The sequence below is a fragment of the Nyctereutes procyonoides genome, unplaced genomic scaffold (genome assembly GCF_905146905.1).
Source record: "Nyctereutes procyonoides isolate TBG_1078 unplaced genomic scaffold, NYPRO_anot_genome, whole genome shotgun sequence".
NCBI classification, from domain to species: Eukaryota; Metazoa; Chordata; class Mammalia; order Carnivora; family Canidae; genus Nyctereutes; species Nyctereutes procyonoides.
Window position 1 is genome coordinate 50791297 of NW_026575020.1, and position 144179 is coordinate 50935475.

Here is a 144179-nt window from a genome sequence, read left to right on the forward strand (position 1 = left end):
AAGTAGTGAGAGTTCAAGGGGAAAAAAAGTGACTAACGCAACGTATTAGACCACTCTTGATGAAGATGAGTCCTGAAAAAGAGTTTGGTATATGCTACTTCCTATTTACTTTCAAGAGAGTTGCAACATCCAAGACAGTTAACATTCAATCAATGGCTGGGTTCTGCCAATGTGCATTTTCCTTCTTTCTAGAATACCCTGCAGAAATCTGTTTTCATTCAAGAGGAAATTTCTCATTTAGATGAAAGAGGCTGACAAGTTCACTTCTGCCCCAAGTGCCATAATGCAAAAGCCCAAGTAGAAGAGGAAGGCCAGTGATGAGGAGAACCTGGGACGCTCACTAGCTTATGTGACTTTGAGGCCAACTTTTTCAAGGCTCATATTTTTATTTGTAAAATAGGAGTGATAATTTTGTATTGACACATAAGGGTATAAGGATTAAACAAGATAACATACTTGAAGTGCTTAACCTAGTCTCTGACCTTTATAGCAAAGGCTACACAGGCAAAAGCTGCTATAAATAGCTCAAGATGGTTGTTTCCCTGTGAGTTTTTCTCTCTGTGCTCACTCTCTTTTAACTAGTTGGCAGTAATGGATTTGTGGCTATTCCGGGGAAAAATGAGGACATACAGAACAAACCTAGTTTCTATTCCTTTATCATGATACAAGCTTTTTCTCAGAAAATGCCTGAAACAAGTGCAATTCAAATGTATAATGAGAGGGTTCATTATTTACTAATAGTTATGTAACTAAAGTAAAGGCCAAAAGGACCAGGGCAGGATGTCTTACTGCGTTTCTTGGTTTACTAGGCTTAGTGGTGAGTTCTCATTTTTAGAGTCTGTGTCATTAGTATAGAATTTGTGTAATCATGAGAATGAGCCCTCAAGGAGAGATTTCTGCTCCCTAGAGAATGGGTACCCTGACTTAGCAAAAAAAGAGAAGAAGACACTTCATGTGGCTCTGCAGTTCTATGTCTCATTCTGTCCACCTCTGCTGCTGACTGAGGCTGGCTTGAAGTAAAGAGATACTAATTCCTTCCATACATAGAGCAGGTGCTCTTTTTTTGAAATTTGGATGGATGACAATTCATATTTTAAAGTCCCTGTAACGCATAGTTGACACTCCTGTGCTTTGGGGAGTTTTGACCCATTTTGGCACTGTTACCTGCTGCATGTGGCGCCTGTTCAAACAATTCTCGGGTTTCACTGAGCTTATGGTTTTCCATCTGGTTGTTTTGGAACAACTTCCTTTTGTCCACTGACCAAACCAACAAATAGTAAAAGGATCAGGAACAAGAATACTAGGATCCAGGTGCCAGAATGGATGTAATTCTATGACAGGATCCTGCTTCATTTTTAGTCAGAGCACACATTTTTTCCATGGCTCTGAATACCACCATCACCATCCCAAGGGCCAAGCTAACGAAGCAGCCTCCATGTAAAGATTCTATACTCCACTCAAAGCCATTTGTACTCAAGCATGAGACATTTCTAACTCACTTCATCAAGAAACCACAGTATTTGTGATGGGGGAAAATTCTGTGCCTGAACTGCAATGTATGTATTTGTAGCTCCATTTTCAGAGATAGGCCTGATTAGCATATCATAAGCCAGCAATATTACTGAACATCAGAATGACACATTATACAGTCACCTTTGAGGTGAAATGCTTTGGCTGATTTCATTCTAACCCATTAAATTAAAAACCATCTGATAGTTGGTTTGCATGTTAAAAAGAAAGAGCAAAGGAGGACATATCTAAAGTTTTAGCTTATTCTCATAGAATAGTAAATTACAATGAAACTATAGGATAAAAACTTATCCAAGGTCATGGAATTTCTAGTCTGGAAAAAAAAATCTAAGGTTTGACTTTTGGCTATCTTAACTTTGCCAATAAAACATTGAAACGAGGGGAAGTGAAGTGGCATCTCAAGATCACAGATGAGTAAGTGGCAAAGTTGAGACTACGAGCTAGATCTCTCAATTTTAAGACCAGTTTTTTCAAACTATGTAGTCAGGTTGTGACTTCTTTTCAACATCATACAATTCAATTTTATGTGATTTAATAAATACTTACTATTTTCTACACCTTGTTAGTGCTTACCATCTCATATGGATACCCTCTGAAACAAGACTCAACTGGTTAATGAGATTTAATGAAATGGTCCAGAACTTACTTATTATTTTATTTCAGAAATCATCCCCCCAAGAGTTTCTGTATTTCTGTATCTCATAAATATATATGTGTGTTTATATATTGTTATATATATTTACAATATCTACTATATATATAATTATATATATATATATATAATTTTTAAACATTTTTTAAGGATAACTGTTTGAATGATGGGAAAGGTCACGAGTCATAACCACCTATCATAATGCACCACAGAGGTGAAATACCTGGTTTTTTCTGTGAACTTTCTTCTTCACAGAGGCATGCTAGGAAATTGTTATTAGTAGAAGCTATTTTGTCCATTCCTGACTAATTTGAGAGAACTGGTAGCAATCTGCTTCCCATTATATGCTGATGCATGGAGATTGGCGCTGTCATAGCACAAGCTATGTCTGCATGTTTAGATGACTCAACACTTTGACTTTGCCAAGTCAATTCATAAACACGTTCTTTTACTGATATGTGCAGAGTGCTGGCTAGGCGTCAGGCATCCAAACTGTGTTCCCCAATCATGCTAGGATTTTCCTTTCATATGCCCAAATGGAAGTACAGAAAACCATTAATGGACTTGCACTGAGGAGTTAACCTGGCTATGGGACAAACCTATTTGAAAGAGAGGCACTGACCCCAAATATAGGTAACCAGAGAAGAATAGAAAATCCACACTCTCTCAGGACAAGTGGTAAAGTACCAGGAGACCAGCCAATAGGTGGAATGTCAGCAGGTTTCAGGTAGTAGATTCAAGCAAATCATTCAAGATCACAGCATCCAAGACAGAGCTCAGAAATGCTTACAGATTAGACGTATCAGTACGCGAAGCTGAGTGTGAGTCAGGAAATTAGCAATTAACAAGAGCATCTATGTCCAGCTAAACAAATAAAATACATAATAATGTAAAATAAATAGTACAAATCTGCTGGAGTAGAAATGATGAGAAATCCTGGATGTATTTTCTGCACAATGGTTATATGCTATTTCTTTATCTTTTTTCCTTTATACTTAAATCATTTTGACCCCATTTAGGAGTGGCTAGTCGCACCACTAGACTCTTCTATATCTTGCCCCCTCTCCTGGAGGACCTAACTGTACAATACATTACCTGTCACAAGCTTAGAACTTATCAGACAGGAGTGCTTTTGACTGATTGTTGTTCCCTGCCCTCCTCCAGTTACTGATACCTGAGCTGGGCCGAATGAGCTGGATTTGGAACAATGCTGCTGAAGTGCATAACTTGCACAATTCAGTTTCCTACAGTTCATTCATCTGCAGTTCTTTCTCTCCCTTTTAAAACAAATCACCTTAGGCACTATTACGGGCAGGCCCTGATGCCATGCTCTTAATAGCTTGGTTATGTTGGTAATTACAATCATATGAGAGAAGTCTCCCATGTAGAATATGACAACAGCAACCCAGTAAGGGCAGGACATTGGTAATTTGAGTTCCCACTTTAAAAAGAATCTGATTTTTTTAAAACATGTTTTCCTTCTCTGCTTAAAACTTCAGAAATTTCATGAGCAATGTTGGAGAGTTGGGGTAGTTACACAACATTCAAATTTCAAGCTCTGATAATCTCTGATCTCTAGGAAAAAAAAAAGAGAAGAAAAGAAGTGACTCACCAGCCATCTATGGTTTATGGAATTGTGTTGTGCTACTCTGAGAAAGCAAAATATATTGGCTCCATAAAGGAAATGGAAACATTTGTCTTCAAAGCGATGTAGGTAAGATGGTTTAATACTGTCCGTGAAGTCATGTTCTCTCTCTGAAACATCTGCTGATTTTCTATTAACTGGAGAAAGCAAATATTGTTCTCATGTGGTATCCCCATTTGATGATTCAAGCCAAGTTTGCCCCGGAAGGGGCCTGTGATTGACTGACTGGTATTTGCTTATTTGTATTCAAGAAAATGAAGAAACACACATCCCTAAATGTGAAGTTTAAAAGGTTCTCTAAAATAAATAAATAAATAAATAAAAGGTTCTCTAAGATTTTTACTTTATTTACGATGGCAAAGAAATCCTGTTTAGTGAGTTTATTAGCATGGAGAATCCAACTCCTTACTTTTTAAAAATTGTGATCCTAAGTCTGGCTCTTTCCCGTGTTTCTCATCTATCATCCTAGCTGATCAACACACAGCCTCTGTCCCTGTATGACACAGTTACCTGTTGCTTTTTGTTTGTGTGGAGGCTTTCGGATAAAATATCAAGAGATTGAGACTTTCAGTGAGTCTTTCCAAACTCGGCTTTCTTTTGTTTCCAGAAGTCTGCATTCTTTTGATTCTATAGAAGTGGTAGGGTTTTACCCTAGTTTAATCTTGGCTCTCTGTTTCTGGTTTGACATAAACGAGGTCTTCTTAAGTGGCTATAAAACTAATGCATATTATTAACACAAAACATTCTCAGGGGCACAGGAAGTTTTGAAAGTGACCTTTGGTACTGCTTGTCTTAACCAATTCCTCAGGAATCAATTTAATCACAGAAGGGATGTTTACAAGAAGATCTGCAATGTACATACGTGTGTGCATATTTTACAGGCTGTTTTCTTGGATTAGCATTAAAAACATGCTGAAAAAGAGGCCAAGCATGGTGTGGGTGTTCCTGTTATTTTATATTTATGTTGGATCCTTGTAAAATCTTTTCCAAAGAGTGAATAAGATTCCTAGACAGAGAAGATTCTGAACTCTGCACAGTATTGAAAAACCAGATGAGATATAGTGAAAAGCATTTGCTTTGGGTATTTTGTGTGAGTGGATTAGTGTCACAGACTTGGAACAACAACAAAACAACAAAACAGTAACAACAAAATCCAACTGTAAAGGAAATAAGAAAAGAAGATTTCAAGGATAAGAAATTTTCAGAATGTAGCAATGCTAAGTTGATATGCTATAGAATACTGAGATTAAGATCTGGAACAAATAGAAGAATTATAAAAACAAAAAACAAAAACAAAAACCAGCAGGATAGAAGGTGGAAGAGGAGTTGGAAGGATAACATAATCCAATCATTCCGATCAATTAGGCACTCCATCATGCAAGAAGAAAGGAAGCTCTTGATCAATTTCTTCAATTCCACCATAATTATGGTCCTCTAGCATGAGTAGGGGAATGGTATCATTGGGGCCAATTAATGACTATAGAGGTAGAATGATATAATATGTCAACACAACCCTGAGCAGCTATCTGGAAATCTCCACAAGGATGAGAAAATCTTGAACTCTTCATTTGACTGTTTAGGTATTAAATAAGTATAATGTGAGAATATATAGTCAGTCCTGCTGTAACACATGTTTTGAAAATGTAAGTTAGTTCCAGTGCATTTGCTATACAAGGAAACAATGTGAGCATAATATGAAATTTGAGCCAGCTGTGTGTTTGCCTAGATGTGATTTTGTCCTCAAGAAACACTAGGTGAGTGAAAACAACTGTACTACCTGGTCTGAGTGGCACAGAAATACACAAAACCCACCTGCACAATCCTTGGACATCTACCCATCATTTCAGTGCACCACATGTGTTACGGACTCATGCACCCATCCCTGGTCTTACAACTTTCCATCAGATTTCGGATAATCTTCCTTCTACCACTTTGTAATAACTCATAATCTATGAACCTTTCTTCTGATGCCCACGGCCACAAGGAAACCTCAGGCCTTTCTCAAGGCAAATACCATATTTATTGTAGTATTTATGCATTCCTTAATACTGAGAAGTGTAAAAAAAAATTAAAACAAACAGACGAACAAACAAAAAACAAACAAAAATACTGAGCAGTGTAAAACTTGGCCATTCCTTCTGTTAGGGTTCTACTTTTTTTTTTTATTTCATTTTTTAACATATTACTGACCAAACTTTTGAGTATTATGCCCCCACCCTGTTTTCCTCTAAGTCCTTCTTTTCCCCCTAGATCATGTGTAGCATGGTGATCTTTAAGAACACTTATGTCATGTTATAGCAGAACCACTACATCAGAGAGGAGAACTCATGGGTTATGGGAATGGGGGAATAGGGGGAGGCACAAAACACTTTCATGTGTCAGGACTCCATGCCCAGAAGGTGCTCTTTCCTATGAAATACAAACTGTTCACTACAGTGAACAAGAAAACTACATTAGCAAGAAAATCTAAACATGTTACTTTGTCTTCATTTGCAAATTTGCCCCCTCGTCACTTTATTCCTAATTCTCCTGTGGCTTCATTTACCTGGGATGAACCTAACCAGTTGGCAGTGCCTCACACTTTGAGATGGGTTTTCCAAAGACCAAATGGACCATTTTCTTGTCTTTTCAAAGAGAGCCACACAGGAAGGAAAACAAGAAATTCAACTTTTAAGCTGGGCTATTCATGGCCTTTGCTAAATCCTGGCAAAGAATCATGGTTTTTCATTACGATTCATCTCACTGATTTCCTAATGGAATGAACTGGCCTTTTCATTAAGGCCATAGGAGAGTGAAGTTGGGTTACCCAAGTCATTAAGTGCTGTTATCTGATGAGTGAAAAATGGATTACTTTTCAGTATGCATTTGGGGATCCCTGTGTTTTCTTTCACTGGGTTCCATTTTGTGAAAATTGGTTCAAGGGGAACGAGAAGGTCAACCTTGCATATTCAGTCCTGCCAGAACAATGTATGTCTTTCTGCTCTGTGGGCAGGCAAAACAAAATAGATGGGTTCAGTAATCGGAAATTTAGTGCTAATATTCCTATTTCCCATTATTAAGAGAGCGTAGCCATCTCACCCACTCAAGAACATTTTATTCCTGTAAATAACAGGAATATTACTTCATTAGTTTCTTAGCTCTTCCATCAAAGCAGACAGACACACATACACACATGTACACACAGTGACATCTCTTTCTTCTACTAAACCCCACTTCATAGAGATTACAGTTTGCATAAGAGAGGAGAATAGTTTCACTTAAACTTCCTCCTAAATTCACTATTAAGAATATAATGCTAACACTGAGCTTATCAAAATACTCTGGATAAAAATGTAATTACAGCTTTGCTGTAATGTGAGTGCAAATCACCGTCAAAACACCTTCTGTGATTCATAAGTTATTGAAATGAACACTGTACATTTACTTATTTGGGATAATATTAAATATAATCTTACAAAGCATTATTTTATGCTTACAAAGTATTATTTGGGGTAATATTAAATGTAATCTTACAAAGTATTATTTTATCTTACAAAGTATTTATTATTATTGTTTTTTTATCTTATGAAGGTCCAATTTTATCTTATTATACTTTTAGTCTATAGCATAGACTGAATGGTTCGCAAATCCAATTCATTATATTATTAAATTTCAAATAAGAAGGAAAAATAGCAGGGATTGGGATTAGGATAAGGTAGCACAGAGGCCGTTAGATACAACTTCAAACATCTTCATTACATTCGATCTATCATCTAGGTATTTTGTATATATAGTGTTAAATATTAAGATATTTTGTAATGTGTGTTTTTGTTGTGGGAAGAGAATGTATTAATACTTAGCAACCTGCTTTTGAAACTCATAGATCAGAAAAGGAGAAACTGTGAATACACTTTCTAGAATAATTGTGTGCAGAGGTTTGTCTACACAGTTCTGCTGAATTTTGGCCTCTTCATTCTTTGTCCTTGTGAATCGATGCAATAGTTCAATGTGAAATATGGTGCTTTCTAAGCTGGATTGTGATTTACAAGGTACCAAAATAATGTCATTATAAATAGAGTCAGTCAATTTATTGTAGGAAAAAAAAAACATTCAAGATGTATTTTATCTTCAAACAGCACTATAGAAATCTACAACCAAATGCAAGATTTCCAAACCAGTGAAATTTCAAAGTAACTCCTTCCATCTCAGTCTCAACTAGATCTCTATTTTATATAGTATTAGCAACCTGTAGAGATAACAATGGGAATAAGGGATCTACAGAAATGTACAGAAATCTTCCATTTTGAAGAGTAATAATGGCTGGAACATTAGCATACGAGCCATAGCAAATAACTTTGAAGACTATAGAAGTGTGACTATAATTTTTTGGTGTCTAATCCAGCTCTAATACTGAAGCTAAAGCTTCAAATGGCTACTTTGACTTAAAAACAAAAACAAGGGGTGCCTGGGTGGCTCAGTCAGTTAAGCTTCTGCCTTTAGCTCAGGTCCTGGGATTGAGGCCCATATTGGCTACTTGCTCAGGGGCGAGTTGGCTTTTCTCTTTCCTTCTCACTCTGTAATCGCTCTTGTTCTCTCTCAAATAAATAAATAAAATCTTAAACACACACACACACATACATACACCCCCGAGAAAAACAAAAACTGAATTGATCAGTCCTTTCATCTTGATAAAAACACACAGTCTTTTGTTGATTTACTCATTCACTCATTCATTAAGCATGTATTTATTTGAGCCCATGCGACAGTGTAGGTACTAGTGTTAGGCATTGATTTTGCAGTGTAGACAAAACAAAAGACAATCCCTGTTCTTATTTATGAAGCTTCATTATAACATGGAACAAAGAAATTAAATATTTAGAAGAAATAATGGTGATCATCCAACCCTACCTTGCATACCAGAAAACAAAGCTGCAAAAACATAGTGTCTTGACAAGGGTCATAACTGTGGTTCATTTTCAGTCCAGAGGTAGAACCCAGTTTTCTGACTTTCTCTCTGGTAACGTTGCTCGTACATTGGTTGCTTGTACTTAGTTGATGCCATTGAAAAATATTCTTCTCATTAAGAAGCAAAGAATCTTCAGCAGAATTCTTCCCACATACTCAGATCATGAAAAATCAGAATTATCTTTGGCTCTTCTCTGCCTTATTGCTTAGTTTTATCAACTGCTAAATAACACAAAACCATTTTTATTCTGTTTATTTTTGCCTAATTCTCTCTCTACTCACTAACTTGAGCTCTCATTAATAAATGACTCCTGATTTGTTCAACCCCCTTTTTTTATGCGCCTCCCCCACACATTGTCTTTTTCTACTCAAATTTGTGAGCAGATTCCCATTCTGACTCTGGCCTTTGGTTGGTCCCACATTGCCTACCACAGCGAACACAGGCTCCTCTGTGAAAGATGAAATTCTCCCAAGATCTGGCATCGCTTTTTTCAGCAGTTGCTTCATAGGAGGTGCCCCAAACCACATCAACCTGTAGCACTGTTTTCTCCCCAATAGTTTCTCTATTCTGTCTTTGTTCATGTTTTTCTTTAGGTTCAGAATACGTGCATAAACTTTTATAACTCTTGAAAATTCATGAAATTACCACTTGAGTGCAACTTTTGCTGATCACCAGTGGATTAAATTGTCCGTATGTTGATCTCATACCAGTTGGGTTTGTGCTTCTTTTAAGCATTCATATTACCTAAAATTCAACCTTTTTAAAAAAATATTTTATTTATTTATTCTTTCACGAGAGACAGAGAGAGGCAGAGACATAGGCAGAGGAGAAGATATATATATATATATATATATATATATATATATATATATATATATATCTTGACCTAAACCTATTCCAAAAGATGAGGATGCTTTCCTATCTTCTGCCCTATTCTTTTTTTTCTCCTTCCTCCTTCTAGAAAAATTCAGAAATTCTAATTCTACATCTGCTTTATTACATAACGGGTGTGAGATTCAGTGAAAAGATTCAAGGAATTATAATTTAGTGTTATTTCTTTACTGGCTTGTGAGTGATCCAAAAGTCCTAGGAATTTGAGTGTATTCAAACAAGTAAACAAGTAAAATAGGCAGAGAATGGACTTTATCACAAGAATACGAGCTATAATATGAAACTCAAATGAAACGTGGTCAGGATTTGAAAGGACCCGAAGGAGATAGCACTGACCTTCACATCGGATCTCTCAGGGAATCTAGAGGTCAGGCAGGGGCACTCTGCAGCTGGGTACTGGAGGCAGGCTGAGAAGTTCCTTACAGATGGAAATCCATCTGAGTTGGGTGAATTATTTATCACACACTAAATAATCATACAAAATCTTATGCTAAGAAATAAATTTACCTAATACATTTGTCTTACCTTGAACTTTAAGTCTGTCAAAAAGAGAGTATCTAAACCAGATATTGAGATTTTCCTTATAACTTAGATGTATTTGCCTATTTTATTAACTGTATTTAGAACCAGAGATGCAAAAACTGATCTCTAGTGGCTATAATTTGAGATGATTTTGCTTTCATCTGGGGGGGGGGGGGGGCTGAAATTCAGTCCAGGACTCCTTGTTGATATCTAATCAAGACAATATAATTTTTAAACTAAAGAAAGATTTGCTCGGCTGATACCTAGACAAAAACAAGTGGCTAAGATCTCTGGTTCTATAGCCAGACTTCCTGGGGCCATTATTGGTTAGATATGGGGTCTTGAGCAGGTATATAAGATACTGGTGCTTTCCTCAGCTTACCCACTGGTTAAGTGAGAAAAATAAGCGAGTTAATACATCAGAAGCATTGAAAGAGGTCCCTGCTACTATCATGCACTCAGTAGGTATTTATTTCTTTTATTTAGATACTAATTGTTATCGCTTCAGTAAAAATATGCACTTGGAAATTTTTTTAAAAATTCAGAAAAACAGAGCAATGTTAAATGTGATTTATACAGAATTTATTTATTTATTTTTTTGATTTATACAGGATTTTTTTTTTTTATTTACGATAGTCATACAGAGAGAGAGAGGGGCAGAGACACAGGCAGAGGGAGTAGCAGGCTCCATGCACCGGGAGCCCGACGTGGGATTCGATCCCGCGTCTCCAGGATCGCGCCCTGGGCCAAAGGCAGGCGCCAAACCGCTGCGCCACCCAGGGATCCCCTGATATATACAGGATTTAACATGTTTCTTTAGACATCATCTTAAGTTGTTTCATTTGAAATGATAGCAACTTACGTGAATATATTTCTTTCATATCTTGTACAAATCACCCACTTTGGGAAACTATAATTTCATCATTAAAAAAAATCATTGGGAGCATTTGGGTGGTTTAGTCAGTTAAGTGTCTGACTCCTGATTTCAGCATAGTTCATGATCTTGGGGGCCCTGGGATGGAGCCCTGCCTCGGGCTCTGTGCTCAGTGAGGAGTCTGCTTGGGATTCCCTGCCCCCTGCCTCTGCCTACCCCCTCCCATTCCCACCCCCATGCACGCATGCATTCTCTCTCTCTCTCTCTCTCTCAAATAAATTAGTAAATCTTTCTAAAAATCATTCATTGGAATATCATACATTGTCTTATGAAAATGCTGAAATGAGTTGTTCCTTGACGAAACAAATTCAACTCTTTCCTTGACTCTTTCCTTTTTCTTCTGCTTCATACACATTCTGGAAGGCTTGGAACATATTAAAATGCACAGAGCCCTTTAGTATTTAACCAGAAAAGAAAGGAAGAAATGAATAGGGGAGGGAGGCAGGCAGAGAGAAAAGGAAGGAGGAAAGGATGGAGAAAGGAAGGAAGAGAGAGAAGAAGGAAGGAAAGATGGGAGGCAGGAGGAGAAGGGAGGAAGGCAGCCTGGCAGGGGAAATAGTTGAGCAGAGACTTATTTCAGGAGTCGAAGTTGTACTTCTCATTACGATATGAAGCATTTTGATGTGTGGTTTGGGGGACTCGCTGGGTGAACTTTATCTTTACAAAAGCCAAAATCCCGTTTGCATAAGCAAAGGAATCCCATTTCAGTTATATTCCCTCTGGAATTTCAAAAGTTCTCAAGTTCTCCCTCCTTCAATTACAAACATCAGTTCAGTCAGGGTTTTCATCGGCGGTGCAGAAGAAGTTAAAGGACATGTGACTCCAGGAGACCAAACAAGAAGATAGACAGACTCACTGGAAACGTCTAGATTCTGAAAAGTACCTGATGTGGAAAAAAATTGAAAGGGACATCGGAATGGAAAATTGCTTTGCTGGCTTCCTGTTCTCCTTCCTGCTAAGGTGGGATTAGTTACCAGCTGTCAAATGAAATATCACTTTTAATTCTTACTTGGGGGGGGTGGGGGGGGAGGAAAGCATAGGAAAAAAAAAAACTGACTTGGAAGGGAATGAGGCAACAAGAACCTTCCTTTCTATAATTCATCCCTGAAGTTTGACAGAGGACAAAAGGGCACAAGCACAGAAGGACAAGACTCTGCCTCCAATGGGAAAAGTGAGGAAGAAGTGAACCAACTGGGCAGGTAAATGGGTCTCCCTCAAGTTTTTCTCCTAATGAAGTAATCGGTGTGGTAAGGAAGTTAGTTAGGGGATTTGGAGCTTGAAGTATCCAGGTAATTACCTCAAATCTTCCCGAGGACAGACAAAGACAGGATTAATAAAAGCAAAAATTGTCACTCTCTAAAAGGAGGGTGTCTTTGGAAATCCAGTGAGCTGCCTTTGATGTAATCCTCATTCCCTCAGAAGGCACGCTTCCTTGAGGAGAGTGACAGCTTCTCAACATACAGGCGCTTGTTGCACAGGATCAGGATTTACCTAATGCTTGGGCATGCCTTCAAATGTTGCATCACATCTGTGGCATGCTTGCCAGTTTAGAAAGCTCTCTGCAGGCACGGTTTCAGTTAATGCCCACAGCACGGTATCAACCTTACCAGTAAATATGGGTGGGACGGGGGTACTGGGAAGCCAGCACACAGGCCTCCAAAGACCTGCTTGTCTTGTATCTCCTGGATGTTGGGAATTCCAAGGTTAAGGGGAATGCATTCTTTTACATCAAGAGGCCCTTGAGCAAGGTTAAAAAACAGGAATCAAAACTGCTAATACAATTTGAATCTCAATTTTATCTTAAAACAATAGGGGAAAAGAAGGCAAATCGTCTTACCGAAGGGCAGTCAGGCTTGTGATGAATCTTTATTGCTTTCTTTGCACTCTTCTTCATATTATCTCCAAAAAACACATATATCACTTTAATATCTGTGAGGGATTTTTAAAGGTATTCTTCCCATTTTTTCCTCCTCTAGGAAGGATAATGCAGCTGTTAGCCTCTTTGCTAACATTCAATAATCATTGAATATATGATTCAATATATCAGGCTTTTTTTGATACAGTTAACTTCATCATTTTTATTTAAATCATTTGTTGAAATGTAGGACATCATCATATAAAAATGCTGGACTGGATTGCTCCTTAAGAGAGAAAATTCAGGGATGCCTGGGTGGCTCAGTGGTTGAGCATCTGCCTTCAGGTCAGGTGGTGATCCCAGGGTCCCAGAATCGAATCCACCATTGGGCTCCCCACAGGGAGCCTGCTTCTCTCTCTACCTGTGTCTCTGCCTCTCTCTCAGTGTCATTCATGAATAAATAAATAAAATCTGAAAAAAAAAGAAAGTAAATTCAGATTAACTCCCCCTGCCCCCCATTTTCCTCTGCTGCTTATCATATATATATTCTGGAGGGTTTGGAACAGAGTACATCAGACTCTTTCAAGTGAAATGAGACACAACAAAGAAAAATCTGAGAGTTAGGATGATGGAGAGAAAACAAAAAAAATAAATAAATAAAACAAAACAAAAATGTAGGCATCTTCTAGTAATTATGATGTTGAGTAGAGTAGCTGGGCAGCAAGAAGGTCTTCATCAGTGTCAGAACAAGGAGGAAATGGACAAGGAATGATAGAGAAGCTCATTAAGACCTTGGACAAAATAAAAGAGTCCAGGGGAGTTAAAAAAGAATAAGTGTTTAGACAACCCCCCAAAAATATGGCATACTTAATAAAAGCATTCATTGCTTAGCATCTACAGTGTCACAGGTGTCTGCTAGATGCATTGTTGGATTCAAAGATCGTTAAGACTCAAGCCAGTCCTCACCCACTACTATTTAAAATTCAGTAAATGAAATAATTTTTAAAAAAAAAGGGGGGGGGCATCTCTGGGTGGCTTAGTGGTTTAGCGCCTGCCTTCAGCCCAGGGCATGATCCTGGAGACCCGGGATCGAGTCCCGTATCAGGCTCCCTGTGGGGAGCCTGCTTCTCCCTCTGCCTGTGTCTCTGCCTCTCTCTCTGTGTGTGTCTCTCATGAATAAATAAATAAAATATTTTAAAAAAATAAAAAAATAAAATTCAGTAAATGAAATGAGATGTGTAACAAAGGACTGTAATATATAAATTAAAAAGAACGGTGCCTTTAGAAAGTTTGTTCTTTCTTAAAATCATTTTTAAAATAAATTATAAATTGATGTTTACAGTAGACAGGGAAGGGGTTAATAAAAAGAACTTGAAGGAAAGATAGGATTTAAAAAAATTTGTTTAAAGATTTTATTTCTTTATTTGACAGAGAGAGAGAGAGAGAGAGAGAGAGTGCGTATGCACTGGAAAGAGGGCATGAGCAGGGGAGGAGCAGAGACAGAAGGAGAAGTAGGCTCTCCACTGAGCCAGGACCCTGGGATCATGACCTGAGACAAAGGCAGACACTTAACTGACTCAGCTACCCAGGTGCCCCAAGATAGGATTTTTTAAAAAGATTTTTCAGCTTTTTATAAAGCAGTTGTAGGTTTTTAGTAAAATTGAGGAAAGGTACAGATTTCCCATCTAGTCCCTGCCCCAACTCATGCGTAGCTTATTCCATTACCAACATCACTTACTAGAGTGGTGCATTGTTTTTTGTTTTGTTTTGTTTTTTGTTTTTTGTTTTTGTTTTTTTTTTTTTCATCAAGAGGGAACCGACAGGGACCCATCACAAGCACCACACCTATAGCTTACCTTAGGGTTCATTCTTGGTGGTGTATATTCCATGAGTTTTGGCAAATGCAAAATGACATGAATCATTCATTTTAAAACTTTAAGGAGTATTTCCACTGCTCTGAAAGTTCTCTGGGCTTTGCCTATTTTCTCCATGCTACCCTTCCCCAAATCTTTCCACTATCTCCATAGTTTTGCCTTTTCTGGAATGTCGTATAGTTGGAATCATATGGTATGTAGCCTTCTCAGATTGGCTTCTTTCACTTAGTAATATGTATTTAAGATTCCTTCGTGCTTTAACCACAGTTTACTTATCCATTCACCAACTGAAGAACATCTTGGTTGGTTCCAGGTTTTGGCAACTGTGAATAGAGCTGCTCTAAATGCCAATGTGTAGGTTTCTGTGTGGGCAAAGTTTTTAACTCTTTTGGGTAAAGACCAAGGAGGATTATTGCTGGATTGTATGATAGAAACATATTAGATTATACAGTCCACTTGGCGTTAACCCTGTATTAATCATTAATCAGAGAAGAAGAACATTGTCATTGGAGAAGAGTGAATTGTGTATGTTAGCAAGTGTGGAGATTGGCAAACATTTTTCTGTAAAGCACCAGATACTAAATATTTTAGTCTTTGATGGCTACATGGTCTCTGTTGAGGCTCTGAGGGCCACCGGACTCTACTATTGTAGACTGAAAACAACCATTGACAATATGCAAACCAGTGAGTGTGGCCGTATTCCAAAAACACTTGATTTATGGACACTGAAAATCGAATTTCATATAATTTCCAAATGTCACAGAATCTTCTTCTTTTAATTGTGCCCTCACCATTTAAACTTGTTTTTAGCTCACAGGACTTAAAAACAAACAAACAAAAAAAAAAAAAAAAAAAAAAAAAACAGGAATCGGGCTGAACAAACAAAAACAATTTTTCAATGACAGAGTGATAATACCACACACACTTCTACATAACAAGTAGCCTCTTTGTATAAGCAAACTCCTTTTTTAGGCCATTACTAAAATCACTGAATGGCAATAAAGTACAGATTATGGAAAAAGAGAATTTTTTATCACTTAAAGCTTTTACGCTTTGTTAATGGATTCTTTCATCCTCTGGTTACTTGACAAATCCTAACACCCACTGGCCCCTTTGATTTGCCTTGGTATCTCTTTCTGTTTCAGGGAGGATTGCAGTTCACCAAAGCTGAGCTTCAGTGAAGTTAATTTTCAGTTAAGGTAGATTTAGGAGGCATAGACATGCAACAGAAAAGCCAACCCAGATATCATTTTCATCTGGCTTTAGAAAGTGTTTTTCTACTTACATGTGAGTATGGGTGTGTCTGATGTTCTGGGAATTTACTTCAAACAAAGGAATGAAGCCACGCTGTGATTTTCTGACTCAGTTGGAGTTGGGAAACCATCCAAGTCCTCTATCTTGCCTGCTGTCCTGCTCTTCTCTGCGGTCTTTTTTAGGCTGTGTTTAGATGTCTCATCTTCTCAGATCAATCCAAACACTCACCCAAACAAAGCTACCTTTCCTGAAATGGTCCTCGCGGAGTGGAGGGTGTTACGTGTACCGTGGTGTTCTTGTAAAAGTTCTTTCAGATGGAATGCTAACAAAGGGAGCTCAGCTTTCAAACAAGGAAGGAATCAAGCAGAGAAAGTGACAAAATACTCACTACATGACCAAGTCAGATTTATTATGGATAAACCACAGTGGAAATTGCCTCAGTTAGTACAGACGTGCCCTAGTTCCCTGGTATTCAGATTTCTCTGCAGAAGAGGCAACTCTGGGTCCATCACCTCCCTAACATTTACTGGTAATTGAAAAGATACATCCTTTAGAGGGTTCAGACTCTTACGCCTGGTGCTGTGTAGCAGTTTGCCAATCAGTGCTCCTGTTAAAATGTCAAATCCCTAATGACAGCGAGCAGGTTTGGGACACTAATAATCTTCCTAAGGTAGGTCTTGTGTTTGTTTTTATCATCCTTATTTTATAGATGAGACAACTGGGATGCAGACAGGGTACATAGCTCCCGCTATCACAAACCTGGTGATAACACTAACATTAAAATTCATGTCTTGCTTCCTCAGGGGTTCATGCTTTTAAAAATGGGGGGAAAAAGCCCAAACCTCAAAATGCCAACTATGGTCAGAACCCATAAATGACCCCCTAAATTTGGAGGGCTGAACGAACCGGATGGGGCCTCCTGGGTGCCCCAGTTGCCAATGCTCTTTGGAGTAAAGACATACATTAATTCCTTGTCTGCACAATCTTCTTTTTGAACTTTTCTAGATACAGCTCCCCCAGGTCCTAAGGAGCTTGGGATTGTTATTTCTTTAGTTTCTTGTGGCTGCCTTTCACAATTTTCTGGACCTTTCTCTTGGCTCTACCATTTTAAAGCCATCTCTTCGCTTCTGCATTCTTCAGTTTTCGGACCTCTGGTCAGCTAGCTTGACCACACAATCTCTCACCACTTCATTTCACCTCTTAGGACCTATTGCTGGGGCAGAGTAACTCTAAGACTGTGCATCCTGGATGTGAACCAAAGACTGTGTTTTTTATTAATCATTTCTGTCCTAAGCTCTGGTCCTTGTGGTTGGAGGAGGGAGGACCCTCCCTCAATCTCCATCTTCCATTTGTCAGTCTTAGTCAAAGATGCTAGTTCTTTAGAACTGCGCCGTACAGTGTAACTAATCATTAAAGGCAGGTTGAATAAAGGAATGAATGGATGCTTAGCTATTTCTAGTTGTCCTGTCTCAGTTTTCATTGGGATTTGATCTCAGCCTCACCTGCTAAGAGGTAGACAGGAATTCTGGTAAAAAGGATTTCTTTGCATTGAGTAGAAGCATTTCCATAGGTTACCTCTCAACAACCCTGTTTTGTAAATATTTGTTGAGCATATTTATGGCTCAGGAAATCTTCCTCCTTCATATCCCTGACCTCATGAAAACTTAGTCAGGGTTTGCTTGAATGCCCTTCACGCTGTACCTCCTCCAGAGGGACGGGGCAGTGAGGTAACCTCTGTCTCAGCTGACCGGCTATCGCTTGCTTTATAAGATGCCAAGGGCTCCCTGTGTAGATTCTCAGGTGGAACTGTAGGAACAAACCTGTGTCAATGGTTAACTCGGGTTCTTGGTGTCTGGAGTTTTCTTTCCTTTATTATTAACTAAAGAACATTTTTACCATTGCTCAGCTGGGAGCACCCAGCTCATAGATCCTCTGCGGGGAGAGTGAATTAAAAGGTAAGCATTGCTCTATTTTGTTATTATACAAAGTCATTCAGCCTATGCTTTGCTCTTGCTGGCCTCTGTTTAAGGGGCAGCAATGCTCTGTGTCCAGCAATGTCAATGTCAATATTGAGTTAAATGCAATTAAGATAATTTAATTTCCTATGCGAGTGCTTTAAGTAGTGTGTCATGTACCTTGAGTTCTTTTGAAATTTTGGTCAAAAGTATTCTCAAAGTGTCAGCCTTTACCTGACACTATATATGTAGATATCTAAAAGTGACTTTATCATATTCTACATTCAATACCAGATGGAGTAGTTTATAATTTCTTTTGAAAGCAAATAATTGCATATATAAGTGTATATACATTTATGGGTATGTAACTTCAAGCATTGAAATGTGCTTTTACACACCCCCTCAAAAATTTTCAAGAAAAATAGGTTAATTTTTTCCAAGAATTGTAGATAATGATATGAGAGGAAATAAAAGTATGCATGTTTATAGATTTATGTTAAAATCCTCCTCTTTTTTTCCCAATCTTGTGTGAGGCTATTTTTTTTTTAAATAAGCTCTATGCTCCTTGAATTCATGACCTTGAGATCAAGAGTAGTGTGCACTACTGATTGAGCCAGCCAGATGCCCAGTTCTAGACTTTTTTTTAACATAAGTTAGAAGTAGAGAATTTTATTCTGTTGTGTTCACTTTAATTTCTCTAAATCTTTTTTTTTTCATGCATTAAAATCTTCGAAATTTTGTTCTTGAGTATATACTTAGACAGGTGTTGACATGTTGATCTTCTTTGCCCTCTGGAAGATGAATTCTCTATCATATACAACTGAATTGTTTCTGTTGGCAGTAGATACAGGTGATAAGTACGAACTTTTCTACAAACCAAGTGGATTTTGATCAGGTGCATTAAGCTCTTAGATGATCATATGAACTGAAAGGAAAGCTCCTTAGGAAAATAGAACTGGATGGAGTATTTCTGCTAAGTATTAATTACAGCTAGGCAAGAGTCAGAGCCTTAGGAAGAAAGAATAGACTAATGTATCTTTGCCACTTTAGTTTGGAAACTGTAGGCCAACCACTCTGTATGTCAGATCTTAACCAGTAAAGTGACACGAAGAGCCTAAACTGCAGCTGTTTTGTAGAATGCCATTTTAAGGAGTTCTTGAAATGAAGCTAAAAGGTTTAAAAGTGTACAGGATCCAGAATTCAAGTCCATTCAAATCAGCAGAGGGAGAGAAAGAGGAAGAAAGAGAAAGACAGACAGAGAGAAGGAGGAAGATATGGCGAGGGACCAGAGGTAACTAATATATGTAACTCCTGCTTATGATGATTATTTTTAGAACATGAGAATTGTGGTAAATCTAAGACATTAGTTTCATACAAAACAAGACCATGACCACATTTGACACTGGAAGAAACGACTTGAGTAGGATGCTGTTTTAACACATTTTCCGAAATAAGTCTATTTTGACTTGCAAGAGAACAAGAGTTTTCAAGGATATTGAATAACTAGGTTTCTTCCATTATATATATTAGTAGTCAGTCCAAGTGAAGGCTTACGTATCAGTTAGTTAAAAGTTAGGAATTGGCAAAAAATGTAGTTCTAGGGAAGGTGAATAGACATATGAAGGATATTTAGAGCAAATATTAGGTACCAAAATAACTTATATATTTAGGTGAACCTTTTTCAAATTTGTAAAACCCATTATCTGAACAAATTGTCCCACCTTTGTCCCATACGAATTTATCCCCAAATATCCTATGTTACCTCCTTGTTCTAGGAAGAGTGGACTCAGCCTAACTTTAAAAATAAAATGTGCATGCTTCTTATTACCACACAATACTGTACCTTTTCTAATCTGGTGAATATTGAGAGTTAATTGGCTTGATGCAAAGGACAAAGAGGAAATGCACATAAAGGATCTCTCATGTGTGGTCCTTGTGTGTGGATGTGATTGAGAACATGTAGGTCACCAACACTCTCTTCCTATGAGCCCTAAGTGATGTCTTGTTCATGGATATTGTTTTAAACATACCTGGGAGTCTATCATCATAGCTCTGTAACTCAACATGACTGAAGCCTTAACTCTCAAGAATCTACCTTGATTCTTTTTACAAAGTGATGGCTGGTACTTCTCTTCCTTTCTAGGCATATACAATTACTTATGTCACATTGGTAAAAGCAGTTCTTCCAGAAAGGAGGAAATTTTATTTGTTTTTTCCATTAATAGATTTTTTTGGATAATGGGAAAGAAATAAGTTCATTTTCTCAGGAAGGCAATGACCTACATATTGTTTGTAGAAAAGCAAACTCCAGAATTCTCCCTCTCTCTCTTTCTTCTTTTCTTTTTTTTTTAAATTTGTTTTTGTTTTTATTTTACCATTATAGCCTCAGCTCCTTAAACCTTTTAAGACACTGACATCGAGATAATGGGTCATCCTGTCATTTCCCTGATTTAATTGGTACTGCACTTAGCAAGAGACATTTTCCCCTGATTTATTCATTAATTGATTCTCTGAGCAAATATTTATTAAGTAACAAAAAAAGTTCTAACGCTTATGGGTTGTATGAGAGATTGTTTAATGGGTGAAACCACTTTCTTTGGGAATTTAAGACTAATGAACGAGGAAAAACAGATGATTTGTCAATGCATAATATATCATGTATTCATTCACCAAATATTTATTGACTGACTCTTCTGTGCCAGGCATTGATTAGACATATATTGATGAAAAGGACATACTGATGACTAGAAAAAGACAAAAATTCCTGCCTCTATGAATCTTACATTTTAGGAGATGTTGGGGGAGTCTACCAAGAAGTAAAATTAAAAGCATGTTAGTAGTGATAAGCAGTATAGAGAAAAACATGATGGAAGAAGGAATTACTGGGTGTTGGGGAGGAGGTAAAGGAGTGAGAGTGCTATACTTGTTATCTATTGCTGTGTAACAAATTTCCCCAAAAATGTCTCAGAACAACAATCATTTGTCATCTCTAGTTTTCTGGGTCAGGAATCCAGGCTCATCTGGGTCCTCTAGATCACATGCTGCAGTCAAAGTGTCCATTGGGACTAACCATCTCAAGCGCCTTGCATGGGTGAGGATTCTCTTCCAAGCTCAATCACATGGTACTTGGCAGGATTGGTTCCTTTGAGGCAGTTGGATGGGGGGGGGGGGCTCAGCTTTCCACTAGCTGTTGGCGAGAGTCCTTACTCAGTTCCTTGCCATGTGGGCCTCTCCATAAAATATCTCAAAACATGGCAGCTGGTTTCCATTAGAGCAAGCAGCAAGTAAACAAGACAGAGACAGAGTCTTTTTCAAACCTAATCTTGAAAGTGACATCCCCTCAGTTTGGCCAACTTCTATTCATTAGAAGTGAGTCACTTATTCCAGCCAAGACTCAAGGGGAGGGGATTTCACAAGAACATGAACACCGGGAAACAGGGATCTTAGGGAGCCATCTTTAAAGCTGTCTGTCAGAGGTTTACATTTTTAAGTAGGATTGTCAAAGAGGGCTTCCCCAAGTAGGTGATATTTGATCAAAGACCTGGAGGCTGTGAGGAAGTGAGCAATATAAATACCTTGGAGAAGCACAGTGCAGGTAGATGGAACAGCTAGTGCAAGGTTCTGAGTATGCCTGGCAAGGAGATTAGTGTGCCAGAAGCAAAATTCCAAGGGGAAGAGTAGTTGTAGATGAGGTCATGTGCCAGAATTTTTTCCAAAATGGAGAGGATTCTGCAGACTAAATGTGTCAGAGATGGCTTTTTGAGAAATTTTAAAAGACCATAGGGAGGTATAAATTTGAATAAGTAGAAAGATGGTGAGGAAGAGCATTGTAGATGGTAGGCAGGTGATGTAGAAGAAAATACAGAAGTGGGGATGAGGTAAATAAAGACACGGCTCCTCTATTTTGATCACTGGAATAATAAAAAGGTATCTTAATATCAAGATTGTGTTGAGGCCAATGATGTGCTTATGAAATAAGACTTGTAAGGAGCACACAAATTTCATCACCATAGAAACCAGGCCTTCTTTGGCCAATGCCAGCTGTTGCTAACAGCCAGGGGGCTACAAAGCAAAAATAGTTTTCTTGGGCAGTAAACAGCATTAGAAGGCTTTCTCCAAATGCCTCTCCCCTAATTAGGATGTGCTCTTCTCTCAGCTTTTAGCAAATAATGACCAGCAGTTCGTCCATCTGTCTTAGCATCTTCAAATGGTCCCTTTACTGGAAACCATGGGGATAAGGGCTCTGAACAAACAGTCCTTCTCAGATGCATTTTATCTTAGTCCATTCAGGCTTTGTATCAAAAATACTACAGATTTGGTGGGCTAAACAATAAGCATTTATTTTTCATAGTCCTGGATACTGGAAGCTCAACATTAAGATTCCATATTGTTCAGGGTTTGGTGAGACCCATTTTCTGGTTCACAGAGGGTCATCTTCTCACTAGATCCTCACATGGCACAAAAGGCAAGAGAGCTTTCTGGGCACATTTTCTTTTATAAGGGCACTAACCACATTCATGAGGGCTTCACCCTTATGACCTAATTACCTCTCCCCAAAGTCCCACCTCCTAATACCATCACATTGGGGATTAGGATTTAATGTATAAATTTTGGGAAGGTATGAACATTTAGTCCATCACATCTATCAGCATTGAAATAAACTCAGATATGTTGTTTTTTGGTTAAGGTTGCTAGGCTCAAGAGCTCAGCTTCTGGGAGGAAAAAAGTGGCTTGTCTGCACTCTGAAATGCATTGCACTGAAAAATTCTTATGCAGAGACAGTTGCTTAGTTGCTTCCTGCCTTTTCAGCTGGCCAGCCTCAGAGAACTTGGAGGGGAAATCTCATCATCATCTTTTAGACTGCACATACCCTGGACTTTGTGGTTATTAAAATGTACGGAGTGGATGGCTTTGTTTTTTTTATAGCTGCTCTTGCATGAAAAAGATGGGATCTACTATTTTCTCCCAGGGTTTTCTACACTAAAATAAAGGATTCAGATATAAAATGTACAAAAAGAGGCTTCTCACTTTTAAATACAACTTTTTCCAGTTACCTTGGCTCCACATTCACTCTCAAAAATAGGCCTGAAACTGTCCACAGATGCAAAGGAAATTTGGGAAAAGTTAATCATCTGCGTAAGAAACAGCCCCAAAGTAGATTTACTTGACACTTCCAAATAAAGGTGATTGTTACCTTAAATATGGTCCAGAAATATCACCTCAATTCTTAATTTTATTTTACTTATATGAGTACAGTTTAAAAGACTTCAGATAGTTAAAGGGCTTTAGATTATATTCCATAGATTTGTTCTTTTCACTTAAAAGCAAACATTCAACTATTTCTTCTTCTTTTTCTTTTTAAAGAAAAAAGTATGTTCAAGCAAACATGACCAAAATCATATTTTATTATGGTGAATTTTAATTTTCCATTATATCCCATTTTAAATTAGAACCATGTTCCATGCAATCAATAATCTTTTATTCAATCTGGATACAAAGATAACAAAAACTTGGTCCCTGCCCTCAGTCTGGCAGAAAAAGACAGGGTCTGTACATAATTAAGGGCAATTCAATGGCCTAGGACCATGATAAAATAAGATAGGATTAGCACACCCACCCATTGAACTTTTTTTCACAAAAGCAATAGGGGGATAGCCTTGTTTGAGGCATGTGGGTATTTCTCAGGGTGTGCTTTTAGAATTTAGAATGTTTAAACACTGAGATTTTTTTAAAAATTTATTTATTTATTTGAGAGACATCAGGCACGTGTGCATATGTGAGAGAGGGGAGGGTCTGAAGGAGAGAATCCTCAAGCAGAACCCAACCTTGGTTGGGCTCGATCCCACTGAGATCATGACCTGAGCCAAAACGCAGAGTCAGGCACTCAACCGACTGAGCCACCCATTTATCCTTGAAATAATTGTTTTTACTATGAACCATTTTATATAAGATTTTTCATTGCCTTACATTTGTGATCTTCTTTCCCTTAGTTTGGTAACTGTATTACCAAATTCTAGAGGTTCCAGGGTTCTCCAGAGAACCAGGACCAATAGGATATATAGAGAAGAAGAGACAGAAAAAGATGTACTCTTAAGAATTGGTCAAGTGATTGTCAGGGAAGGCAAGTCTCAAAACTGTGGGGTTAGGTGGCAGGTTGGAAATTAAGGTAAGAGTTGATATTGAAGTCTTTTAAAAAATATTTATTTGTTTTTAGAGACAGAAAGAATGCAAATGGGGGTGTGTGCAGAGGGAGAGGGAGAGTGAATCCTCAAGCAGACTTCCTGCTGAGTGAAGAGCCCATTGTGGGGCTGGATCCCAGGACTCTGAGGTCATGACCTGAGTTTAAATCAAGAGTTGGACACTTAATCAACCATCCCAGGTGCCCCAATATTATAGTTTTGAATCCAAACTTTGCTAGTTAGACCAGCAGGCAGGAAACTTAAGCAGTTTCTTATGTTGCAAGTCTTGAGGTGGAACTACTTCTCCTTCGGGAAACTTCAATTTTAGTTCTTAATACTTTCAACTGCATGGATATGGGCCACACACATTTTGGAGGGTCATCTGCTTTGCTGAAGGTATACACATTGTAAATGTTAATCACATCTCACAAATATCTTAAAAACAAAACAAAACAAAACAAAACATCTAGAATGATGATTGACCAAAGAACTGGACAACATAGCCTAACCACATGTATACATAAAATTAACCATTACAGCGACATAAGGCATTTTCACCCTGATTGTATTTTGTCATACAGACATGATAAGTTGGAAGCTTCAGTTTCTATAAAAGACATTAAGAACTATACTTTATTAGTTATTTCATTTTTAATTCCACAAAACAGATATGCCAAAAAATGTGATCATTTAGGGTGCCTGAGTGGCTCAGTCAGCTAAGCATCTGCCTTCAGCTCAGGTTGTGATCACAGGGTTCTGGAATTGAGCCCTATATTGGAGTCCCTGCTCAGTAGGGAGTCTGCTTCTCCCCCTCCTTCTGCCTGCTGTACTCTCTGTCAAATAAATAAATAATCAATCTTTAAAAAAATAAATAAAAATGTGATCATTTGGGTGTAGAAGTATCCATTAATTTAATGCAGCATTTTCAGTGCTATAGTCTTTTAACCGTGTAATTTGGTCAAAGAGAAAGTAATTTCTCTTAATTAAGACAAAAGAACAGGTTACCTTAAAAGACATCCATGGTCTATCCTTCTAATGGCATCGTCTCCTCTTCCGTTAACTTCACATTCACACAAAATTTTTCAGCTACTATATACTCTCTCCTATATTTGCATGTAATCTATCTTTCGCATGTAGGAGTGCTGCTTCCAAATGACTATGTTCATGGTAGTAACAATATGCCAGGAACTACGAGAATCCACAAGATAAACATGGTGTACCTTTCAGAAACATTAATTTAGCTCCAGAATTTGGATTGAGAATAAGAGGAATTAAATAATTGAACTGATAAGCAGTTTAAAGAATTACTTTTATAATTCAGGTATTTTGAGATATATATCCAGCATTCAAAATGAGCAGAGATTTAAAAAAAAAATCCTAAAACCAGAATATTTTGAGCTTGAGCCCAATCCCTTGTGTTATAATCTCAGATCCTCTAGGATCTGGGGTAGGGATAAAGATAACATATTCATTTCTTTTGTTTTTTGTTTTTTTTTCCAGGTTTTTCTTTTAGTGGAAAATTTTGAGAAGTACTATTAAAGGATAATTTTTGTGAGACCAAATTCTTGGGTTAGGTTACTACTTGATTAGTTAGTTGGCTCTGCCCCAGAAAAATATCTACTCACCCACAAACTTGGCCAGTCTTTTCACGACTATGTACTCTTCACATCTCATGTGAGACTTTTCCAAACAATGGGTAATTGAGGACATTCTGTCTCTACTTTGGGAAAATAATCCAAAGTAACCTCACAAAACAAGGCACCTAGCATAATGGCTGAACCACAAAAATTGTTCAGTAGATCTCTAATTCAAGGCTTTCCTAGACAGAAGCCAGCACATCAAGTCTGCTGCACAAGAGCAAAATAGCTGTCTCCAACTAGCACTTACCTGAAAGACACACTCTTTGATGAGCTATTAGGTTATTAACTGACCTTCTAGTGTTCTGGTAATGTACTACTGAGTTCTATTTATAGATGGCACAGGAAAAGCCTTCCCTGGACTTGCAACTAAAATTAAGAAGATGCCAGAATATTAAAGACTATGACCAGGACTGTCACAGCAAGAAGCCTGTTCCTTTTGTGTGTTTAGCTTGCCTTTTGTTTGGGTCAGAATTGAGCCAACTTGTGGGTGGTTAGATAACACTCAAGGAGAAAGTGGTGTGACTAATTTGAGCAAAGTTACACATATTTAAATTTAGGTTTTGTGGGAATAGAAAGCGGCTTCATTTCCTCATGACTAAAGTTTTATTTAGCTGTATTCGATAACAACATTATGCTGATGATAAGATTGCACTATTTGCATCAGGAGTTGAAAAGCTAAAGAAACAGTCAGAGAAATAAAACTAAGGAAAGCAAAATCACCAACCAGCAGACCCAAACCAAACCAAACAGAAGCAAAATGTACTGTGCTTTACACTCACAGGAGTTAAGTATGATGGGAATTAGGACAAGGTTTCCATGCATTATATTACTCTAGTCAGATTATTTTGTGTATGTGTTTCTCCTGCACAACTGTATCAAATCATTCCTGTTCTTTGCTAGTGTAAAGAGTGGACACCATTTCCCATTCGACATGGAATTTGGTCATGATCTGCTGTAGCAGCTCGCAAAACGACACATGAGAGTACAGACCAAGCAGAACTCGGAGGTAAGTGGAAGTCCAGCGTTGGGTCCTGTAGACATTAGCTGTTGAGAGTCACCTTGCTTCCTTTTGTGTGGAGAATAAGGGACTATATTAATTACACACAAACTAATACCATGGTAATCACTGTGCCATCGGTACAGTTTTGTGGACATGTTATGGTAGGCATCAAAATAATAGCATTTGGTAATCCCATTGCCATTCAATGGACAGAATGTTGTCATCTTTTGCACTTTGGTTTCTTGAATTGAACACATGGCACCTGAATTCTTCTAAGTCAGTGCGCAATGCTTATTCCACTGGGCACTTGGTATATAAAGATAAATCTATCAGTTGCCTCCTCCTGGGAAAGTCAAAACCTAGCAAAGGAAGACACGGGCAGAAAAACCAACTGTGCCTGGGGAATTGAGGAAAGCTGAAAGAAAGAAGAAATGTCTGCTCGATTTGTAGAGAACCTAACTTTTGGAAAACAAGAACTTAAGAATTTCTGAGTGGTTGATACATGGGGTTTTCAGAGTGTGGGTGAAGGTGGAGTGGAAATAAATGGAATAGAAAAGTGGGTGTAACCTAGGTAGTAGCTTGCATAGGATGGATATTTACAGTGCCCAGCCTTCTCTCCCAATTTACTGGGGCCTATAGTCGTAAGAATGAACTAGTTCCCCATTACTGTGGACTGGTTGTGGGAAGGGAGGAGGATTTAATAGGAGATGTGGAAATGGAGAACAGAGAAGACAAACTAATTAGTGATGCTTTCCTACTTTATAGAGGACTCCAGTTTCGTTGCAAGGTAGATTTTTTTCAATAAGAGAACTGTCTCTAACCAGAAGAACTTGATTAAGTGTTTATCAGGATTCTACTTTCTTCTTTAAAAAAAAAGATATTATTTATTTATTCATGAGAGAGAGAGAGACACAGAGAGAGAGGCAGAGACACAGGCAGAAGGAGGAGCAGGCCCCATGCAGGGAGCCCGACGTGGGACTCAATCCCGGGTCTCCAGGATCGGGCCCTGGGCTGAAGGCGGTGCTAAACTGCTAAGCCACCTGGGCTGCCCAGATTCTACTTTCTTCTCAAGTCCATTAACTGTGCTTTATTGCCCTAAACTGCATGGATGTTAACTTGGTGCCACTCTGTTCATGGAGTAGGTGGTCAGAATCTCTTTTTACATTTTAATGGTGGGTTTAAAGTGAAATTAGGAATTCAGCCTTCATACCACGGGATGAGTAGATAGAAAGGAGCATCGTGGTGCATTGGTGTAATGGGTTCAACACCAGAAGTGTTCAGTCTCACCATTATTACATATTTCTTATTATTTGATAGTAACTAATTCTTTTTTAAAGATTTTACTTATTTGAAACAGAGCCTATGTACAAGCTGGGGCAGGGGCAGAGGGAGAGGAAGAAGCAAACTCTCCTCCACTGAGCAGGGAGCCTGATGCAGGGCTTGATCCCAGGACCCTAAGATCATGGCCTGAGCTGAAGTCAGACCCTTAACTGACTGAGCCACCCAGTGCTCCTGACAGTAACTAATTCTCTATCGTTATCTTCATCTATAAAATAAATATGTGTTTTCCTAGTAGTTCTGCTTCTGTAATCAAACCTTGATAATCGAGCCTATTAAATGTGTGTGTGTATGTGTGTGTGTGTGTGTGTGTGTATTTATCTGGTGCCAGAGCCTGGAGCCACGAGGCAAGCAGTTGGAAAGACAGATGCATGTGAAGTGAAGGCAGACAACAGATGAGATCTAGTGAAAATGAGCAGGAAACCACCAGGATGGAATGGAGCTCATATCCATCTCTCACAATGCTTGAGCCTCCAATTAGAGAATGAGGGTGGCCAGCAGGAGAAACTAGTACCCATCCTCATGTAACCAGGAGCCACAGAAGCTGAAGGAAGAGAGCCACAGAACTGTGGGGTGATCTGCTATCCCGTGCCAATCTCATGAGGTAGCAGACCAGCGGCAACCTGTTGAGTAACCACAGTGCCTCACACCCTATGCCAACCTTCTGACATAAAAAGAATATGGCTGTTGATTCCCTTACATCTTACAAATCTCATGCAAAATGTCTCCCAGGGGATCCAGGCTAACCTGGAATTATGAAAGGAAGGGAATTCTGGAACATGTAGTCGCAGTTTAGCTAAATTAATACAATCCAAATCTACCATCTCTGATGCCTGCCATTCAGAATATAAAACAAGTGACTGAGACGTAGTCCCTGCCTCCAAATCGCTAACCCTGTTGTGGAAGAGAGTCTTAATTCACTCTGTTATATGTTGTAATAGAAGTGCTTTGTCTCTTTTACAAGCAAAAGGTGACATTAATGCAAGTGAATAAGTTTGGAAGTGGTACAGAGTCTCACTTTGGCTGTGTGATGTTAGATCACCTCCACACTTAAAAGTGAACACTGGGAGTGAATTCATTCTAGATATCTTAGTAAGTTTAGATCTCCTAGTCTTCGTCTTATTTTGCTTCAGTGGTATGGTGGTGCTGAATGGATAGCAACCAGATTTCTACAATAACCCCAATCCTTTCATTCACAAGATTGAACCTGTTCATTTAAGTCACCAACCATTTCCCCACAGAGACAATTTTTATCCTGATTCAGCATAACTTGTCTGTCTTTTAAGTTGGGAAAATGAGACACATTAAACCGGTGACAAAATTCCTTGACTAGGAATTTCTAAAAAAGCATTGAAGACTGGAAATAGCCTCAAAATGTCGTGTCAAAACTGTCCTGTGAAAACTCCTTTTTAATCAGCACCCTCTTGTGTAGATTGTCTCTGCTAGTTTTTTATTAGATTGTGTTTGACTTACACTTTCAACTTAGTCTCACTTTCTCCTCCTTTGATGCTGTCTAGTTAGGCAGATTTTGTGTCTTTCAGAGACTTCACATTTTCTCTCTATATCTCAAGGATAGTGTCAAAATGATGGGGTGGCCTCACTGTTTCCAAAATCCAACTGTTCTGTTACCAAAGTTATGAATAGAAGATATTTTTGTTCAATCTTCTATGAATGATAGGAGACCACATGGAGAAACTATTGAGATGTTTTCCCTACCAATAACAAAGGAACCTGTGTCACCTGACTGCAGAAATAATGTTTTCAATTTACTGATTGATTTTTGTTTAAAAATGATTCACTGTGTACCATGGTAAGTGCTTCACCGATATTAATCCTTCCATCTCCAAGGTGAACTTCATTTTTACGGATAAGGAAACAGGTACAATGGGGCCATGTAATGTTTCGAAAATCACACAGCTATTAAATGGCATAGCTGATTTTGGACCAGGCAGCCTATGTCCCTAGTATCTGTTTTTAACTACTAATCTGTCCCCTCTAAAGAACCTCAATTTTCCATAAATTCATAGCTACGTGATTATTAAGAATGTTAAATGATATTAACACATAATTTGGATTATACACTCAGCATTTAAGAAACCTTTGTGCACAACACAAAGGGAAAGCATAAGAAATGCTCAGACATTGAAATGGTAAAATAGAATAAAACCTCACTAACAGGACCCTGCTCTCTACTCTGTAATTATCGATTTCCTTGAAGTATTCTGTTTTGCATGCTAGGCATTAAATTGTTCTTTCTCTGTCAAGGCATTTAAAAAACAAAAGCAAGCCAATCAGAAACAGAAAAGAAGATGTCTGCACTCTATTTAATGGGCAGAACCACAGCCACCCTGATACAGGGATTTGTCATCTTCATCAAAAATGAGTGAACACAATCGGAACTTTAACACTGTAAATCAATAAGAATCTCACTCCATTGAGCAAGGACAACATACAGTCTAAGGAAAGCAATATTTCACTGATGGGGGAGAATGCAATTATTCTTTGTGGTCCAAATGACATATGAAAGTCTGTTGGCTTTAATACCAAATATTGAATGAAGATCAAATAAGCCATTTATCTGAGTGAAAAGATGGAGAGAAAAGTAGAGCCCAGTGAGTCTTGAGAGATTTTTCACTTTAGAGTAAAAATCTCTCCTTAATTAGTCTAATATAAAATAGCCCCTTTTCTTATAGTAAATACTAATTTTGCTAGAAATTACTGCTCTTGATATGCAAATATTTCCAATGACAATTTTCATGGAGAAGGAAAAAGCAGTATTTGTTTTACTCTTGTATGAAAATTACTCAGTTAAGATTGAAATCATTTATTGCAGAGCAAATCCTACATTTCATTGGTTCGGCCATGTATTACAAATGAAGTCAAATGTGTATTTTCAGAAAAAGCATCAGACAAAAGCCAACCATCAACATAATAAAACTATATGTTTAAGTAAAATAGTTTCAGTATTCTATGAAAGAAAACTATACTTCCTAAGAAAGCTGCTAACATAAATTTTTACTATTTAAAAGTACATCAAATAATATGAATCAAATAACATTATATAAAAATAATCAGATAATTAACAATTACAGGATTTATTAATCATTTTTCGGTATTCATCATAAGACCGTCTCTTAAAGAAATATGATGTTTACTTTTTAAGTTGAAAAAAAAACTATTAGAAAAAATTTGGCAGTTGCCCTACCCTGAAAACTGTTAGTGTGTTCATCTTAAAGATCACTGAACTCCTGAAGTTTCCAATAAACTTCTTTGTTGTGTTTGGCATTTCCTTTTACGTAGTCTCAGCTTTTAAACTAAAGACCAGATCACTCAGTGGCATGTTTTTGTTTTTCTTGTTTGTTCATCTTTATTCTTTTTTAAAAAAATTATTCTTCTTAATGAATATAACAAAACACTCATGGTAGCACTTCAAAGCTTAGAAAATGCTTTTACAGCCATGATCACATTTTGTCTTCAGAATATCTTTGCAAGAATAGTGGGAATAGTAGAGAATTCTTCTGATACTGATGGAAACAGTAAGGATCAGGTAAATTAAGTGATGTGCTGGTACCTGGTCTGCAGGGGGGTTCAGACCCTGGGGTTTGACTCCAGATCCATTTCTCTTCCATGTAGGAGTGGTTTCCTGCCTCTTCTATTGCTGCACTGGGGAAATCTTAAGAGGTTAACAGTTATCTTCGCAGTGTGGCATCAGCTTGCATTCGAATATCAGACAGACTTGGGTTTTAATCTAAACTCTACCACATGTGACTTGTAGTGGTTCTCAAAGTGTGGTCCAGGACTAGGGCCATCAGAATTGCCTGGGAACTTGTGCAAAATGCAAATTCTCAGGTTCCAACTCAGACCTACTGAATAAGCAACTCTGGGGATAGAGTCCAGCATCTCTCTTCCTCTCGTGAACCCCCACAACTGATTCTGGTAGAGACAAAGGTTGGAAAACTAGTGGCCTGGGCTAAGGCATGTCACCATTACAGAAGTTCTCTTTTCTCCTCCAGTTGGGTCAATGGTGGCTAGGATATAGAGCTCTTATAAATGTCCAACTGCACGTGGTAGATAGACAATTTAGAAATGTTGGCATTCCCAGGGAAATTAATTTTATTGCATGCATTAGTTCCAGTCCATTCAATAAATTCGGCCCTCTACATGAGAAAAGAAGTGAAGTGATCACCTTTCTTGAATGCAGCATTTTCTCTAAACCTGGAAGAGGCGACTATTTCTAACTTGTGGGTAAACTGGGTGGTATACCTTGGCGATGTCTGAAGTAGTTAGTAGCTGCCATTGAATAGAAATCAAATGAAGCCAAGTGATTTTTAGTTAGAGATCAGGGAGGGGCAGGGCCTGTCTTTGTCTCTACTGTTTTATTTGTTGTTTGTTTTTGTAATTCTGGCCATTGTGTCATGATAGCTTTGTCCAATGGCCTAATTTAGTCCAAAGGCTTGAATTACTTAAAATTTATAGATCTGGGAGTGCCTGGGTGGCTCAGCTGATTGAGTCCAACTCTTGATTTTGGCTCAGGTCATGATCTCAGGGTTGTGAGATCGAGCCCTGCTCTGTACTCAGTGGGGAGTCTGCTTGGGATTCTCTCTCTCCCTCTGCCCCTCCTGCCTTCTGCTCATGCTTTCCCCCTCTGCCAAAATATATATATATATATATATATATATATTATATAGCTAATTTAAAAGCCTTAGTTTAAAAAAAATCTATAAATTCAATTTTGAAACTCAATGAAAAAAATTTTCAGCTTGGGTTCACCCAAATATATGAAAGTTGGTCTTCGGTAGCCATATGGAGTATATAGATAAGAACAGGCAAATTAAATCAGTTTTGCTTTGATTCCCCTGTTTGTCCTCTTCCTGGATCTGTGAATGCTGAAAACATTCATTAAATACCTCCTGTGTGCCAGGCATTATGTTGCATGCTCAGGACTTGTGGGGGGAGTTAGCTAGGAGATGTTCTTGAAACTGTGGCATTCAAGCTACATCAACTGGCCACCTAAGTTCTTGGTTTTAGATGGAATTAAGAGCCCCGTATAATTTGTATATGGATTTTAAGTACCAGGAAGGGGGCAGCAGGGGCACCTGCTTTCAGTTTAAATTCCTAAAGTTTGAAGAGAAACATGTTTTTTATTGCTTTCTTTTTTTCTTTTCTTTTCTTTTCTTTTCTTTTCTTTTCTTTTCTTTCTTTTCTTTTCTTTTCTTTTCTTTTTTCTTTCCTTTTCTTTCCTTTCCTTTCCTTCTTTCCTTTCTTTTCTTCTTTTCTTTTATCTTCTTTTCTTTTCTTTTTTTTGGTCAATAGTTCCCAAAGGTGGGATTCCTAACTTGGCGAGAGGCAGTGAGAAAAACAAAAAACCAAAAACCTAAAAAGCCCTTTGGTTACTAAAGTGTAAAATGACAGAGTTTCCATCATTGTGATAGTCTGTACTCAGAGGACACATTAATAAAGAAGCTTAACTCATTGGGAAGAAGGGGAAATATTTAGCTATAAACTGGACTTACAAGTGCATGTAACATTATTTCAGAAAGTTGCCCTATCTCTGTTTACCAACTCCACATGTCGATAAAAAAGATTAAAAGCTAGTTACTCCAGTATTTACAGAGAACACAGGGCTCTGACTAACCCTGCTTAGAATCTCTGCTTACATCACACTGAGAGGCTCTGCCAACATTTCATGATCCTTGCCTTCCCTGCTCCCATCGCTGGGTCTAGCCCTCATGCACTGGTGCTTGCAACAAGGACATCTCCAAGGGGAACTGGTGGTGACCGCTTCTGTTCGGCCTCAACTGTTTCCTTGCCCAGAAAAAAAAAAAAAAAAGAAAGAAAGAAAAGCTATTCAGTCATTTGCTCAGCATTTATAGTTTTAGGCTCCGCCTTGGATTTAATCACTTACTTATCTCCCTGCCAAAGTATTTGTGCTGGTTAAACAGGGCAACACAATCCAGGGAGAACCTGCTGTTTCTGCTCCTGTCCAAAGGGTCAGCGTTGGAAAGGCCGATCACAGTGATTCTTATAGTTGAATAGGGTTGTTGTTCTGGGTTTTTTGTTTTCCCCTTGAAAGAAAATTCTAAGGCTTGAAAGCTCTAAGATAAGGGGGAAAGTCTACCTAAAAACACTGTGTGCCTTCTCACCCACCTTTCGCTGGTAGAAAACAGATCATCTTTGTTACACTTTGGCTGGATAAAAAATGCACACATTATATGGGCAATTGAGGTTAATGAAAACACTCGGATGTCATTTTCCCTGGTCCTTTCTTTTTCTGGGCTGAATTACGGACCTAATTTAGGTACATAGTCCTACTTAGAGATTGAGTTGAATTCATTGGGAGCATTTAGCATATTCATGATGCTAAAGACTCTTAAAAGTCTGTGGCTGTCATTTTGAACGATCAAATTCTATCTTCTCCAATAAGCTGTGATTCATCTACTTAAGTAATCAGAAATGTATATTGTATAATTTTGCAAAGTTGGTCAAACACAACACCTGAAGAGTAGAAGTGCCATCTGTTACTAATTGCTTTGATTGCCAGAAATGTAACCAAAACTTTGTTCAGAAATATATATATTTTTGGGGAGACACGGTGTAAGCGGTTTGGGGGCGAGGGGCAGAGGAAGAGGGAGAGAATCTCAAGCGGCCTCCCTGCTGAGCAGAGACTGACACTGGGCTCCATCTCATGAGCGTGAGATCATGACCTGAGGCGAAATCGAAAGTCAGACCCTTAACTAACTGAGCCACCCAGATGCTCCCAGAAATGTTCTTTAAGCGGCACCTGGGTGGCTTAGTCGGTTAAGCATCTGCCTTTAGCTCAGGTCCTGATCCCAAGGTCATTCTGGGATCAAGTTTTGCATCCGGCTCCCTGCTCTGTGGGGAACCTGCTTCTCCCTCTGCTGTTCCCCCTGCTTGTGGTCTCACTCTGTCAAATAAAAAAATAAAATCTAAAAAAAAAAAAAAAAAAAGTAGTGTTCTTTAAGAGATATATGGCTACTAAAAAAAGAAAACCAGGAAAAAAAAAAAAAAGGATTCAAAGTCCTTAGCCAAGCTGGTAAAAGCTTTGTCATTTGGGGTCCAACATAACGTTTTGGCATTCTGCGCCACGACTTCTCTTTTATGAATCCAGCTTTCTCATTTTACAAAAATGCTGTGTTCTTTGCTCCCATCCGGGGAACGTAAGCCTTCTCCCATTTGACTCTTATTTATCCAAGCATGTGTCCTAAAGTTCTAACCAAATCCACCTTTTGCATGACACCTTATTGGATGAATTTGAATTAAACCAGCAAGGAGCCTGCCCTCCTTCAAGCACTCACTTGACCTTCATCGATGACCCTTTCCCACTCATCTGACTGTTCACCAAAGCAAAAGTGAAATAAAAATACAGTTCAAGTGGTCATTTTATGTTTCTTATATCTTGCCTTCTAAATAGCCTACTAACTTCTTGTGGGCTGGCATTATGTCTTAAAAGTCATACCATTGCAAACAACCTGTTACCTGCCTTGAATATCAGAAGTTGGGAAGGCCGAACAAATAGCATTTATTTATTGGAGGCAAAGAATAAAAATTAGGCTTAGAAATGAGATAGAATAGAATTAGCTCCTTGAGCAGATATACTGTGCACAAGTTACATTATGTTAGTTATTTTATTTGGGATTCTCCTTCCCCATAGGAGCTCACCCTATCCCCCCAACATGTGCTTGCATACACATACACACGCACGTGCGTGCGCGCGCGCACCTCTTTCTTTCTTTCTTTCTTTTTTTTTTTTTTTTTTTTTGCGCACCTCTTTCTGATGTTTTAATTGTATCTGTTCTATTGGTTGCTGGCCTAGGTCCTTGTTGTTATTCTGGAAAGGTTTTCAGGTCTTTGCTTCATCCACACAAGGCTTTCTTTATCAGATACACAGGGATCTCTATTTCATTTAGATTCTACTCTCAAATCATCCTGACCTACTCCGTGAAGAGATATTTCTCTCTTATTTTACCCTCTCATGTAATATCTACATTTAATTTGAGACTTCTGGGTGCACATAGCTATATTATGAATAACATTAATATGTAAAATACTATGGTGGTGTGGATGCCAGGTTAATTTGAAAAAGATTGGGAGGGGTCACTTGTGCTATTTAAGCAGATCTTCATTCATAGGCCAGGAAAACAGGTGTTCTATAATACCAAAAGGTCTAAAATTTGCTCTGCCTCATAAATAACAGAAACCCAGAATATCTATTTGAAAGCACATTGAGGTGAAGCAGAGCAGGCTCTGCATATTTTTTATTTAGTTTTTATTGTTTTATGAGTCTCAGTTTCCAGATAGAAGCCAACTTATTTATATGATATCTTCCAAAAATGTGCTTGCTCCCTTTAGCCTGTCTATTCAAAATTATCCAATAAATTATATAAGCAGACCCACCCCTCTACCTTCCCAGAAATAGATGGCTAGCGATCTATAGATGTCATGTCAAGTTTGAGCAACTAAGATTTCCATCAGCTCTTGGGAATGTGATATATCACAACCAGAGAGTAAACTGAATATCTAGAGTGGCACTGATGGTAAACAAAGTCAGAACCTGACTGACTTAGGGAAGCTGGTGTATAGTTGGAAGTAATTGAACTGCTTACTAGTGCATCTATGCAGAGGTCCTAGAAGATCTCTCAGAGACAAAGGAACAGATGAGAAAATCCTCAAAGGTGTAAAATAACCTTTCAAATGCAAGTATGGATGTTGTAATAATTTCTTCAGGCTGCTGTAACTGGGCAGTTTAAAACAAAAATGTCTTCTCTCACAGTTGGGAAGCCAGAAGTCAAGATTACTCTCCCACCATGGCCTCTGGGGGAAAATCCTTCTGTGCCTCTTCATTTTCTGGTAACCCGAGGCTCCTAGCTTGTGGTAAGGCCATTCCAGCCTCCATCTCTGTCTTCACACCTATCTTATTCTCTCTGGGCAGGTGTTCCTTCTTCTTAGAAGGACACCAGTCATTTTGGAGGAGAGCCTACACTAATGACCTCTTTTCCAGTTGATCACATGGGCAAAGACCCTATTTCCATGTGCCAGAGGTGAGGACTTCCCCAAATGTCTCTGGGAGGACACAAGCCAACCCGTAACAGCCAATGATGACAGAAAAACGAGAAACCCCACCCTTTCCTCAGAAAAGAGGAGAGAAACCCATGGAAATGAAGAATGACCTTCCTTTCCTTTTCCTACAATTCTTTCTATTATTTTGCTTTTGTTTATGTTGGCCATTATAAAATGCTTAGGTAATATTAGATGGAAGCATTTATTCTTCTACCGATCGTTTTGAACCTTTCACCCCTTTGAAGAGGCACAGCCCCACTGCTCTTTTGCCATGAGTTGCAACTATCAGAATTTGATTTTTGGGGGTAGCCCCGATGGCTCATTGGTTTAGCACCGCCTTCAGCCCAGGACGTGATCCTGGAGACCTGGGATCGAGACATCGGGCTCCCTGCATGGAGCCTGCTTCTCCCTCTGCCTGTGTCTCTGCCTCTCTCTCTCTCTCTGTCTGTCTCTCTGTCTCTCATGAATAAATAAATAAAATCTTAAAAAAAAAGATTTTGATTTTTTTCGTCAGTAGGCAGGCAACCTTAAGGCTGATAATGAACCAAACAGAAGAATGTGTTTCACAAAGGGGAAAGAAAAGGCAAATAAAAAGGGAAAATAAAGAAACAATCAGCTGTGATTGAGGAAAGGTGAAAGACATGAAGTATTCTCAGAAATAGTTATCCTATAAACATGGAGAAAAGAGGGATTTGGGTATTGACGCAAGAACTCATGACTCAGATTTTCTGCCATCACTTCTCTTGTGCCCCAGACGACTGTGTGCTCTGCAGCTTCCTCTATATTTTCCAGATTTCCTAGCCTAAAGAGAAATAACAATAGTAACATTTGCATTTACTTAAGGCTTTGGAAAAACCAAAGTGAAAATAAAAGTAACCTTCAAGAAGCATCTGTACGGAATAATTGACCCAACTCTTTCGGCCAAGCCTGTCCTTTGGTCTTTATTTTCAGGGCAGCAATCGCAATACTTTCAGCAGAGGGTGGACGGGTGAGAATATCAAATAAATGGTTCTGTAAGAGAAAACATCCAGGAGCTGAAAAGACTGTTGATTGGTGAGTGTTGGCATTTCTGGCTTTGAGAGACTGGTAGAAATCGAAAGAACTTGTCTTGCTAACAGTTAGCAAAAGTGTGCATTGTACACACAGACACCATCTAGACAGAAAGGAAGAATGGGCTGTCAAAGTATGCAAATTGCCACACCCATCCAGTGCGCTTTATTTGCCAACGTTGAGAGAAGCCACAGAAATAGAGCCAGCAGAAAAGGTGGGGAAGATGGGAAAGTATGTCTACCTTACTTTATTTGTGGCTAAGACAAATTTGATTTGGTAGATTTAAAAAGGCTGAGATTTATTATGCCCTGGCTCCCCCCTGTACCACCCAGATTTAAAATAACTTTGGACTGTTAAAATAGAGTCACATTTTAAAGTGAACGCAAAGTGGACAAAATGCCATGTGTCTAGGAACATGATGCACCCAACATGTGAGAGTTCACCAGTCCTGATAGATGGCAGGAGTTGCTGTTCTCAAGATCCTTTACTGCAAGGCGATGTAATTTCTCCACAGAAAAACCATCATCATTGAGTATTTGTTATAATAGTTTTCATTAAGATGGGGGAGATTCAATTATAATTAATCAATCCAGCTTTAACATTTAGCTAATAGATAGATTTCTAAGAAAGCCAAGCCGTGCTTAAAAAAATTAAAAAAAAAAAGAATGATTAAATGCATTTTTGTGTGTGTGTGTGTGTGTCCTGTGATGGAGAGTTTGAATACTTTATTCTGGGGTTTTAATCCCAAATGATCCAATCTACAAGTATTGATGCGGAGGCTATAGTTTTAAGAAGCATATTTTTGTTAAAGTAGCTGTCCCACATTTCATTTGCCATCATATTGTGGTGTTTGCTTTGGGAGGCTGGATAAGCAAATGGATGATGGCCAAGACCATGTATGACAATACAACTCTGACCCATAACCTTTAAAACAAATAGCTAGGTGACAAACCACAGTCTTTGGAGCAGTGAGCCCCAGATGGTCAAGACTTGGTCATTGACTTCCAATGTCTCAATCTTTCCCCCTGCTTCTGACTGAAATCCAAATCAGAGAAAACAAAACATGCTTTCCAAACCAATCACAAAGAATGTCCTGCTTCCAGTTAATCTGATTTTAGGTTCCCACGTCAGAATCCTCTGGTCATACCTTTAACTTGCCCGTTTTCACTATAGAGCTTCTCTGATCCCTTGTCTCTCTTTGAGTCTCTGCCAAACGCAAGTGAGATGGCTGACTCCCTTGCTATAGTAAATTCTAAATGGTACCCCCTGCTTGATTCTCATTTGAGTAGTCCTTATTTCTACAATGTTTATTATAATTTCTATATAGAAACCTTTCAATGTCAAGATGAGCTATGCCCAAGTTCAGAAAATCATTTAGGGCCACTGGATATTAAGTATAGTGCCAATAATTCTGAAAGCCAGAAAAATTATTAGAATCCGTTCACACTTGGGTCAAGATTCCTTCAGCCTAGCTCAGATCTGTGATGATTTGGCATTTGTATTACTCAGTCTTACTTCCACGTCATTACAGCAATTGTCTCACTGCTTGTGAGTCTCTTGCATACAGTCTGGGTTGTGTGGTTGTTTTCTTTGTGGAACTACTCAGGTGTAATCGATACCCCCTGTGGTCGGTTCACATTGGCTCTGTTTTTGAGGTTGATTTTGCCTTGGCTAACTGAAATGTGTGGTCTGATATTACAAAATTTCAACTCTAATCCTGCCAATAAATTTCATTTATCATGTCACTTTGAGGAGAGTCTTTTAACATACTTAAGGCTCAGTTGGTTTATTTAAAAATTGCTAATGACTCTGGTACCTACCATATAGGTTGCTTAAGAATTAAAATAGAATTTCTGTAAAATAGTCACAAAAATCCCAATAGGTAGTATGTATTTAATAAGTGATAGTTACTATTATTCTATCAAAATAGATGTTCATATTTCCAATGAACAATCTTTTTATCTCATGTGACAATGCAGAACAGGTTTCTTTTTTTTTAGATTTGCTTATTTATCTTAGAGAGAGAGGGATAGAGAGAGAGAGAGAGCAAGACTGAGGTGGAGGAAGAGTAAAAGGAGAAGGAGACAAGCAGACTTCCCCCAGAGTGGGGCTCCATCCCAGGACCCTGAGATCATGACCTGATCTGAAATCAAGAGTTGGACACTTAATTGACTAAGCCACCCGGGAGTCCCAACACAATATTTCAAGCAAAGATTTGGAAATTGCTGACAACTTGCTAATTTTTCTGATTGTATTAGGTATCAGATAAGCACTGTTACAAGACAATATATGCGTAACATCACATGGAGAATGAAGGCACTTGTCTTTATAATTCATCACATCATGTCTTCATGATGTACACCTTCTGTTGTATTAAAAACCAAGCCTCTCAGAGCTGGGCTGACTTGGCACGAGGCAATCAAGGATGCTTTGACCTTTGCATTCACAATGGCCTCTCTTGGTTGAGCAGGTCATAGCTAGTAAGTTAGCTAAGATTTTTGGATATAAACTTTGCTTTTTAGAGTGTAGACAAAACTTCATTTAAAATATGTAACTCCAAAGATGCAGCAAGACACATGGCACAGCTAGCCAAAGGAGGGAGCACGTTCTCTTCCTCTTTAACATCCTATCACAGTCAAAGAAAGCGTCTGACATGGTGAAGTGTTCATTTTGCAGACATGACGTGTGCACGTTTAATTTCTGAACCAAACAAAGGAAAAATTCCTGGGCATTTTATGTGCATTTTTCTTAATACGATCGCAGAATCAGAGTTAGCCATTTAATCCCAAACGAGACATGACTTCACTGGGGTTTGTCCCTTGACTAAATTTCGGAGTTCCTCACAAGGACAGCAAGGATTGCATTGCCTCTGTACTCCTGTCTCCTGGCTGATGTCCGGGATTTGTTTGGAGGGCAGGTGGGGGGGGGGGTCTCCAGCAAATGTTTTCAGAGCAAATACTTGTGGGAATTTCACTGTTTTTTGTCACAAAAGCCAGTTAGTGGTCAATCTGGAAACAAAGAGTGGAATGAGTTACCTTGTTAAAATTCTTCAATCACAAAGCATTTGCTATGTTTGGTGGGTTTCGTTAGAAATTAGAGGAACAGGTCATTACAGGGAAGTGGGATGACCCGTTGGGAGCATCTGGAACACTTTTTCACAATATTATGCATGTTAGTAGATTCTTGATGAAATGTCACTAAGAAACGGGCCCTCAGTACAGCTCCACATCACATGGTTTGCAGCTTCCCTACAGTGGCTATTTCAAATGTCTTCCATTCTCTTTAAATCTCTAATTCTGTCTCCTCTCCCCATCTTCCCTTTACTTAACCAGGGAATAAAATCACAAACCTGTTGCGACCCAAGCTATAGGCTTGATCTCAGCTGCATGCATTCTTTCCTTCGACTCTTCCCTGACTGTTCCCCATTCTTCCACTCTGGGGTTCCTCCTTTCCCTTCCGTCTCCCTACCAACGGATTTCTGATTATTGTAGATTCAGACTCCCAAGGATCTCTCCGATCTGCTCCTTTTGCTTTATTTCCCAGGGTTATGCAATATCTTTCGTACTGCCCTCCCTATCAGTTGTCTAGCCAATCCATTCCCACCACCACAGCCAGAATATCTTCCCCGAAATGCTAATCAGATTGGCTTACTCCCTTGATCAAAACCCTTTAATTCTTCCTTAGCATAATCAACATTATTTAACCTGACTTACTAGGTACTGCTCACCACTCCAGCTCGATCTTTCTCATACTCCTTGCCATCCTAGATCTCCGGATTAAGCCAAATAAGCATTTTTATTTTTCCTGCTAATGCTTATTCAGTGCTAACATAGTTTGTCTCAACCAGTTGCATTCAGTATGAATAGAGTAAGGGTGTAAATTACACCCTTGGGGAAATGTGACTCACGACTAACTACTGCAGAGTGGATTCACTAAAGAACAAAAACAAACACATCCATGGCTTTTAAGAAAGCAGGAGCCTATCCAAGAGTGAAAAAGCCTAAACATGAAAACAAATTTATTCACTGTGGTGATTGTTTTTTTTTGTTTTGTTTTGTTTTGGTTTGGTTTGTTTTGGTTTGGTTTTTTTGGAGGTAGAGGGAAGGGTCAAGGGAGAGAGAGAATCTTAAGCAGGCTCCATACCCAGCACAGAGCCCTGGGTCTCAGGACCCTGAGATCATGACCTGAGCCAAAGTCAAGAGTCAGATGCTCAAATGACTGAGCCACCCAGGCGCCCCTCATTGTTGAGTTTTAAGTCAAATATTTCTAGTTTCCTTAATGTGTGATAAGGACTTGATACATGCTTACTGAATTAATATAAACATTTAAAACTTTAAATCGTGTTTTACAGTATCCCTTTTAACAAGCCAGCAGTTTTAGTTCCAGTGTCTTTTCCATTCCATGACAAAACCACACACACATACACATACACACACACACACACACACACACACACAACTTAGTGGTACATCTAATTAGGCTTAGGGTATATAATAATTGCTTAGTGGTCTATCTGATTTAATAAGAATAATCAATTTTGCATTGATTTTATGTACAGGACTATTTTATTTCCAGTGCAAGTACCAATTTTCCTTTTCTGACCCAAATAGTAGAAGCTAGAGGGTTTGTCTGTGACAAGATATATTCTCCCCTTCATAGATGCTTTGACATTGAATTTTGATGGAACTGGATCTTTGAAGTAGAATTTTTTTCAAGTGGAATCTGAGGCTGTCAAACATCACCTCAGTAATTATGAATTAAAATCTATCACATGTTAAAAGAGACCTTCAAAGGAGAACAAGCAGGACATTGAGCAAATACTAAAACCTGGCTGATTTATTGTACAGTGTCCTGCATGAGTAGCTTAGATCAGCTCAGGAGATCCAGTGGTGTTCACCTCTTACCAAATTCGCGTTCTGAGATGTCAAATTGGTAACTTGAAATCAGTTATGGTTGGAGTATTTACACTACAGACAGAAATTGGCAAACTCTATCAGGCAGGCCCCCCCCCCCACCAACCCCTTGAAGGCCTTGTTAAAATTCTCCAGCACATCATTGCTTATCCTTATGTTGACTAAATGTCCTAGCAGTCCTGGTTGACATCTATTGTCTTAGTCACTTGTCATTTTGCCATTTGTTCCTACCTTTTACGCTTTCAAGAGTGACAAATTAAATAAGCACTATGCAGATGAGGAATGATTTGAAGGCTTTGAAGATTTTTTTCGTGGAAGATGTGAAGATTGAGTTAGAAAGAAGCAACTAGAAGATTCTTATCTTACGTTGTCTGAAGAACTTGCTGTTGGAAGTAGTACAAGACTCGATTTTCAGAAAAGCCCTATGAAAGCTACGGGGAGACACATTTTGATCTGAGTTTAAGGAAGAACTTCCTCATTGGTAGCGTTGACTCATCATAAAACAGGAATAGAATACATGAGGGTTCAGAGGTCCTTGTCAAAGACAATGCTCAAACAGAGCCTGAGGGCCAAAGTGAGGGAATCTGGTAGAAAGACTCAAGCAATGATTTCTGTATTAATCGTATTGTATTAATGCCCTCTTGAGGATTCATATTTTGAGTTGAATCCCCCTCTGACAGTACTTGACTCAGACATTTTTGGCAATTCTTAGGGGGTCTTTGCTTGGTAACACGTGTTTTGTGACTGACACAAAAACCAGCTGGAAAAAGAACTCCTTCAAATTCAGAACAAAAGAACAACCCAAAACAGAAACCTTAGTAAATCTCATGTTCAGTTTTAAAATTAAATAATTATCACTAATTTGGGAGGAAATACATGCTAACCAGCTTACACTGATTTATTTCTGATTTCAAAAGTCTACTAGGATACTCTACTTTGGCACAGTTTGGCCAAAGAGAAGAAAATGAGTCAATGAATTTCAAATAATTTTAGTATCATATGTGTTGGAAGAGCTGTCAAAAGTCGTGGGAGAGGAACACACTGTTTAGTAGCAAGGATTTCAAGCACTTTCTCTGTCCCTATGGTAGCCTGGGGTTAGAATAGCAGCCCTCAGGCCAGCAAAAATGGCACCTGTGAAGGTTATTTGGGTCTCTGAGGGTAAGGTTTCAGCAGAGGCTGAGGCTGTAGGAAACAGCATAAAATTGTTCACTAGGTATGGAAAACCAGGTTAAAATAAGTAATTTTGTCCCTTACCTACTACATAGTACTAGTAGTACTATACTGTACCACATGGGAGTCAGACTATTTTTTCCCTATCTCAAATGACTTTACTGAATTAGTCAGTTAGATTATCACATGGATTATCATAAGAATAGTTTGTAGGGATTTTCTCCTAGACCAATGCCTTTCCTTTGCATATCTTTAAGCTTACCTCAAAGGACTCTGCCCATCCCTTCAGCCTTGCAGATTCCTTCCAATGTTTTCTATATTTTGTTTGACTTTTCGCCAACCAGAAACCTTTTGGCCAACCAGAAACTCTCATCCACCAACCCGCATTCATCTCTCTTCATAGTCTCCCAATCGGACTCCTATGTAACAACACAGAGGCAGCAAATATTATTGCCTGATATTGTTTAAGTGCCTCACAAATATTAATTCATTTACACCTGCTGAGAGCTACACAAAATAGGTATTTTTATTATCTTTTTTTTTTAAATAGATGAGAGCGTTGAGACACAGTGTGCCTAATAAAGTAGCTGGAGACAGTTTCTAATCAACAGTGTTACAAATCTCAGCTCTTAATCGGGATGTTGCCTCTTATTGTAAAGATAAGAAACTGAGCCAATCTTAATATGATTCTCTGAAAACCAAGTTAGCACTCATCCTTCCATGGAAACGTGTTTTACCCTACCCATACGTGAAGTCTACCTTTCTTCTTATGAACATCCCTTTTCCCAAGCTTTGCGATGCTCAAAGTCAATGTTAAAAACACTGCATCCTTTTATACACATTTTATGTGTGTACCTTCTCCTTAAGGAATTCACATTTATTATATTTTGTGAAAGAGATTACATTCACATGTGTTTTGAGTCCATATTCTGTTACAGATTCCTTTAACTAAAAACAAAACTCATGTACTCCGTTCTTTGAGTCTAGAACAGTTATTCTTAACCCGGAGTTGATTTTTTTCCCCCCTAAGGGACATCTGGACACATTTTTGACTGTCACACAGGGGGTTGAGTCACATTGTCATCTAGTGGACAAAGTTTAAGGATATTGCTAAGCACCCTGTAGGCACAGAACATCATCCCATACAAAGAATTACCTGGCTCAAATGTCAAGGCTGAGAAACCCAGACCTAGGATATTTTGCATATTTAAAGTGACTCTGTTGAGGACATTTTATGCACCTCCTCAGTAGTACTATAAAAGCTATATAAAAACTAGATGCATTAAATCTATCATTATTAGCGTATCAGTCTGTCAGATTCTGTAGACTCAGTTTATATGTCTCATATTTAATTCCCTCTTCTTGGAAGTCTGAATGGTTTATAAAGGACACAGATTCATAATTTAGTCTTAAAATAAGTGTGACTCTTACAGAAAATGGTTATAATAGCAGATTTCTTATTACTCATCTACTCATTCTTTTAAAGTTTTTATTTAAATTCCAGTTAGTTAACATATAATTAATATTAGCTTCAGGTGTACAATATAATGATTCAACACTGCATACAATACCCAGTGATCATCACAAGTGCCCTTTTTAATCCCCCTTATCTATTTCACCCATCCCCTCACCCACTTCCCCTCTGGTAACCCACAGTCTGTTCTCTATAGTTAAGAGGCTGTTTCTTGGCTTGCCTCTCCCCCCCCCCCTTTGTTCATTTGTTTTGTTTCTTAAATTCCACATATGAGTGAAATCATGTGGTATTTCTCTTTCTGTGACTGACTTTTTCACTTAGCAATATACTCTCAAGCTCCACCCATATCATTGCAAATGGCAAGACTGCATTCTTTTTTATGGGTAATATTCCATAGTGTGTGTGTGTACATACCATATCTTCTTAAAATAATGTTTTAATTTTTTTTTTAAGAAAGAAGCATTAAGCCTTAACTATATACCAAGCATGTTCTAGGTGAACAAGTAGTTTAAGATAAAGCCATGATTAAGTTGTAGATCAATGTTAGGATTATTTTGATTAATGTTTACTGAAAAGTTATTAATGTGGGTTTTATATTTCCTATGGTTTATTTATATCATTTTACACCATTATAAAAACAGTTTTACTTAAGATGAAATTAAGCAAAGTATTTTACATAATGTAGGAGAAAAAAGAGGAAAAATATTGAAAGAAAACAGTTGATTATTCACTTTTCACCCAGTTAGTTGAAATTGGTGGCTAGTAATATATCCTGCAAAAAGCAGGTCCAGTTGTTGACCCAATAATAGTATTCCATTCTCTCCCTATGATTTTGAAAGGAAACCATGAGATCAAACAGAACACCTTCTTCAAGTTTCCCCAAAATACTATTTGCAATGGAAATGACACACAGGGCTAATTGTAGGACATTCACTTTATTAAAAAATCAAAAAGTTGGCAATATCTTATACGACAAATGAGAACATCTGCCATGTTAAAATCAAAGAAAGCAAAAAATCTCTCCCTGAAAAATAAATCCTTGCTGCTGCCTATATCCCTTCCCATCCATCCAGCATTTTTTTCTACAACATTTGAGAGCAGAACTCTCAACAGACAGTCTCCACTCCCTCCCACCCTGTTCCCACTTGCTTCTAGTCTCATCAAGCATCTGACTCCAGAACGCTATTGAGGCATCTTCCATCAGTCACCAATGACATCACATTGCCACAACCAAGGGTCAAGTCTTAGTTCTTACCCTGACCCATCATTAATCTGTGACACAGATAACTCCCTTTTTCCTATCGCACTTGTTTCATTTCGTACCACATCTCGAGCTTTTCTTTCTACTTCAAACAGCTCACCTTCTAGATCCCTTTTGTAGGACCTCCCTCATCTTCCCAACCTCAGACAGGGTTGCCCCCAGAGCTTGAGCACTGGAATCCCATTCTTTTCTAACTATTCTTACTGCCTGTCTGGTCTCACTCACATTCGTGGCTTTAAATACTACATATGTACTGATAACTTCTAATTCTGGACGTAATGTATCATCCACCTGACATTTTCATTTAGTTGTCAGAGAGGACACCCAGTTAGCATAAGAATACCTCAACTTCAAAATCCCTTCTCTCCCAGCTCCATCATCTCGTAAATGGCACCATTTACCATCTCGGTACATTCGGCAATTTCTTTTTTTTTTTTTAAATTTTTATTTATTTATGATAGGCACACAGTGAGAGAGAGAGAGGCAGAGACACAGGCAGAGGGAGAAGCAGGCTCCATGCACCGGGAGCCCGACGTGGGACTCGATCCCGGGTCTCCAGGATCGCGCCCTGGGCCAAAGGCAGGCGCCAAACCACTGCGCCACCCAGGGATCCCACATTCGGCAATTTCTTAAAAATGTCCACATTTTCATGACTAAGTTCATTGCAAATTATAAGACTTCTCAATAGGTGAAAATGAGCAATAGGAAGAAACGTAATCCCTCCTTTGTCCTTGACCTCTAAGTCAAGCAAGCAAGTTTGCTTGCTTCCTCTAAGAAGCAAGCAAACAAGCCAGAAAACAAAACCTGTTTCTCAGAAAGAGATGTAAGCTTTGTCCTTGGAAGCATTACTGAGGTTGTTAGTGGTCATCTAGGGGCACACAATTCTTTGGAACCCGAATGAGATCATGTTGGGCAAGAAGCGGTTTGCCTTAGGTTTAGGATTACATTGGGCGTGTGTTTACACAGAAAAATCTTTATGGCAACAAGATAGCACCTACGAAGTACACACGTGGAAGAGGCTGTATGAGTCCTGGAGGTGTTGGTTAGAGAAAAATCCAGCCTTCTGGGACAGTAAGAAGGTTAGGAGCAATCTGGGTCCATTCTATGATCTGGGAAGCCCCCAAAGGTCTGATCGAAAGACAAAGATGTAGATGGGCAGGGAGGAAGGCTAATTTCTTCTCGATGCTTGTTTTCTGTAAAGCCACCATTGGCAAGACTGTCTACTACGTGTAGGCATGGGAACCAGTTAAAGAAAGTGTTGATTCACTAGAGTGAAGCTGAGAACTCACTGGCCTTTGTGTGTTGGTGAATGTGTCCGGAAAAGGCAAAGAAGAGCGAGATTCTCCTGTGGGGTTTCTCATCTCCATGGCGGTAGGTGCTGACAGCTCCAGAGAGAGCAGGAAGGAGCAGAGACAAACGAGCCTGAGATGTGTAGTCGCAGTGCTGCAAGGAGATGAAAAGGACTCAGGGTTTTGAACTTCATGATCTGTAACTAAGGTAAGACCATTTAGTGGGTTACAGAGTGATCCAAGCCTCAACTAATTGCTTGCCTGATCTTGAGCTCCTTGTTTGGGTGTATGCCTGCTAATTGGCACCTTCATGGAGCTTCCTTTGGCTGTTTATTGCTTTACCATCTATGGCTGGGAAGAGTCTCTCTTTCTCTCGTGTAATCTCCCGGGGGGGGGGGGGTGAACCAAACAGATTAAGAACATGAGTGCCATTCATAGATCAGTTAAGGGAAGTAACACTCAGAGAGACAGAGAGAGAGAGAGAGAGAGAGAGAGAGAGAGAGAGAGAAAGATCAAAAGCGTGATGACATAGCCAGAGGACCATTACTTATTGACCTGGGGACAATGTGGAAAAGGATGAGCCTTTAATCTCCCATGGGAACAATCATTCGTCAAACCACCTCTTCTGTAGGTCGCTGCCACTCTTCCACTGTTCCCAAGTGCCAACAAGGCGGCACTGAGAATTTGAAACGGTGTGTGAGGACACGCTGTCTTTGATTCATCGTTCATCGCGTCCTTACACCTAAAAATATAGATGGAAACACAGGAAGGTCTCACTAGAAAAAAGCTGCTGAAAGGCACCTCCGGTAAATAATAAGCTCCTCAAACCGCGAAGTCTGATGAGGTGTAAGAGCACTGGGCTTCCTAACTTTTAAAGGTTTGCTTCTACTCATTGTTGTCTTTCGATTTGCAATCTGGACTGTTGCTAGGGAGTAAATAGCATCTGCTGCGTTCCACGCCTTCAGCTTCCCACTTCGCCAGTGGAAGGAGCAGAGGCAGAGCTAATGCAGCTCATCTACCTGGAAATTTCCAAGATCGCAGAGATGCATGGCCATGGCTTTAAACCTAAACATGTCTTACTGATGAAACTCCTTAAGCTTTTCTTCTTTCTTTCTTTCTTTCTTTCTTCTTTCTTTCTTTCTTTCTTTCTTCTTTCTTTCTTTCTTCTTCTTTCTTTCTTTCTTCTTTCTTTCAATTTTATTTATCTATTCATGAGAGATGCAGAGAGAGAGGCAGAGACACAGGCAGAGGGAGAAGCAGGCTCCTTGCAGAGAACCTCATGTGCAACTTGATCCCAGGACCCTGGGATCACAACCTGAGCCAAAGTTAGGTAGGTGCTCAACCACTGAGCCACCCAAGTGTCCCTTAAGCTTTTCTTTTAAAAGCCCCTTTCCCTGGCCCTTGGGTTATTTGGTATGAGCCTTGACATAATTCTGAGAAATGCAAAGGAGCTAGGGGCAATATCCGCAGGGGTTCTGAAAGCCCATAATCCTGCAGCTACAGCCCAAAGTGGCTGCTTATCAGAAGTGCGACCTTCCCAAGTTGCTTAGCTTCCCTCTGCCTCCTTTTCAGACGCCTTTAATAATGTCTGTCTCTTAGATATCACTGAATCTCGTTTGATAGGGCACCTGACACATAGTGAGAGACCATGGGTACCAGCTCCACGTTAGAGAGGAGGCAAACTGATGTAGTCTTGATAGGGTAAGGTTAATAGCTAAGCTCAGAGAAATCTCTCAAATGGCTTAACTCCAAGGAACATACCTCTGGTTCTCAGGCTGGAGAAAACACCTGCCAATTACAATTTTGTAATAAGGAAGGTAGGCTACTGTTGCATTGTCCAAGGTAATTCTGACAATTTACACCAGCCTTCACCTGCTTCTGCCTTGGTTTTCTGACCCGTGGTGTTGAACTTGCAGCTTTCAGACATCCACACTCCTGCCCTGGGCCTCCCCTCTCTGATGGGCCTTGTCTCTGATGGCCAGCGATGCTGGCGGGAGGCATGGAGGGGTGGAGGGTAGAGGTCGGGGAAGATATCTTGGGCCAGCATGGCAGGTAAGGAAAGTCAACAAGAGAATGAAGGCCAAGGTTATTCTTTTGGGTATACCTAATTTAATAAAGGCAAATTGGTCATTTCATATTTTAATCTCTTACAATCAAAACATCTGCCTCTCCCATGGTCATGGTGGCTGCTTCAAATCAGCCGAAGCAAAGTTCCTGGTTTGTCCAAGTGATAAGCTTTGTGTGAAAACTACTGACATTTATGGGACACCTACTCGTTCAATGCTATCTGATTTAACTCTCTTAATTACCCTTTTTAAAAGGGATGGGGATCAAAGAGGTAAAATAACTGCTCTGAATTTAGCTAGGTACACGGTAGAGATGAGATTCAAAGAGAAATCAGTCTGACTCCAAAAATCATATCTAAATGATTAAGGCAAAGGCGCTATTTTATTTTCATGATATAAATAATGTATCTGGAATGATAGGTCATGATAAGAACCTGGAAAGGCCCTTCTGAGACCAGACCATCAAAACCTGCATTTGGGGACGCCTGGGTGGCTCAGTGGTTGAGCGTCTACTTTCAGCTCAGGGCGTGATCCCCGTCCCGGGATCGAGTCCCACGTCAGGCTCCCTGCATGGAGCCTGCTTCTCCCTCTGCCTGTGTCTCTCTCTCTCTCTCTCTCTCTCTCTCTTTCTTTGTGTCTCTCATAAATAAATAAAATCTTAAAAAAAAAAAAAAAGCAACAACAAAAAACAACCCTGCATTTAGTTCACCTACAAGAGATGGTCTGCCCAGCCTCACCATGGGACTCAGGGCACCCTGCATCACAAGAATTAACTGATCCAGAAGCATCTCCTGCCTTTAGAAACTTCCCTCTCAATCATTATCCTGGGTTGTCACTAATTTTTTTGCTGAGAAAAATCCACAATCCAGGCTGAGGTTTTTTTGTTTGTTGGTTTGTTTTTAGTTTAGGGTGTACAGAGAAATACAAAATGAAAATAAAGACAGATTAGCTAAAATTTAAAAAGTTAGTGCAATGAACAAGAAACATGAGTCAGTATGATCTTACCTATTGCCATAACGGTATGGCTTATAAGAATTTAAAAAAAATTGGAAGACTCAAGTGTTTTTTACTTTAATGAGAAAATGAGGTCTGACACTTTATTTTTAATCCTTTTGGGCAGTCTCTCACCACTCTTCATCTCATACAATTGGAGTAGATGCTATTTACTAGTTAATGCATAAAACATAATATAAAAGTCCTTAAATCTGGGGCGCCTGAGTGGCTCAGTCAGTGAACCATCTGTCTTCAGCTCAGGTCATGATCTCAGAGTCCTGGGATCGAGCACCACATCAGGCTCTCTGCTCAGTGGGGAGCCTGCTTCTCTCTCTCCCTCGGTGCTCTCTCTCCCTCTCTCTCCCTCTCAAAATAAAAATAAAATCTTAAAAAAAAAAAAAGCTTAAATCTTTGTGAACAAAAGAGACCTTCAGAGTTATGTAGTTGAAACCTCCTAACAAATTCAGGAAATGTCTATATATTCTTCAAGCTGATCATCCAAATTCTGAGTAGAGACTCCTAATCTTCACTCAATTGTTATAGATACTAACAATAAAAATAGTCTTCTGGGTGTAGGTATTAATTCGGCTTCCGTGTACATCCCACACCTAGACCCCACCCTCCGTGGCATCACACACAGCAAACACTTTTCTCTCCAGATGGACAGAGATGTCCCATCCTGGCATTCAAGCCTATGAACTACTTGGAGCAGAGTCAAGTAATGATCTCAGCACAAGTAGTTGACAGTACACGGGATATAGTTGGTACTCACCCAACATGTTGGTTTTGAACACATACGTATATAATTTCCTTCATGTTTTCTTCTTCTTTACTTCTTCCTATGCTCCACTTCTCTACCATGGTAGCCAGTTCTCTTAAAGAGCAAGATACCCAGAGTGGAACATTACACTTCAGATATGAATTGTCTCCAACTGAACAAACGTCTATGACTTTCACTAGAAATTCTGTGTGGATGAAAAATGATTTTTGTTGAATCTTTGCCTTGGTTTTCTGGGAAAGATATGGTTTTATGCTCATTTAAGCTTTCCTACTGCTCATCTCTGCTGGCCTTAATCATTTGCCTAAATTTCCCTGCTGTGAATTACTCAGATTCCTAGAGCTAATGGTGCTGACGCTACATGCGGGCCCCTCTGTTCCCGGTTTGGAGATGGATCAATCCATAGAGCACCTAAGTGGTTCTAAAACACACCTATGGGATTTAGCCAGTGCCTCTTGCAGTTAGCTCTGCTCTGAACTCATGCCCAGTTGTAATTTCCTCTTTTCCCCCCTGAGATCAGGTGCAGAGACCCACTTTCATCCTGATTCTAACAGCTCCTCTTCTCATTAAGGTTTAAAACTTGAGTTGTGGAATGGGATGGATCTCCTTTAGTCTTCCCACCCCCACCCCCCTCGCAAGTATTTACTCTCTGTGTGACCTAGATAGATCTACCAGACTAATTCGGCTTTAATTCTGCATCTTTAGGGGATGATGCTGATAACTGATTGTCAGAATTTGGAGGAAAATTAAACAGATACGTGGACATATAGTGCCTGGCACTTAAGACGTGTTTCTTTCTAAGCTGAGGATTATATCCAAACCGTATCCTTTCTCAGTCTGGAGCCCAGATCCTAAAGCCCACTCAGCTCCACGCCTAGAGCCCTCACTTGGGCTATACCTCTTCAGTGTGGAATGCTTGCCTGCCTGGGTCTCACTTTGCTGCTTGTTCTCACCTCTCTTCAATTCCCCACTTCTGTGTTTTCTCTTCCTTATTGTCCCTTGGCCTCTCACTGGGTGGCTGTTAAGCTGATTAACTGTAGTTCTTTTCTCTCTTTACTGTCCTCCAGCAGCTCTATGTGCTTCTGCAAGTGCGTAGCTTTGATGTTAAGAGTCTGGCCATTGTATTACATATCTCCATATCTATCTGATTTGATACTTAGAAAGGCGATCTTCTCCCTGAGTAAGTGTTCACAGCCACTTGGGGTGTCCCTTTCAGCCTCCCGGGCCCACATATTGAGAGCAAGAAGTTATGACCACTGCTCCTTACCAACAGCTGCTTGGTCAGTCTTGGCTAACACTCTCAAGACTGGAAGACTCAAGGGCACCTGGATGGCTCAGTGGTTGAGCATCTGCCTTTGGCTCAGGTTGTGATTCCGGGGTCCTGGGATGGAGTCCCGCGATGGGCTCCCTGCATGGAGCCTGCTTCTCCCTCTGCCTGTGTCTCTGCCTCTTTCTCTCTGTCTTTCATGAATGAATAAATAAAATCTTAAAACAACAACAACAACAACACTGGAAGACTCAGAGCATGCTGTCATTCACCTATAATGTTACAGGACACCTCTCCATGGTGGAAGGTACTACTTCTACCTACAAACTCTGGACCATAATGGGCAATCTATTCTTTCCCCTTGTGGAGTTTCTTTTGCCATGAAGATGGAAATGTGTTTCTTCCCATCCCAACCTTAAATGGTTTTGCATTCTTTTATGAGGTGGTCAGTCAGGTGTGGTCAAAACAAAAGCAGACAGCATCGAGGCTCAGGAAAACACAGTTTATTATCCTCACAGGCCCTCAAAACAAGAGGGACAGGACCCAGCACAGGAGCACAAGGGAAAGACACCAGGGTGGTCAGAAGGCAGAGGACAGCAGTGAGGGGAGGGACTCGAAAGCCATGACCTTTCTAGGGATTTATGTGGAAGACTCAAGGTAGGGCAGGACCCATTGCTTAGGATTGGTTAGTTTAAATAATTTTGATGGGCTTTGGGCCTTGGGAGTGGTCCTTAGCTGCTTGATACCTGGCCCCAGGATGACTAAGGCAGAAGAATATTGCCTCCTTGAGTGTACAGGCCAGATGGAGGAGATACGGCTCTGCACCAGTTAGCTTTTATATCAGAAGCATGTTCCAGGCTGAGTCCTTTGTTATCTCCAAGAATTCCCTAGCCCTAGGAGGGGCAGTGTCTCCCCAGTCAGAATGTTGTGCTGTGTTGTTTTGTTCTTTTTGTTCTTAGGATGTCAAAATATCAAAATACACAATTTAAAAATATTTACAATGCATAGATAGATATTCTTTCATCTCTGATTTGATCTGATGAATAGACTCTCCTCAGCCATTGGTTATGGCACGAGTTTCTCTTCATTATATTGTTATTGGGCTGCCACTGACAGAAAGCCCTTCCTGTTGTGGGTTCCTCTTCCCTACACCCACCTGCCCATATCTAATAATCACCATTATTATATGAGAAGGCAGATTATTCAATCACAGTTTGAGAGTGTCCTGAAGAGAGCAAACCCATGTCTGTCTTCCCCAGTGGAAATGGCCTTTGCCTACTTAGAGGGATTCATAAACAATCTAGAGCATGTGTGGAGAGGAGGTAGGGGTGTTGATTTTCTAACTCACAGATCAGGAACCAGACTGACACACACACCCCCTCCTCTCCAGCTCTGAGTCTTTATGATTAGGATTGATTCCCTCATAAGAGTCAAGCTACCGGCTGCACAAGGAATTCATACCAAAATAAGTCTGTGTTCTTTGGATCCAAGCAGTAGGAAGCGTTATCCTTGCTGCTTTCCTCAGGATGCTCTGTGACATCATCCACACTGGATTGTTTTTCCCTTTGTGTTCAAACACTGGCTTCATTCCAAAGGGTGTCCAAAGCCAACAAGTCTTCCCTCAAGCCCACCCACTGGTGGTATAATCTCACAATTGGAAACATTCCTCTCTATGAAAAGGCAGTGCCCAATAGGCTCTCATTGACAGCATTCCCCAGCCCTCCCCTCGCCACCCTGGATCTGAATTTCCTTTGGCTTCTTTCCTTGCTGACACTTCTTAATGGTTTGATTAAGTGGGATTGCCCTGGTTGATAATCATTTATGCTTGTGTATGCTGGCGGTCACATCAGAGCTGATCTTATCTGTAGGGTGGGTAGATATATCTCAGGAAAGCTTGAAAACAACCACAGATGCTGAAATACTTCCCTGCAACTCTGGTGTTTGGACTCATAGAGATAGTACACATTCTCCTTAATTCTAGAAGATCTGGTTCGAGTCTTATATACAAAAAGCATTCACATCCAAGAGCATGGCACTAACGTTTATGTACCACTTATAATCTAGTTATGAGATGTGGGCTGAAACCTACTTCTTTAATGGAAGACTTCATTTCTCTAAGCCTTAACTTGTTAATTTGCAAAACATAAAGATATAATAGCACTCGCTTTTCAGAACTGCTGTTAGGATCAAGGGAGTGTGACACAGCATTGAGACTCTGAAAGAAAAGATCCAGCTGGACTGAGGGAAAGATGTCATTAAAGGTAGAAGTGAAGAGCACATAGAGAGATCTTGATTAGCATTGCAAATTGCCTATTGGCTGGAACTTCAAGGTTGTACCACACTGAGCTCCTTGGTGGTACCTTTTGACTTCCTGGCCATTACTATTTAGATGGCTGAGATTTTTATTAGTGCTGTTCTCTTGAACTCCCCAAGGAGTAACATTTCCTTGGGGAAAGAGTCTAGGGAAATATGCCTACAGATGGGCAAGGTCACAAATCCCAATGTCTTGTTTCCATACAAAGAAAGTTCTTTGAGTCAAATGACCAGGATAGAGGACATGAATGACACTACTGGGAGAGGAAGTAGAGATCAGTTTTGCTTGATATTGTGTTATCAAGACAAGCCTGGTACCAAGAACCAAGTGGAAGTTCTGCGCTGGTGGTGCTGGGGAGGAAGGGGTGAGGTCTTTGGTTTTCACGAGATTTTAGTGCCATTTAGACAAATGTGAATGACTAACAGGACAAATATTCCCTCAGCCTATTATGTTTCCTTTCTTAAATGTTTGTGGATATGGAAGTTGGCATGGGCATGTTCAAAAGTTGTTGAAAATCTGTCTTTGAGGACTTGTTTGTAATTTTTTTTTTCAACAAGGGCATCCAATCTGTCTCTCTCTACTGGAAAGTTACATGAAATTTGGAAGTTCAAATGCCAACGATGTTTACATTTCTCGGTTAAAAAGCCAATATTTCTTCCTCTGCTCCTAAACTCTATGAATGGAAAAAGCTATTTTAGTTCATAGCATATTCTTTCCATTAAGATTTTAAACTTCTGCAGTACTGCCAAAGCTCATCTGTTGAATGAGTTTTTCATAAATGTTATCTACCAGACATGGGTGCAAAGTGGCATTTTTATGAAGTTGAAGCAAAAGAAAATTATATTACCAGAGAAAGCATTCGTTTCCATCCCCTCCTCCAATCAGTCTCAAATAAAGGGAGGCCATGTTGGCTACAGTTACAATTGTATGAATAATTTTTAATAAAATCAGTAGCTAAAAATTGTTGAATTTTCAAAATACATTCAAAACCTTCTTACATATAGCTATGCTGTGTACATTCTTGGCTCAGAATGAAGTTTGATTTGAATGTGGGAAATCTATTTGTTCAAGCCAAGCACCACTTAAATTTCCATAGGCAGATTATCTGCTGGATGAATTAGCCCAAGAAATTAAAAATAAAAATTCCTAAACTGCCTTTTGCTCAACTGCCCAGAATGTTCCCCTTGATTACATCCTGCCTGTCTGATAGCTTGAATTCAGGGAACAGAAAAAAATCATTTTAATAGCCTGCAAAGTACAGAAATGGGGCATTCTTTCCAAAGCATATGATTTATTCCAAGCCAAATGCAAATCTATTTCTCATTGCTTTTCTCTTGTGACTTATCTTTAGCAACATCTTCCTTCATTAGCCTAGAAAATCAAGAATTAACTGCAAAAGTGTAATGCTGGGGAAACACCTTCGCACCTTAGATGCTGGAAGGGTCTCAAACCCAACCATCTTTCTTTTAGATCTCCAGCATCATGCCACCTTGTTATTATTTTACCATAAACGTCTCTATTTTCAGCAGATTGACAGAATGTCTGTGGTATACTTGGCAAGATGGAGGCTCCTCCAGGGGAGTAACAGTCCTCATAATCCTCAGTAATAGTCTTCACAATATCTCAGATATACTTGAATGTTAATCGAATTGAAGAATACCCAAAGGTTATTTCCACAATTTTTCTAGCTCATTACAGGCATTGGTATAGTTTAGCTAAATGATACAGTCTCTTACAATGAAGGTTTAAATATCTTACCATGAGGCTTAAGGAAAAAGTGTCCCCATGTGCCCCCTCCCCGCCCCCCAAACTCCCTAGTGTCCATCATGCTAAAGATACTGGGAAGAGTAGCACTTTCCTTTCTAAGAGAAGGATTACTAATTTGGGTCACCTCTGTTTGTATAGGCATTCACAGATAATAGAATCAAACCTTTCAACTCAGGGTAGGATGATTCATTCTGCTTTTATAACACTGTAGTAGAGACAAAACTATAACTGGTGAGAAAGTATAAAAATGAAATGCATGGAAATTCGAGAGTCTATCAAGTGCTCTAACTTCCATCAGCTACTTAAATCTTCTATTATCTGTAATAAGTGGCAATGCTTTTTTTGTCAAGTGCCCTTGAAAAGGCACAGGCTAATAGAAAGCTAATCTTGTATGATAGGCAACACGCAGCTTAAGGTAGTGCCTCCGTAGGCTACCTATCTAGATCTTCCCAGAGAGATCTTTTGTCTTGCATTTTAGAGGCCTTTTCTCAGTTTATCTGTATCCACAAGGGACAATGGAAATTGAGATAACGGACAATAACAGTTGCTTTATTCCCCCCCCCCCCAATGAAGATGTCCTGAGTTTTCCTTCTGACAGTTTAAGGTAGAAATGCGATCATTTAAAGGTTAAAGGAGTTGTAGACACTATTCAGGGAGTTCCTGGTCTCCTAGCAAATCACATGTGTGAGTTCAGTGATTCCCAGAAGATCGAATAGGCTAATCAATAGATTCTCTGTCAATTGCCAAAGAGGATAATTTGCAGGCAGTTTGCACAAAATGGGAAAATGCCAACAGAGAGATGGGTTTTCTGTTGGGAGACCATGAATACCCAACTTGAAGGAGGTCAGAAGCCATGGCACGTATGTTTTCCATAGGTGATATTTGTTTTGGAATGAACAGCCAGGTTCAACCGAAGCAACTCCCAAGCCAAACTATATGGGAGCTATTAACAGTCATGGGTAAATCTGGCATTTAGATAGCAAGATGGGTGACTAGTACATAATGACTCCTATTCTTAATGATTCATGTGGCTTTTCTGTGCAACTGTCATATCTCCCTGAAGGTTATGTCAAGACAATTAGATGCTTAGAAGGGAACTTTCAAATAAGTCTGGGATATTGCCAATCTAATAGTTACTGGTTAAAAAAAAAAAAGGGGGCAGCCTCTGTCTCCTCATTCAGATCTACCCTTGAGTGAACTGTAGTTACGGCTATAAGCATTGCAATGAAATACGTATCAAGTACCAGCCCCGTGAAAGATTTGGGAACACGGCTTCACTGAATTGTCATGGCAATTGTGTGATTTGCATTTTTCAGATGGGCAAATCATGCCTCAAAGAGCTTGTGTAACTTATGCACAAGTGTGTAGCCTCACTGACAATGAAGCAGACATCTGAACTCGATCTCATGTCTGTCAAAACTGTCTCAATTCTTGAAACTCTAAGATAGTAGATCTCTATCTCAAGGACATAGAAGAATCAACTAGGGTTGGGGCAGGGAGAAGGAGGTCAGAATGATTGAGGTGAAGCCCAAGGATCTGCAGGTGTAACGTGCTCCCTTAGGATTTCGCAAGCAGGTTGGTGGTAGACTAAACGTTAAGAAACGCTGCTATGCTGTGCTGCTTGGCGAGGTATCTTAATAAGCTTTTGGAGTTCATGAAAATAAATCATTAAGAACTGGCTGTGGCCATCTATTTAGGCAAATCTACATCATAAACATCTGACTGCCCTTCTCAAATTCACCCATTTCAAAGGACCATTTCCTTGGGTCTTAAAAATCTAACAATATAGGCCTCAAAGTAGTAAAGTTGCAAAATAGCACAACTTTTAACATTTTCTTTCCAAAGTTATTGAAAATATTAAGATAAAAGAAAGATGCCTAAAACAGACTTTGGTATACCCAGCCAAGAAATGAAGGTATTAACAGTTTAATATGTTTTGGAATGGGGAAGGGAGAAAAGGGGGCACTGAAAGGGAGGATTGCATTTGATGCCTGTTTAATTTTAACTCTGCTTTATGTATCCCTGATTTGTTACCAACTGCTTTCATGATTTCTGCAATTGGTCTCCAGTGGCCAAATCTGACCCTACTCCTTCTCCCCCCCCACCCCGCCCCTCTTGTTTCAAATGAGATCTGGTTTTACTTAGATGAATTAAATGTCACTATATTTGTTTCTGTGAATTGTTCCAGCAAAAATTACAGCCTCAATGTCTGACTTTAAATGTCTGTAGGACTGTCTGCCTCTCTGGGCTATTTATAGTTGCCTTTTAAAGGCCCTAATAAATGCTTTTAGATTGCTATTGGTTTGTTTCCCTTTGTGGAGCCTCAGAATTGGTACACTTCAAAGTACCAACTGAAAATACCTGTTTTTCTTTCTTTGCTAAAGTCATGCATGTTCACTGTAAAACATAAACAAGCAGCTAGAAGAAAAAGGAAGAGAAAAAAAAATCATACCAAACCGAGAGGGTTACAATTAACATTTTGTTGTATAGCATTCTGTTATATAAAAAAAATTATATTGTACAAGCTGTTTTACAGCCCTTTTTTTTAAGCCCTGTTTTATTTTTTTTCTACCAGATGATACGTTTTGTATTGTTTCTCATTCTACTCCATCACTTTTAATGGCTACATTAAAAATAACGAGTAATGTTATGATTGTACCATTACCTATGAAACAATCCCACATTTATTAGATGGCTAGGACTTGGCCAAAATCTGCTACTACAAATAGTTGTACAAATTAGCCATGTGGCTCTGCTCATCCATGATCATTTCTTTAGGATAACTTGCCATCAGTGGAGTTTCTGGCTCAGAGGCTGTATCAGACTCGAAGACTGTTGTCACATCATGCCAACTTAACTCCAGAAACAGGCCAAATTAAGTAGTATGATATGTATTATATTTGAACATATCTTTAAAATGACAATATAATAACATGCATCAGTGTTGGGAGAACACATTCTAATCACTCAAACTTTGCTTTAATAAACTTTACTAAATACTTCCTCAGTGCCAAGCTCTTTTTCTTTTTTCCCCAACTCCAAATTTCCAGTTTCGCAACATAGGTACGGGCATTATCATACTGTGATCTGCAGTTCTAGGGAAGCTGCTAACCTGAAGTACAGTATGATTTTTTTTTTTAAACTATGTTGAACTGACAGCCAGGACACAGGAGAGGCAAGATAAATGGAAGGAATTGAGAGCTGATGTTTGCAGAACTGTCAGCATTGATGTTTTAATACTTCTAGGAATGCCGATTCTTTTACTAGGACTAAAGTCTCCTGAAGGATTTATTAGTTCATTCCTCCATTGTATACTTAGTGAATACCTGCATGCCACATGTTACTCTAGCTGCTGGGGATACAGTGGCCAAAAAGGCAAGGGGATCTTTGGTCATGAGGCTTACAGTCTATTCCATAGGGCAACTCAGCCAACAAACAACTAATCAATCAGTCTGTGGAAAGCGTTTTGAAATGAAAATCATGTTTATGATACAGAAAATAATAATATGAGGGAAGATTTTAGTTTACATCCTCATCAGAGAGGTCTCTCTGAGAAGGTGACATCGGAGATGATAAGAAGTCACACAGGCAGAAAAGGAAGTACAAAGGTCCTGAGGCAGGACTATCCCCTGTGTTCGAGTGGAATTTAGCAGACGTTTTCTGAGTTAGATAATAAATAGTCTGGCTTTGTGAGTCAAGTTGTTTCTGTTGCAACTACTCAAGTCTGCAGTGGTGGCATGACCGTAAGTTTGCTGGAGGCAATTTTTTACAAGTAATAGTCTGAATGTTGTGTTCCAACAAAACTTTACAAAAGTGACCAGTGAGCCAGATCTGGCCCTTAGACTATAATTTTTGGACCTGTATGTTAGTGCAAGAGGGAGATACAGTGATGCTAGAGAGTGAACGGTGGGAAGGAGAATGATAGGAGGTAATTTCTAGAGGTAGACAGAGGTCAGAGGTATCTGCTCTGTACACAATGCAGATGATGCAAATTCCTCTAATTGCAATGGGAAGATGCTGGAGGGTTTTATGCAGAGGAGTGACACATTTTGATTTTATTTTTTAAAGAGTAGGTTGAAGTTACAACAAGGGCAGAAAGAGGGATGCCTGGGTGGCTTAGTGTTTGAGCGTCTGCCTTTGGCTCAGCTCATGATCCCAGGGTCCTGGGATCGAGTCCTACATTGGCCTCCCCATAAGGAGCCTGCTTCTCCCTCTGTCTATGTCTCTGCTTCTTTCTCTCTCTCTGTCTCTCATGAATAAACAAATATAATCTTAAAAAAGAAAAAGAAAAAAAACAAGAGCAGAAAAAGAAGCTCCCTTACTGGTCCATTGAAGACATGGTGGCTTTGACTATCAGGAGACATGATTAGCTTTAAGATCTACTTTGAAGGTGAGCCCACAGAACTTGCTGCTGGTTTATGTGATGGGAGTAAGGGAGAGTGGTTAGTCCGTAGTCTTGCATCTGGGAGATAGTTTAAACATGTTAATGAAACTGAATTTTAACTGATTTTTCTCTGTTTCAAGCAATGAAAACTATCCCTGGGTAACATAAGCAGAAGAAAATATTATTGGAAAGATCACAGGTAGCTTATAGCATCGGAGGAAGTTTGACAAGAGAAAACCTGATATGAGTAGAAGCAAGAGGCAGGACAAAATGAAAATCTTATCTCGAGGACCGTCACCCTAGGAGCTGTGACTCGTTCCCTTCCCTGGAGACACTTAGATGCACCGCCACACCAGTAGCCTCTTGCCTGGAATAATAGGCTTCAGCATCCTTGCATCACTGGCTCAAGAGTCCAAGTCTTGTTTGTGAAGTTCTGATTGGTCGCCCCAAGGTCATGTGACTCTCTTTCAGGTGCAGGTGAAGAAACACTCCTGTGATAAGGGGCAGGAGCCACTTCCACAGGCGTCATCCTAATCCTAGCCACCATCCTCTCTTACCTGATCATCGAAATGACTTATTGGTTTACTCCCCACGTCGGCTTTTTAATTTCTCCAACCAGTTTTCCACTGGAGGGCCAGAGAAGTCTTTTTAAAAATGGAAACTTCATTATGCTGTGACCTTAGTTAAGGTACTTCAATTGCTTTTATTGCTCTTAGGAAAAAGACCCAAATCTTAAATTCTATCTACTAGGTCACTTATGCTCTGTCTCTCTCTCTCTCTCTTTCCAGCCTCAACTACCACCACCACCACCCCCCCCCGCCCGCCTTCAGTTCTTTGGAACGCATGCCCTAGGCATCCTTGAGTCATGGAGCCTTTGCAAATGCTGTTATTCTGCCCAGGAAACACTTCTTCTCTTTCTTCTTGTTTGATTAACCTGTATTCATTTTTCAGACTGTAGCACAGACACCCGTCTCTCCCAGGATAGATAAAGACCCAGTACGAATAAGTTATTACAAAAGGAGTGGAGACATATGTATTCAAGTTAAGGGTTAAACAGAGACTGTAAATACAGACAGCTTTCAAGATGCTAGCCGTCGTGCTCTTTTATATTATGCCATTAGTTCCTTCGAAAATGTTTTGAGTCAGCCATTGTCCCTATGTTTTAAATAAATGAAAAGAAGCTGAAAGATATTTCTTTGTAAGATGCAGCAGATCCATGCATAGAATCCAAGTCTTTGATCCCCATACTTTTGTCCTTTAACAACGCTAATGTAGGACCATAATATGGAGCTTGGATGGGGCCCATGGTCGCAGGAGAAGGGTTATTTACATTCCAGTCAGAGCTATCGCTCTAGATGAGTGACAAGAAATGAGAAGGCTGTTATGTAGACCAGGTAAAACCGGGTTTTTACCTGATCAGAAAAGCCTGATTTCAGTGATTAAATGCAGATGAGTTCCCGTAATGAGAGGCTTTGGTGAGAACTGGGCCCTTAACATTAGCTTAGAACAAAAGGTGCAGCAGCCAGACTACACCTGTACATAGCAAGAGCCTTAACAACGAGATAGAGACTGGGTCTCAAACAAACAAAATAGGGCAGAGAACAAGGCCTGAGTTGAGAACATTTTTACCAAAGGCCACAGACAGGCGCAGTGAAGAGCATGCTCTCACTTGGATGTCAAGTCCTTCCCCAAACGCTCTCCAATCACCCTGGTCAAAATGCGCCCTCCCTCCTTGCTCTCCTTGCTCTGGCCATTCTTCAACTTACTGCTTCTTATGCCAGCCCTCAAATGCACATTCCACGGAGGTGGGACTCTTACTATTTCCTAAAAGTGGGTGAGTCTGGCAGAGAAGAGGAGCTCAATTTTTCGAAAAATGAAAAAAGACAAAACAAGAATGAAAACAGTCAGCAACAAACTCTCACTGGAGAGGTTTAGAGATCACTGGGGAACCTTCCACATCAAAAGGAAATTGAACTGTCATCTTTTTTTTTTTTAAGATTTTATTTATGTATTCACAAGAGACCCAGAGACATAGGCAGAGGGAGAAGCAGGCTCCCTGCAGGGAAGCCCAATGGAGGACTCGATCCTAGGACCCTGGGATCACAACCTGAGCCAAAGGCAGATGCTCAACCACTGAGCCACCCAGGCGTCCCTGAACTGTGGTCTTTAAAAGGACATAAGATCTCATGATAGCCAGCTTCTGCGACCAACCCAGATAGAGTGCAAAGTAAATTCTGAACAACTCAGGCTGGCGTCCAACCAAGACAGGGATGGGCTGATTATCACGATAAGAACAAGAGAAGCCTTCAGAACCCTCTTTGTAAAACGTGCCCATACCACTTAAGACAAAGAATAAGTATGATAACCACCCTGTGAATTTCTTTAACCCATTAACTTTGCCAAACTTGTCGGGCTTGTTTCCTTTAGCTTGGATGCTCAGAGGAAATAGCAATACAAATTTTTTTTAAGAAATACATTTTTAAAAATGAGTTGAAAGCATGTACGTGCATGTATATGGGAGTGGGAGTGTGTGTGTGTGTTGGGGGAGTAGGGGTGTGCAAGTGTGTGTGTCAAGGAGAAGGAATAGGGTATTTCCCATTTGGTGACACTTGTGAAAAGGAACCCAAAATGATCTGGTCCCTGGAGCTTTGGGCAGCTAGTGGAAAGACAGAGGATTGGCCCAGGTGGCTTAGTGGTAGAAATCAGTGGTGCCATCCCCGAACTTGAATAGAAATATCTACTGGGAGCCACATTGTTGACACTTCTGGCATGCAAGTGGAAGCTCTTTGGCAGGGTTCAAGCAAGTGCTCTGATATTTTGCAGAGGGGGAAACTGAGCCCTCATAGGATTCAGATTCATGCAACAATTACCGAATAATTATGACGAGCTTGGCACAGTGAAAGACGCTTCCCATTCCTTATCTCACTCAGACGCACAGTTACCCAGTAGCATAGGTGTTCTTATCCCCGTATCATGCATGAGGACGCTGAGGTTCAGAGAAAAGTCGTGTTCCCAAGCCACTCAGGACGTTGGAGACAGACCTGGAACTGGAGTCGGCCTCCCAATTCAGGATTTCTCTGCAACACCAAAACAAAAAACAAAAAACAACAACAACAACAACAAAAAACCCACCATTTTATTTCAGACTACTGTTTATTAAGGCAATTTGTTTTTAAGGCAGGCTAATTTGGAATTATAATTCTTATTATTCTGGTATGATCTTGATATCCAGAAAGTGGGGAAACATAATCCCAGACTCTGAATTTTTCCTACTTCTTTATAAAACACAGCATCATTTGGGATGCTGCAGGATTTATGATTAGGATATAGATATTACTTAAGAAAAAAATGGGCTAGAAAGAGGCTCTCCAGATAAAGTTACTAGCAATGTTTAATGCCAGATCTCTGCTTCTCCCTCCCAGCTCTGGATTCCATTCAGTTGTTTGCACATAGCCTAGTAGAGAGCCTTTTTTCCTACACAAACTGGCACAAAACTATTTTTTTTTTTAATTAGGGAGAGAGAAAGAGGAGGGGCAGGGGGGAGAAAGAGAGAGAGAAAAAAAATCTTAAACAGGGTCCACACCTACCTTGGAGCCCAAAGTGGGGCTCAATCTCACAACCCTGAGGTCGTGACCTGAGCCGAAATCAAGAGTCAGACACTTAACCCACTAAGCCACCCAGGCACCCAGCACAAAACGTTTCTTAAATTGATTCAGGAGAAATTGTAGAGTTCTATCAGGAAAGAGGTAAAGTCCTCTGTCACCAAGAAGTTGGACCAGGGTTGCAGGCTAGGGTCGGGCAGGAAAAGGGAATGGAGAGGTCAAGGGCTGCAACTCAACTGGAGACCTGCTCTGGGGATGATAGCAGCTGAGAAGAAACAGGAGAACGCCATAGAATGTCGACAAAGGAGAAACTGTTTGCAATTCGAGAGACAGGGACTCTCTGGAGAAGTCTGGGCAGTATCTAGTGGTTTCTGAGTGAAGCAGGTGTTGAGTGGTTGAATGAAGAGCTCCACCTAACTGTGCCTGAATGTCTTATGAGGATTCCAGACAAGACACAGCTCAGCCATAATTCCAAGGCAACAAGTTGTGGGACAGAGTTCAAGCAAAATAACCTAACTTGTTTGGGTTCTGTCCTGTCCCATTAACACCCCTCTTTCTTTCGTCCGTAGCAACCAGGGCCCACCCACGAGTGCTGTCTGACTGCACCTTCCCTCACAGCCTGCCTGCCCCCCCGTCCCCGGCCGCTCTGGCCCCTCCACACACCATTGAGCTGCAGCCAAGCCAGTGCTCAAAGACAATGACCTGCACACAGAATCTAGGGCATCCTTTCTACTCTCTGCCTCGTCAGCTCTCATGTGTCCACGAAAATTTATCTCATCTAACAGTCACCAGGAAAGTAACTTGATTTCCAGTGACTTTCTGTAAATCATATACATGCTAAAGAAGGTACGTACGTGTTAATACCAGCAGGCCACAGGCATCCGCATTCAATTATCCTTGAATTGCGCCAAAGATATTTAGAGCGTTATTTGTGGTGTGTCCCAAATTATACAAAGACAATTTGTATCACTCTTAATGTATTTATATTAAGCAGATGCTGGAGACAGGATCGAATTTTACCTTTAAAGTGACATGGGATCATGAAGTTGTAACCATTCTGTTGTCCCTTCAACACACTAATGAAATGTGTAAGTTTGAAGAACTGTCTTTTTTTTTTTTTAAGAACTAACTGTCTACAAGAGTAAATAGCCAAGTTTGAGAGGATAAAGCAAAATGACAGAGGGATTGCTTCAGGATGGGAGAGTCTGGGCAGCCCGGGTGGCTCAGCAGTTTAGCGCCTGCCTTGGGCCCAGGGCATGATCCTGGAGACCCGGGATCAAGTCCCACATCGGGCTCCCTATGTGGAGCCTGCTTCTCCCTCTGCCTGTGTCTCTGCCTCTCTCTGTGTGTCTCTCATGAATAAATAAAGTCTTAAAAAAAAAAAGGATGCGGGAGTCTGACTGAGGCACTTCTATGTATTGAGAAATGGGGACAGATATGCGGGATGCTCACTGGTTTTGCTGAGCTTATTCCACGTCCCATGTGCAGCCCGTGTGCATAGCCCATTTGAAATAGTCTAAATCAGTAAAGGTTTCTCCTTGAATTCATGCAAAGATCCAGAACCCTGAGTACTAAAAGTAGGAAAGCAGGTCTCACTAGTGAAAGTGGATTAGACAGCTTTTTTTTTTTTTCTTAAATGTCTAAACTTAATACAATGAGTAAGGTATGAGAACAGTCACTGTCAGGGTCCAGTTTGCTGATCCCTCTAACTTGCTCTCTTTGGGCCGTATCTGTGGGGTGGGGGGAGTACATTGTAGTGACTTCGATGGCATCCTCAGGAAACGACCCACCATCCTGACCCTGCCTTGCCTCTCACTCTTGCCACATCTATATCGGAACTCCATGTCACAACAAAGAAATTGCCTTCTTTTTTCTGTCTTTGTCATTAATTAACCACCTGGCAAAACAGTTTGAAACTGGTACAGAAGAGGGACTGCAGATTCAACATTTCCTTGGGCACATGATATTCTACAATCTTGTCAGTGCAGTGCTCAAATTCCCATTTTTAATAAAAGAGGGAATTTTACTGCTAACAAAATAGCCACCATCAGTTTCTGGAGAACAAGGAGAGCAACATGCACAAAAAAATATATATAGAAGTAGAAACATTACAAATGTTTTCTCATAAGGGAATGGACGATGACAAGGTGATTATGAAGCACGGAGGCACTTTGAAAACCCGGTTTTAATCCTAAGGAACACCAATGTTACACACAGAATATCCAGTCAGCCAGCAAGGCTCATCCTCCATTATTTAATGGCAAAAAAGGGGAAAAGTGCTCAGATTAACACAACGCATGTAACAAGAGGTTAATAAAAATTTTGTCTAGTCATTTTGGCAAAAGAGCATCCATCACATGATTTGCTCATTGAGTAATAATCTGAGATGTGGTTAAGACTCAATATGACTAGTTTGGTTACAATCTGACATTTAGCTTAAAAAAATATCATCTTTTAGAAAATTTATCATTTACATGGTTGGAGAACGAAGGAAAGGATAAAGTGTATGCACCTGAACAGAATCTGAAGGCTTATTGATGAATTGAAATTAAATGACAGGCATAAGTAGAAATGGATGATCAATTCAACATGATGGCCTGTGGTGGGGACACAGGGCCTGTGGGGTTCGGGCAGGATTCTCACAGCCGTGACTTGTATCCCTGAAACTATAACACTATTCAGAAATGAACTTTCCAGGGATCCCTGGGTGGCACAGCGGTTTGGCGCCTGCCTTTGGCCCAGGGCGCGATCCTGGAGACCCGGGATCGAATCCCACGTCGGGCTCCCGGTGCATGGAGCCTGCTTCTCCCTCTGCCTGTGTCTCTGCCTCTCTCTCTCTCTGTATGACTATCGTAAATAAAAAAAAAAAAAAAAAAAAAAAAAAAAGAACTTTCCACATTCTCAAATGTGCTCACTTACAGCTTGCATTAGTTGAAAATTCATTCTCCAATTAGCCTACTGGGGAAGGTGTTTTTTTTTTTTTTTTTTTTTTTTTTTTTTTTTAAATGGCTTGTTTACAAAAAAAACCTTAAAAAATAAAATAAAATACAATGGCTTGTTTATAACAGTTGTTGGCACTGCTGGAATTCACACCACGTGCCATTTCAAATAAAAACCTTTCTTTTTTCTTTTGGCAGCAGAAAAGAGCAGAGTCACACAGTAGCTCTTGATTTATGAACCATGCTTTCTTATCCTCAGGCTCCCAGTCCGTGCCGTTCCCTTTAAGGAACCAGGCTGGAAGCTTTCAACAAGGAAACAATTCTCTCTCTAAATCTACTTTTTAATTTGAAATCCTCTGGGCCTTGGATTAATAATCGGTCCCATTCTCATGCCTCCAGCGATCAGGTGAGAGAATGAAGACCCAGAGACCTCGAGCAGCTTCTTGTGCTTTGTCAAGTGTTGCTCGATGACAAATCAGACAGGAACCTCCAAGAAATGGTATATGTCGTGGGCAAAAGTTGTGGGAACATTTCACATTCAGTGTTCCGGTAAGCATTTTGTCAGCCCTGGGTCACATCCTGAAATTATACAACTGTCCCCCACCACCCCCCAAAACCCGGTTGAGGATGAAGGAGGGGATGGAACTGCTCAAAGCAGACCTGGAGGATGAGCCAACAGAGTGGCCGGGTGGGCGTATGGATGGACAGAGAGAAACTCCTACATGCCTTACAGGATTTTTTGGCTGAAAGCAGAGTTCATCCTTGCAGTGGTCCACCAAACAAAGTGTTTATTGTCAAGTGGGCCTGATCCCTGGAGAAGAAGAAAAATGATTCCTATTTGACTGGAAAGAAATTAACTCTTTCTTCCCTTTTTCGGGGAAGGTGTTGGATAAGTGCTTTGTGATTGATTTCCTCTGTCCAGTTTCAGGGGAGGTGGGTCTCAATGTCAGCAACCGTATTTATTCTCACTGCAATGTCTATGCAGCCGTGGCTGGATTCTCTAATGGGAAGTCTTTTTTTCTCCCCCTCGTCCCCTCTTCCCCCGTCTAGCACAGGCAGGTTCTGTGGAAAGCATATTCTAATAATGATCAAAGCATTAAATTGGGCTGCAGTGAGTTGTTTTTTTATTTTTTGGGTTTTTTTTTGTTTGTTTGTTTGTTTGCATAGAAGTAACTAAGGACCACCTTTAACATCGAATATTGAAAACTTACTTTCAGACTTGAGCTGGGAAAAACCACTGCCCTATTCCCTGGATGATAAAAAGCAATAAGAACTCTATGTTCTACCTTGATCTTTTAAAGATTGAATTTGGAGGGGGAAAAAATGATTTTGCCTACGGATGGCTGTGAAAGCATCAGGGATACGCTGCAGAGCTGGAGAGAAGGGTCCAATTGTAGTATGCTCCCTTTAAGAGGGAAACAAGATTAGAACTTTGGCAAATTTTCGGCTTCTATTCAGAGGGAAAGAGAAGAGATGGCAGTGTCCAAAAAAAAAAAAAAAAGAAAGAAAAAAGAAAAAAGAAAGAAAGAAAAAGGATGCATGTCATGAGACAAAAGCAAAAGCAATCTTATACCTTATTGAAAGCTTACCTGGGCGTGGTTTTAACTCCTCTGGGGTTAAGAACATTTTTTTTTTTCCCTCTTAAAACTAAAGGAGCTAGGGGAAAGGACTTGAATCTGAAATAGTGTCGCAGTCAGTTCTGCTCTGTCCTGGGAAGTACAACAGGAAGAGAAACCTCCAGGGAAGAGAGAGAGGCATCAGGCGCCGAAGGGGAGGGTCTGCGACAACCAGGATGTAAGTTAACAAGTAGCATAAAGGTAGCGACGCTTCATAGCATCCTTCTTAGAAAAACCCTCTGACTTCAACAGTTAGAAGCCTTATTACCCAGCTAGACAAATATCTGAAATCTATTTTGCCGTTTTACGTTATAGATTGCTTTGTGTTCTAGGAGCCCTCATGCCAGAAGAGTCTATAAAAATACGACTTTTGTTTATGTCAGGTCAGAAAAGGTAGTGAGGCTCCATTTAGGATAATCATAGTGTTTACCCAAGCCTTTTGCATATATAAAAATGTTATTTTCTCTAATTGCATATTTTGCTCCTATAATGACTGAGTTGAATTCTAAACTGAAATGAGTAATCAATACTGAATGTCTCTGTCGTTCAAATGAGGTCTTCGCCATTTCAGATGGCATGAAATTGCTTCAAATTTGGCAAATTGCTCTAAGGATGGAAATCAAAAGCGAAAGCTGAAGCCTATTTAATTTTCTTTTCTTTTTTTTTTTTCTTTTTTCAGGTTCTAACTGAAAACTTAAAGCAACAAATAGTGACAGAACTATTACTATTGCAAAATCCACCTGGGTGCTTGGAGGGCAGAGGAAAGAATGAGCTATTACGGCAGCAGCTATCCGATCGTAAATGTGGACCCCAAATACCCGGGCTACCCCCCAGAGCACATCATAGCGGAGAAGAGAAGAGCCAGGAGACGTCTGCTCCACAAAGATGGTAGCTGCAATGTGTACTTCAAGCACATTTTTGGAGAATGGGGGAGCTACGTGGTGGACATTTTCACTACTCTTGTAGACACCAAGTGGCGCCATATGTTTGTGATTTTCTCTTTATCTTATATTCTCTCCTGGTTGATATTTGGCTCTATCTTTTGGCTAATTGCCTTTCATCATGGTGATCTGTTAAATGATCCGGACATCACGCCTTGTGTTGACAATGTCCATTCCTTCACGGGGGCGTTCTTATTCTCCCTTGAGACCCAGACCACCATAGGTTATGGTTACCGCTGTGTCACCGAAGAATGCTCCATGGCAGTGCTCATGGTGATCCTTCAGTCCATCCTGAGCTGCATCATAAACACCTTCATCATTGGAGCTGCCTTGGCTAAAATGGCAACTGCTCGAAAGAGAGCCCAAACCATTCGGTTTAGCTATTTTGCACTCATAGGCATGAGAGATGGGAAGCTTTGCCTCATGTGGCGCATTGGTGATTTCCGACCCAACCACGTGGTGGAAGGCACAGTGAGAGCCCAACTTCTCCGCTACACAGAAGACAGTGAAGGGCGGATGACAATGGCATTTAAGGACCTCAAGTTGGTCAATGACCAGATCATCCTTGTCACACCAGTAACTATCGTTCATGAGATTGACCACGAGAGCCCTCTGTATGCCCTTGACCGAAAAGCAGTGGCCAAAGACAACTTTGAGATTTTGGTGACATTTATCTATACTGGTGATTCCACGGGGACTTCCCACCAGTCCAGAAGCTCCTATGTTCCCCGAGAAATTCTCTGGGGCCATAGGTTTAATGACGTCCTGGAAGTTAAGAGAAAGTATTACAAAGTGAACTGCTTACAGTTTGAGGGGAGCGTTGAAGTTTATGCTCCCTTTTGCAGTGCCAAGCAACTGGACTGGAAAGACCAGCAGCTCCACAACATGGAAAAAGCCCCCCCAGTCCGAGGATCTGACACATCGGACACCACGGTCAGAAGAAGGTCGTTTAGTGCGGTTGCCATTGTCAGCAGTTGTGAAAACCCTGAGGAGACCCCCACGTCTGCCACGGATGAGTGTAAGGAAGCCCCTTATCAGAAAGCTGTCTTGACTCTAAATAGAATCTCCGTTGAATCCCAAATGTAGTTCAAGTTGTGATGACAGGGGCTACCACTCCATCATGTTACTCTTCACCCTAAGGCAAGTAGTCATAAACAGGCCTTTTAAGGAATGTTACAGCTATGTTCTATGGTGACAAAGGGTAAGAACAGGTTAAATCTGGGATGCCTGGGTGGCTCAGTGGTTGAGCATCTGCCTTTGGCTCTGGGTGTGATCCTGGGGTTCCGGGATCAAGTCCCACATCAGGGCTCCCTGCAGGGACCTGCTTCTCCCTCTGCCTATATCTCTAACTCTCTCTCTCTGTGTGTGTCTCTCATGAATAAATACATAAAATCTTTTTTTTTTTAAAAAAGAACAAGTTAAATCTGATAAAAGATTATCTAAAAATTACATAGAATCCAATTGTTTAAGCTTTTTTTTTTTTTGCCAGCAAATTTTGTATTAAGGATGCTATTAAGAGCCCAATTAATTTGAATTTCATCTCTTTTTATTATATCACACACTTGGATCTTCAAAATTGGAAGCGTCATATGCAGTAACAGAGAATAAAGGTAGGATACTGGAATACATAAAAATAGGAAGACAGGCCGCCAGCATGGTTAACGGATTTTTAAATGTATCAACGCTGAGGGTAGCGTCCTAGAAAAACATCATGTCATCTAACCAAGATATGCCACATAGGCATCCAGCAGATTGTAACATTGAGATATTTAACTGAAATCACCTGGCAGGTTCGATGTTTGCCCCTCACGGTGTCTTGGTATCAGCAGAAAAAGGCAGTGGCTGTAAAAAGTAGACACCTGCCACTTGCGCAGGTAATGATGGATGAGTGCTAGAAGTTGTGATGTTTTGTTTAGTTTTTTCCTGAGCCGAAAGGCAGAAGAAAAGTTGACACTATTCAGAATAATATTTCTCTCCTAAATGCCCTGGTTGACTGCAGCAGGTGGCTTTCTAGGGAAGAGCAGAAATAAGGCAACAATGACATTTCTAATTTCTCCGGCAAGGGGCTTTCCTATATGCCCACCTCCCATCTTTTCCAAAGACAACATGAAGAAATAGGATCACAGAGACAGAATGAGGGAATAGATGGCAGTGGTAAACATTCTCAGACCGTTGGAGAGAAAACCTGTGCTGTGTCCTGAAAGAGGGCAGCTGTTGCTGGCTATTTTTTATTTTTTGAGGAGGGGAGAGTAATGAGGGAAACAGCAAAGGGAAGACATTTATTTGTGCCCAGAAGCAGTTGTGTATGTTTCCTGTCTTGGTCACTTTACAAGACATCAATGACTTGAATTCTAGATTTTAAGAAACTCTCCCATTGACCTTGGAACAATCATTCAAATGGCAGATTCTGTGAAATATAATTAAGGTGATTCTTATGCACATTTGTTAAACGGATAAGCTAAGTGTTATGGAATTGCTTAAATTTTAGGGGATATATTTGTATGTTCTATTTCTGTGTTAAAAGATGTTAATCGTGATGACTTTAAGCCAGAACCCCTATGATCTGGCTTAAAGCTTTATAAACTTTAAGCTTTATAAATTGAACAGTTATTAGCTTCATTCAGAATTATAGGTTTCCTTACTTTTTAGTTTCATTCAGAATTATATGTTTCTATACCCATTTTTTTTTTACATTGTTGCTGAGCTGGCAATAAATATACACCACAGTTTTTCCTTTGTTTATTTTATTTAAATATATGTACATACAAATCGTTTTTTGCTGTTTCTGGAAAGGCTCCCCCCCCCCTCCATTTAAATGAAAGCACACAAGCAAATTGAACTGAATCACAGAGTCTGGGATTACCAATCAAAGTAGAATATGTAGGTATGTGAAGGGTTTTTCTTTTTTCTTCTTTCTTTTCTTTTTTCCATCCTCCCTTCCTTCCCCCCTCCCTTTCTCTCTTTTTTTCTTTTGACTCTGAGCAATGAAGTTACTTTTTTAAAAATGCACGTGTGCAAATCTTTTATTCCTGTCGTTTTATGGGTAAGAGATTTGTTCGGGTCCCAGGCTGTAAAACTGTCCTGAAGCTTAATGTCAGAGATCTAAAGAATGCATTTATTTTTTTTTTCTGTCTTGCTTCAGAAATGTAAAACCCATTTTTAAAATTACACATGCGTTGTAGATTTGGATTCTGTAACAGCAATTACTCAGCTAAATTAGAGTACCACAGTCTACCAAGTAGAAATCCGCCACCAGTACAACGGACCTACGTGCCTTTCCCCTGACTTTCTAAGTTTGTTACACACACACCTAGGTTCATTTGACTTTGCTTTGCTTGCTGGACTCTGCTAATCCATAATTCTGGTTTTGTTAGTATCAGAATAGAAGCGTCAATATCCAATAAAGACATTTCACTGTGCTATGTGCTTCCACCATCAAATCTTATGACCCGGAGTAGAATGTAAAACCCGAGTTCCCACGTAACACGTAATTCTGATTTTCTGTTTAGATTTATAACACACTTTGACACCTCGATGAGTTATTAATAATAAAGATCTTAAAGTGATGCAGAGATTGTGTGCATTGGCCTCTATCTCAGATTAGCGTAAGCCGTCGATGTGGTCAGCATTGGGTACAGGGCAGCAAAAAATGAGACTGCGGCCTCACAGGATTAGAACGTAGGCAGAATTACAAAGCATTTTTATGAGTTTTTAGCAGCTTGTAGAACAGCTATATCTGAATTAACAGTTGTGTTTCTGTGAGCTTTGCAAGAAGCCTCCACGCAACACGGCATTTCTGGTTTCGAACGCTCTGTCCATGATGAGAAGTAGGCCGAGTATTTATTTTCTTATGGCAGCTATTTCCCTCTCTGCAGATGAAATTATTCAGTGGACTTAATTAGGTAGGGAAACGCATTGTGGCATCAAGGTACGTGTGCTCCCCCTGTGACTGGGCCCTCAAAGAGGGAGGGAGCACCAGGAGAGAGAAGGAAATGCTTCCACTAGTTCATCAAGCACTCTTGGGTGCTTTGCACACACACAGAGAGTCCCCACAGCAAAACAGTTGGGTGGATGCTTTTAATTTCCATATCATCGAATATCTCGTGCTTTGCATCATCCTAAATAACCGATTCCCAATTGGGACAATGATGTGCAAGACCAAAATAAATAAATAAATAAATAAATAAATAAATAAATAAATAAATAAATAAATACATAAATAAATAAAAAATGAAGCTTCTCAGGTAGGGGTGGCAGGTGGGGTGGGGGGACACTTTAGTGGCATGGGTCTGGCCCACAAGATGACAGCAGAGCTCTCTGGCTGTGACCTTTAAGAAAGCTCTCCCACTGGGTTTGAGTCAGCTGGCATACGCCCCTTGACTCCCTGCATCCAACCTTCCTCCCTAGATCTCAAACTCTCTATAGCTGCAAGTCCTGCAACCATCCAGAGAGAGAGGGAATCAAGGACACCCCTTACAAGGGACGTCAGAAAAGTAGGAAAAAGGACAGCCCTGGATGGCCTATCTCCGGACTTCTTCTGCATGTGTGAAAATAAATGATTTGTCAACTGAACAGCAAGCGGGGAACACAGTCTAGTAAGGAAACAGGGATGTGCTGATGAGTCCAGCTCGTACTTGTACTTGACATTTGATGGAGTGGGTCTCTGTGGAAAGCACATATTTTCTGGGGACTTGAGGAAATGCCACAGTTTTGTAAAACAAACACAAGAGACTTACTTTGGGCCTGGAAATCCCTGTGAGACACTGTGGCTGAGTGACCTTGATAAGAAAAATGGACCAGGACTGCTGTGGGGCTGTCTTGTATCTCCTTCCTCCCCCTCTCCTGGAATCACAGCAATAGGACTTTCACTAGGACAAGCGGCTGAAACCCATGGAGACTCAGACTCAGGGAAGCCTGCACTGCCTAGCTTGGGAAAAAAGCAAAACTCTGCTAATACTCAGCTCAGATCCCCAGGGAGACCAAACTGCATCAATTTATTCAAGTGGACTCTAAAGACACCAAGAAATCTAGATCCTTGCTTTAGATATTTGTATTGAACTACTTCTGAGTTGGCCAGGATACGTGTGAAGTCCATTTTCTGGGCCTAAATAATGAGGCACTAAATTCTACTGGGTTTAAATTATTCTATGAGTTCCATCCATGACAAACACTGATTCTTCTGTTTTGAGTGTTCTGTAAGCATGTGTATAAGCCCTTCTGTATGTTTTTTGTTTTTATTTTTATTTTATTTGATTTGTTGTTGTTGTTTTTATTTTTTTAAGGTAAGCGTCACCTGTGGACTCCCAGAAACCACCCCTATACACCCTTGGTACCTATAAATCACAGAGCCCTCCTTCAATTCTAAATTTGGCGTGGCCTCCCTGTCTCTCTCACTTTCATTTTTAAATAAGCAGCGTGACCTACATTCTGAAAAAAAAAAAAAAAAAAAACTTTGGGCACCACATACAGAATGCGAGGAGGGATGATGACACACACACACAAAACAGACAGGGAGGTGCTTGGCAAATTCTCTGCAGAAGTTCTCTGGGATATGAGGTCTTTGCAAATGAAAGCTGGTAACTGAGACTCAGTTCAGATGAATCTGTGGGCAAGAGAGAGCAAGCAAAGGCCTCCATTTTCCTGAAAAGGCAAAATCCAAGTGTTGCCTGGAACTATCATTGGTCTGTCTTGCTTTGGAGCTTTTCTTGAGTGGAAAAAAAACCCCTTAGGATCAGCAGAATCATAAGTTCTTGCATAGAGCCTACTTTTCTAAAACAACTTAACACAATCCTCCTATGACTGTGTGGCTGGGTTATGACATTTGGCTGAGGGCAAGCAGCATCCGTCCCATCAGGTCATCCCTGTGTTCCTTTCCCTGGGAGCGGCCACGCCTGTGGTTTGGGATCTTTTGTACAGAGTCAGGATATTTAAGTAGACATGGCTGGACGCTCTGAATTTCAATAGATTCTTAGTTGCTGAATACCTAGCAAGGGAAAAAAAAAATCTTTAAATAAACTACTGCCTTTTGCTGTTTGGTCTCATTGATTTATGCTATTTTATAAATACCGCAAAGTAAAAGAATACTCTATCTAGAGGCTATCTGTCATCCCAAGAAAAAAGCAGCTGGACTGAGATGAAGGGTCCTCTAAATTAAAAAGGCAACCTGATCTGGCCCTTGATGCAAACTTTGGAGCCTCTGCAGGCTGCAGAGAAACAGGTTAATCACTTAAAGTTTTCAGCAAGCCCAGTGGATGAAAACCCAAACAGACGAAGTCTTGCTAAGTTACACGGCCAAGGGACGCTTTGTCTCTATGCTATCATTTGCCACCAGGGCCTATAAAACATCCTTAATCACTATCTAAGTAACTTAAACTTGAGACAGAAAGAGCCCCAAGAGGTTTCGACCCTGTGAAAACTCCTTTACAGAAAGTTATCACAAGTTCCACATCAAATACTTCAGTCACATGCACTGTGGGTAAAGGCTCTTTGTTTGAATTAGAAGCACACATTGGAGATCGATTATTTATTCTGGGACTTGTTGATCCCATGTGATACCAGCTTGCGTGGGGAAGGGAGGCCAGCAGCAGGGGACAGGTTAAGGACAGAGCTAGCCTCTGCCAGCTGCCAGTTCCAGAACCAAAGACTTGCGGACATGAGAGAAGTAGGTATCAGTTCATTTAACTCGGATTCTATTTTACATATGAGGAAACCTCCAACGTTTTAGAATTTGTATTGATTTCATTTTTTAAAAAAGATTTTATTTATTCATGAGAGACACAGGAGAGAGGCAGAGATGTAGGCAAAGGGAGAAGGAGCCTCCCTGCGGGGAGCCTGATGCGGGACTCGATCCCAGGGCCCTCAGATCACGACCTGAGCCAAAGGCAGATGCTCAACCACTGAGCCACCTGGGCATGGGAAATCTCCAACTTTTGAGAGGTTACCTGCCCACAGAGACACAGCCGTGGAGAGGCGGCCGAGGAAGAAAACCTAACTATGGATGCCCAGGGCTCTTTTGAACAGGCGATGAGCACTTCTGACCCTGTTTTCATTCTGTTATCATGAGATGGGAAGAGCGATCATTTCAAGGCCCTTTGTCAAATAGAAGCCCATTCGTTATTCTCTAGAAGTGCTTCTTCTGAACTGAACTGTTAATTGGTCATTGATTATTTAGACTGGAGAGTGAGCAAGGGAAAAAAAAAATGTGGGAAACAGCACAGTAAGAGCCAAGATGAGTGAGGATAATCTACTCCAAGATGCAAACAAAAATGATTGTATTAAAAAAGGCTTCCCCCCCCCCAACCCCGCCTTTTCAGGGCAATGCTAATGCACAGTGGGGCATACCCCTGGGCATTAATCCACTGTCACAAGTGTCACCAGGCCTTTTGCCTTGGAAGCAAGAACATTTAGTCTGCTAGCAGGGTGTTGTTTAGAGAATAAACAAACACAATGTGGAGTGGGATCCTTCATCCATTAAATGGACACTGTGGTTTTTGAGGCAAGACCTACAAGGAAAGGGGGTCACCCTGAGAGAGTTTCATAGATCTGGGGTGACAGCAGTTGCTCTTCTTACCAACTGTGCTACTTGGAGTAACCTTGGTAGCATTTTTTATTCTTTTTTTTTTTCTTGGAATTTATTCATTTGAAAGAGAGAGAGAGAGCATGAGCGGGGGTGGGGGAGAAGGAGAAGCAGACTCCCCGCCGAGCAGGGAGCCTGACATGGGCCTCAATCCCAGGACCCTGAGATCATGACCTGCGCCAAAGGCAGATGCTTAATGGCCTGAGCCATCCAGGAGCCCCATATTTCTGATTCTCAGTTCCCCTACCTTCGAGCGTTTCTTGCCACATTCAGCTGTCATGAAGAGTGCAGGCTTAAGAACCAGACTGCCTCAGTTTAGGCAAAATTTCTACTATTTTCTTGCTGTGTGACTGTGGGCAATTTACCTCAGCTCTCTGGGCCCCAGTTTTCTCAGCTATGGAGCCAGGAAAACAAGAGAACCCCCCTCCCTGTTGCTGCAAGGATTAAGTGCACTAACATTTGTAAAATGCTCACAACAGTACCTGGCACATCACGAGTGCTAATGAAGTGCAGGCTGCCAGCAAACTCTTCATCTCTTACAGTGTTTTGTCGATGAATTCACATTCCTTGGCACTTGATGTTGACTTAAGCCCCCTCTCCCCCCCCCCCCGCCACAAAAAAAAAAAGAAGAAAAAAGAAATTAAAAGGAACATTTGGTAGAAGGGATGGAAGTTCTTCCCATCCAAATGTAAACGATTTGTGTACTATTTTGCCCCAACCACTTTGGATTATGTAAACCACACTTCCTCTCCATTGTGTGAGGCATTCAGGATTTGGTAAAATGGTGTTTTTTGAGAATAAAAATACAGCTCTACTCCTATACACACCGAAGGCTTCGTGAGTAGTACCAAACCAAGGAAAAAATCAGACTGCAGATCATACAGGAGGCTCTCCTGTGGAAACTGCCAACTGGGTTTTTTATTTATTTATTTTTTATTTTTCCAACTGGGCTTTGCATGCAAGCAGCTTCAGAAACTATTGAACCAAGAAAAAAAAAAAGAAAGAAATAAAAGAAAAGAAAAAAGAAACTATTGAACCACTCTATGTCATAATATCATGCACTGTATTCAAACTTCTCAACTTGTTCCAGCAAATTAAAGGGCTTCTGGGAGTAGCAGGCTCATTATCCAAAAATGACCCATCCCAACCCAGTCGAGCTGTCACTAACTGAACCTGGAAACCCTGGCTGGCCTAAGATGCGTGGGCCCCGTGGGTCTGCGGAGCACCCGGAAGACTGGGAACCACGCTTCATGTGCCAGAAGAGAAGTGTGTCAAACTCATCTGGGATGAAGGAAAAATGATCCTTTTTCTCTAATGAACGGCGGACGGTAGGAGGATGATTGCAGACTTGAAATCAGACAGGAGTAGGTTCAAATTCCAGCCGTGCCCCTTGCCAGCCATGTGAACAAGGCAATTTTTTAGTTGTCACTGAGTTCGATCCTGCATGAGTATAAATGCAGATAATAGTCTCTATCTTGAGGGCCAACCATGAAGTGTGTACCAGGATGCTCACAGGCACACACACGCATGTACCTACATATGTATGTATTTAAAGGCATATACCTATCAGGTACATGGGATCTGCTCAATAAAACTAATATTCCCTGTTTTCCTTCAAAAAATCAGTAATAGTAGATCCTTCCTTCCTTCCTTCCTTCCTTCCTTCCTTCCTTCCTTCCTTCCTTCTTCCTTCCCTTCCTCCCTCCTTCCTTTTTTCTCTTTCTTTCTTTCTTTCTTTCTTTCTTTCTTTCTTTCTTTCTTTTCCTTTTCTTTCTTTCTTTCTTTCTTTCTTTCTTTTCTTTCTTTCTTTCTTTCTTTCTTTTCTTTTCTTTCTTTTTTTTCTTTTCTTTCTCTTTTTTCCAGAGACAGGGAGTGGAGAAGGGTATATATATAGAGAGAATCTTAAGCAGGCTCCACACCTAGCACGGAGCCTGATGTGAGGCTCGATCTCACGACCTTGAGATGGTGACCTGAACAGAAATCAAGAGTTGGAAGTTGAACCCACTGAGCCACCCAGGCACTCCAATTATAGCATTTTTCAAAGAGATTTGAAAGCAAAAACATTAGCAGCTGTGGGATAATCATGTATTATCACAATTTTTTTTTCTAATTAGCCAGGTTTTCATCTTGATGTCTAAAGTCAACTTTCTAGATGTATTCTTTTCCTGCTCCCAGGAGTACTTGATTTTAATGCCAGCCCTGCCACAAATTAGCTGTGCCGTTTCAGGGAATTAACCTCCCTGGTCCACTGTTTCTGAGCATTATGGCAGGGATGTTGCTTTATGTTACTCCATGATTCCTTGTAACCTCAAAATCTGATGATTTTCTCTTCCTCTACTTCTCACCCTAATTCTTTTTTATTTCTTGTTGGCTTTTTATGCTTTTTTTTTTATTAGTGTACCTAATTCACTGCAGTCTTCCCTATTCTCATGATTACTGTACTAACTGAATTTTATAAGAAAGGTCTATTTCATGTTATTTTCTGTTTCTTTAAAATTCTTATTTTGGTAGGGGCAGAGGAAGAGGGAGAGAGAGAATCTCAAGTGGGCTCCATGCTGGGCATGGAGCCCGACTCTGGGCTTGATCTCACAACCCTGAGATCGTGACCTAAGCCGAAATCAAGAGTCAGACACTTAACAGACTGGGCCACCCAGGCTCCCCAATAAAATTCTTCTTTAATGTGTAACTATAATGTGCCTTTTTTTACTTACTGTGATAATATATGGTCAATTCAGCTACGATAATATTTGTTGAACTTAGTTCTCAAGTCTGATATTACTTTTTCTGAAATAGGATCTAATGTAAATAGCAAAATTTGAGGAATTTAAAAATGATACAAGTCTGATTGTTTTTTTTAAAAAGATAAAATATTACTTCATAATTACAATGGCAGGAAGCAAATAGTGACATGAAAAATGTGGTAACTAAAGTAGAGCATTAGAATTCTCATGAGGGCCACCTAAATTTATGACGAACTCACAAAGGGCATCAAATATGCTACTAAAATTTGTGAAATGCCAGAACACTTGATCTATGGAAGTTGAGGAAAAAATTTTCAGTGAAGGATGCTACTAACCCTTTGTATTACTGCTAAGAGTTGCTTCTTCAGATTGGTGATTTACGTAGTGAAAAACTAAACAACTGTATCTGGTCGGCCTGTGTTATGTTTCCAGTTGGGCAAAAGTGGCCGCTCCCAATAACTAGTTATCCTCCCAATAACTATAACTGTCTATGATTGCACCTTGTTTCCTATATACTAGTGGTCTGTGATTACCCCAAGCATGAGAAGAGATGGTCTATTGTTAGTATCAAACAATCATAAAATTAAGTGGGCGGCACATTGGAATCTCCTGGGTGTTCTTCCCAATATCATGTCTGGTGTAGGACCAGAGAAAGCATGAATTCCAAATAATAAACCTGAATTTTGTATTTTTATATTACAGATTAATTTTAAAATAGTCCCAGAATGACTAAAACTAAATTGAGAACGTCATATACATCAAACAATATAAAATTTGGTTTATCCTTCTCCAGACGTGTAACTTAGTATTTAAGTCATTACTCTTTGCCTTAAAATTTTGGATAATTATTATACGAAGGATCTACACACCTACTTGTCCTCCCTGGATTTGGGGGTTGGGAAAAAGCAAAATATTGATGATTTTGCAGGCAGATGGAGGATGATAAAAAAAATAAATAAAAGCACTTTATCTTTTCACCGAAGGCTAAGATGATATGTTGGTCTTCTGAAATACCGTACTGATAATAAGATACAGTATTAATAATAACAATTATGTAAAAACCTCTGGTAATTGCAATTCTATTAGGATGTTGAATATTCTTGGTCACCATTGTGCCACCTTGTGGTCACAAGAGAACACATGTTTTTTTTTTCATGAAGTAAATCGATTAAGTTTTTATTCTCTCCCCCCTACTATGGGAGGATATTTGGAAGAATAAGTTGGGAAGCACATTGCCAACAAGGACCGTAAATAAAATATAATGGGCACCACTCAAATTAGAAACTAGTACACACTGAAAAGCAACAAATGGTATTGGTCTAGGTATGGATTCCATGTACTAGATTTTCCCTCTGCTACCTCAATGTGAATTATATATTTAGAGGATGAGGGGTCAGTTAAGCATTTGCCTTTGGCTCAGGTCATAATCCCCAGGGTCTGGGGGATTGAGCCCTCTGTGGGGTTCCTTGCTCAGTGGGGAGCCTAGTTCTCTCTCTCCTGTTCCTCCCCAGCTCACTCACTCGCCTGCTCTCTCTCTTTTGGTCTCTCTCACCTGTGCTCTATCTCTCTCTAATGAATAAATAAAAATCTTTAGAAAAAAGAAGATGGGGGGGCGGCTGGGTGCCTCAGTGGTTGAGCAGACATCTGCCTTTCACTCAGGTCGTGATCCCGGAGTTGCCCTAGGGATGGAGTCCCCCATCAGGTTCCCCACAGGGAGCCTGCTTCTCCCTCTGCCTATGTCTCTGCCTCTCTCTGTGTGTCTCTCATGAATAAATGAGTAAAATCTTTTTTTTTTTTAATGAAGTTGAAGTTCATGTAGGTTGCCATTCTTGATTTGCAAACATAGACATGGAAGTCTGGATCGTGACCATTGAGAATCTAATTATTAATTCAGCAATCTATTTATAGTAAAAGAGAGCAACCAAAATTTAGGTATCAATCACCAATACTAGATTAGAATAACCACTTTAATGCATATATAGGAACAGTTTAAAAAAATACAATTTTTATAGTGAGTAAAGATTTGCTTTGTAAATATATTACAACTTCGTAAGTTTTACGCTTTTCAAAGAATTGTGATATTTGTTTAAATGATTTTTTTTTTTTGATTTCTAAATCCCACTAGGTCAGCATCCAGATGTGAAGAACAGAGAAAGACAGGATTGGCCACCATCCCATAGAGTACTTGTCTACTAGGGACGAAATAATATATTTTGTACCAAATTCAGAAATGTAACGGCCACTGATTTATATTCTCATTGCTTGTTTGATCAAGGCTACAGCTTTTATCAAGGATGAAACTATTAGAAAAAAATGAAGTTCCAAAAATCTCTCATTATAAGTAGTGGGTGTGTAGAGAATGAGAGACAGAGACAGAGACAGAGACAGAGCCAGTTTAACAAATTCTCACAGATGCATTACTGGGCTAGCACACTGGTCTTCGTTTTCTCTTCATCTGACTCTTGGTCTCATATCTCTGTCTTCTTTTTACCTATCAATTTCCTATTTCAATCTCTGATTCTCATTCTCTGTATGGTAGTCTTTCCACACCTCTCTTTCTCTGTTACATTTTCTCATTTAATTTAGACTGAAATCCAGGTCTTCTGGCCTAGATTTGAGTCCCAGCTCTGTGGATTTCTAGCGGTGTGCCCTTGCACAAAGTACTCAAACTCTGCTTCCTTATCTGTTAAATAGGGGTAGAAGTACTTACCTCCCACAACTGTTGTGACAACTGAATGACTCATTGCACGCAAAAGCACGTAAGACCATACTTAGCACAGAGTACACGGCCAGTGCATGGTAGCCCATCTCTATTTTTATTGTCAGAAAAAAAAAGTATCCATTCTTAATATTCAAATCCATGTCATCGTGTTCCAATACTGCTTCACTTAGAGGTATGATGTCACCGTAAATTAGAGATGTAGCTCACAGAATGTTAAAACAGAAATATCTCCCATGTACCTCTTCTCACAACTGTATCAATAAAATGCTAAATCAGGAAATGCCTCGCCTAGACTCATGCAGTTATTAAGTAGAAGAACCCAAAATGATCCCTATCTTCTATTCGTACATCCTTACCCAGAGTTCATTGCAATGAACAATAATCCTCATTCTAAACCGTGGCTTTATTTTTTGACTCGTTTTACTTTTTCCTTCTCTCCTTGCCTCTCTTTCTTTATTCCTTATTTATCTATCATTTTTAATCTATCCCCTAGCTATTATCACCCAGTTATTATCTATCTATCATCTATCTATCATTATTTATCTACCATTACTTGTCTATCATCTATCATTATCTAGTATCTTTCTATCTACCTACCTATCTAGTATCTATCTATTCATCTATCATCCATCTATTATTTGCCAGGGCTAGAATTAATACAGTCAGTGAGATAAAAATCTTCCACTGCAATACCTCATTTTTCTAACACTCACTAATTCATGTATTCATATATTAACACCTACCTCATATCTGGTCACTCATAGATATTGTGAAGGTAAAATGAACTAAACAGAAAGGAAATGATCTTTCTAGGAACTTATAGTCTAGTAGGAGAGACAAAGGTAAAATGAACAAATGACAAACAAACCAAACATAATGTAATGCCAGGCACAGTAAATTGCTATGAAAAAAAAAAAAGTAAAGGAATATACCTGTGCAGAGAGAGATGGGTGCCATTTTAGGTAGAGTAGTCAAAGAAGGCCTCTCAGTGGAGGTAACAATTGCCCAGAAATCTAGAAGAGAGAAAGTAAACCATGTGGCTATCTGGAGAAACAGAGTTCCAAGCCAGTGCAGATTGAAGCAGAAACAAGTTTGAGAGCTGGGGGAGAAGCAAAAACTTAAGAGTTCGGTTTTGACCATGATGCATCTCAAGTGCCTATTGGATGTGCCCAAGCAGAGAAAACAGTAGGGCGTTGTGTATGTGGGTTTGGAGCTGGGGGAGGTCAGACCTGAGAATGGAAAGTTGGAAGCCCTCTCCATAGATAGGTCTATAAAAGTACAGGCTTGCAAGTGGTCACCCAGGGAACTGAGTGGGATTGCGGGGTGGGGGTGGGGGGCAGCAGGGAGGGGCAGTAAGGGAGGAGACAGTATGATCCAAGAGCCGGGGGCATTGCAGTATGGTGGGTTGAAGCTCATGAAGTCATTAAAGGGAGACAAGAAGAAGCTGCCTTGTGAGGGAGGAGAAAAGAGAGATGAGTGGTTACTTAGCCAAGTAAAAAAAGTGAGCAAATGATTGACTGTCCAATACTTGTTGGAGGTCAAATGGGAGGAAACAGAGTTGATGGGGGGTGTGGTGGTGGGGGTGGTAAGAATGCCTGGGGGGTGTGGCCAACTCAAGGGGATTCAATGGAGAATTTGGTTTGAGAAGACAGGGACATCTTCTGAAATGTTTTTGATAAAAAGGGGAGGAGATAAATGAAGTTAACAGCTGGAGAAAGGGACAGGGTCAAGGGAAGCTTCCCCCCCCCTTTTTTTTTTTAATTTCCTTCTTTGTATTTTTCTTTCTTTTGTTAGTGGGAGGTAGTTCAGCATGTTTATGAGCAGATGGGAATGATCCCATAGAGAGGAAAAAATAGACAATGTAGGAGACAGGGGATAAATAAAGAAGAGGCCTTGAATAGATGAGAAGGGATGGCACCCAGTCTACAAGTGGACGGAGGGGGACACCCCAGCCCCAGCAGACACGGGAGGGAGGGCAGCATACCCAGGTGGGGATGACCATGTGGATACGGGCAGGAACCTGAAGGGTGAAGAGGTATCCTTCTCTCTGCTGCCATTTCTCTCAGTGTGATGAGGAGCAAGGGAGTCAGCCAAGAATGAAGCGTATGTTGGAGGTTTGGGTGGAGCTGGAAAAGGCTCAGGACTCCTCTCAGAGCCCAGGAGTGTGAATGGACCAGGAAAATCTAATGGGGTTGTCAGGTGTTCCCAAAGTCCCTCGGAGGCCTGTGACCATGTTTAAAGTCACATCAGCCAGCGTGGCTCTGTTATAACATTTGCCATAAAACTGAATTTACCAAGAATTTACCAATTTTTTTTAAAAATCCAGATTAAAAAAAAAATACACCCAAAAACCCTCTGTCCAACCTCAAAAACCCAGCTTTTGAAATGAGCACATCACATTTTTGCGAGTGGCACATGCACTCACACAGTTTAATCAAAGAGATAACTAATTGTACCTGTCATGGAAACACGAATTGTGAAGATCTAGAAGGAAATGGATGGGTCACCATTTTGGTTCAGAAAGAACATCTGACCATGTAAATATACCGAAGAGAAAAAAAAAAAAGCCTCTGACTCAACGTGCTAGCTCTCCCTCTCTCTGTGTTTGGTCCTAGATTACAACCAACTGTCGAAAGCAAATGTGTAAAGTGTGTTGGGACTCCATCCTGGCCCATGGGTCTGTATAGTATTTCACAAGCTTTTTAGGATGTGGTATTAAAGTGTAGTAAAAGAGGCTGTGTTGAGTACTCGAGCTGCAGAACCAGAATCTATTTGAAGCTGGGGTTTTTCTAGAGCTGCGGCCACCTGGCTGCTATGCATTGGTGCTGGAGCTAAAGAGCAATCAACTGAGGGACACAGTTTTTAATCAAATATTTGTTTGTCTTCATGGTAGTTTGACTTTTATTTTTTTCCATCCATGGGTTTGATTTTTTCCCCCCATGTATTGCGTATGATGTCAAAACTGGTCTTTCCAGTTAAAGTCAGCCCATCCCCTTGTATGTACCCTGGGTTGCTATTAATGTCTTCTCCAATGAACCTTTTCCACAACCACTCCTTTTTTTTTTTTTTTTTTTTTTTTGAGGAGGAGGAGGAGGAGGAGGAGGAGGAGGAGGAGGAGGAGGGATTTGGTGCTGTCTTGGTTTGGGATATTGCTTGACAAGCTCTTACAGCCAAGTCCTTTTAAACTTGATTTTTTATTTATTTTTTACTTTTTTATAGAGGGGAGAGGTAGAGAGTGTGCATGCATATAGGGGACGGGGAGGGAGCGGGAGAGAGAGAAAATCTTAAGCAGGCTCCACACTCAGCATGGAGCCCCGATGTGGGGTTCGATCTCATGACTCTGAGACCATGATCTGAGCTGAAAACAAGAGTTGGAGGCTTTACTGACTAAGCCACCCAGGTGTCCCTAAATTTCATTTTTGAATTTACTTTTCGTGCTTTTAAAATTTGCTATTACAGAGCATGTAGTTAAGTGATGCTAAAATCTAACAGGGTGAATTTCAATCATTCAATAGAAGATAAAAACTAGAGAAGTTCATTTTTCATTGTAAATGTAAAGAAAGAGGGTGATGGATTCAAGTCCAACAATGGGGTTTTCAATGAACACATTAACTATTTGTAAAGCTATGTTGGGCATATATCAGGGCATGCATTTTTGTATTGATCAATGAAAAATGTTCAATGTATACTCCTAAAGGTATTGAAAAAGAGGCATTTATGATGTAAACAAAACTCTGATGCATATTTTGTGGTTGTCATTGTAAATTCAACTGTAATATTTAGATGAGGGTTGTACTTATATTTAGCTTATATTAAAGTTGCTGTTTATTGGGTAGCTACGGTGGATTGGTTGACTATCATAACATATAAATAAGAGAGAGCGTCAAAGGGCAGCCCGGGTGGCTCAGCGATTTAGTACCGCCTTCAGCCCAGGGCGTGATCCTGGGGATCTGGGATCGAGTCCCACGTCGGGCTCACTGCGTGGAGCCTGCTTCTCCGTCTGCCTGTGTCTCTGCCACTTTCTCTCTGTGTCTCTCATGCATAAATAAATCAAATCTTAAGAAAAGAAAAAACAGGGAGAGGGTCAGAAAAACTTGTTAGAATGCTTATTTACAAGTAACTACTAAGGGAACACTCTTGAAAGCAACAAATGCACTATCTTCTTATTTTTTTTGTATGTTTGCAATGATAGCTGCCATCTAATTAGCTTTTCCGGGAGACTATATGAAGGAAATCCATAATCCTGTAAGAACATTGTGTTGGAAATACAAAACATTATGGTTTTTAAACTCACAATTATTGGCTGTGAAGAGAGAATGGGCTGGTCTTTAGCTTAACATTCTCTGAACTGGAAACTATAATGATAATGATGACAAAATAGTAATAATAGTAACAGCACCTTTATATCAACCTTCAGAGATCAACAGATTAAAGTAACTACGCAAAAACAAACAGAAGAAATATATACTGATGTCATATTGAATGTCACAGGACTGAAACCACCCAGGCCAACGGAGAACTAAGGTAATAACTCATATTTAACTGTGTTTACATCTTAATCATTCAAATTAAATATGACTCTCAGAGGACTTACATTCATGTGGAAGTTTTAAAAAGAGATTATAAGAATTTTATTTCTCATAGAGGAAGTTAAGAGGCCCAATAATATAAGGTGAAATTTCTGCCATTTTACTTTGGCCAAAGAGATCACAGAAAAATAACTTTGGACGGAATTGTAAAAAAAATCTTGTTCAACCCCCTCTTCCAAGTTCATACAATAAAAACAGGATAAGATTTTTTATCCATGGATTGATTTTTATCCAAAGATTTTTGATGAATAATATTTAACCCCAAAGATCACTAACATCCCTTTTTTAAAAAATAAAAAATAATTAAACTAAATATAAAGGATGTGAGGGAATCTTATAATGTTTGAGAGAATTAGCATCATCATTACTATCTCACTAGAGTAGATTCTGAAAACTCAAAATTCCATCTGAAAACTCAGGATTCTGAAATCAGTGGGCTGGCTTTATTTCTTTTTGATGTTTGATGAATTTTCTTCCTACAATTTCTCAGGATATACAACAATTTATTAGTTTTTAAATCCCATGGGGATCACATTTGATTTTTCTCCCTGTTGCGTTTTTTCTTTGATTCCTAGAGGCTATTCTGAAATTTTTCTCCATGCAACATGTTGAATGGCTAATTGTTCTCTATGGAAGCACAGCTGTTATGCTACTATTTAATTGGGTTACGAAAAATTAATGTCGGGTGACAAACCTATCAGGCACAAGCTCACTGGAAATCACTACTTTTAAGGAAGATTTTCACATTAGAATCTGGTTTTCGGGGTCAGTCTGTGGGTTTAGCATTTCATATTATTAACAGTGTGATGACAAACCAGAGACAGGAGAGTTAATGATAGGATGTGTTCCCGTCTCTCTCCCTTGTAAAGGAAATATTCAAATACGCAGAAGGCCAAAGCTCTATTTATTTAATATTGAGCTTCTGATATTGCAATAAACAAACAAGGTAACTCTTACAAAATACGATTAAATGAGGCTTACAGTCGTGACTAGTTGTGTGTAGGGAGAAAAGACCAAACTCCTATTAATTAATTATTAATTAATTTCTAAGAATTGCATCCCAAAATACTGGAAACAAGTCTTGATGACGTTGTACTTCTGTTCCTTGAAGGAATTGACCAGTATTTGCCTTCTGTGAGGCAGGGTTGGTAAAAGGTGCACGTTGAATCATGTTAAAAATGTGCATTCTGGTTTTTATTTTTTCTTGTGAAACCCAGGGAGGAAATTTCCCCTACCCTCACCAGTGAACTTATATTGATTTAGAACTATTTCTGCATTCACTCATTTAACAGCTAAAGAACAAGAGATTATAGAAATGACTTAGTTGTGCTTCTAGACAGATATAATATTTTTTCCTAATGAGTACAGAAATATGATTGCAAAGTCTGTGTGAACTGGAAGAGCATTTAACCAGTATTCTTTGTAGTTACCTCAGCAAATGAAAGATCAAAATGCTGTCTTGGTCTTAATAAAGAAAACAAACTTCTAATAAAAAAGGAATGGCATCTTCATTTTAGTCTTAAAATTATACGGTGTATTAGGTTTTTTTCTTTATTATGAAATAGTAAATATTTGGAGAAAAATGAGAAAATGCCAATACACAGATACAAGAAAATAAAAATAAGTTATAATGACATCTACTAGGTCATTGTTAAATTTTATATCGGGAGGCACCCAGCATACGGTCTGCAGAGAGCCCATCTCCAGATATTTTTACATGTAAGAGAAATAGGCCTATATTTTTTGATATATTGATATTCTGAATTTTTCTATTGCAGGAACTCCAACAAATCTGAATTGCATAACAATTTTGACCTATTTTGTTTATCATGGATTATTTTGCATTATATCATATTTTTAAAAAATATGCATTTAAACTATTACTTATCTTGATTCCTGGTTTTTTGTTTTTATTTTTGCAATTCTTAAAGTTCATACTTGAGGTGTGTAGTGCCTTCTTTACCACATCCAAATCCTAGCGCCGAAGACAAATATAGAAAGAGGTTTAGATTTGGAAACTGATTGAAACTTAGATTTTCTTTTCTCAAAGAAATGGAATCGTATGATACAATCTGCATTCAAAATTCAGAGTCCTTAAACATTTTCCAGGATGCAATTTCTTTTTTCTAATATAATATATTTTCTTCTATTATTTATTTTTAAGATATTTTTCAATCACTAAATACTCTTATATGCAACACTTAATGATTGCCAATGAGATCAAATTCAACATTTGTTGAGTTGAAGCAACTCAAAGTGAAATACTTGTCTGATAGTTTCACAGACTCTCAGGTCCCTTATGTATCTGTGAGCATAAAGCAGGCTATCTATGGATTTGTAAAAATCAATCTCCATAGAATCAATTTTGACATTTACTAATTTTTAAATTACTCATATTATTTTTTAAAAGATTTTTTGAAATTTATTTGAGAGACATTGAGAGTGAAAGAGAGTCTAGAGGGAGAGGCAGAGGCAGAGGGAGAATCAGACTTCCCACTGAGCAGGGAGCCTGATGCGGGACTCGATCCTAGGACCCGGAGATTATGACCTGAGCTGAAGGCAGACACTTAACCAACTGAGCCACCCAAGTGCTCCTAAGGATTTATATTAAGAGTAACCTTAATTTTATTTTGTGAGCCCACTTGAAAGACACTTAATTTTGACAAGTAAGTGAATTCGATAAAAATATCGAATAAACTAAATATTAGTTTAAACAGAAAATACTTATTGTTTGAATACACATTTTATAATCCATATATAGCTAATCCTAAAAATAAACCTATGAGCATTTTCTTTCTTTTTTAACAAGGAGGTGCCCACAGTTAAATAAATGCTACAATTAAATGTATTCAGTCTGCTAGTAGGAGAGCTGAAGAATGGCTTTTACACCCTTTTTACTCCACTTGGCCTAATGCCCGTAGCAGTATTTTGGATCAGTGGTCAGCAAACTTTTTCTGTAAGGGGCCAGAGAGTCAGTATTCTAGGGTTTGTGGGCCACACATGGCCTCTGTGTCTTCTGCTCGACTTTGCTGTTATAGCACAAAGGCAGTAGTCATAGACAATCTGTAAGCAAATGAGCATGGCTATGTTCCAACTGCAACTTTACTAATGAATACAGAAATCTGAATTTTATAAAATATTCAAGTGTGACAAAATATTATTTTTTATTTTTTTCCCCAACATTTAAGAAATGTAAATCATTCTTAGCTCAGGAGCTATGTAGATGGTGAGCCAGATTTGGCCTGTGGGCTGCAGCTTGCAGATCCCCTGGTCCAGAACAGTCAGTGGAAAGGGTGACCTCCTTGATTTAAAATCTCAGGAAGTCCCTGATTTCAGAAGAAAAGTTTTCATTTTCTATGGGTCTTGTAATAAAGGGACATTTGCATACGATGTATCAATCATATATCTTTGCTCTGGTTCATTTTCTTGATATACATACTCTCCCATCAAAATCCTCAATCCTGTATTGTTTTCATGAACAAAATAAAGGGCATTTTAAAACAAAATTCCACCCAAGGAGGGGAGCCTGGGTGGCTCAGTCGGTTGAGCGTCTGCCTTCTGCTCAGGTCATGATCCCAGGTTCCTGGGATGGAGCCCCGCATCCCTCATGGCATTGGGCTCTCTGCTCAGCAGGGAGCCTGCTTCTCCCTCTCCTTCTACTTATTGCTCCACCTACTTCTGCTTGCTCGCACTCTGTCAAATAAATGAATAAAATCTTTTAAAAAATTCTACAAGGAATCAAGTTTTTTGAAAAAATTGATATTTAGGGGGAAAAAATCTCCCAGTGATGCTATCTCAAAATGTCTCATTTGTTTTCTTCCCAGGTTGTTACATTTTTCATTGTAATTGAGCCCTTCATTAGGTACTTCTAACAATTTACTGTATGGAAAACTCCCCAAGACCACCTCTTCCAGATATGTGCCCATCTAGATATTTGAGTTCCATTGCCAAGAAGCATCATAAAGGTTTTCCTCAAGACATTTGTGTACAAATCCCAAAGAAGGAGGAGGAGAGGGGAGGAAGAGAACAGAGTGACATGGGGAGGACCTGGCCCAAGCAGCTGCTGCTGGCCCCTCTAGTATCCGGGGGCTCCACAGGCAAACACAAGGCTACCCAGATGCAGCCATGGCCAAGTGCAAAAGTGCAACATCTCCCATCAGTGTGACAACTGATGTCCTTGCCTTCCAGTTGATGGAAAATTCCTGGAGAAAGGGAAAAAAGGAAAGGAGCCTGTTGGGATGGGGGAAGGGAGGGGTTGAGTTAGGGATCTGAGTGGTGCAGGTTAGTTCCGCCCACTTTCAATCACCCTCACCTGGACCCCCTATAGAAAGCTCAGGTAGAGAAGCTTCCACCTGTGAGGACCCAGATGACTGCAGCATGTAGCTCATTCACTCTTTGGAGCATTTGATCTCAGATATCTCTAAAGGAAAGAAAACAAATGCATGCTCCCTGTTTTTCTCCAGGACCATTTTTTGTTTGTTTGTTTTGTTTTTAAACTTAAGCCACTGCTGTGGCTTTTCTCCGCTCAGGATTCTTTCTGAAGCCAAGTCCTTTGGCTGTTGAAACCATGCATCTTCTTCACAGTTAGGTTAAGATCAGGACAAAACAGTCCTAATTCTAGAACGTGTCAGCCAGAATCAGACCATCACAAACCAATCACCCAAGGCTGCTCCCTGCTCCCAATACTTGAGATTATTTTTCCATGATGTAATGAACCTTTTAGATCCTCTTGAAAGAAAAATCACCAGCAAGTACATCTCTCTGCCTAGAGATCCTTGCGAACCAGAAAGTTGTTGAAAAGGTTTTTCAGACCAGAAGCATTAGTTATGGATGTTGTCATTGTTGTTCCTTGCAAGGAAGAGAATAAAAGTGTAATCATACTAGGTCATGTGTAAGTTTATGCTGTTTTTACTGGCTCTTAACCCTTTTCCTTCCAGGAATTGTTAAGTTCCTTTGCAGTGATAGATCAGTTCTTGGGTACATTCTCACCAAGGGTGACCGTTTGACGGTAAGGTCCCTCAGTAGACCAACAGAATAGAAGTCTGGTCACATAACGGACTCCCTGGAAATTACGTAAGAGAAATAAATACCCTGGTATTTGCCCAGAGAGGAAATTAGGAAATTCACTTCGAGCATGAACTCATAGACTCTCTCAAACTCTCCTGTGAGAAAAAGTCTTCTTGGTCTGAGGGGGTCTTCAGTGGAGTTGGGGGGGGGGCTTGTAGGAGAGACCTCCAGTCCCTATGTTGCTTGCAACAGGGCTGCAGGGCAGGCTGCCTTCCTTGCGGTGGAGACTCCGAAGAGGGTTCAGGAGACAGGAGAAAGAACAGGACACCTGTCTGTGGCGGGAAGGGGGGGTGGTGGTTCCTTTTTTCCCCCTGTTCTTTCTTTCATTTTTGGGTTTTGTGTCATGGCCTTCAAGTCAATTTACAGAGAAATGCTTGTGGAAAAAAAAAAAAACAATTTCAAAAACGGTTTTTATATTTTATTTTTATTTTATGCCGACTGGACTATTTTGCCTGCAGGGTATGGGTTGGTTTTATATTAAGTGTGCTTGATGCTTTTCCGGCAAGTTGCTTTGATAGGCTGTGCTTTTGTAATGGAGCCTGTGGAGCTGGAATCATGCAGATCCTGAACTGCATTTCCGAAGATGAATCAAATGCTGAATAATGCTAATAATATAATTATAAGTGCTCTGCCTGGATCACTGGCTATGTCTGAGTCCCCTTTTCTTGTAGGATTTGAAATAACGTGTGGATCGTGGAGAGGAAAAATGAACCAAGGCGAGCAATGCATGAGGAAAGAAGATAGAACAAAGAAAGGAGTGAATTAATATCTGTGCTTAATTCACTTAGGGAAGAGCACCGATTCACTGTGAGCCCAGGATTAAGGAGACCTGCAGACGTTTCCATTATACTGCCTGGATTTTGACATTATGGATACGGCACTGGTGACAAAGTCTTTTGTGCTAAATGATGCTTTGACCAAGTAGATGTTCAGATAATCTCTGCCAGGACGTACAAATCACACTTTTACCGTGTGCTGCTCCAAGGGAAGAACTGCTTATGTTATGTGTACTTAGCTAGCATTTTGCAGAAAGATTAAAGCGGTGTAGCCTCAGAGCTTTATAGATTATTCTATTTTTGGAAAATACTGACAGAGTCACCACTATCTGATTTGAAAGTTTCATATTTTAATGCATCAGAAATATGTGTGCGATGGGTGAGTAGATAATGTTTTAAATTGCAAATTGTAAAATATGAGTGAACTCTTAAACACCATAAAATCAGAATCGTGAAAGCAAGTTGCCGAGAAATTGGAGACTCAAAGCTGACTACAGCTCTTTTGTCACAACTAAGTAACTACAAATCAAACTTGAACCATCTTCAACGTCTTGTGAGGTTTTCAGATATGACACCATGAGGTCAAGAGATAGAACTCTGTGTGCGTGTGCGTTTTCACTTTTATGCACTTTGAGTTTGCTTTGTGCCAACTAATTTATTAGGTACATCCCTTCTTTCTTAATCCAGTACTAAGGAGGCACTATATTTTTATATAAAAATAATAGGCATTAAGAACAATAGCTTTGGGTTTTAACCTTTGCCCAAGCGGGAAATACATCATTAGTTTTCAAGGATTTTTCTTTTTGGAAAGCATTACTGCATGTGTTAACACGTATAAGTGGTTTAATATCAGTTAGTTGGAAAGCTAGCTCTCTTTGTTGATTTTTTTTCCAAGTTGACTTCACAGGTACAGTAAGGGGTCTTTGTATTTCAGTTTGCATGCAGGAAGATGACAATGAGGTGACAAGAAGGCATTATTTACAGCATCAGTTCCTGGCCTGCTAAAATTTGGCAATTCAGTTATGCCAACCATATAAAGGGATAGATTTAGCATAAATACAAGTCTTAAAATGAGATCTTCTTTGCTGACAAGATCAGAAGCTGCAACACCGTGACCACTGTGACAGAATTTAAGTCTGTGAAATAAACTCAGAGTTTCTCTGTTGCTAATCATAGAAACAATTTTCTGAAATGCTTCTTTATAGCGATCATTCCTTTGAATTTCTTTAACGTTTAGAATGGACTGGATGAAGCTCAGATCCAAGTGGAGGAGAAGAAATATCTGGATTTGATACTAATTAGTACATTAAAATACCCAAGTAAGCACCTATAAAATGGGCACTAACATAACCTGGGTTTTCTTTTTAATAATCATATAATGTTATTAATGCTATTTTTCCTGTTATCATGAGTCATTAATGTTATCGGTGACAATGAGGTATAGCATTTTATTTCTGCATAGTTATAACACAAGTTATTTGTCTGTAATTTATACATAAGGCTTTGAATGTGAAAAGATAAATTTACCAAGGACCAATGAAGGCTATTATACCTGCAGAACACAAGTCAATGAAGGAGGAAACCATCAGTCATCTCCTCTGATACTGACCAAATTTATTTTGAAAATGGAAGAGAGTCTCTCACAGTGAAGCCTAAGAATTAAGTCAAACATTTGGAAGTAAGGTCTTGTATGAGGAGTGCTGGGCCAAATTTTATATATTACAGTCAGCGTAGGAATAATTTGGGGGTGGGGGATTAGTCACTGGCTGTGAAAATTATCAGCCTTATTCTATGATTTCTAGATTTGTCTGAGCACAGATGTCCTGAAAAGTTGTACTCTGCAGAAAGCAGAGGAAGGAATGAGCAGGCTTAGAGGCTGTATCAACAGCTTCCACTCACATGAGGAGCTTCCCTGTGACAGAATTTCTCTATTTCCTTATAAATTAAAATTGGGATTTGGGAAATCATATGAAGAGAAATCCAGAAGCCAAGATCACATGGGAGGACTCCAGCCAGAGGCAACGGAGAGAGAAATGACAATCACATCAGCGTCCTAACACTCCTGCTCACATCTTTTAGCCTTGCATTCACTCATCTGCAGATTGCCCCCTGTCTAAAGAATAGAGTGTCACTCCTCCTGCTTGTCTAAAGAGTCTAAAATCTGGCCCAAATTTGATGTTCAGTCCTAAAATCCCTTTATTCATGAATGTATTCAAATGCTGACCATCACCGGGAAAATCCACTCCGCTTTTCTCCCTCTAACACCAACCCATACTTCGACACAGCTATAAAATGTTCCCAAACTCCTCAGATACTTACCTCTTCGTTTATGATTTTCGCACTTAAGCAGGCACTGCAACAGATTGCTATGTTATTTAAAGGCTTATTACATATAAATATCTCTTGAATGCATCTTACTCCCCCAATTAACTTATTCTATTTATTAACCTCATCATCATTAGTAGCAGCAAGAGCTAGTGTAAATAATTCCACCGCCTAAGTGCCTAAGTGTTCATTACGTAGCAAGCATTTTTTTTATTGTATTATTTCTAATCCCTATAACAGGCTTTTACAGCTAGCTGGATCAATGTCACAAACACATATCAGGCTGACCCAAAGCCCAAACTCTCCCCACTGTGCAATGCCGTCACCACTGTCAAGGTCACATAACTTAGAACATCCTTGAAATTCAGTGCATCAGGATTTCACTTGAAAGAAGGCAATAAAAAAAAAAAAGTTTCAGGAGATCACACCCTTTGACCTAGTAATTCCACATTTGGAAACCTAACAAAACAGTAGGAGATGAAGATAAACAATCTACAAAAGGAGTTAATGTATCTTTATACAAATATAAAACAAAAATGAATAGAAAGGTATCAGAATAGGTGATGATTCATCAAAGCTTGGCTCAAAAATACATATAAACATTAAGACATATGCCTTCAAATGAATTTTAATTGCATGACAAATATTTAAATATAAAAGATACAGTACTCATGTATCAAAAAGTATGGCACAGTTGATCCTAAAAGTATAAAAATATATAAAGATAAAAAAATAGAAACAAAAAGATAGGAAAAAGGGAAGAAATACACCAAAGTATTCACAATGGTGGGGATATGGATTTATTTTCTGTGTTTTCCTACATCCACCTACATTTTTTCATGTTTATCTTATGCATTTTCCATAGTTGCTTTGACAATAAAAAAAAAAAAAGACCTACATACACATACTCAACACTTGAAAGACCACACACACAAATTGTTAAAGCCGATATTCCAAACCCTAGACATGAGGGTATGTACCCTCTCTTTCTTTTTTTTTTAAATTTTTTTATTTATTTATGATAGTCACAGAGAGAGAGAGAGAGAGGCGCAGAGACATAGGCAGAGGGAGAAGCAGGCTCCATGCACCGGGAGCCCGATGTGGGATTCGATCCTGCGTCTCCAGGATCGCGCCCTGGGCCAAAGGCAGGCACCAAACCGCTGCGCCACCCAGGGATCCCTTTTTTTTTTATTTTAATTGTACCCTCTCTTTCAAAAGTAACATGACAAAATAAAATAACATGACAGTATCATTGACATTACTCAAAATGTTTTCTATATTCTTTGTATCTTGTGGCATATTCCTGAAATGCCTACAGCAGTGACTAACTTTGGTTGTCTGAAGTTGTTTGCTGTTATTGTTAGTTCTGGAAAAAGTCAAGTTGCAGGCATCTTATGGCAGGGTTACCTGACCTAAGCAGCTGCCATCCACTTTAACAGAGAATGAACGGAGACTTTAGTTTAGGCTCATTACATCTAAGGGAGCTAATGTGCCACAGACAACACAGATGAAATGGTCATCATCATCATCATCGTGTTAAGAGCCATGGTAATGGGGGTCTGGATGAATAAAGCATTTTCAGAATGTGATTGTCTCACCCACACAAAATACGTAAGGTCTTCCAGAGCATGACAGAAGAGTGATTTGCTAAATAATAATTCAGCTGCTCTGGAAGTATGAATGAAAAAAAAATGTTCCCACTTATTACTGTTGGTTTTAACATATTTGATGGAAAACAAAGATCATAGTAATGGACACAGTAAGTACTTAGATGATTCCTGAATAAATGGCTGCATGATTTTGTTGTACATGTACATATAAATATATGCATATTTGCAGACCCACAAAGTTACCTCCCTTACCCAGAGGTCTTCCTCAACTACTTATTGCACAGTAAATGCAAGAACTAAACCATTTAAATGCTCTGAGAAGCTAAAATAGATGTCAGAAATCCATATCCTGAAGCTTTTTTACCCAAAAAAGGAAACTGGCCAAAAAGCAAGGTAACTCCAAATTTGGCATCTGCTCATACTATTTCAAAAATATATAGCCACCTTAAGCCCTTTAGATTACATTTGCTTTCACTTCACATATATTTTAAAGCAACCTTGGTTATATAATTTCTCAGTACAGTGCAGATTAGAATCAACAAATTAGACAGAGCATGGTGACAGCCTGATATATTTGGCAGAAGCAAAAATGAGAAGTGAAGGCTGTCATTGGTGAAGAAGAGAGAGAAAGCAAACAGACGACTTAAATAACTTAGTTTCTGGTCATTTAATGCTGAAGACATTACTCTTAGCCTACCCGGACAGTCCTCCTCTATTGCAGGTAAAAATGAAATATAGCTCATGTTTATTATAATGATACTGAGTCACTGTGCAAAAGTCGTAGTATACTCAAAAATCCTGTTGCTTTCATTCCACCCTGCATTTACTGACATTTATTCAGACTGATGTATTTCTTTGGCTGTGTGCAAGGCAATGGAGGTATAAAGATAAAAAAGACATGGCAGTGGATTCTGAAAAGCTCACTATTGGTCGGTGCAAAAAACATAGGGAGCCATAGCTGTAATAGGACGAGAGGAACAAAACATGCTATACTTGAGAGAGACACAGAGTGTTCCAGGGGCAATCGGATAGAGCTCGAGGATGCATACAGTATATTAGAGAAGATAATTCCCACCACAAAGAAATACCAATTAGTCAGAAAAAGCTCTTCTGCGATATGCTGCATTCCCAGGTATGCCAGAAAAATAAGGCATCATCACTGCACTGTGTGTTACAGTGGTAACAAATGACCAATAAAACCCACTGCTCTAGAAGAAACGGTGTCTGTGTAGGCAGAGACGTGCAGCATTCTTAGAAGCAGCTTCTAATTTATACACACGATTACATGTATATAGACAGATCTGGGAGCCTAACAGGTGTTTTGGGACATAAACTGCATGAAGAGGCAATCCTGTCTTCTGGCACACTCTTAGCATCCTTAACACAACTCAACATCCCTACACGGTAATGCGTCATCCATAGTAAGTAAACCCTCCATTCTAAACTTGCCCATAAATTCTAGTTGGTTTCACTCCTCAGAAACGCTCCAGGAATTTTTTTTTTTCCCTTGCATGATGGATTTTAGCACTTCAGTCACAGGCTGCCTTATACTGTCATTTGGCCATTTGATTTCACTTGTGCATTGCTTGTCTTCTCAATGAGAGATTGTGAATTCTCAGAGGGAAGGAATGGTTTCACCCAGGGCTCTTAAGCCTCCCATATCACCCAGCAAACAGTTCAGGTACAAAGTATTTACTCGACAAATACATTTATTAAATTTCATATGAACATTAAATCTTACCAGTAAGGGAAGTGAAACTGCCAAGGCTGCTGTCCCATTGGCAAGATTACGTTCAGCGCCTTAAAATACCATAGCCCATGGCTGGTCCTCATTGCCGCAGATTGCAGACTCATCCTGCCTGCCCTTTAAATTCATCTGACATTGATTTATTATTTATTGCTATTAATTATTACTGTGAAGATTAGTAAGGGGTTCTTAATAGCCAGCAGTTGCAAATGACAGGAGATTTTCATTTCTCATCACTGCAAAATCGGACGGCCTATATGGTTGATGGAAGTCTGAAAATATATCTAATTGCTAGAGATATTTATATAAGTGCAAAGGAAAGATTTGTGCTGCTGGTGGAGGAATCACCTTCTGCGTCACACAACCATTCATAATCTGACTGCAGATCTAGATTGTGACTAATATTTGGCTCTAATGTTATAGGTGGTTACTGTGGAGGGAACCAGTAAGAGCACAACTGTCATTTCCTTGGAAAAATTTAATCCACAGATGGATCCCAACACCCAACTGCATTGGTGGCCAAAACTAATGGGGATTTTTGCTAAATAAGGACTGATTCAGCCAAAAAAGAGAGATTCTGACTAGAGAAATCTGTATCATGCATCACTCCCAAAAGTACTGAATGCTTTGGAACACTAGAATTTTCCTAATAGGGGCATAATGAAAAGTCACTTATTAATTAAAAGGCACATTTCATTTTTTTTCCCCTTTATAACACGAAGCAGTGGACTTAATCAATGTTGTCATGCATTTACAAAGTTTCATTTACTTGCAAAACCTAATCCTTCATGTTTCCTAATTGAGCTAAGTAATTTAGGCAAAACTTCTATCCAGGCTGAGAAGCTGCTTATTGCCATAACCAATATTTCTCTAACTCTCTACTTCAAGAAATAAGCATTGCTGCATATCAGCCCATGGTGGGTAGGAGGGATGTTGATAAGAAAGATTAGGATATATATATTTATCTGCCCCCTGCCATAACTAAATTGACACGACCAACCATCATCTTGTAACTTTTCTTTTCTTTAAAGATTTAAAGATTCTTCTATTATATGAAACTATTTCGGCCTATGGCGCATTCCGCTTATTTAGAGCAAAACATTACAATAAAACAATTTCGATCCACCTCTCCAGAGAAACGGCAGCCCTTTCTGGATGACTGATTTTCAAAAAGAGCTCGTTACCTGGAAATAAGAACGCCGCCTCTCTGAATTCACGTGGGCTGGAAAATTCTTAGCCATCTACAGATGCACGGATTGATTCATCATAAAAGAAGAGAACATAAAGTGATGAATTTCCTCTTTCCATTTAGGCCCAATATGTGTTAAGGGATTAAACGGACCTCTCCCACCTGTTTCTGAGAAGAAATCCATGCAGAAACACATTTCAGAAGAAGCCCACTGGGGCAGAGTGAGATGTTACTCATTCTCCTTCCTTTGACTACGTAGAATTAGCGTGGCTGTCTCCACGTTTTTAGGTCTGGGCTACAGCCTGGGTTGCTATCCATCCATCTATCTTGCAGGGTCAACTCAAGTTGTCCAAAAGTGATGCATTCCTTAATAACCATTAAAGAAGACAGACTTCCTCCCCAACCCCCCCTCCCTCCCCAGGCCCCTGTAAGTGTGAGGCATTATTCCCACATACGGGGTTTTAAAAGGCAAGACGGCTACAGGGCTCGGCGTGCTGCATAATCTCAGCAAGTGCAACAGAAGAGCAATACGTCTGGCTCTCCGAGCGGACTCACCGCATGCACAACTTGCTCGACACTTAATTTCAGGCTCTCGCTCAGCGCGCTCGCTAGGGCAGGGTTCAGCACGCATCTGCAAAACCCAGCGCATCTCACCAGCACCTCCTAGGGGCCATGTGAGGCTATGGGGCTAGGAAGCGGGTACCCGCGCAGACCTTTCCTTCAGTTGTGGGTTTCACCTCCCCTACACACACACACACACACACACACACACACACACACACACACCACCCCAGTCTGTGCCGCCCCGAATACGAGCCAGATTGGCCTAAGCAGCTTGGCCACTCCAGGCCGCCTTTCAGGGGTTTGCACAAACTGCACGAAAAGACGCATTTGCTCGCTTGGGGGGAAATAAGCATTACACACACACACAGGAATCTCCAACTCTGCGTGGAGGAAGACTCCTAAACCACCCTGCGTCCCTTCAGAGCAGAAGCTGGGTTATGACACCACCGCACTCAGAGGTATATGCACGCACTGCACTTGCACACGACAGACACACACGGACACACACGCATCGATCCGCAAAGCTGCGGGCTCCAGACGCAGGCGACATGGGTTTTCGGAAAAGGGTCTGCATGCTCTTGCCTGGTTGCTGGGAATGAGGGCTGGGAGGCGCTGATGCGAGGGCAGAGCTGAGTGTCTGTAGGAGTGGCTGTTCCAGAGAACTCATTACTCTAATTGCTCTGGTTTTAGATCAGGAGAGCGCTGCCGGGCGGTGGTGGAGCAAGAGCCCGAGGGCGGACAGTGCGAGAAGGGGAACGAGTCGTTCACCCTTCAGGGAAGTCTGGGCGCTACGTGAGGGATTCCGCCGACAGCCCCGAGCCGGCGAGGGCGCCAAGCGGCTCCGCGGTTGCAACAGTTGTGCGCGTCTGCATCCAGCCCGGGGCTGCGCGCCGCTCCCGGGTCCCGGGTGGGTCCCTTCCCCCCGCCCCCACCCCCACCCCCACCCCCCGCAGTGGGGTCGCGCTGCTCCTCCGCGCACCGCAGGTTCTGCGGGGAGGGGGGAGGAGGGCGCGGGGCTCTGGGTGCGAGCGAGGGGAGAGGGACGCGCGCCTGGGCTGCAGTGCAAGCCTCCCCGCCTGCAAACGTGTCGAGGGGGGCCCCCGGAGGAGCGCGCACAGCACCGCCGCCCGCCGCGGAGAGGGAAGAGGGAAGTGTAGGGCTCTGGGGGGGAGGGCGGGGGAGGGGGAAGCTTTCTGAAACCGAGGCCAGGCTGCAAAGGGGGCAGCCGCGGAGCTCCCCACCTGCTGCTGTCCCAGCCGGGGCGCGACCTCCTCCTCCTCCTCCTCCTCCTCCTCCTCCTCCCCGACCCGGCTCGGCGGGCGGAGGGGGAGGCAGCCAGCGGCTGCAGGTTCTCCTCGCTGGCAGCGCCGCGGGCCGCGGGTGTAGCGCGGTCCCCTCCCCGCCGCGAGTCCCGGGGCCGGCCGGGCGGCCAGGCGCGCTGCGATTGGCCGACAGGGGCCGGGGGGCGGGGCCAGGCGGGCCGGTATCTCAAAAAGAGCCCAGGATATTGCAGAGCGCACTGGAGCCCTGGCCCTGGCCAGCGCGCAGCCTTCCCCGGCGCCGGCAAGCTGGGTCTTGGGGATCCTGGTTTGCTTTGGCTCCCTCGCTTTCACAAACTGCCGGATCTCACATGCCTCTGTGCCCCCCCACTTCCACTTCATGTCCCCATGCTCCTGCGCCAGCAACAGGTAAGGGCCGCTGTGTGTTTTCTTCCCTCCTTGTCTCCCGCTGCCTGTGTGTCCCGGGGAGTGGACTCGGGCCGCGGGCCGCACCCCTCCCCTGCCCCGCTGCTCCAGGGGTGCCCAGCTGTCACGCCGCTGGAGCGCCTACCCACGCCGCGGAGTCCCAGATCATGCCTATAGAGTTTGTGCGCGCACCAAGAACATCCCCGGAGCTAAAAATACTGAGACATGCTTGGAACAGTTGAGCAATAGAAACAGATTTTCTCTGCAGCATCTGTTTGTGCTCATAACTTCCAGTGCACCACCAGCTGCAGCGAGATACGGAGTTTGGAGACCAGGGGCGAGGGAGCCTGTGTTCGATTCTCGCTCTCTCTAAGGAAGACCAAAAAAAAAAAAAAAAAAAGAAAAAAAAAGAAAAAAAAAAAGAAAAGGCGGGGGTTGGGGAGTGCTCTTAGAAAAGAGCATTGGTCTCAAACCTTTGGCAGACTTGGGACTCAGCACTAGTCTTGATCCTTGGCGTCTTCTTCTTTTTTTTTTTTTTTTTTTCTTTTTCCCCCTTTTGTCATTGCTTCAAGTGTAGCGTCTCGAGTTCCAAACGGAGCGAGCGTCTCAAAGTTGCTTTGCTGGGGAAAGAGAGCGCGAGCCCGAGCTGGATTTGAGCCCGAAGACCGCAAAACTTTCACATCCTATGTCACTCTCTCCCGAGCAACGTATTATTCTTAGTGATGATCGTATTGATGCCTAAGTTGAAGACAGCGTGGTTTCAGGAAAGCACAGAGGTCAAAGAGACTTGATTCTGCAAAGATTGCATCATAACATAGACTCGTCATGACAATAGCAAAAAAAAAAAAAATCGAGATAGGAAATGGGCAGTTTGGTGTCTGTGTCTGGATGAGCCTACCCAGTGGGATGGTAGCTAGGATACGGCTGTGAATCCTGGGGATTTTCATAAACTCAGAATTTACCTGTTAGGAAACAAGGCATTGAAAACGTGTTTTGGGTATGCAAAGAATGCATAGTGCCTTTTCCCCCTTGCTTTCTTTTCCCATTAGTGATCGATAGGCTGTTAGATCTCCTCTCACTAACCACTGCCCTAGATCTGCTGTATCTTACCTGTACACTTGTTAAGCTTTTACCAACTCACTCCCACCCCCACCCCCCAAGTGCTTTATTTATATTTGCCAGTAGCTGGAAAAATCTCAAGGCTCAGGAGTAAAGAGGACGTTACTGCAGGGATGGTGGGAGGGGTCAAAGTTGGGGTCAAGGTCATTTAACTTTGCTTTTAAGCCCTCTCCCTCCTGTTTTGATGGCACTTTCTTTAACGTTATCCGTATCCCGTAGGTATATCAGTACTAAACTCTTGTGAATTGGGCCTCTTTTTTCTTTTTCTTTTTTAAAAAGAACATACAGTATTTCTACTCTCTTCAGAAGCCCCAGTTGTAGAATCTCTGGGTAGCTGGCGAGTCCTTGTATGACTTTTCAGTGGCATGGAAGATTGGCCACATTATTACCTGAACAGATAGACCTTTGCAGGCTTTTTTTTTTTTTTAAATCACCAAATAAGTATATTTCTCAGCATTTGCCACTGCTGAGTGATGCTACATGCACTGTTGAGTATAAATGCTAGAGTGCTCAAATAGATAAATGTGGATCCCTCTGCCCCTTCCCTTCCTTCCCCTCCCCCCTCCCTTCTGTTTACTGAGCTTCTAAGAGGTTGCTTTGCTAGCAGTTGTGCTCACATAGCAACATGTGCCCAGAGCATACTCAGGCTGGTCTATATGGCGTCAGCTGGGGAATAACTGCCCTGAACACTCATTAGCAGACCTCTCTGTCAGCCCAGCACACTTTCTTTTACTATCCTCATTTGCTATCCTTAGTTAGAAACTTTCTTATTCACTGCACACCATGACCATATTATGAGGCACATTTATTCTCATCTATTCGTCATAATGATATTTTTCTAGTTTTTTTATACTCCAAGTTGGGAATATTTCCTATACGGTAAAAATGACTTCTTTCCACTCATTTATACGTGTTATCTCCTTGACCTTGAATTTTATCTATAGCACTCTCTCTCTTTAACATCTACCTAAGATTGAAATGGCTGAACTATTTTTTTCCATTGCTTATGCTTAATTTTGGCTCAGCCTATAAATAGTCTTAACATGAACAGCACCACATGTAGCCTCTCAATTTCCCAGAAATACTTTCTACCTCATTGGTGAGAGCCCGGGTAAAATGATTATTTGTATCTATTAAATTGACATCAGGCCCTTAAATATTTTGGCTGAGAGGGGAATTTACACATTGTTCCTCAAATCAAATATGGATTCTCCTGAACTGCACCCATCAAGGAGTCAGATCACTTCGTGTTCTCATCATTCTTCATCAGATGTCTCTGAAAAAATTATTTCGAATATATGCCTAAAATAAAGTTGCACGAAAGCCCTATTCCTAATGGAAGTTTTTTCCCAGATGCTCACGAATCGGTGTTTTTTAGTGAGAGAAAAGCAGGCAAGGAAGTTTTCTGCTTGCCTAAAGCCACTTGGGCATGTGGGCAGGTCAGTAAGGAGGGCCTTCTTCATAATGAAATGTTGAGACAATCACCCGAGCAAACTGTGGCAGGTTCCAGATTTTTGCAATGTAATCAGCTCCCCAAAACTCTAAAATACACATACCGTGTGTGCACACATATACACACATAAATCTGTTTTGGAGCATATCTATTTGAAGTGACAAAAGCTTCCATTTTGCCAGAAAAATCTTTTTTCCCCCCTTTCCAGGCAGAATGGTAAAATTTGTAAATGATGCTGCGCATGTGGAACAAATTCTGTCATTAACAGTGGAAATAAGACAATAATAGTCGTTCAATACAGGCTACTTTCAAAGTTCCAAATGCAGAAAGCTATTGGTAGGAAGCTGGTATCGTGTGTTTTGTGGAATTCGAACTAATGTCCTAGGGTCAAGATTTTTGGAGGGTCGTAATTCAGTCTTTAGATTTCATATGGTTGTTATGCTTTAATCTGGAAAGAGTGCAGAAATAAGTCAGAAGAAATTTGAAACTGTCTACTCATGGTCCCTAATGGTAACTCAGATGGAAGGATTGTTTTGAATCATGAAAAGGGAATTTCTTGGTGTCAGCTTATAATATACGATTCTGAAGTCATCCAGACCTCAAGGATTCAAGCACTATTTAAATGAGGCCTCCTCTTCTCCCCCTTTTTTTGGAAAGTACACCTGCATCTGATGTTGTATTGTTATCTCTCTCTGGTTTTGCGTAGAAATCCTTGGCAATATCAATATGAGCCCAGTAATCTGAAATCACTGTTGAAAAAATTCTTTCCATGTCCAGGATCTAGAACCCTGAGGAATAGGAGTCTTATTTCTTTTGTCCAAGAACAAACTTCATAGGGAAGCAGACAAAACATTGAAGCAGGTGGAAGACTAGGAAGGCACAGTAACTTCTTTTTATAAAGTAATTCAAAGGCACTTTCAAATCGGGCATCATTTACGTGTCAAAAGCTGCCAAAATGTAACACACATTGCAATTTTCACAGATGACTAATCTCAGGAAAAATGTGTTGGGGCACATTCTTGCATAATAACTTGGATAAGGAGAGAGAAGTGAAAAGACTGTAACAAGGCATTTTCAAAGACAATGCACCTTGCCTCTCTTGAAAGGGGGGGGGTGCGCAAAAACAAGATAAATGACTCGCTTTATTTGTTGGCAGGTGGCTCGGCTGAAATTGGTTCTGTTAACTACTTAATCTCTATGCGGTTGGGGGGGGTGGAGAAAGAAAAAGTGGCGTCCTCATAATCAGGGCTTCAGTGACTTTCTGCTCCTTCCCATCTGTTTTCCATTGCCCCCCCCCCCCGCCCCACCTTCCTTTCCTACAGGAGATCGATTGGGTTGTTTGACAAGTGGAGAGTCACTTCTGGGTTTTCAGTTCTATGCCGGGGTTCATTTTGTTCATTTCTATTTGATAGAGGAGACACTTTGGACTTTATCTTAGACACTTTTGTTAGTCAAGGAAAAAAAAATAATTTCTTGGGAGTGAAGATGGGAAGTTCAAGGTGATAGATCGTTTTTATCTGGGTTAGGATGAGGCTAGAGGAGAAGACTGAAAACGATTATTGGTTCACGTTAGGTAAAGGTGAGTGCCTTCTCCATGGGAACCTAGAGCAAACAGCAGCACTGGAAGTGAAAGTGAGCCGACTGACAATCGTGATCCACTCCTACCAAGTTGTCCCTGTTTGGGAAAACACGGAATTGGACCCACATGAAATGAGTTCCTGCCTTATCTCAATTCGCTAAAGACCTGGTCCTTTGGCACAAAGGTGCTTACTTCCCAGCCTTGTCATTACACATGGCAGTCCCATCTCCGGAGAATTTCAGGACTCATTGCTAGGCAACAGACTCGCTCTTTATCCCCCAGAGCAAACCCACGCCTTCGAGTCGGAATCACTTGCAGTAACAGAGATGTTATCGGGCATTTCTGCAAAGTGGCTGCTAGCGCCGTGCGAAGTGATGGAGCAAGCCCAAACAGTCTCCAGAAATTGGGACCGATTTCAGATCACTCTAAGGGCTGTCTGCTCAGTTGTTGTTGTTGTTGTTTTAATGATTAAAAAAAAATGATTGTTTAATCATTTAAACAAAATAGTCTGTGCCTTCTGATTTCCACCGTGTCCTCGAGGGCTCCGCTCTATTCTCCCCCAATGCACCTGCAGCTCAGTTAATATTAATATTCTGCGTTTATACGAACGGTCCCTCTGGACGTGTCTGAGTTCCCAAAGCCTCGTGACAAACCTTGGCCTTGCTCAGCCAGTCTCCCTTCTGCTTGACGACCTGGGGCCCTAGCCAGCAGAGTAGGCACGAGAGAGGATAAGAGGGGTTTCTCTGGAAAATAGAATCGCCTGGATTGCTGGAAAACAAAAACAAAAACAAACAGGGGGAAAAGAACCTGACATTTTGATTGAAAGACTGTCCCAAACTCTTCCACGTTCGATGACTTGATGCTTTTAAGTACAATAAAAGATACAGTTCAGGGGACAGAGCAGTTAAGAGCACCTTCTAATTCAGCGCAGGGTGTACGTCCGCTAGGAAATGCCCCCCTAGAGAGCAGAACCCCAACCCCTTGCCGATGCCTTCTTTTCGGATGAATAACGTCTTGTCTCGTTGTTTCCAGGTCATGTCCTCCCCTGGATGTCAGCTGAGTTACTGAGGTGGCTCTGCATGTCCGGAGACAGACCTTGGTAGAACCCCCAGGCTCCTGGAGGCCCGCCGTCTCTCCTTCTTCTTTGGCGTGTGTGTCCTCACCGAGCATTCAAAACTGTTTCTCCAAAGGGTCTTGCAAAAACTCAGACTGTTTTCCAAAGCAGAAGCACTGGCGTCCACAGCAGGAGCGATGGGCAGTGTGCGGACCAACCGCTACAGCATCGTCTCTTCCGAAGAGGACGGGATGAAGTTGGCCACCATGGCGGTTGCCAATGGCTTTGGGAACGGGAAGAGTAAGGTCCACACCCGACAGCAGTGCAGGAGCCGCTTTGTGAAGAAAGACGGCCACTGCAACGTCCAGTTCATCAACGTGGGGGAGAAGGGACAGCGGTACCTCGCAGACATCTTTACCACATGCGTGGACATTCGCTGGCGGTGGATGCTGGTCATCTTCTGCCTGGCGTTCGTGCTCTCCTGGCTGTTCTTTGGCTGTGTGTTTTGGTTGATAGCTCTGCTCCATGGCGATCTGGATGCATCTAAAGAGAGCAAGGCTTGCGTGTCCGAGGTCAACAGCTTCACGGCGGCCTTCCTCTTCTCCATCGAGACCCAGACGACCATAGGCTACGGCTTCCGCTGTGTCACCGACGAATGCCCGGTTGCCGTGTTCATGGTGGTCTTCCAGTCCATCGTGGGCTGCATCATCGATGCCTTCATCATCGGCGCGGTCATGGCGAAGATGGCCAAGCCAAAGAAGAGGAACGAGACTCTGGTCTTCAGTCACAACGCTGTGATCGCCATGAGAGATGGCAAGCTGTGTTTGATGTGGCGGGTGGGCAACCTTCGGAAGAGCCACTTGGTGGAGGCCCACGTGAGAGCCCAGCTGCTCAAATCCCGAATCACTTCCGAGGGGGAGTACATCCCCCTGGATCAAATAGATATCAACGTTGGGTTCGACAGCGGGATTGACCGGATATTTCTGGTGTCCCCCATCACCATAGTCCACGAGATAGATGAAGACAGTCCTTTATATGACTTGAGTAAACAGGACATCGACAATGCAGACTTTGAGATTGTTGTCATACTGGAGGGCATGGTGGAGGCCACGGCCATGACCACCCAGTGCCGTAGCTCCTATCTGGCGAATGAGATCCTCTGGGGCCACCGCTACGAGCCTGTCCTCTTCGAGGAGAAGCACTACTACAAAGTGGACTACTCAAGGTTCCACAAGACCTACGAAGTGCCCAACACGCCCCTCTGTAGTGCCAGAGACTTAGCCGAAAAGAAATACATCCTCTCAAATGCTAATTCCTTTTGCTACGAAAACGAAGTTGCCCTCACAAGCAAAGAGGAAGATGACAGTGAAAATGGAGTTCCAGAAAGCACGAGTACGGACACGCCCCCTGACCTAGACCTTCACAACCAGGCAAGCGTACCTCTAGAGCCCAGGCCCTTAAGGCGAGAGTCGGAGATCTGACTGCTTCCTCCTCTGGAATATTGACTTTCAACTAACAGTCTGTTGGTCAAAGGCCCCAAGCAGTTATTCAGACGACGGTACTGGTGAAGAGGTGGGTCAAGGCACGTGGCCACAAGGGACCGAGGCGAGGACGGTGGCGTCGAAGAAAGGACTGTAAGCTCGGAGATTTAACCTTAGAGCACTCAACACGCCTCCTCTCCCCCCTCCCCCACCCCATGACCCGATGGCACATACATGTGGTAGAATAAGTTATGGGGTTTTTCTGTTTCGTTTTGTGTGTTTTACAAAACTTGAACTCGCAGGCCAGCCTCGGTTGGGTATTTGACGAATCCAGAATGCTTCTCCTTAGGGAACAAGAATGTTTTTAATGGCATAACAAAGGCAAGACTCTGCCTTAATTTTTTTTTGAAAAGCTGCTAACTACATGAACACAAATTGTATTTTTGTTGCCGTGTAGTTCTTCTTTCGTGTAATTTAAAAGTCAGTGTTGAACTTTGTTGAAAGCTCATGATATGTGCTTCAAAGTGGCAAGTATTTGGCTATTAAGCTGCCAAAACGAGAGCCTGATTTTTTGAGGCCAGTAATTTGTTTGCTAGAATTGATTTTCTCTCTCTCTCTCTCTCTCTCTCTCTCTCTCTCTCTTTCTCTCTCTCTCTCTCTTTGGTTACATAAGGGCATTATGTAACACTAGCCAAATGGTAGCCTCTGGGTTTTCTTTTTTTTTTTTTTCTTCCATGATGTTAATGGGTTATCTCAAATTTTAAGTTAGACTACCTAAAATAAATACCAAAGATAATGCACATTTTTGCACAGTGGAGCTTATACTAAAAAGGATAGAAAGCCCCACGGCTGCCTTGAAATCAAGAAACAATAACTTTGAACCTCAGCAAGACCTTGAACTGCCCTCTCCTTTTCTCACCTTATTCAGAAAATAGAACATCCTCTGCAGAGTCTAGTAAGTGTCGTGCTTTTTCAGTTTTGCTCTTTCATGCAACTAGTGTATGATGGGAGGAAGAAGAAAGGGGAAGGAAAATTCACACACACACAATCAAATATCTTTTCTTTCCTGTGAGGTTGGGCTGGCCAGGCCGACGCATAAGGTGAGAGATGGTGACGGGCTCTTAGATTTTTCTGGCTCTCCCCTTTGGGCGCCTTCCAGGGTTTATTCCATAAGATAAGACCTAGGTTGGAGTTAGTTGGCATCCCCAAAAGCTGAGCCATCCAACATGAAATAGATAAGTTTAAACCCTTGCAGCTGAATTCATTGGCCCAACTGTCAGGACATTTCCAGGCCGACTTCGCCTTTGAGAAGATGCCACGCCTGGCCTCTAGGCTGGTTCTTCCGATCAGCGTGTCTGGAGTGAGTCCTATAGTGTCTGGGAGGCTGCAGATGCCCAAGGGGGAGCTGGTGAGGTGTGGACCGACTGCGTGGACCGGCCACTTTGATATAGCACGTCAGCTCAAGTATTCGGGAGGGAGAGGAAAGTTATTTATTTATTTTTAATGGTAGAGGGTAGGAATGAAAATGTCGCAGTATTCTGGGGTCAACCAGAGCCATACAAGATATAACAGCCACAAGTAGAAGAGATAATGATCTAAAAGGATTATTTCTCCTTTATGTATGCACATTTGGGATTGGATCTGAGCTGATCCTTCTCGCCTATAGAGCCCTAGGCAGGTTACTAAGGACACATTGTTTTCCAGAAGTCTCTCCTGCCTGGCTGCCTGACTTGACTGAAACTTTTTTTTTTTTTTTTTTTTTTTTTTTTACCCTGCTCTAACTCAATAATGGAGCTCTTTTTTTGGTTTAAAGTTCCTTATGTGTGAATTCTGGGGGTTGCTGACTTTTCTTTTTTAATTGGAGTCTCAAAATCAACTCTCTTATGGTATTATAACCCTGTATGCCATTAAAAAACAGCTTGTTCTGGAATCCTGTATTTCGTAAATTGATGTGTGTGATGGTCTCTGGTTCTTGAACAGCCATCTCTGAATGCCGTGCCTGCAATAATATTACAGTTTCTGCTGTTCTCAGCCTTCAGAGTCGATGGGTTTGAAAACTGGTGTTCTTCTCATTGAAACCAAGACAGAGATGTCAAGCAAGCGGATGCTATTTTAAATCCAAATTTAAAGGCAGGTTTGGGAAGTTGTTTTGAGAGTTGGAGGAATTGGGATTGATAGGACAAAAGAATTGACAGAAGAGAGAACAAGTTGGCTGTTGAGGGTGAGAGGTTACTGAGGGCTTCAGCTGCTGCTATTTCGATATTTTGCAAAGGAAAATAATCAAACCAAAGAGTATTCAGTGATATGTAAATTAAATGAAGATGCAGTGGAGCATGGGGTGACCACTGAGAGGGCTCCTCCCAAACACACAGTGCTGCCACTTAAAAAGACTTGAGATATTTGAAAGGGGGTGGGTCTGGGGGCAAGAATGAGGGAGGGAAATATTTCAACTTGTTTCTGAAAAACAGAAAAAAAATCTAAAATTTCTGGTGCACAGGTTTGTTTTTGTTTCTGTTTTTTTTTCCAAGAAAATTTTGCAGAAGCTATGTTTTTAAAGTGTACATTTTATAAAGTTTATCAGATATTTTCATATTTAAAGCCAAATGTAAATAGAAGTCTGTAAAGGAAAAAAAATTGCCATAGAAAGTATAATTTCAGTGCAGCAATTTCAGAGAGCTAGTACCTCTATGCTACCGGTTAGCATGGTTTTAGCAAATATTTACCAGCCTTATAAGGTTCGTATTGCTATGTTCTGTTATTTATTTCAGCATGGACTGTTCATTTGAAAGCTCTTTCTAGTTAGTATTTTAACAATTACAAGCTTTAAATGGCAATTTTTTTTTATTTTTTATTTTTTTTTTGTCAAGAGCCAAGACACAGGTAATGCACAACATTTTTTGTTGCATTTTACCTTCAAAACATTTGTCCTTATTGACTGGGTCTCCTTAATTAGTGCACATACGTCGTTAGAATGAAGTCCGAGGAGACTCGCCGTGAATATCTGGGGTCTGTCCCCAGCTATGTGTTGCTTCTCTATTGCAAGCAAACCCCCGTTGAATTTACTTAAGAATTACTCCCTTTTAAAGAATTTTTGCTCGTATCTGGATGGGCATTATATTTTTGGGAGGAGGCATAGATTCCTGGTTATCCTATTTTTAAATAAAAGATAGACAAAGTGAATTCTATTTTGACTATTGAGAATGGAATAGTTTTCTATCCCTCTAAGAGTATACTTGAATCAGACATTGTAAGGATGTCAATATAGCACTGTAGCCATTTCCAAATTCCTGGAGAAAGTCTGTTTTACCTTTTTTTTTTTTAAAAAAGAAAAAAAACTATTAATGCATTATATCTTCTCTTCACTTCCTTTCTTCCCTATATTGTCTATTTGATGAGCTCTATCCCCCAAATCATGTTACCTTTGCAAATGACAAATGTCAGCTCATGTTTTATAATAAGCCACTCAGTAAAGGCAAAAAGCTTGTTCTGAGGAGCAGAGTGAGCTCTCCTTCACTCTGTCTAATAATGTTAAGGTGAAAAATAAAAGTGTTGCATAGTCACCTCCCCACTCCTGACTAGAATCTCTTTTCTAGTTACGTTGGGTTTCAGCTCTGGGCTCTGGCGAGTTGAACAATCCCGGCCTTTGACAATCGTGATAGTCATTATTTTCCCGTTTGCCGTCTTTTTGTATCTAAAAGTCTTCCTATTGTACTGCACAAACCATGGATTGTACATATTTTTATATATTATGTCTTATTTTATTATTTCTAAATAAAAAATTAAAAACTGAAGACAAATTGGTGCAAGAATCTGCGGGCTTCCTGTATGGTTACTGTAGCATCGCTGAGATGCAAAGCAAATGCTCCCAAACAACAGGACCTAAGTGCTGAGAGTTGGGATGAATAAAGCCATAGAAATTGCCTGAACAGGGAGGTGTGGTGTGGTGGCAGATTAGCTTAATCCAAGTTAGAGGAAGTCAAGCTCATATTTTGTTTTTGGATGGAGTGGCGTAGGTAGACGGAGGGTAGAAAACAAGCAAGCAAACAAAACTGATCATAAAAAACATATGATAAGCTTTAGATTTTGAGTCTCTGTTTAATGATAATAGTCATCCTTTATGGAGCCCAATCTATGTGTAGGGTCCCGCCTGATATGTTATCTCAACCCACCCACCCCCACCCGATTAGGATATTATTCTCCTTGTACTGTGAGTCGGGAGTTGGTAAAAGTGGAGGGTCAGATGGTAAATATGTTTGGCTCTGCAGAACAGAGAGTCTGTCTCAACTGTGCCCTTGTAGTGCAAAAGCAATCACTGATAATATGAAAACAAATGGTGTGGCTGTGTTTCAACAAAACTTTACTTATAACGGGGCACCTGGGTGGCTCAGTGGTTGAGCGCCTGCCTTTGGCTCAGGTCGTGATCCCGGGGTCCTGGGATCGAGTCCCACATCAGGTTCCCCATGGGGAACCTACTTCTCCCTCTGCCCATGTCTCTGCCTCTCTCTGTGTGTCTCTCATGAATAAATAAACAAAACCTTTTAAAAAAAACAAACAATTTTACTTATAACTATAGGTGATGGGCCAGTTGGGGCCATCTGTTATAGAAGAAACAAGCCAGGTTTAAAGCTAATGAACCACAGACGTGGTATTCAAATTCAAATGCATCTATCTGCCTCTACACTTAGTTTAATCCACTAAACTATAGTTTCAGGAAGCAGAGTTACTAGGGATATGCAATCTCAGAGAAAATGCCACTTCTAGCAGATTTGGAATAACTTCACTTTTTTCATGATTGGAAATACTGAGAAAATCTGCATTCTGAAATATGGGTTGCATCTTAACGCATTTTCTTTAACAAAACTCCTGTGGCACTTGTTGTGTTTCCAGCATGGCTCTGGATTCCTCGTATGAATTAAGTAATTTAATCTTAACAGCAACTCAGTGGAGTAGACACTGCTATTCTCCTCAGTTAAGAAATGGGGAACCAGGACCAGAGAGGTTGAGTGCCTTGTGCAAGCACACACAGCAAGCAGGGATTAGAACTGAGATTTAAAATGAGGCCAGTTAGCACTGGGTTGTGATTTTTTTTTTAAAGATTTTATTTATTTATTTGAGAGAGAGAGAGAGAGAGAGAGAGCACAAGCAGCAGGAGTGGCAGATGGAGAAGGAGAAACAGACTCCTTGCTAAGCAGGAAGCCTGATGTGGGGCTCAATCCCAGGAACCAAAGTGCAGGAACCAAAGGCAGAAGGTTAACCAACTGAGCCACCCAGGCACCCCTGGGCTGTGCTTTTTATCAATACTCTGCTTTCCATTTAGAAGCATTCTTGGTAAAAGCCCATCATTTACCCCATGGCTTCTTAGTTTTTATTTTCCTCCATGATGAAAATGCATTCTTCTTCTTCACACGGGACACATCAGGCCAGGATTTCCACCTCCTTCAAAACCTGCTCCTCCATTTCTCATCCAGTTCTTAAAGAGAGGGAACAACTCACAAAAGGTAGACTGGACAAATTTAAGCACTGATTGTGGGATTTGGGTAAATTTCAAACTTCAGATTAATTTCAATTAGCTGAGAATTGCTTAGTCCTGTCTCCAGGTGCAACCACAAAGCTCCTTTACTAACCAGGTCACAGGCCCCCTACCACGTCATACACTTCGGCTCTCTTCCCACTGTAGGGAGCCAAAGGTGTAACAGGATCTCCTTGGGGATTGGTCCTACTGAGCAAAATATATAATTGTACCTCCAGGCAGTGAGTTGAATGCTATATGGGCCTCTCCTCTACTTAAAAAAAAAGAAAGTTATTAAATATATATGCAAAAAGAAAAAGTAGAGGTGGGATCTCAGAGTCCTGCTTAGGCTTCTTTTCAGTCACAGTGGGACAAAACCTCCAGATACTGGCCTTCTGAAGCGGCAGCCCAGATCACACCTGCGAAGAATCAAAAACAAATTTCCCACTCGAAGTTTCCATCTTATAACTGGCAGAACAGATTAAGTCCATCAGTTTTCCTTCCCAAATTTCATAAACAAATACCTAAATAAATGAAGGCTAACTCTACCCACGTTAAGTGAAGAACCAAGTCCATGATCAGCATATTTCAAGAAGCCAGAGCCCTTTTTTTTTTTTTTTTAAATTTTCAAAAGAGTTCAGGTCAAGGACTCTAGGGAACCTGATGATTTGAGCCACTATAGAAGGATTGTGAACACGACTTTAAAAATTGCATGAGTACAAGGTAATATGTGCAAAGCACCAGTGCAATAATACTCTCACAGTGCCTGCTTCTGGAGTAGGGTGACCAACTGTCCTGGTTTGGCCGGGACAGAGGGGTTTCCCCCGATGCAGGGCTCACAGTGCTAAAACTGGGAACGTTCTGGGCGAGCCGGGATGAGTCAGTCCCCTGGTTTGGAAGCAAGAGGAGTGTTGGGGAAAGAAAGGAGAGAGACGGTTTAAGAAGAACGTGGAAGGGGAGGAGTTTAAAATTCAGCACAGGAGTGTTATTAACTAATAAGAATAATAATGATGAATAATTACATCTAAGTGGTTTTTTTCTAAATAACTGAAAGTTGTTGCCTCCAGGGCATCCATTGTTTGGGAGCAATGGTTCTCTAAAATATTACACAATTCCCTGCTTATTTAAAAAAAGTGGTATGTGTTATTTAATGTTTCCTTGTGTCACACAAGCTAATAGGTGTCCCTCTGCCTGGTGGGACGTGCTTATGAATTTTACCCATTAGGTCATCAGCTGCTGTTTCGTCCATTGCCACAGTCCCCTAGCATCATTTAGATCTTTGCTTCCCATCTGCTGTGCCCAGGAAATAAAGAATCCATTCTAAGGACTATATGACTAATATCAGAATGCCAAGCAAATCGGGAAAGGTACAGATGAGACACAAAAGTCTGGCTTGAATGGAGGGATTTTATGGTGACTGTACTCATTTTCAGACTCCCCCCTCACCCCCCGAATTTCTGAGAGGTTGAAGCTGTTAAGGGGTTTGGCTTCTAAAAAATCCTATTCAACTTGACCAAATATTTATGGGGGAATTATTATACGGTGCTGGTTATTCAGAGTTTTCTATAGGGACTTTGTCTTCATTAGATGATGGTTTAGGAAATGAGCAGTACAAATGTATATTCATTTTGCCTTGCAACTGAGACAAATAGCTGATTTTTTTTAAGGATTTTATTTATTTATTCATGAGACACACACACACATACACACAGAGAGAGAGAGAGAGAGAGAGAGAGAGAGGCAGAGACACAGGAGGAGGGAGAAGCAGGCTCCATGCCGGGAGCCCGACGTGGAACTCGATCCCAGGTCTCCAGGATCACACCTTGGGCCGAAGCGGCACTAAATCGCTGAGCCACTGGGGCTGCCCAATAGCTGAGCTTTAGATAAAAGAAATGTATGTATAAAACAATAGCTGCCAGTTATGTAGTGCTGATGATGCACTAGGTGCTACACAAAGATACAGTGCTTGCCCTCCACATGCAGGAATCTTCACTCCACTAATTTTTTCAGGGTTGTTGCCATAGATTCAAATACTTTTACAACACCTTATTGCTAATTGCGTAAGTTGGTTTTGTAAAAACTTTGCTGCCAAGGATGCTGTTCTTTCACTTCGTGCTGAATGACCACCCTGACCCCAGTCTCTGCTGAGATTAGGTCTGTGGAATCATCTACCTTAGCACCCTCCCAGGCCTGACACATGGGCAGAAGAACATCCCTTGGGCAAGTGTCCTGGTTCACTCCTGGTTAACAAAGGAATGAACCAGTTCTCACACTGTGTAGTTTTATTTGGCTTTTGTTTTTCAAATTTTTGCTGATGTGCTTCTACATCTAAAGTCCTAGGTAAGCCACTTTTTCTTTGATCCCACAGAGTATTCCACTAAATAGTATGTAAGAGTTTCTTTTAAAATATATAAATAGCTGCATTAGGTATTCAGACACAGACCCATAACAGCAGATTATTTACCAATAGTGAAATTTCAGAGGCAAGTGTGTACATATCCCTGACAAAATACTCTTGGCAAAATGCAGTCTCAGATGGCAGCCATTCATACAAAAACGAGGGAAAGTCAAATCAACAATTCAGAGATTTTCTTCGGGCCTTTCATAAGCTCTTTGGTGGCCAAAAGATTAACAACACTCCTCCCTGCCTTTTCCAGTATCAGCCAAAAGTTGCAGCCTGCATCACTTGGGCACATTCAGTCAATGAGGCAGCTGAATTAGATACCCCAGGGTTGCCATAGAAACTGAAAGAAGCACCGAAGCACCTTCTCCTGCATACTCTTTAATTTCATCTGAGTGACTTATTCAAGAACCAAAAATAAAAAGTGCACAAGGATGTAATTATTTAAAAAGCTGTGTTCGATTATAAATACAGTATGTACTTTGGCCTCAGTCTACAGCTTGCTCCTCCCTTCTATTTCGAGACATTTGAACTATTCAAACCAGAGTCTTCATTGAAGGTTTAATTGAAGCGAGCCCAAATTTGCCAAGATAAGGGGAATGAGGCTTTCTTCTGAATTTCTACCTTTTCCCAGCTCGTACCCGGCAGCTGAATGCGAAGTCTTTTAAAAGAGGGTCCGGTTCTAGTGTGTGTTTGTTCCTATTAGGCCACCTGGACTCACCAGGGCCTGCTAAAATTGCTCTGCCTTGAGGCATTTGCTGGTCTAAAACATTCTATCGGTTTATGATCATTTTGTAGGTTAATAAAAAGAAGTGGACAGGAGAATGCCAAAAAAGCAATTAGGGAAGAAGCTAGCTAACAAAATTCTTCTTCTTCTTCTTCTTCTTCTTCTTCTTCTTCTTCTTCTTCTTCTTCTTCTTCTTCTTCTTCTTCTTCTTTTTAAAACTTTTTTATCCTGTTGCTACTTGCAATAAACAGCTCCTTTCACAATGAAGAGGTGGAGAAGGGAGACACAGCACCTTAACTCTAGTCCTATTGCAATATTCACCCAGGAGAAAGGGTCAGAACTACAGAGGCAGCCCCTGTTCTCGAGCCCTTCTGATGGGCTGATGGATTAAAAGTGCTGGAAGAAAAAGTTACCTCTTTCTTCTCCCTTCTCTCCTGTTCTGGAAACAAGGCCATCCTGAACCTACCTGCTGGCATGATTTGAAAAGTGTTTAGGCTGCTATTTCCTGCTCGTGATTTGCATGAAATTGTGTGTGATATGGAATTTACTTAAAAAGGAAAATGCAAAGGCACAAGGTGTGTCTGATACGCAAGAATACAACCTTAGTCGTTGTCAGGGAATATGCCTGTACGTACGTTCTTTTGATCTGGAGGATGAGCTATATACCCTCTCCCCATTTTACATGGTGTGTGGACCCGACACCAAGGTTTTCTGCCAGGCAAATAAGTCCTTTGTATGAAAAAAATATGAAAGAACTTCCCCATTTTGGAGAGAGAGCAGCCTGCAGGTAAAAACTGGCTCACCATGTCACTCAAGCACCTGCTGAAACCAGCAACATGCTTGCAAAAAAACAAAAAAATATGGGGCTGAAGAACTGGCTTGAGAAGCTAAGGTGGGAGATGCTTACGTTAACAAACCTGGAATTTTCAGACCTTTGTACCTAACGCTATGTAAGAACTACTCAGAAGAGGTTATTACTCTGTCCATCTTAGTTATTATAAAAGATAAGAAGAAATCTGTGCTGTGCAACTTACAGAGTTGCCGGCTTCTAACAAGGAGGGTCTTGCGAGCCACATGGTCCATTTGTGCTGTTTAGCATGTTCATAGGCTTTGGGAGGTAAAAAGGGTCCAGTCTGGCTGGGTACTCCTAGTGGAGAGGGGGGAAGAGAAAAAATCTTCACAGAAATAGGACCTGCAAAATGAGTTAGATGCTTTTTCCCGTGGAGTGTGTGCAGAAAACCCCTACTCAGCCTCTCATATGAGATTTTCTGCAAAGCCCACATTGCTTAATAATGGATTTTTCAATTATTTGGAAAGACTCAAAGAGGAGTTGAATTCTAGCTGTGGGTTGATGTGGGGAAAACAAAAACAAAACCAAACCAACACCAACAATGGCAGCTGAAAACCAGAAACAGTCCATCTGAACTCGGAGCCGAGTGGATTTTTAAGGCTGTGTTTGAGTGAACCTCTGAGTGGTTATTACGTACCTCTGGGTACAAAAGTCTGGGAATTCTAGATTTTAGAGTCCAGTTATGTTTGACTTTCGAGCCTTGGTTTACTCAGTGGAAAATAAGAGCAAAAACCGAATTCTGTGAGATTTAAAAAGAGATCATTTTTGTAAGGGTGCTTTACGATTTGAAGTACTCTATATGTGTTCGTTTTATATTTGCATTTTTAAAAATTTTCTAATATAGATCATCTTTATCCCAAATTCAAAGCATATGTCCATCTCCCTCCCCCCTCCAAAAAATTAAAAAAAAAAAGGAGGAAGAAAGAAAAGAAAAAGAAAAGGAAATTACTTTTTCTCATTTTGGAAACATTCACCAAGCACCCGGCACCTAGAACTATGATGCGTGTTGGAGATTCCAAGGTGCTCTTTTCCAAGAGCTTGCAGCAGGGCGATGGGGAATGAGAACAATCACAGTAAACTAATTTTAGACTTCTATTTGTGCTCTGACCTTAGAAATCAAGTCAAAAGACCTCCAATATGGTATCTGTGCAAGGGATGGAAGCATACTCTTCTCCACCCTTGCTGAGAAAAATCCATGGCATTACCTGTCATATTATATTATATGTACCAAATGCCAAGGTGGTGGTTTTTTTGTTTTTCTGTTTTGCCTTTTTTTTTTTTTTTTTTTGCACTGGAGTTTGTAAGGTTGGAGTTTATGCACCTGGACCCTGGCACTACGTGAAGGAAAGGCGTTGTTCTTGGCAAAGTGCTCAGTCACAAACCTATCAGATTACAGAGTGGATTTCCTTTATCTTGGGGCATTGGACTCTATTCAGGGGGCAAGAAGAATAGAATTTCACAGCTTGTTAGGACATGCTCGTTATTTCTTATTCTCGTTCTTTCCGAGAGAAGAGTGCAGTCTCTGGCATACCTCCTTGTAGGGTCAATGCCCAAACAAGAAACACATTAGGTGCCCCAGATGCCTTCTGCTGAGCAAAATGGCTTCACTGGCCAAAAACACAACTGCTTCCTACGTGCAAGGGGTTGGCTCTTCCTGGAACTTGGAGCCAAACTAGAGTGGCCTCGCTCTTTCACAGAGGATTGGTGACGTTTCTGTCAGGGTTGATTGTATAAGAAAGCTTCCTGTCACCATCTCGGAAGTGATTTCCCCTTATTGGATTCCAAAGGGTTCTTTCCCTATCACTTCCTTTCAGATTTTTTTTTCCTCTCTCACTGCTTTCATCAAATCATTTTGCAAGCCAAATCACTAAATTTTCATGTCACTGAAATCTTTCTGGGAAGTCTGCTGAAAGGAACCATTTATTTTCCTTTGACAAATTCTTTTAAAAGGAAAGCAGTATTCCTGACAAAGAGTTAAGAGGGAGCTCATTTTGCCCATCATTCACACCCTGCCACATGCACACACATACACACACACACACACCATCCCCACGCACCACTTGCACATGCACGTATAAAACTGAATACACTACACTTACTCCATTTACTCCCAGAATCCTCACTGTTAAGGACACTCTCTTGTGATATTGGTAAGATCAAAGGGGAAATCTAGCCCAGAAACTGCGCAAACATCCCATAATTCAGATCATTTGGTCTGAGTTATTTATTGTTATATGTATTACAGTTACAAGAAAGGAAAGAGTAATAACAGTGGGATTGTGGGTGATTTTCACCTTTCGCTTTACAATTTGTTTACAATTTCCACAACTTTCTAATGAAAATATATTATCACCGTTTTAGGTCTTACCCAAGATTGTTGAGTTGAACACATGGCTCATTTTTCTCATTCTCTTTTTCCTTTGTTTTCTAACACATGCATTAATTTATAGAATATCAGCTGGGTGCCACTTTTGCCAAAACCCATAGGCTTTTGGATATGTAGCATTCTCATGTTTTTAAAAATTTCTAAGTAGTTTGTAATAGCTCAAAGATTATCGAAAAGAATCTTTTAAAATGTTCAGTTGGATATTTGTTTATTTTTTTGTATGGTTTTATTCTTGTGGGAGGAGGCCATCTCTTTCCTTTTGGTTTTAATATCTAATTTTATTGAACCATGCTCAGAAAACACGTAATATATTATTTTCTTTCAAATATAATGATTAATTTTTGTACATATGCCATGACTATTTGAAATGACAGTATATCTGTACTTTGTTATGTATACATTCTATGCATTTATATGCCTGTTAATGATATCATTTTATAATCCAAGTATTATATAATTCAAATATTCCATACCTTTAAATATGTTCATCTGTATAATCTCTTGGCTACTAAGTGTGTTTAAGTCTCTTGAATGATGTTGGAATAGTCTACTTCTACTTATATTTTCTTTTTTTTTTTTAAGATTTATTTATTTATTTGAGAGAGAGCATGCACAATTGCACTCACAAGCTGGGGGAGGAGCAGAGGGAGAGAATCTTCAAGTAGGCTCCCTTGCTGAGCGCTGAGCCCAACTTGGGGCTCACTCTCAAGACCCAATGAGATCATGACCTGAGGTGAAACCAAGAGTTGGTCGCCTAACTGACTGAGCCACCCAGGCTCCTCACTACTTGTATTTCTAACAGCACTTGCTTCCTGTATGTCTCAGTGATATATTGTTAGGTGTATTCATCTCAATAACTGTTTAACCTTACTGGCGGATTGTTACTTTATCAAATAAAATAATCCTCTCTTTTGCCGTGAATTATTTTTTTTTTTGTCAGACACTATGGCAATGCTGTTTTAGGTTTTTTTAGTGTGTGGTTTCCTTCCTTCTTTTCTTTCTTTGTTTCATACTTTTTTTTTTTGTTTACCCAGCATATGTTTTTCCTCCCTGCACTGTGTATCTTTCTATGTATTTTTATATGTCTGATTTTTTTTACCAAATTTGAGAAGAATATCTGTCATTATTATGAGTACTCATGTTTTCTATTTTCCTTCTCCTTCTTTCTTTCCTGCCCTTTAGATTGATGTCTTTGTCTTAACTTTTTCTTTTATTGACTTATAAATATATATTCTAGCTCTTTTAGTGGTTGTCCTTATATATTCAATAAACAAGCCATTCCGAAAATCTAGGATTGGTTCACATTTATATCAATTTTTCCAGTAAGACAAAACCTTAACATGCTTCTCTTCCCTTCCTTCATATCCCTGTGCTTGGAATTCCTGCACCCTATTGTACATGCTAAAACTCAGAACTGAATGCATTTTTGTGGATTTTATTTTAGCTTTGATGCAAATTCATTATGTTCTCTTCATGAAGATGCAATAGACATTGTTACAGTGATTCAAGTAGAATAAAATTTTTACTATGTCAACAGAGGAATCTGGATTAAGTTGTAAATTCCAGGAAATAGGTCAAGTTGTTAATTTGATATTGAGCACAGCTGCCTTTCAGTTTGGTCTTGAGAACCCGCAATGGTTTACCTTTCATCCAACATTGTGTGTGGTAAAGGACCACTTGTATTTAAACAGATCTTCTGAGTCATTCTGATGCATGAGAGTTTGAGAACGCTTACAGTAGACCTAACATAGATGGGCCTCACCCCAGAGTTTCTAAGTCAGTACGCTTGAGGTGGGACCCCAGACTTTGCATTTCTAACAAGTTCTGAAGTGGTGCACAAGATGCTGGCCCCAGGGCTCCAGATGAGGTACAAAGGGTCTAGCGCAATAAATTCTGAATGGAGCTCTGAGTACTTATCTTGCCTGTAACAGACTAGTTTTACTCTTTTGGGACATTTACCCTCCCAAGATTCCAGTTTCCGCAAGCAAAGGGGCAGAGGAAGGACAGATAGCTTCTAAGGTCCAGCTAACTCTAGTTTTTGCATTTTTTTTTAAATCTCTTTCTCTCTCTCTGTAAAGACACTATGATTTATTTTCTATTTCATTTAATAAGAGAGAACATCACATTCATGCATTTATCAGTGATGTTAAGACAATTACATAAAGATTGTTGCTTTTAGTATATGCTAGTAAAAATTTCATACAAAAATATACAGCAGATTTGTTAGAAGCAAAACCAAAACCAAGAAAACCCCAATAACAACTAGGGAATTAAAGTTCCAACAGAATAGAGAGTAGCTTGCATAATTCATGCCATTAATATTTAAATGTTTAACCAGAGGGGCAAAAATATGCTTCTGTGTATTTGTTGTTAGCAGCCAAATTAAAGGAAAACAGTCAAAATAAGATAAATGGCTTAAGAAATACATATAGTGCTATTGTCAACTGAAGGTAAAGGAAAATACCTTAATTCAGGGAGCCTGGTTAAAACAGAGAGATTTTGGTAACAGAGAGTTTTTTTTGGATAAACTGAAAATGATAGTTATGATTTGAATAGGGATGGTAGGAAAGACATCCCAAGCAGAGGGCCCACTGCGGGGACACATACAGACAAGGGAAACCTAAGGCATATCTTGCTAACCACAAGAGACCCATTTTGTCTAGGGCGGTGATTTTGCTCCCCGGGAACTTTTGACAATGTCTAGAGATATTTTTAGTTGTCAAAATTGGCGGGGGTGGGGGAGAACAGTGCAACTGGCGTCTTAGTAGGTGGAGGACAGAAGTGCTGTTCAACATCCTACATGAACAAGAGAGGCCCACAACAAAGATTTATCCAGTCTAATATGTCAATAGGGCCAACATTGAGAAGCCCTGGTCTAGGGCATAGCTTCTTTAAGACCTTAATGGGGAATAAGATTAAAGATTAAAGTAGCGTAAGGTTTTTAAATGATTTTATTTGAAATGAAAGGCTGTGAGCGACCACTGAAGTTTTTGGAGTAAGAGAATGAGGTAGTTATAGTGACTTTTAGGAAGATGAAATGTCAAATACAAAGGAAGAGTAAGAGGTGAAGATAGGAGCTGGTTAAGAGCCAATGGCGATATTTTAATAATAGGTAATAAGTGCTTGAACTTGAGGATGGAAAAGAAGTGGTCAATTCCAGAGACATTGCAGAAGAAGAATGTGTATGATTTGGCAACTGCTTAAATATCAGGAGGGGAAAAGATGGTAGCAAGAATCAAGGATTGGATACAGCATGGCTGAATTAGGAAACAAGAGTCATGAGGGAGGGCTGGTTGGACGGGTGGGGAATACCCATAGGGTCTAAAGTGTCAGCAAGACATTTATAGGTGGATATATCAAACAGGCTGCAAGAAGGCAGATAGAATCAGAGTAACACCTCTGCCTACATTCCTAAACTCTTCCAGTTGAGTTGAATCAAGTTATCACCCTCATTCACAACAATGAAATATTTTTACTCTTAGGTGTCAGGGGGCACAAGCTGGCTTGGCTTTTCAGCAATTCCACTAGAGAGGACAGTTCATCTAGTCTCATCCTAGCAGTGTATGACTGGAGTTCACTAAACACTTAACAGTAGTCCAGGGAAGTAATGGTTTCTGTTTACTAGAAATTGTGTCTGCTTCTGTGTACCATCTTCCCTGATTTTAGGGTTGTAAATTTGCAAGTCACATTTGTTTTCTGGGCATGAGTTCACATTTATGTAAATCATCTTCACATGCTGCTGCAAATCCACTCAAGTCGACTGTTCAGCACATCCCAACATGTACATTTCCATGAATTACATTCTTTGTTCTAATCCTGCATTGACTCATTCCCATGTACTTGCCATCATTCCTGCCGCAACTTGACTCACGGTGCTTTGTTAGCCTTGTTATGTATGTCTTACTTTGCAGTGGGCAAAGATGCCATCCCTCCTCCTCTTACAGCATGAGTGGAAGTAGTGGAGGCCAGGAATTAATCACTGCCCACAGCTGATGTACACAGCAGCCAGAAACAGGCATTTTGATGTATTCATTAGATGGAAGCATGGCCAGTTTAATTCGTTCTGACTTATGCAAGGCACATTTGCTTTCACTTCGGGATTTCCTCATGCTCCCAGCTCCATAAAATCATGCGATGCTAGAATCTATATGTTCTATGTCTCCCAACCATATTTTTGCCATGCAATTTGAATTCACGATTCAAAGAGTAGACATGATACAAGGCAACTAACTGTAGTCAGTTACACAATTTCTTTCTCTCTGTCCTATGAGCTTTCTATTAACTGGTGTTGTTAGTGTGCTGTCCACTAGGTGCAGGAGTACATGTATTTCATGAATTTTATTGACTGGGTGGGATTCAGTACATAAGCTCCTTGAGCTACTCCATGTCCAACAGTCAAACTCACCAAGAAGAGAAACATAAACTAGGGTGACACACCTTGAACCCTGCTGAAAGACGATCTTCCTACTACTAGGAAGGGGCAAAGAGAAGGTACTGTCTTCCAGTCTACCACCTTCCACATGCCACCAAAGAAACAATTGCTAGGCAGACAAATTGGTCAATTTCTTCTTGCCACTTCTACATTTTTCTGTACAAACTATAATATCTACATTCCCAAAGATCTATAATAGTTTTGGCAAATGCTTTCAAAGCTGAAGGTACCATAGCAGGTGACTTAAAAGAAAGAGAAAAAAAGAAAAGCTTAACTAACCTCACAATTCTATACAATGAGTCCTGCTTCTCTGGCTATTTTAATATGACGTTTGTTTGAAAATCCTGAGTTTAAAGAAGATAAAGAACCATAGAGAATAAAGAGTGGGATGATTAAAAAAAAAACCTTAGGAAATACGAATTCTTGAAAAGCTATGGAATGGATTGAGATTTCTTGTTTAAAGGATTTAGATGGATAAAATCATGTTTTATTTAATCATCTGAACTTCCAGGCAGGCAAACTGCTCCCCGGGGGCTCTGGAAGGGACTTCCAGAACAGTATTTGTGACAGATGAGTTCCTTAGGGGCCTGAGAAGGAGAAAATACCTTTAGAAATTCTTCTTTATTCCACATAAGACTGACTCAGTCACAATCTTTCTTCCTTCTTGGTTTACCAATCTGGAACAGTTTTTTGGAAATACCATCTTCAGACTGTAAACTTCAGCAGCAATGACATAATTTTACTGAGATGAAATGGAAAGTATGGCACTAATAATATCTCAGATTCATAGCAAGTGTTTCCCATTCCGGGATTCCTGTCAAAAACGATCACTGGGATTGAGTTGAGTGCTAATGCCCATCACTATCTAAAAACCATTTTAGTCTGACTGCTGCTGGGGAGTACCACCTGGGTTGTCTAACTTTTAGCTCTTTATGCACCTGCACACAGACACACAGCTGCATTATTTTCCATTGTACCTTAAACAGTTCCCTCTGTCACATTCTTCCCTATGACAACCTTGGATGAAAGAGTTTCACTCGTGGAGTCACATATTCTTTCACCTGCCAATGGAGCCAGGATTTATTAATTCTATAGATTTGGAAGCCCTTAGTTTTACATCATTTAGGGTTTCATGATTAGTAAACAATCTACCCTAAGAACTTTAAAGCAGTTCCTAAACTACCTGTACTAATCCAGAAACTATGGGGAGGAAAAAAAAAAAGTCCTTTGGGTTATTAGCCTAGGCCTTATGTGCAAGATCTGTGCCTCTGCTAATTACACCAAATGAATCTAAACTATCTGCTGTGTCACCATTCACGATGTCTCAGGGTAAAGATATGGGTTTGCTAACTAGCCTCTGTCTCCTCTAGTCACCAGACGATGATTTAGTGTAAGTAACTGAAGACAAATATTTTTAGTGGCAAGGAATATTAGTCCTCAAGGCCACCAACCCGCTATTTGGCAACCTTGTTGTTAACTTTAGGTCTTCCTCTTAAAGAATTACAGGAAAGCTTAAATTGTTCTGGATAATTCTGGACAACCTTTGAAACTTGTGAAAACTTTTATAAAAACACCGCTTTTGAAAGGGGTCGCCATGATCCTGGAAAAGTGTGGTCAGTAATAGGTTTCTGAATTTTGGGAAGTTCTGACTATTTTCTTTTTGTCAAGTACTAAAATCCCTGAGAAGTGAATCATTTTGGCTTTTTTATAAAAAACGACTTCACAAATGGTAAATGAATGATGGTGCGGGAATAAAGACAAAGCTGTGCTCTGGAAATTGCGATTTGAAGTTACCTATGTGCTGCGTCAAGCTATCATAGCTGCTAGTGTTTAGGTGATTTTGAAGTTTGAAAGATCATTAAAAAGGAATCAGACATCATTGCTTTTATGGACTTAAAAAAATGGCTTCATCTTTATTTCTCAACTGTTTCCACAAAAATAATGCCATGCACAATGCCAAAAATGTTAGGTTACTGCTCAGGTAGTTACAGATTTAAACAAAATAAAACAAAACAAAAAAAAAACCCACAATATTTTCACTGAGTTGGTTTGTAATTGGCATGAGATCTGTCTTTGCCTGTGTCATTTTGCATCAAATAACTTTTTAGAATATAATACCGACAACAATAATAAAGGTGATTTTGCTACACACTATTAGAAGCATTTGACACACAGTATGATCTCATTGAATCCGGGACAACTAGGTATTATGACTATCATTTTTGCATAATCGAAGAGATTTTGAGAAACTTGCTCACAAATAAATTGTTCTAGGGTGAGTCAAGATTTGAACCCGGGTCTCTTTGAGTCCGGTCGATTCTAATTGCTATGTTACACTGTACAGAACTGCTATTGATCCACATTTATTCTTTCTCAATGTGCTGTGAAACACTGATCTTCCTGTTTCATTTTGTCAGCAAAGTGCAGGCTTCTGTGAGAAAAAACTCTCCATTACCCAACTCCTGTGTTAACTCTTCCCACCCGTGCATTTTTTCTGGCCCCCACATTCCCTGGTGGCACCTTATGAGTTATACAATCACCATTCATGTGTTTAAATTAAAAAAAAAAAACACAGTGAGTATAGGGAAACCTGTCAGAAGTCAATTTTAAAAGTCCCTAGGGATGAATAAACGGCACACTATCCGGAGACACATGCAAAAGAAACTCTCGAACACTGGCTAAGTGGAGGTCAAAGAGAACTGCCATGTGAGGCACTTCTAGTAGTATATCTGTTCATATGAAGTTAATGCTTACACAGTTAAAAATAATTGTCATATTGATCACCGGAATGGATCACAGTATTTAGGAAATGGGCAATTTGTTCTTTTGTGTACAGTTTTAATTTTAGTTCAAATGACTTTCTGAATCTATTCTTTAATCTAGGCCTATTGCATCTGTGGTAGAAAATATAGGAACCCAATCCTCAACATCCTCTGCTTGAGACTCATAATTCTCATTGCGGTATACAGTTTGGCATAGTGTCATTAATGAATTGACATTGAAGCCATCACGTTTATTTTGCTGCTGCAGCAGTCTGAGCCACGGTTACCCTGGGTGACTTTAAACTGCAGAAACTAATCCCATACCCATTTAATCTGCCTAACTCAGAACTTCTAAAAGAGATGACCCAGGAAAAAGCACTTTCACTTGGCAGTCCTCCACCAAAGACACCCCACTCCAAACAACAGAATTAACAAGAAAAAGAACAGAAAAGAAATATCTTGCTCAAGGGAATGAGGAATTCACCACTGCTGCGACATTAATGGTGATGGCTATTTGTGAAGCCTACTGAACCCTGGATGGCTCTGAAGAAGACCCCTAGGAGAAACTGTATCTTTAGCTTTTGAGCAATGCAGCTAATTTTTCTCCCAAAGGTGACAAAATCAAAGGTTTGACCCATGGCCATTGACTTGGAAAACCAAAATGCAGGAGTCTCTGTTTCAGCTACAGAGCATCCGGAAGACAGAGAGGAGAGCTAAACAGATGGATGGACAACAAGTAGTAGGTACCCGCCTTTCCTTGTTTCCATGTTTACACTCTTGCCACATAGAGCTGCAGCCTTTGTTTCTTTTTTGGTTTTCTACCAAACATGTAGAGCCCATGGGATACTCTGGGTAGATTTATATCTGCCCGAATAGAACATTGTGTTCTATCTTTAACTCACAGGACGTCACAGCAGGAGTCTGGGTCTCCTGAGAAGTCCTGGAATAATCTACAGATAGAATTTCTCTTTCACACCTCTTAGAGCAGTCATTAAAAATAACCGAAGCAAAGTTAATAGCAACGAGGGGACTATCTTTGGATTCCATGAGGATGAGATAGAAGAATATGTATTTACATTTTAATGGGTGTCAAGATAAATATTTGTATTGCCATCAAGGTTAGAAACACTTTAAATTTTCAACTCCAGGAGCACCTGGGTGGCTCAGTTGGTTGAGCAACCGACTTGATCTCGGCTCAGGTCGTGGTCTCAGGGTCATGGGATCAAGCCCCGAGTCAGGCTCCAGGCTCAGCAGGGAGTCTGCTTGGAGATTCTCTCCTTCTGTCCCTCACCCCAATCTCTCTCTCTCAAATAAATAAATAAATCTTAAAAAAATTAAACTTAAGCATTCTAAAAGTGATTTATGTCTTATTATTACTTTTTAGACGTTCTTAAAGTCTTTGGCTCAGTTTTGACATGTATCAAAATGGTGACAATAGTAGCTACCATGTAGGACTGGTTTGAGGAAATTTAAGGAAAAAAAATTCTACAAAACAGTCAGCTGTCTCTAGTGTCCCTCGTTTTAGACAGGACCCTAATTTCATCGTATTTTCTATGTCCCTCTTTCCAAGAACATTTTGGAACCATTTTTTTACATCTCATTAAAATACTTAAAAGTTATTAAGTAGAGAAAGTAAAATCTAACGTTTCTGAAATGCTTGAAATAATCATAAATCTAAAATAGTACCTGAAGAGGAAGGGTTACCTTCAGATTGAAGGTATGGCACGTTTGTTCTTTACAGTTTGAACAAAATCCAGTTGATTTTTTTTCTCTTACTTTCTGTACTTCCGCTTGTCAATGTCAGAGATTCAAAGACTGTGGATCAGCTTCAGGGACTGGTTAAGGCAAATATTCTTAGTTGGAAAAGTTTGAAAGTGATTTCTTGCCAAGCCCAACCCTGATGGCGGGAAAAACTCCCTGCAAAGAGCCCTGGCGTAGGTAGACACAGTGCTATCACCATCGAAAGTGGGGTGAGGTGACCTGGACCTCAAAAGGGAAGAATCTGAGACTTACCTCTCAGCCTCTGATTATAGACTAGTTCCCACCCAGGGCAGCACCACTCTCCCGTGTTTGGGAATATATATGGGTATTTTTGTATTTCACAATAACTGGAACATATTTTTAATATTTAATACTGAGGAGCCAGGGATGCTACACTCTTGCAATGTGTTGTGGAACCTGCAAATGAAAAAAAAATCCCATCCAATTTGCATTCTCATGCATTTAAAGATATTACTATATACACATATGCTTATACACATATGTTTGTATAACAAATATAAATATTAAAAATATATATATATATATACACATGCAGAACAAAACCAATATCCATCTCAAGATGCTAATGTAAATAAATGCATAGAATGGCTGATGCACTTCCTGCCAGCTGAGCGGTGTTGGGATTAATCTTGTCTACCTCACCATGTCGATCCTCAAATGTTGCAAAAAGGTTGGAAATAGAATTGCATGTCCCTACCGCACCCAACTTCTGTTCAATATTTAGAATGGCAACAAGAATCATAACTTACTTTTTTTTTTCCTAACCTCAAGGTTTAAAGATGATCCCTCAAGGAAGCCATTGTGAGAAGGCTACTTTGGGTAGGTAGTAAATCTGTGTATGAGCCTACATGCAATGCATCTTCTTTAGGAAGGGATGCTTTTTAAAGAAAGATTTTTGTAGGTGGTTCTTTTTTGTTCTGACATTGCATTTATATTGGGTTCCACCTCCACATTCTTTCATTTAGTTGCATTTTCAGAAAGCCAACTCATAAAAAGATATGTATTTTTTTCTTTGTCCTATACTGGGGTGGAACCTCTTCTTATTTATATACACTGTCATAAACAGATGCTATAGAAACACAAACTCTTATTTTTGGTGGCAACTTGTCTTTCCAACTCCATGCAGACCTGGAGGAAATTATATACTGGGAAAATGAAAGATTGCAACACGTTGGTGAGAAGAGGATATTATTTAAGAGCTGTATTGCTCAGGTGAAGTACTTTTGAGCCTTTCTTTAATGTCCTTCCTGGGTCCCTGGCCAAGGAGATTTGGGTTATCATGAATGTCAGTGCCTAATTCTTCCCAGCCAAAATTGCAACATCAAAGGAAAAAAAAAAGAGTGCAGTTTTTTGAGGAATATTTTACTGGGACTGTAAGTTATAAATTGGGAGGGGGGAAGAAAAATCTGGACATGGACCAAATTCTTGTTTATTGTCAGAGTAACTATTATAGCAATTGAGTAGCTTGTGTGTTGTTCTATGTGTGTGGATCCAGCAGTCAAAACAAATGTCCTTAGATCATAGGTACTTTAGCTAACATGCATCTTCGCATTATGAGTTTGTGAAAGATGAAAATAAAATAGCTTGTGTGCATTTCTAGCCGTATCTATATTATTAGGTGCTTTATTTCTCCCAGGAGGAAATTTCTCTAAATTGAATATAAATGTATCTCCACCAAAGTCAAATTTTCCATCACAGATGGAAAGATACATCATAGTATTTTAAGACTTTTTTTTTTTAAAGAGCAGTTTTAAGTTCACAGCAAAATTGAGAGGTAGGTACAAAAATTTCTCATGTACGCCCCACCCTCACACATGCACATTATAACACCCCACCACCACCAGAGTGGTACATTTGTTAGAATTGATGGAGCTGCTACATTATAATCTCTCAAAGTTCATTGTTTATATTAGGGTCACTCTGGGTATTATATATTCTGTAGGTGTCATAGTATTTTTTTAAAGATTTTATTTATTTATTTATTTATTTATTTATTTATTTATTTATTTATTTGACAGAGAGAGAGAGAGCTAGAGAGCACAGTCAGGGGGAACAGCAGAGGGAGAGGGAGAAGCAGGCTCCCAACTGACCAAGGATCCCTATGTGAGGCTCCATCCCAGGACCCTGGAATCATGACCTGAAGCCAAAGGCAGATGCTTAACCAAGTGAGCCGACTGTGAGGCACCCCTCACAGCATTTTAATACTTGTATTCTAAGGCAGATATTGAGTTCATGGATCACATCAAGTCAAAACTCTCTCAAATACCCACCTAGTTCCCTGGAAGAAGTCGTGTAAGTAACCAAAAGTTTTATTCTATTTGTGAGAGTTTTTTGTATTTTGCCCTGCTTTCAGATTCCATTACACTTCCTGGTTTCATGTCATACTGGAAGTGTCAAAATGTAGCAAGAAAGAACAGCTCTAGCCTTACTGGAAACAAGAAGTACTTAAAGGTTCATGAAAATATATGTCTTATTGTGAAATTTCTAATCCTGTTGCACAAATTTAACAGTTTCCACCCCAAACTTCCCCCTGTTGTCTCATGTGCTCTGCTATGGGAAAAACAAACCTATGCATGCTTTTTACTTAACTTAGTGAAGAGATGTTAAGAGGGAACGGGTATTAGGAGAACCTTGGAATATCCCCCCAAAGGGTAACTGAGAACGTCTGTGTCCTACCACACCCTCCTCTGTCCTACTCACACCTCTCAGGACATGGCTAGTGTTCTGGGCACAACCAAGTGGCTCACACGACCTATTTCTGAGATGTCCAATAAAAGACAATATCTATTTACATGAACACATATATATTAGAGTATCAACTCTTTCCCTCAGGCCATGCATATTATTTATCTGATAACCTGAAGAAGTAATCAGGATCATCGCAGTATCTAATTTGGTAGCAAACAGACCCTCCTTGAACCCTCGAGCATAGATATCTATTTACTGAAAAAAAAAAATTAACTTGTTAACATCCTATGTTACCTGTGCAGGAGAGAACATAAAAAAAAGAAAGTGCCATTTTCTAGGAGTCAAGCATTGTCAGCTAAAAACAGAATACAGTTGACCCTCGACCCTTGAGCCACACAGGTTCAAACTGTGTGGGTCCACTTACATGTGGATTTTTTCGATAAATACAGTAGAATTCTGTAAAAATATTTTCTCTTTGTTAAGATTTTCTTAAAAACATTTTCTTTTCTCTAGCTTACTTTATTGTAAGTACACAGTGCATAACACATATAACTACAAAATATGTGTTAAGCAACTACGTTATTGGTAAGGCTTTAAGTCAGTAGTGGGCTATTAGTAATTAAGTTTTGGGCAGTCAAAAGTTAATGTACGAATTTTTGAGTGTATTGGGGGGGGATTGGCACCCTTAGCCCTGTTTTTCAGGGGTCAACTGTAATCACTTTTTCCCTTTGTGCTCAACCCAACCCATATGCAGATCCTGTGAATTAAAATGACTAGCATATCAATTATCTTAATTTGCTGCTTTTCTCTTGTCTTCCTTAAGTGGCTCTCCTATTCAGGCCCATTATGCTTGCCTTCTAGTTTCTGTAGCTTTTGAGGCAGGGGTATAATTTGATTTTTTTTTTTTCTGTATCTTCTGGAAATCTCAAACTCTAATGCCTAAGATCCTGAAAAGGATCAATAATTGGTAGAAAAAGATATTAGCTTCATCTACACTTTTACAAATGGTTTGACTGAATTAGATTTTTGCAATAAATCACATACAATTAAAAAAAACTGTATGTTTAAGTAGATAGGATCATAAATGTGGGATGTTTCACTTTGGGAAAAAGGGTTGGGTAGATACACTTTTATGAGCTAACACCCCATCATTCAAGTCACTGTTCTTCCTTTGAGAGCATCAGTATCTCCAGTTGATCTGGTCCTCATGGACTCTCTTACCACTCAAAAACATAGGGACAGTCTTCCAAGAAGAGTAATAGGGCAGAGCTACAATGCAGATACCTATTCCAGCCATCTTGCTTTTCCTCTTACAAAACAACTATATTCAGGGAAAGATTTCACCAATCTTCAACCCTAAGTCTGGTGGATAACCACAATTCAAATGTCCTCACAATTCTTCACGTAAGCAGAAAAAAAAAAAACACGGATCTGAGTTATGCTATAATTAAAATAACAAACACAGTATATCTCTGTGTGTACATGTATGTGTGTGTATGTGTGTATGAAATTCTTCCAAAATTGTACCTAATATTTATGGTGCTCATTCTGGATGGGGAGCTTATGAAAAAAATTATGCTCACCACGAAAATTGTGTGTATTTGCCAGATTTGATAATGATGAACAAGTTAACATTATCAGAGCAAAACAAAGACAGAGGGTGTAAGCGGTGACATGCAATTAACATTTACTCTCTCTGTCTGCAGCCCTTCATTTCATAATCAAAACACCGAATTATTTCTCAGAGCTGTGGACTGTTATTCAACCAACAGAAGCACAGAGTAATACGTGATGTGTAACAAGGAGGAAGACAAAGCACAGTGTAAGAGGAGGAAGTTATAAACGTGGGACACATTTTGAAGAGTTGCAGCCATTGAGCAAAATGTGTTTTTGCTTGGTGGAAAAGGAGTCAATCTACAGTCCGTTTTTAGAAAAGTGCCACCTGAAAGTATGAATATTACCTTAAAGACAGATTGCTGTTTTGATAGAAAATCTGACTAAAAGGTGGAGGATTGAGGCGGTTTGTGGAAATGAATTTAGCCAGCCTCTGTCAATGCTAATTATATACCTGTGATTTCATTCTCCAAGATAGTATTCATTTGTTTTACTTTTCATCTTTAATATTTGTTCTTCTGCAATCTTTGAATTCTTTTTCTTTTTTAAGATTTTATTTATTTATTCATGAGAGACCCAGAGAGAGAGACAGAGACATAGGCAGAGGGAGAGGCAGGTTCCCTGCGGGGACCCCGATGTAGGACTCAATCCTGGACTCCGGGATCACGCCTTGAGTCAAAGGCAGACGCTCAACCACTGAGGCACCCGGGCATCCCTCTCTGAATTCTTTTTCAAAACAGGATTTCTTAGACTTTCCAAAGCCTGATATTGACAAGATCGGTCATTAGCATCTGTAAAGGATTTGGACGACCATCATGCTAGTGTTCGAGAAAGAGGCCTTTAGTTATATGTTATCTCTAATTTTATTTGTGCAATTCTATATTTCAAGACTTTCATCACCCCATAGGAAAGGACAGATTGTTTATTCCTTTCTCTCGCAAAGCAAAGAATCTCTATGAGGTGGAAAAATCGCCCTGATTTTGAGGGGCACATAATTACACACTTAGTGGAAAGAATCTCTTTACTGTCAACCTGAGTGCAAAGCGATTCCAGATGGCAGCGTGGATGGCTGCCTCTTCCTGAAGACCTGTGTGACAAACTCATCAGGTGGAGGCTGTGATCCCTAGTGACTACACTGGGTGAGGGTCTGAATTTTGATGACCTCGCAGCAGATGAGCCTGTCTTTCTGCCCTGAGGAAGGTGGCTACTCTTGACTGGTAATCACCAGAGACACAGGATTCTAGCCCCCAGCTTTGGTATGGAAAATACCGATTTCAAAGGCCTTCCTTCAGAATTTATGCTGTGAGATGTAGGGACAACCTGCACGAAAACTAGATCCTACTCTTTATAATGACCCATCTGATGTGTTTTCCTCTTCATAGCACAGAATGTATTGTCAGGAACTAAAATATAGACCTGTAGTTACATACAACCCAGAAATTAGAGAAAGACATGAGAAATGGGGGCAACTTATGCATGTTTTCCATTTCCTTCGTAGTCAGAGGAAGGAGTGTAGAGCCTCACATACATTGTGTACCCTGTCTGGAACATGCCACCACCCCCAGCAACCCAACCTGGAGGACCCTTACTCATCTCCATTCAATCTTCAGGAGGACTTCTCTGATCCTCCCATCTGTGTTTTCATAGCACTGATATTTTCCCTTCTTAGAAAAAAAATGAAATTTGTCTGACTTTTTTGGTGATAGTCTTACATGGTCTCTTGTAATAGACTTCAAATTCCATGATAACAAGAAGTTGGTCTGTTTCTCTCACACAGGGTCTCCCTTCTCAGCATTCCCATGTCTTGGGACACAATGGGTGCTCAATAAATATTTATTGAATGAATGAATGAATGAATGAATGGATTGAATGAATGCAAAAATAAACAAACAGGAACACTCTCTTTATTCTGATTCTCCTGCTAGCCTGGAACTTTTCTTTTAGTTTGCCTTAGCAACTTTTGCCCACTCTTTAGATGTTTTTCCTTGAAGTCCTCTCATGTCTCTTCTCATTCCACCCATTTCCCCTGATTCATTTCATTCCTTCTTGTGGTTTCCATCAACCATGTGTACAATGACTCCTGAATCTATGTTTCCTCACTTGACCTTTCTCTTGAGTTTAAAATGACCTTTCTCTCTTTCTGTTCATCTTCTCCAGGAGATAAAGTGGTCTAGGCAACCCCAGATCAACTGCTACCCTGCTCCTTAATGAAATCACGCAATTCCTAATTGCCCGAGCTAGAAAACAAAATATTATTTCTGACGCTTCCCTTTCTTCCAGACTGTCATTCACCAAGTTTTATCAGCTCCACCTCCAAATTATCTCAAGGATCATGTGATGACATTCACTCCCTCTGTCTCTATCTTAGTCCAGGCTCTCACATCTCACCAGAACTGTGCACGTCCTGCCTCCTATCCATATCAACTAGTACATTTTCTTTTCTAACATGTGTGGGGTGTGTGTGTGTGTGTGTGTGTGTGGCTGTCAGAATTATTTCTCTTTAATGTAAATCTTCTTCTGTCCTTCCACTTAAGAAAATCTTCCATGGCTGTGTATTACCACATCATAAACTGCAACAGGTATCATTGAAGTTATCATGAAGTTAGAAGCTTTAATTACCTCCATTTTGTATGCTCCAGAGATTTCTGTCGAAGCATAGTGGGTGATTTTACATGTCCCTGCATGTATATGTTGTTTATATGTGTTAATATATATGGTTATTGTTCTGGCTGAAATGCCCCTCCTTTACTTTTCTGGGCCAAATAATCTCCCACTCATGCTGTGAAACCCAGTCATATCTTTACTGAGGTGATTTTCCTTTCTTCTCTAAGCAGGGCTTAATTGTGTCCTCATTTATATGCCTACAGGTCTTCATCTGAATCTTTTAGATGGCCTGATTTGAAAATTGAGGGATGGATCTAATTGTCAGGGTCCAGAGCAATGTGTAGAATAGTTAGGATGGGTATTTTTGTTGTTGTTAACAAACACTGATGCCATTCTTATTATAATCCCAGCTCTGTGGTGTTTATAAATATTAGCTCATTAATCTGCATAGCAACTCCTGAAACAGCTACTGTTACTATTCCCATTGATAGATGATAAAACTTAGATCCAGGGATCCCTGGGTGGTGCAGCGGTTTGGCGCCTGCCTTTGACCCAGGGCGTGATCCTGGAGACCCGGGATCGAATCCCACGTCGGGCTCCTGGTGCATGGGGCCTGCTTCTCCCTCTGTCTATGTCTCTGCCTCTCTCTCTCTCTCTGTGTGACTATCAAAAATAAATAAAAAAATTAAAAAAAAAACTTAGATCCAGAGAATTTGAATAACTTGCTCAATGTCATACATGGGCCAGGATATGTACCTGGACAGTTTAGCTCCTCAGTTGAGATCTTGCCAACTTTAGCACTATACCATATCCTTCAAATGGATGACAGTCTTTGGGGCATGTGCATCAGTAGAATTTCAGACTAATGAAACTGTTTCAAAATAGTTGGTAGGTTATCAGTCTCCTCATTCATTTAACCACACAGCCATAGGGTGTAGTAACCAAAAGGTTCCTTTGAACTGCAATGCTTGATTCAGGCAGCTGCTCAGAGTCACACAGCTTTATGACTTCTTCATTCACATAGTGCAAAACCAGAACACCCTGTTCTCCATGAACCTGGTGTCTCCCAAAGTGGAGGAGATAGCCAATTCTCATTAAGCTTTATGAAACTACGTGCTAAATGGAACTCAAGTTGCTTGGAGACTAGGTGTCCTTATATCTTTCGGTTGCCTGGGATATTTCCTGGGGCAGAGCTCAACAGTTGAAAGTCCATAGCTTGGGGTGACTTTTTATTTCCTGGACCATTTGGCTTTGAGATGGTAAGACAGGTTCCAAAATGCGTAAACTGCATGTAAACCACAATCTTTTGGGGTATGTTTCTTTTCTGATGGCATGCCACCACTTCACAGTCAACCACTTTGGATAAATATAAATAGTTTAACGGTTAATAGATTTGGCCTGTAGGTAATAATATATTTCAGCATTTAGGCTACTATTCTTTTGATAAATGCTAAGTTAAAAGAAAAAAAAGAATCATTTTTTTACAATTCTAGACTAATCATGTATTTCATGTTTTAGCTCTTTTTCCCCCTTCTGATTATAAAGTAATCATTTCAAAAGCAATACATTCATTATATACTTACTATTCAAAAACTACAGAAAAACATAGCATGGAATGTAAAAGCCTTCTATAAACAGCTTCTCAGTGATAACTGTAGTTAACAGTTTGGTACGCTTCTTTAATTTTTAACACACAAGCATATATTTATACACATATATATTTATAAATAATTATTAACACAATTTTAAACAAAATTATACTATATTATAAACAGTATTTTTAAACCTTGCTTTTTAACAGAGCAATAACTGTTGAGTGTAAAACCACTCAGGAAGTATTATATTATACAATTTATCTTGTCTATGAGAGTCTTGATTGTTCAATATAACTGAATTTCCACATCTCTAAAATGTTCTGTGTTCTAATCATTTAAAACAACTTCTGACATAAAAGTTTGCAGCCTTAAGTAACAGAAACTTAAAATCATTTAATTTTCCTTCATATCATTCTTAGAATGTTCTTGACCACTGAATTGAAACAACAAATTATCTGGGAACTTTGCTATTTGTCTTTATTTTAAACAAATGCACATGTCTATCAGCCAACGTCAGCTTTCAGCAGATTCATCCACATTACTCATTTGCTTATCTACATATGCATTTTCAACACTTGTCCACCTTGAGAACTCTAGCATTAAAAATAATTCCCCCATGAACAAACTCTGGCATAAGTTCCCATTAAATTTTCATAGCAAATAAGTTTAATAATTTAAGTTAAACACACATACATAGAAAGGTGGAAAAGAAACACTTCCATGGATAGGATAACAATGACCAGGATTTAGAATGGATTGTTTTTTCATTAGACTCTTTGCCTCCCTCCCTAATTATTTTTTAAACACTTCAGAATATCTGGAAATACTGTTTCCATACAGGACAACTCTCTCTTAATGAGATGCAGAAAAATATAGCTCCATCAGATAAGAGTGAACAGAGTAAGGTAAGTGTCATGCCACTTGAAGAATATTTGGAGAACATGGACATATTTAGCCAGTATAACAGAGTAATAGAAGAGAAGCCCTCCTTCTCTCTCCTCTATTCTGTCTCCTTTTCTGTCACTCTCCACATTTGTTTGGGAGTTGGCTGGGAGCAGAGCAGAAACAGAACCTGTACTGTGGAAATGTTAATAACTGAGCTTAACCATGTTAAGAATTGGCTGTGAGCATGTATATATAGTATACCATGAGGGACTATAGTAGAATTTGGGACGAAATCTCAAGGAATCAGATTTCAATATAAGAACACTGATTGGCAGTCAGAGATGTACAGAAATGACATTATTTGCATTGAGTGGTAATGAGAATGATCGTGATGGTACCATAAACAACAAAGAATGGTTAACGTGTATCGATCATCATCAAATACATTATATGCATTATCACATCGAATCCTCATGATCCCTTCATGAACTAGCAATTTTTGCTAACCCAACTTTACAGATAGTACACTGTGATATTAAAACTTGTTCAATGTCAAAACCAAACCAAAAGCAACAACTTTTTCAGTGTCTTCCATGAGACAAGCCTGAATGCAGGGATAAGCAGCATTGCAGGGGTGTATCTCATTCCACACACCAAACTCCTAAGTACTTTTCCTGCATTGAATGGTAGTGAATCATCTATTACTGAATTAGCCATGGAATCATCTAGATAAATATTTAGTAATCTCTTCAGCAGATGCTAAAAGCCATTGTTATAGTAAGAATGCAGTGAGATTCAAACAGCTGGTGAAATGTTAGATGAGCATTTATTGGTTTTGTATTTTATGACCAAGCAAACACAAAGGTCACAGTTCCTGGGTGGACAGTTTTGAAAGCCTTCTTCCAATGCCTTCAAATTATTACAAACCCACCCCTGACCCAATACACACACACATACACACACACATTCATTTCAGACACTGCTTCCCACTTGTGGTACATGGAACACACCTTAAAAACCAACAGACCTTGGAAGACTCCATCATCATTGTGGAAACAATACACAAAACCTTTGCTTGTCTTTAGAATTTGCTCTTTAAAAATCTTTCTTGTCATAGTGACAATGAAGAGCAGCTGCTCATATTTTATGTTACCCTGTTCTATTTATATGAAATAAAGAGGCATGAGGATCAGTGCAGTGACATGGTGGACCAAATCTCTGCTTTAAATTGTGCTCAGGACTCAGTATATAGGGCTCTCCTTGTTAGCAGGGTGATTCAATATATTGCAACATTTCATTATTGAAATAATAAATATAATAGGTGTTATGTAATGTCAAGTTTTCTAAGGATGCAGTAGGTTCTCATCATGTATCATATATATCTCTCCAGATATACAAATTAGAATGCTCTATTCTCTTTATGTGCTAGGGTGTGTATTATATATATTATATATTATATATATATATATATATATATATATATATATATATTAGCATAGACTAGAGCATGAAACTTTGGGGTGGGACTCATCACTTGAATGTGTCTGTGGCTAGGACTGAGTTCTATTCCAACAGGCTCTCAGAACTTGCAGATATGACAAAGATGATTGCAATTAACCATTTAGAAAGTATTTAAACTTCTGGATCTCAGATAGCTGTGAATTCAAAAATCTGACATTCCCATTACTCTATCAGGACTGTTTTTTTACATCTGCGTGGATTCTACAAAATACATTTGCATGTGTTAATTTTGCATGGATTTCATGTCAATACCCACCCCCCACTCCCAAATGGACTGACTACTTAAAAGAAATAGGAAACAAAGAACCCCTTTGTCTTGTAACTATGGTGCACTTGATTACTTCTGTGAGTGGTACATTTATATTTCAATAAGATGATTTGTGCTAATTCTTGAGTATGTTTTCAAGCGTGGTTTATGAGAGTTAAAGTCAGCTCCGACTCCTGGATTTTTAGAGTTGACAGTGATGCAGTTCTGATAGCATGTGATTACCCTGTCTCTTCTCTGGCAATCCCTGAGGCCTTTTTCCATGCCATTCAATTAAGGAGTTTCCATTATGACTAACTTTATGTGCTCTGAAGATCTTTCATCATATGGTGCAGTGAGGCATTATTTTAAAATAGAAATGCCTATAAGAGAGCTCTTTATTTTCTCCCTATCGTGACATGTTCTTTTTAAGTGTGTGTACATCATCCACACTTATTCCTTGATTCCTGAGGGTCTCTAATTCCTCCACGTCTGTAAGGTCAACCTTTGAAGTTCAGATGAAGAATGGAATACGACAATTTGGGAATATTTCAGAGTCCAGCTGAGAAAAAAGAAAAGAAAAAAAGAAAAGAAAAGAAAAGAAAAGAAAGAAAAGAAAAGAAAAGAAAAGAAAAGAAAGAAAAGAAAGAGCTTTGGATTGGCCACTTAAATTCCCTCTGTCTCTTTCTCATTCTCTCTCTTTTTCTCTCTCCCTCTTTCAATTTGTCTCTGTCAATGCATCTTCCTTTTTCACTCCGATGAAGACCCTTGAAATGCAACATTATTTCAAGAACTGTGAAGTGGTAAAGTAGCACACGCAGCTCCCTAAACTTTCCTATTGACTTGGCCGACATAAATCAATTCCTGAATTAATTATGGTAAGTGACTAAGAACATATCAGTGAATATCTGAGATTCAAATTACTTTACGGGATTTACTAAAACCAGTAAATTAATGAGGAATGATAGCTGAGTTCCCAATATTCAAGAAGAATTGATTTTTCTTTTTAAATTCTAACCTAACCTGAGATCCATGTCTTAGTTTTATAAGATATACTGCGATGTGACATGGGGAGGTAGGTGGAACCTATTTCTTTGGTTCATGATAGGTCTCTCTCTCAGACTGGGAAGATATTTACTACAGTTATATGGAGAACACTTGAGCGGCATATGATAATAATATGGAAACATTTTATTGAGATAAGCATCCGTTTTCTAAATTACACAGATTCAAGTCTTGCTCTGGAAGAGAAGATGGTGTAATTAACTGGGATTTGTGATTCTGCTGTGAAGCCAATGCCACTGTCAGTTGATTACCTCTTAGACCTTCTTCATTGACACACGTCCTTTCAACTGAAGAATTTCATTTTCTTCTTTCTTTCTTTCTTTCTTTCTTTCTTTCTTTCTTTCTTTCTTTTCTTTCCTTTCTTCTTTCTTCCTTTCTTTTGAGAGAATGAGAGCATGTGAGCACAGGTAGGGGACAGAGGAAGAGAGAGAATCTCAAGCAGGCTCCACACCCAGTGTAGGGCCCTATGTGGGCGCTTGGTCTCATGACCCTGAGATCATGCTCCTGAAATCAAGAGCAGTTGCTTAACCGACTGAGCCACTCAGGTGCCCCGGAATTTCATTTCTTAAGCAGGCAGCACTAAAATGTTCTTTGGCCTCCAGTTACTTTCAAACTGGTTAGCAATGCTACTCATATTTGAAGGTAAAGAAGCCCGTTTGTGAGTAGGTATCTAAGAAAGAAAATGGAATTTTGTACTCATGTTCTCCCTTTGAGGTTCATA

The 144179-nt window shown here is 40.1% G+C and overlaps 2 protein-coding genes and 1 long non-coding RNA gene across 8 annotated transcripts; 2 read left to right on the forward strand and 1 right to left on the reverse strand.

The window, feature by feature from the left end:
• The first annotated feature begins 17922 nt into the window (after positions 1-17922).
• On the forward strand, positions 17923-72222 carry KCNJ16 (potassium inwardly rectifying channel subfamily J member 16). 6 transcript variants are annotated; one of them, XM_055321235.1, is made up of 4 exons: positions 18012-18057; positions 26777-26882; positions 38244-38345; positions 70855-72222. In XM_055321235.1, exon 4 carries the CDS (start codon positions 70943-70945, stop codon positions 72200-72202), a length of 1260 nt encoding a protein of 419 aa, XP_055177210.1. In that variant the 5' UTR covers positions 18012-18057; positions 26777-26882; positions 38244-38345; positions 70855-70942; the 3' UTR covers positions 72203-72222. The 6 variants fall into 6 exon arrangements, with proteins under 6 accessions (XP_055177229.1, XP_055177210.1, XP_055177194.1 ...); XM_055321219.1 differs by lacking the exon at positions 38244-38345 and adding an exon at positions 70213-70353; XM_055321210.1 differs by lacking the exon at positions 38244-38345.
• On the reverse strand, positions 46866-65093 carry LOC129507072 (uncharacterized). Its single transcript, XR_008663917.1, has 4 exons — positions 64889-65093; positions 53554-53747; positions 52281-52382; positions 46866-49191 (listed from the first exon to the last, which is right to left on the reverse strand). It is a non-coding gene; the product is annotated as an uncharacterized LOC129507072 (long non-coding RNA).
• Positions 72223-103555: 31333 nt separating the features above from the next.
• Positions 103556-114170, forward strand: KCNJ2 (potassium inwardly rectifying channel subfamily J member 2). The gene is made up of 2 exons (XM_055336905.1): positions 103556-103710; positions 108891-114170. Exon 2 carries the CDS (start codon positions 109110-109112, stop codon positions 110391-110393), a length of 1284 nt encoding a protein of 427 aa, XP_055192880.1. The 5' UTR covers positions 103556-103710; positions 108891-109109; the 3' UTR covers positions 110394-114170.
• The last annotated feature ends 30009 nt before the right edge of the window (positions 114171-144179 follow it).

What these genes read in the sequence shown, in the direction of transcription:
- KCNJ16 (XM_055321254.1), top strand. Translation starts at nt 70,943, where the DNA reads ATGAGCTATTACGGCAGCAGCTATCCGATCGTAAATGTGGACCCCAAA.
- KCNJ2 (XM_055336905.1), top strand. Translation starts at nt 109,110, where the DNA reads ATGGGCAGTGTGCGGACCAACCGCTACAGCATCGTCTCTTCCGAAGAG.